This window comes from Cricetulus griseus, chromosome 2 (genome assembly GCF_003668045.3).
Source record: "Cricetulus griseus strain 17A/GY chromosome 2, alternate assembly CriGri-PICRH-1.0, whole genome shotgun sequence".
NCBI classification, from domain to species: domain Eukaryota; kingdom Metazoa; phylum Chordata; class Mammalia; order Rodentia; family Cricetidae; genus Cricetulus; species Cricetulus griseus.
Genome location: NC_048595.1, coordinates 396,214,155 through 396,358,333, shown reverse-complemented (window position 1 = coordinate 396,358,333; position 144,179 = coordinate 396,214,155). Strand labels below are relative to the sequence as shown.

The following is a 144,179-nucleotide window of genomic DNA, read 5'->3' as shown; positions in this document are numbered from 1 at the left end:
CAATCCCAGGAGCTCAGAACTCCCATTGTCTTTTAGATGTCAGCTGATTACCTCCAGGTGTCTGGCCTCTGTGGAGAATTTCTCCTAGTTTGTATAACAAAAGACCTAGGCCCTGGGTAAGCCAATGCCCACCCTGAAGGCTAGTGAGGACATGCAGTTTTAGGAATGTCTCTAGGATTAAAGGACATATTTATACCAGCTCTATACATGACAATAGATGTCTTCTGCCAGTACCCCTGCTTTTGGAAAATTATTTAAGATGATGCCGGAATAACCTGTGGTCCCCAGTGTGGACTGAGAGCCCTCCTGAGATAACAAGATGAATCTGACTCATCCTTAACGCCACTGGGAAGCTTTGACTTCTCTCATCCTCCCTCCCCTACGCTGGGTCAGACCCAGGGCTGTTTGGCTGGTTCAGATCACAGCCCCAAAGACATCAGTCTGGAATAGATGGCCTCTGTACCGTGAGACTGACACAGGCTGGACCCCGGTAATAAATATCCCTGAAGTATTTGTAATGAATCCGAAACAATCATAAAGAACCAAGGAAGGGTAGGATGGCACTGTGCACCTGTAGTCCCGGCCTTGGGAGACAGGGAAAGGAGAGTCCCAAGCTCAAGACCAGCCTCTGCTCAAAGCAAATTCCTTGTCTCAAAACAAAACCATAAAGAACATCAGAAAAAACCCTGGAGAGAGGGCTGGAGTTATAGCTCAGTGGTAGACATTTGCTTAGCATAAGACCACACACAAGAAAGAATACATTGCCTATACTTACAAGGATAGAACTCGTTAAAATGAAAGAAGTAAGACAGGCATTGGTGGCGCACACCTTTAATCCCAGAACTTGGGAGGCAGAGGCAGGCAGATCTCTGTGAGTTCAAAGCCAGCCTGGTCTACAGAGCGAGTGTCAGGATAGGCTCCAAAGCTACACAGAGAAACCCTGTCTCAAAAAACACACACAAAAAAACAAAAACAACAACAAAAAAATGAAGTAAAATGCAAACCAAAAGAGAGAAGCATAAACCAGAACTGGCTCTGAGGCAAAAGATATTGTTGGGGGAAAGCAAGGTAGCAGATCAAAAATATATTGATACTTGTAACAATACACTATGAAAAGCAATGACTGGATTATGTATGTGTGACTGACTTATAACAATGCAATCACCCGCTATGAAAAGCAGTGACTGAATTATGTGTGAGGTATGTGCATGTGAGGGCAGGTGCTCACAGAGAAGGGAGGAGTTGGATCCCCCAGGAGCTGGCATTGTAGGTGGGTATGAGGGGACATGAGTGCTGGTCCAACTGCAATCCTAGAAGAGCTGTACATGCCACCAACCACTGAACCACCTCTCCAGGCTCCAATTTTCTTCCTTGTACTCTTCCAGTGAATCTGTCTTCCCTCTAGGCATTCCTCATATCCCGCAAAAACAAAATAACCTTTCCACAATATTCCAGTTGCTTCATTCTCCCTTTGTACCCCAGCTTGAATTCCAGGGACAATGGTTATAACCCACCCCTTCCTCACACTCTCAAGTCCTGCTCACTTTTCTCTGGCTTTGAACTACCTTGACTGACCACTGTAGGGGTCTGGCTATAGGTGTGCCTGACCACGCCTTCAAGGGCATGGTCAAGATGATGTAGGAAAGGTTTAAGAGTGAGGGGGGAACACGTGGAAGCCCCTTCTTCCGTTTCATCTTTGGCTTGCTGTACTTACTGCTGCCCCGCTGGCTGGCTAGATTGCTCTGTAAGTAAGGCTTTTCCCTAACAAATTCCCTTGTATAACCATATTGGTAATTCCCACAATATCTGTTTGTCAGGAGCAGGATCTTGTAAACCTAAGCCCCATTTGGGAATGCCCAAGGGTCCCACCGGGACAGCAGACTAGCTGCCTGGGAAAGTGTCCTCTCTCCACAGGTGCTCCCAGCTCACAGCCGACCCTCTGCATGACACAAGCGTGTTCCTACTACTGCTGAGCGGCTCAGAACAGTCCGCCCAGCTGGGAGAGTTCTACAGATCTCCCCACGGTTTTACCACTGCAGTTTCTAGCTGCACACTCACAGGACAGGCCTGGATTGCGGCCTGCAGGCGCCCAGAAGCCTCCTGCCCTTGAGCTGGGTAGGCCTCAGTTTTAAGCAGGATCTATGGCATCCCCTGGCCTCGGTGGCTGTAAAGCTGCACCTCCCTTAGCAGTTGTAGCCGAAAGGCCTTAAAAGCTCCCAGCTAAGTGCAGCCAGCTGCCTGTGTGATCTCAGCGCCCCCCCACCCCCTCCCCCACCGTTGCTGCCATCTTGTCTGACCAGCAGCTGCCAAGAGCTGCCTGGACTAGCTGAATGCCTGTGCCACCTGCTGATCAAAGATAGTTACTGCATCTGGAGTAGGAGCCACCGGTAAAATCATGGCAGAATATTTATCATTTGCTTCAATTGGTAATATTTTTGCTTCTTACGTGAATTCAATGATCGAAGAGGTTGCTGATTTGCCAATCACCTGCCTATATGCAGCAGCAGGAATTAGCGTCCTGGTACAAATAACATTACTAGCTAAAGACCTCAGGAACAGGGACAAAGATAACCTTACCATCTGCTTGCAGGAAATAACAGCTTTAAGCAATGAGGTTTTGGAGAACAGATTAGGTCAGGACACATCGGCGCAGCAAGTGGAACAGAAGTTGGATATTAAGCTTGACTCTATGTCCAATACACTAAAGACAAAGATGTCTGTTACCCAAGATGAGATGCAGTATATTTATGATAAGATAAACACAGAGAGATCCTCCATGTCTGAGGCGTTAGAGCCTAGGCTGTCAGAGGATCATGATGAACTAAAGAATATCTGTAGCCAAATAGAAACTCAGATAGGCTCTATGTCCCAGAAATTAGATGCAAAGGGCAAGGATATACCCAGGATATGGTTGAAGAATTGGACAATGCCATTAAATCAATGGTGGAAATATCTAAGGCAGCAGATCACAAATTTGAGTCTAGATTCAAATGTTTAGAAGATAATTTACAGAACAGGGCTGACAGATTAGATAGGTCCATTTGGTCGATTGCTGAGGCCTCCAAATCAACAAATCATGACCTAGAATCTCGACTCCAATATTTTAGAAGGCAATTTCCATGCTATCCAGATGCTGTCTAAGGACTAGCATATTAAAGACCTAGAAAAACGTGTAGAGGAGCAGTTAGAGAAATTTATGGATTCACTAACATGCTTGGAATCCTTTATGATGTAGGAAATTGAAACTTTTCATAAGGATATCATTACTAGGCTTAAAGATCATTGGGATGCCTTGGAGACAGAATCACTACAGTCTGAGGCACCTAATCCATCCAGGCATCATGACTACTCTTCTAAGGTTGTTACGTGTACACCATTAGTGTTCCCAGCTACCATGGTAGAAAAGCCACCTTCTAAGAAACACCCTCAGGGACAGATGGCTTATGTATGGCAATCTATACAGCTGAAGGATCTTAAGACTATTAAAGATTCAGTTGTCTCATATGGTCTCCATAGCTCATATGTAAACAGCTATTACATTCATGGGCAACCTTTGACAGTGTGACACCCGTGGACTGGGAATGATTGGTGGCAGCTGTACTTGAGAATTCATGCCAAGTCCAGTTGAAGGCATTGGTCAGGGAAGAGGCGAAGCTCCTTGAGCAACAAGGCATAAAAGACAGTTATGAAGCCCCCCTAGATAAGATTCTTGGTGAGGGTATTTATGCTAACCCACAGTCTCAGAAGCTGAATATGACGACCTATGCAGGAAAGTAGCATTAAATGCCTGGGATAAGGTTCATGAGCCAGGAGAATGCCTAGAAGCCTATACCAGAATATAACAGGGACCTAGAGAACAAGTTCCAGGACTTCTTACAAAGGTCAACTAAGGTGGTAGAACTATAGATAACAGATCCAGAAATAAGGCAATTAATTATATATATAATAGCTTATGAAAATGCAAACCCAATATGCAAAAGAATACTTTTGCCTTTAAAGATCAGATCAGCTCCGCCAGAAGAATGGGTTTTGTATGCAGCCAACATTGATTATAATGTGCAAGATACTGGAGCTTGGGTAGGAGAAGCCATATCCAAAGGTTTAAAAAGGCAACAGGAGATTAAAACTTCTAGAGGTGAGGAGCAAGGGCTTGGGAAGGAGAAGCACCTTACAGAGGTCAACATAGGTACCAAGAGGCCAGAGGTTATTACTACTATGAACCAGAACATTGCATAGGAAGCGCCTTCCCCAGGAGACCACGAAGGCACCAGGAACCTAGATGTTTCAGCTGTGGTGGAATGAGACATATTAAGAGAAATTGTAGACAAGGGAATTCTAACAATGCCTCATACGGAAGGCCACTGCCTTCTGGATTGTGTAGAAGATGTAGTAAGGGCAGACACTGGATCAATGAATGTAGATCGACCAGGGACATGCAAGGAAACCCGTTAAGGCCGGGAATCCCCAAGGGGGGACTCAAGAAGTCCCCCACATAGAGAAAGGTCTGGTGGTTCCCAGTAGCAGTGGAAGACAATCCCTCACAGGATGAATAGATAGTTCTTTGCCTATTGTGAAAAATAATACTGCTTCTAGATGGTAGTTTGGCCAGTGATGAAGAATCAAATGTGACTGGACAAGATGAGAAATGCATATTTTGGCAAACTTCTATTAAAGATAAAAGACCCCAGTTGAAAGTGAGAATTAATAACTTTATTTATTTATTTATTTATTTATTTATTTATTTATGTTTTTTGAGACAGGGTTTCTCTGTGTAGCTTTGGAGCCTATCCTGGCACTCGCTCTGGAGACCAGGCTGGCCTTGAACTCACGGAGATCCGCCTGCCTCTGCCTCTCGAGTGCTGCGATTAAAGGCGTGCGCCACCAACGCCCGGCTGAGAAGACACTGGGGTGGATGTGACTATTATTACCCAAAAGTCTTGGCTTCAGAGATGGCCTCTAAGAGAGGCGAATGTACAATTTTTAGGATTTGGAACTCTATCTATTGTTCGACAGAGTGTTCACTTGGTGGTCTGCATTGGACTGGAAGGACAGAAAGGGAGACTGAAACCATGTGTGACAGTTATAGCTATAAATCCTTGGGGTCGTGATCTCTTACAGCAATGGAATACTCAGTTTAATATTCCTCTAGTGTCAGATACAAATTATGCACAATCTTTAGATAGTAGAAACGATCTGGTAAGACACTATGGAAAATGGTTACTAACCATCCAGGCTGTACAGAAATCAGGTACAAATGATAGACCTTCAGAGGAGCCAAAGGCCCTGCCATTGAAGTGGCTTACAGATGAACCTGTTTGGATAGGACAATTTCCTATGACCTCTGAGAAGCTAGAGGCTTTAGAAAAGTTGGTACAGGAACAGCTTGAGGCTGAGAATATAGAGGAATCTACCAGTCCTTGGAATTCTCCTGTTTTTGTTATCAAAAAGAAGTCAGGTAAGTAGAGAATGCTGACAGACCTGAGAGCCATAAATAACGTAATTCAACCAATGGGGTCTCTGCATCCTGGAATACCGTTGCCTTCCTTGATTCCTAAGGGAATCATAGTCATCAATCTGAAAGACTGTTTTTTCACAATACCGTTACAGGAAAATGGTAGAGAAAAATTTGTGTTTACCGTACCAACTCTTAATAATTCACAGCCAGTTAGGAGATATCAGTGGAGGGTTTTGCCACAAGGAATGCTAAATAGTCCTACTTTGTGTCAGCACTTTGTGCAGCAACCTTTGGAAATAATTTGTAAGAAATTTTCACAATCTCTTGTTTATCGTTACATGGGTGATATTCTTTTACCAGATTCTAATAAGGAGACTTTGGAATGTATGTTTGAAATAGTGAAAGATGTTCTTTCTTGTTGGGGGTTACAGATTGCCCCAGAAAAGATACAAAGAGGAGATTCTATTAACTATTTAGGTTACAAGATAGACTTACAAAGAATCAGGCCACAGAAGGTACCAATTAGAAGGGATCATTATCAAACTCTTAATAGTCTTCAGAAGCTGCTAGGGGAAATTTCTCAATCACAGACGATTATTGGGGTAGAAGCACATGGCTTAAAGCATTTAAAAATGGTCCTTAAAGGAGATACATCTGTACAGAAGGCAGAATTATATGCAATTCTCATGGTACTCATGGACTTTACAGAACCTCTTAATATAGTTACTGATTCTCAATATGCAGAGAGAGTCGTGTTACACATTGAGCCTGCAGAATTCATTCCTGATGATACAGAATTAACTTTACTGTTTATACAATTACAGGAAACAATCAGAAACAGAAATAATCTTATATACATTACACATATCAGATCCCATACCGGTCTGCCAGGCTCACTAGCACAAGGCAATGATGAGATTGATCGTTTATTAATTGGAAGTGTGCTAGAAGCCTCAGAATTTCATAGGAAACATCATGTAAATAGCAAAGGATTGAAAAAGGACTTCTCCATCACTTGGCAACAAGTCAAGGAGATAGTGAGAAACTGCCCTACTTGTTCTTTTTATAATCAGACTCCATTGCCAGCAGATTGTAATCCTAAGGGCATTCAAAGAAACGAGGTTTGGCAGATGGATGTCTTTCACTTCGCAGAATTTGGAAATTTGAAATATGTGCATCATACTATAGACAAATTCTCAGGGTTCCATTGGGCTACTGCTCTTAACTCTGAAAAAGCTGATTCTGTTATTGTACACCTTCTAGAGGTGATGGCAGTTATGGGTATACCTGCACAAATAAAAACTGACAATGCTCCAGGATATGTCTCCACAAAGTTGGAACAGAGTTTCAAATATTATAAAGCATGTCACTGGTATACCACACAAGCAGTGGTTGAGAGATCTAATAGAACACTTAAGGAGATGCTCCATAGACAGACTGAGAAAACTAAACCCTACCAAACAGGTTGCATAATGCTTTATTAACATTAACTTTCTTAATGCCAATGAGAAAGGACAACAGCTACAGAAAGACACTGGACTACTGGAAAAAAACTGCTGAACTGAATCAGCCGGTATACTTCAAAGATGTACTGACCTCTGTATGGAAACCAGGACATGTGTTACAATGGGGTAGGTGTTTTGCATTGGTTTCCACAGGAGAAGAAAAACTTTGGATACCATCAAATTGATCAAGATTTGAGTTGAAAAGGAAAAACCTCTAGATGAGGAGAAATGACAGGTATTATACTAAGGTATATCTCATAAACTAAATAGAAACCTTCTAAAGGAAAGGGAAGTGTTTTCCTTTTTCTTCATAGGAAAACTCATCTCCAGAAGTCAAAGGACACTGCATGGGTAGATACTTAAGAAGAGAAGGTAGCTATAACCATGAAACAAAAGTAATGTGCCATATGGTAAACTTTACAGCTGTCTCTCAGAGAACTGTAATTCTCTTTATTTCCTAGTCCCTATTCAATTAAACCCTATTCAATTCAACTAAATCAATGCTGGATTTAGAGGTGGATTTGGCTTTCCTCCTCTAAAATCCAAGCATTTTGTTTAACCTTCAGAGTTTCTGTGTTGTATCAAGAAGCCAAATGATATAATACAGAATAAGAGAAGAATTTGGGGACTGTCTTTGTCTTTTCTTGGCTCTTTCCTTCAAGGTGTACACCCTGTCATAATTGTTATTCTCCTATGGTTGCCTTTCCCAGTATACATTCTTACCCAAGCAAACATTTCTCTGCTAACATTTATGTTTGAGTCCCACACAGCCAATGAAGACCTGCCTGACAGCAATCCCTGGACACCCCGGAAAGAAAATGGGCCACACCTCCTCTACTGCACTGGATCCAACTTGCTCCATTTTAACTGACACTCTGGCCAGAGCTTCGGGTACTGACTTCAATCAAGTTGAGGATTTCAAGCGAGATCTTCAATCAAGCGAATCCCATCTAACATGGACTGGATACAATACATTTAAGACTTTCACTATATTAACATTTTCTTCCTACAGGACCCCACAATGCTATCCCATTTCAGCAGGAAGTAACTTGGAGGATGCTACGCCCCCTCCCCCCATTGTTGTCATTTAGGATAGTGAATATACCTAGTTAGGGATAGCTTCCTATTGTTTATGGTTGGGATTGGAAGGAGGTGTTCTGTCTTGGACACCTCTTTCAGATAACTTTAGGGTTTAGTTAAAATAGACATAGTTAGGATGTGACATAAGCAGACTGTTGTATCTTCTTATATTTCACCTTTATGATTGTTAATTTTGGATACTTTACACTGTTAAGTTTTAATCCTCTTTTAGACTAAAAGGGGAATTGTAGGGGAAACCGTAACCACGCCTGCTAGGGGCTGGTTACAGGTGTGCCACCTGTGAGGGCGTGGTCAGGGTGACATAGGGAAGGTCTAAGAGTGAGGGCCACGCATGTGGAAGCCCCTTCTTCCATTTCAACTTCGGCTTGCTGTGCTTACTGCTGCCCCACCGGCTGGCTAGGTTGCTCTGTAAGTAAGGCTTTTCCCTAACAAATTCCTTTGTATTGTTACGTGGCTCTGTATTGGTAATTCCCACAATAGACTACAGCCCAGCTTAAATACAGTTTTCTCTCTCTCCTTGAGGCCTGAACCCTGAGAGCTTTATATAGCTTCGGGAAAAGGTTGGAACTTGTCTGGTCTCTGCTTAAATAATCATTAACCCCTGGTGACCCCAGAAAACTACCTGATGAACATATCCTATTTCTCTAATATACTCACTCAGGATTTCCTGAACAGTTTTGTGCTTTCTCCTGTTTCCCAGAATCACTGAGAGGGTCTCCACCTTCACCTGGTTAACTGGCTTCCTTATTGCACTGGGAGCAAACTTTATTTTGACTTATTTAATGTATGTGTTACACATGGGTGTTAATGCGGTTATGTGCAGGTGTGCATGTGTGTGCTCACATGCGTGCATGTCCATGTAGAGGGCAGAGGTTAATGTCAGGTGTGTTCCTCAACCGCTGTCCATCTTTTGAGACAGTGTCTCTCACCAAACCTGGAGATCACTGAATCAGCTAGACTGGCTGGCCAATGAGCTCCGGGGAGCTGTGTGTCTCTGCCTCCCGAGTGCTGTGTGATGTAGCCGCACCTAGCTTTTACATGGGTGCTGGGGATCCAAACTGAGGTCCTCAAACTTATGCAGTAAGTACTTTGCCAACAAGGCCATCTCCCCAGTCCCTTAATTTATTTATTTTAAATATTTTTATTTTTGATATGTGTAGGTGTTGGTGTTTGCATGTGGGTATGTGCTTGTGACTGCAAACATCTGTGAAAGTCAGGCTTTGGATCCCCTGGAGCTGGAGTCACAAACGTTTGTGAACTGCCTGATGTGGGTGCTGGGAACTGAACTCGGGTCCTCTGGAAGAACAGCAAGAGTTCTTAACTGCTGAACTATCTCTCCAGCTCCTATGCTCCTTATTTGTTTCTTTTGAGATCCAGTCTCATGTAGCCCAGGCTGGTCTCAAGCTTTCTATGTAGCTTAGGTTGGCCTTAAACTCCTGATTTGACAGTTCTGCCTTCTAAGTGTTGGGATCATAGTCATAGACAACCATGCTCTCCCACCATCACTTCTCTGTATGTGTCTGTCATGTGTGTGCATGTCATGTATGTGTGTCTGTCATGTATGTGTGCTGTCATGTGTGTCTACCATGTGTGTGTGTCTATTCTGTGTGTCTGTCATGTATGTGTGTATGTCTGTTGTGTGTGTCTGTCATGTATGTGTGTGTCTATCCTGTGTGTCTGTCATGTATATGTGTATTTTTGGTGTGTGTGTGTGTGTGTGTGTGTGTGTGTGTGTGTGTGTGAGAGAGAGAGAGAGAGAGAGAGAGAGAGAGAGAGAGAGAGAGAGAGTGTGTGTGTACATATTGAGAGGCTGATGTTGTGAGTCTTCTTCAGTTGCTCTCTACCCTCTTTCCTGAGACAAGGTCTCTCGGTTGAACCCAGAGCTCGTCAATATGGCTAGTTGGCTTGCCAGGTCCCTCTGAGATCCTCTCTTTGTCATCTAGTGCTGAAATTACAGGTGGGCCTTCATACCCACCTGACACATGGATTCTGAGATATCTGTATCCTGGTGCTCACTGCACTATCTCTCCAGCCCCGAATATCTGACAACATCTCAGCCTCTCTGTATTCATATACCCTGCTTCTCTCATTGCCTATAGTAAGTCGTCTAACTTACATTCGATGCCAGGTTCTCATCTAGTACATCAGCTCCCACAGTCTCTTTCCTTATGTAGTCCTGTCTCTCTACCCACCAATACCCCACTATTCCCAGACTCCTCAACTTTGTGTTGTTTATTTTTAAAGAGTCTCATGTAGACCAGGGTGGCCCCCAACTCATTATGTAGCCAAACCTACCTTCACTTTCAAGTGCTAGGATTAGAAGCATATCATACTACATTCAGATTCCCTCTCAACTTTATAAAGAATGCTCAGCGGGGGCTGGAGGGATGGCTCAGTGGTTAGCAGTGATGGCTACAAAAGCACAAGCAAGATCTAAGTTTGGTTCCCAGCATTCAACTTGGGATGCCCTCATCCACTTGTAACTCCAGCTCTGACAACATTGCCTGACTTCTGCAGGAACCCATACACACATGCACACACGTGCACGTGAATGAGTGCATGCATACACATCTCTCTCTCTCTCTCTCTCTCTCTCTCTCACACACACACACACACACACACACACACACACACACACACACACACCTTGGGAGCCAGTAGCCATGCAGCTTCATTATGTCCTTAATTCAGAAAAGGGAACTTCTTTTCTTCTGGGCATGCTTTGTCAGATATTCGGGGCACTCTGCTCTTTGTCTAAGTTATTTGCTGTTCCTTTCTCAAAGCTGATGCTTACAAATGACATGGCTTTCTCCCTTCCTCTTTTGCATCTTCCTCTCTATGGGAGAGTTTTGCTTTTAAACTGTAATAAAATTATCATCCAGTTTTAAGAAGGAAAGAAAGGAAGGGAGGGAGGGAGGGAAGGAGAGAAAAAGAAGGAATAAATGAATGAAAGAATAGATAGATAGATAGATAGATCTTGTACTGGGAAGCTTGCTCAGAGGCTAAGAGTGCTAGCTGCTCTTGCAGAAGACCCAGGTTTGGTTCTGAGCACCCATGTGTCAGCTCTCCACCCTCTTCTGGCTTCCGCAGGTACCAGAAACTTCTTAAATGGTACACATACATCTACGCAAGCAAACACTCATGCACACAGAATAAAAATACATAAACCTGTTACGATAAATCTTTCCACCAAAGTCCACCTGAGCCCTACCGCCATGTGTGAGCTTTACGCCAGCCGCCCGCCTGAGTTAGGGCACAAATGAATACACAGAAACTTGTATTAGGTTCTAAGCTGCTTGGCCAATGACTAGGATTCCTCATCTATTAGCTCAGTCTTAATTATCATAAGTCTATATATTTTATAAGACTTATCTTATCGGACGCCTTATTGGCGTCCCTCCTTGCTGGTGGATCACATCGTGCCGCTGGAGCAGGAGCCAAGGGGAAAAGAGAGACGCTTCCTGTTTCTCCTTTAAATATGAGTCTCCTTGCTATGTCACTTCCTGCCTGGATCACCACTTCTCTACTACATTTCCCAGAATCCTCTTTGACTCCTAGTCCCATCTAGCTTGCTGTCTAATTGGCCAAACAGTATTTTATTTAACAATCAATAAGATAAACATACACAGAAGTACTTCCCTCATCATAAACCTTTTAAAAGAATAATAGCCTGGCATGGTAGCACACACTGTTAATAACAGCACTCAGGAGGCAGAGGCAGGCAGACCTCTATGGAATCAAGGCCAACCTGGGCTACATAGCAAGTGCCAAGCCAGATAGAGCTACACTGTGAGACTCTGTCTCAAAACTAAAAGAATAAATAGAAATGTTCTTTTGGGAGCCAGGCAGTGTTGACACATGCTTTTAATCCCAGCACTTGAAGGCAAAGGCAGGTGGATCTCTGTGAGTTCAAGACCAGCCTGGTCTACAACAACCAGCTCCAGGACAGCCTCAAAAGCCACAGAGAAACCCTGCTTCGAAACCCCCCCAAAGGGGGCTGGAGAGATGGCTCAGCGCTTTAAAAGTATTGGTTGCTCTTCCAGAGGTCCTGAGTTCAATTTCCAGCAACCACACGGTGGTTCACAACCATCTGTAGTGAGATCTGGCACCCTCTTCTGGCATGCAGTCATATATGCAGACAGAACAGTGTATACATAATAAATTAAATTTTTTTAAAAAGAACACCCCCCAAAAATGAAAAAAAAAATGTTCTTTTGGATCCCCTTTCTTTATTAGGTGCTGTCCTGTTGCTCTCCCTCCTTTTATAGCAAAATGTAAATCTCCTTTAAAATGTATAGTACTGGGTGTGGATGGCACATGTCTGTCTGTCACCTTAGCTCTCAGGAGGCTGTGATGGAGGAGGGATTGGAAGCTTAGGGCCAGCCTGGGCTACATAGAAAGACACCCCCATCCTAAAGCAAAGCTTCCAGAACTCTGTTATCTTGATTTGCTTTCTACCTTTCTGGCTATTTGCCTTGTCTGTCTGTCTGCCCTTGATAAATTCATAGGCACACATGTGGAGGTCAGAGGAGACCATCAGCTGTCCTGCTCTGTCACGCTCTCTCTTCCCTTGAGACACAGTCACTCACTGAAGCTGGACCTACACTGGCAAGCCTGTGAGTCCTTCTCTCCTCCCACAGTGTTGGGGTTACAGTTGTGCAAGGCAATGCCCAGCTTTTGTCATGGGTGCTGGCAAGTCAAACTCAGGTCCTCATTCCTTACTGCAAGTGCTGTTGCCCACTGAGCCATGTCCTCAGCCCTCTCTGTGACTCTTTCACAACCTCAAAATCCCAGAGAGGGTCACAGTTTACTCCTTGAATGTCTTCTCCTGTATTACTGTCATATTACCTGGATGGTCTCAGCCAACCACTTATCTGCTGAACAATCTAATTTACAACTCAGTTTTGGCTTTGACTCTGACCATTGCCCCTGAAACTATCTACTTCATATCTCTACTTAACTGACAGCACCAAGCCCCACCCCCTGCCTTCTTCCATTCTCATCTGTCTGTCTACTGTCTGACTTCCGTGTATATGATATCAGGCAGTAACCTTGGGCAGTGCTCTAGAAAAGTGCCCTGTCACAGAGCTTCATCCCAGTCCTTTCTTTTGTTAAAAAGTATTCTATTTACTTATTTTTAATTACTTTTGTTTTCTGTGTGTGGCTGTTTTGCTTACATGTATATATATCTGTGTACTGTGTGTACACTGCCTGAGGAGACCAGAAGAGGATGGTGGTTCCCTGGGACCCAAGTTACAGAGCTGCCATGTGGATTCTGCAAACAGAATCCAGGTCCTCTAGAAGAGCAGCCCGTGCTCTTAACTGCTGAGCCATCTCTCCGGCTTATTTATTGCATGGGTGTGTACATGCCATAGTGTGTGTGTGTAGAGGTCAGAGGACAACTTCTTTCCTTCCAACTCATGTGTCCAGAGGGCCAAACTCAGGTCATCAGGCTCAGCAGCATGAATCTTTTGCCTGATCTGACCTATCACTGCCCCAATCCTTTTCTTATGCATGCGTTTATTACTTCAGTAGTGGTGACCAAGTCCTCAGGCTTGCATGCTAGGTGAGTACTTTCAGTTATATCCTCTTTGTAACATTGTTTAATTTTATTGAATACGGGTGCCTGTGTACCACAGTACACACGTGGAAGCCAGAGGACATCTTAATGGAGTTGCTTCTCTTTCTACCTTAGCCAATGAGCCATCTCACCAGCCTTTACTGTTTTTATGAAATAGAGTCATGATACATAGTTCTGACTAACCTTGAACTCATGGTAAATCCTCCTCCATCAGTCTACAGAGGACTGAGGTTATAGACATGCAAGCATTAGACCCTGGTTTTTGAAGAGTTTTATTTTAAAATATATATATTAAAATTACACACACACACACATATCTTTTATATACATATGGATGGGGGGTACCTTGTGAGGGTATATGCACATGAGTGTCAGGGAGCATGGAGGCCAGAGATGTCAGATCCCCCTGGGCTGGAATTACAAGCAGTTGTGAACCACCCAACATGGGAATTGAACTCCAGTCCTCTGAAAGAGCAGTACTCACTCCTAACCACTAAAGCCTTCTTTCTAGCCAAGACCTCAAGTTTTGACATCCAGCCTTAGAGCCAACTTGAGCTTTTGCCTTCTCATTGGAACATTTAACTGTGACCTCTCTAATGAGCTGATTAAGAAAAGACAGGAATAAGCAAGTTACATAATGAGATCAAGAGGGAAGGGAAGTGCCCTGAAGGGACAGGGGACAATGCTTGTTTGCTTGTTTGAAAGGAGGCTTCTCTGTGCTACTGGGGCTGGTCTTGAACTCGAATCCTCCTGCCTCAACCTTTTTTTTTTTAAGATTTTATTTATTATGTATACAACATTCTGCTTCCAAGTATATCTGCATACCAGAAGAGGGCACCAGATCTCATTAACGGAGGGTTGTGAGCCACCATGTGGTTGCTGGGAATTGAACTCAGGACCTCTGGAAGAACAGCCGGTGCTCTTAACCTCTAAGCCATCTCTCCAGCCCTTGCCTCAACCTCTTGAGCAGAAGAATAAACCACCATGTTAGATGGCCTTGTTTAGGTTGATTTATATAATTGCATAATTATGAGCTAATAATAATACTGGATGAAAAGAATGGTTCTTTGGAAATTTTAAAATGCCAAAATTGGCAGAGAAACTGCTTATCAACAGACAAAATATCTATAGATAACTTGATAATTAAAGGTCTTTCAAATGAAAGGAACATCCGGTTTATAAGCTTTTTCAGTGAGTTTTACCAAGCCTTCAAAGAACAGGGAGTTCCTTTGTGAAATCATTCCAGACAGTGGGCACATGGAGACAGTGCAAGAATAAAAACAGCCACATGGTGGTGTGCACATGTAATCCAGCATTCAGACAGAGATGCAAGGAGTGTCACTGAAGGATAGAGGCCAGCTTGCTCTGATAAAGTGAGTTCTGGGTCTACAGGGCTACACAGGGACTCTGCAGCAAAAACAGGGTTGGGGAGATGGCTGAGTGGATGAAGATAAACTGTGCAGGCAGGGGGACTGGGGTTTGGATCCCCAGAACCCATGAAAAGCCAGGCAGGTGTAGCAGCCACCTGTAACCCCAGGCAGGTAGGTGTTGCAGCCACCTGTAACCCCAGGCAGGCAATTGTAGCAGCCACCTGTAACCCCAGGCAGGTAGGTGTAACAGCCACCTGTAATCCCAGTGCTCAGGGGCAGGATGGCTAGGGACACTAGATGGAATCGGCTAGCTCTAAGTTCAGTGAGAGGCCCTGACTCGATAAAAAAAAGTGGAGAGGTATTGAAGAAGACACCCAATGTCAACTTCAGGCTTCCACACGCTTGAGCACATATGTACACATGCATCCATACACACCCTCACACATGACCCCACATGTGTCAATATGTATATCCCTCAAACACAAACAAACCAAGAAATTTGGGGGGGAAAGAAAGTACAAGAGATGATGAATCTGGGTTTCTGGTGAAAATAAGCTTAAGAATAAATAGTGTTGAGGCTGGAGAGATGGCTCAGAGGTTAAGAGCAGTGGCTGCTCTTCCAGAGGTCCTCAGTTCAATTCCCAGCAACCACATGGTGGCTTACAACCATCTGTTATGAGATCTGGTGCCCTCTTCTGGGGTGCAAATATACATGGAAACAGAATGTTGTATACATAATAAATAAATAAAATCTTAAAAAATAAAAGAATAAATAGTGTTGTCAGGTCTGGTGGCTCAAGTCTATAATTCCAGGGAGGTAGAGGCAGAGAGATCAGGTATTCAAGGTATTTTTAGCTACAGTAAGAGTTCAAGACCAGCCTTGGCTACATGAGACCTTATAGACTCTCACATACTACTCTATGGCAAAACAAACTGGGAATGATGGCACATGCCTACACAAGTTCAAGGCAAGCCTAGACTACACAGTGAGGAGTGAGTTCCTGAACAGCCAGGGCTATACAAGAAAGACCGTGACTCAAAAGAAAGAGAAAAAGGCTTGAGCCCCTCCTTTTCCCTTGGCTCATTAGTCCATGACATTGTCAGGATGCTTTCCTTTCCATCTATAGATTGTTTAGTTATGTGTGTCAGTGCCCACAGAGAACAGAGGGCAGCAGATCCCCCAGGGCCGGACTTCCAAGCAGCTCAAGCCATCCAACATGAGTGCTTGGAAGCAAACGCAGGTCCTCTGCAAGAGCAGTCTTTACCTCTAGGCCGTCTCTCTAGTCCCACTTTCCCTTTCTTAATAAATAAATCATCTCTGTTTCCATTTCAGGAAAAACAAAAATATACAAATATCCATTAGATGAACTCACGCGTCACATACATATTCACCATGTAAACTCGACAGTTCAGGTTTTCTTTCAACAATTACAATGTTCTAATGTGAGAAAGCCATATTTATAGATTAAAGGAGAAAACTCACACATCCAGACATATCAATTCTTCCAAATTTAACCAATAATTTCAAATAAACTTAAACTATAGAAAGCGTTTTAAGGCATTAAATTTAAGATGTTGACTTAGCTAAACCAAGCATAGTGATGTCCACTGGTAACTCTAGCACCTGGGAGACAGAAACAAAGATTTCAAATTCTATGCAAGCCTGCACTCACAGTGAGATGCTGTTTCTACTACAACTAATGCCTACTGAGTCAGAGGTGTAGTTGTGCAAATGCTAGCATTTGAAAGACCCTGACTTCAATACACACACACACACACATTAATGTGTACAAGTTTGTACATTTGCACATTTGGGTGTACAAATAGCAGTTGGAATTTGGTTTTTTGTTCTTTTTTTTTTTTTAGAAACTCTTTATTTAAGAATATAGAATGCTGGGGGCTGGAGAAATGGCTCAGCAGTTAAGAGCACTGGCTGCTCTTCCAGAGGACCTGGATTCAATTCCAAGTAACCACAACTGTCTGTGACTCCAGTTCCAGGGGACCTGACACCCTTACACAGACATACATGCAGGCAAAACACCAATGTACACAAAATAAAAATAAATAAAAAAATTTTAGAAAAGAATATAGATTGCTGGAAAGAGGGTTCTGAGGTTAAAAGTGCAGACTGCTCTTACATAGGACCCAGGTTTGGTCACAGTATCCATACCTGGCAGCTCGCAACTGCCTCTAACTCCACCTCCAAGGCTTGTGATGTTCTCCGGCCTGTTCAGGTACCTGAGTGTACAGGGTACACATAAACTCACACTGTGATGGCTATTCCTGGTTGTCAACTTGACAACCCAAAACCCAAACTACTGAACACCTGTGAGGGATTTTTCTCAACTGGATCATTTGAAGTGAGAAGATCCATCCTAAATCTGGGTCTTTGAGGTGGGGAAAATCCACCTTAAACTCGGGCCACACCTTCTGTTGGCAGCCCATATAAAGGACATGGAAGAAGGAAGGATTTGCTCTTTGCCTGCTTTATCTTTCTCACTGGCAAGTTTACTCCTCCACTGGCATTAGAGCCTACTTCAGGATTCCAATGCACACTGAAGACCAACTGAGATATCCAGGCTCATGCACCAGACAACTGTCATATTCTTGGGCTTTCCATCAGCAGACAGCATTGTTGGGATAGTCGAATGATTATCTGTAAGCTGCTCTAATTAATAAATCTCATACATATATGTTCACACATGCACATATATATTCATTCTATCAATTCTGTTTCTCTAGAGAACCCTAATACACATACATATAAATAAATAAAATATTTCTGGGGCAGTAATCTGCAAAAAGGGTGTCCATTCTGAACAAAAATAAAACCAAAAAGCTAAAGGGGAGACAGTGCACCAAGCCCTAAAACAAAACCCACAGATATTTATTTATTCACTTTTGAGACATGATCTCATGCATCCTGGGATGGCCTCAAACTCATAATCCTCCTGTGTCTGCCTCCCCAGTGCTAAGATGACAGTCACATACCAGCACCCACTCTATGACATCCTGGGGATCCAACCCAGGACTTCCTGCACATTAGGCAAGCGCTCAACCAACTACACACCAAGCCCTAACTTCAGAAATTGTTTAAGAAAAAAGAAGGAAGGAAAGAGGGAGGGAGAGGGGAAGGAGGGAGGGAGGGAGAGGAAGGAGGGAGGGAGGGAGGGAGGGAGGGAGGGAGGGACAGGGTAAGTTAGGAAGGGAAGATATGGAGGTACAATGCCTTCAGTCCCAGGGCTTGGCAGGCAGAGGCAGGTGATCCCTGTGAGCTTGAGGCCAGCCTGGTCTGCATAACAATTTGCAGGTTGGCCGGGGCTGCAGTGAGACCGCTGTTGCAAAATCAAAAAGAGGAATGAACGAAGTAGGGCCAGGAGGGTGCAGTGTGACAGAGAGAAATATTTGCCAAGCATGTACAAAGGCTATGTTTGGAGGCTCAAGACAAAACCAAATATCCGACAGACACGAGGACAAACAAACCAGCAGAACAGAGAGAACGATTGGGAACAGATCCACATGGAACGGAAGGAAAGCTTCCCAGTCCAGCTTGCTGCTTCACAGTTCCTGAGCACTCCGCTGTTTCCAACTTTTTTGTTTGTTTGGTTTTGGTTTTCCAAGACAGGGTTTCTCTGTGTAGCCCCGGCTGTCCTGGAACTTGCTCTGTAGACCAGGCTGGCCTCAAACTCAGAGATCTGCCTGCATCTTCTGGGATTAAAGGCAGGTGCCACCACACCCCACTCCCAGCACTTGTGTTTTTATGAGACACAACACAGAGCCTATTTAGAAACTTTTTTTTTCCAAGACAGGGTTTCTCTGTATAGCTTTGTAGACCAGGATGGCTTTGAATTTATAGAAATCTGCCTGCCTCTGCCTGCCTCTGCCTCCCAAGTGTTGGGATTAAAGGTATGCACCACCATCACCCAGCTTAGAAACTTTGTAGAGAAAACTTGTTTCTAACTGGATGTGGAGGCACACACCTATAATCTCAGCTAAGGAGGTTGAGGCAGGAGGATTGCCAAGGTTTTGAAGTGACCATCAGCTACATACTGAGTACCAAGCCAGTCTGGAAAGATTAAGCTAGATCCCTTCCATACTTAGCAAGGCAAACTTTTGGTGGATTTAAGATGTAAATGGAGGAGACAGATGATCCCTCAAAGGTTAAGAGCACTGGCTGCTCCTTCAAGGAGCAAAGTTCAACTCCCAGCACCCACATCAGGGTGCTTACAGCCACCAGGTTATCTGGTGCCCTCTTCTGGCCTCCATAGGCATCTGCACTCACATTCACATACACAAAATTAAAAAGAAAGTATTTTTCCTTTAAAGATATCAGTGGAAAAATAAGGTGCAGCAAGATGGCCCAGAGAGTAAAGGTGCTTTGCTTGCCACTAAGACTGATGACTTGGTTCCAACCTTGGGACCCATGTGATAGAAGTGAACCAACCAACCGTCACAAGCTGTCCTCATGCCGTATAAGCACACCATTATATACATGTAGTAAAAATTACAAAAAGGGGGTTGGGCATTGGTGGCTCATGCCTTTAGTCCCAGCACTCAGGAGGCAGAAGCAGGTGGATCTCTGTGAGTTCAAGGCCAGCCTGGTCTACAGAGCGAGTGCCAGGATAGTCTCCAAAGCTACACAGAGAAACCCTGTCTCGGGAAAAAAAATTACAAAAAGGAAGGCAGAGAGATGGCTCAGTGGTTAAGAGTGTGCATACTGTTTTTGCAGGATCTGAGTCTGATTTCCAATGCCCACAACCATACAGCTCACAATCACTTGTTATTCTAGTTCCTCTTTGGGTGCACACACACACACACACACACACACACACACACACACACACACACACACACACACACACGCATACTTGAACACAATTACATAACTCTCAAAAGAAAATCTTTTTGTCTTAGGATGGAAAAGGTTTCTGTTTGCTCAGTTCTCAGCACTGGGGATGGAACCCAGGGCCTTGCGAATGTTAGCAAGAACTCTACCACTGCACTATGCTGTCACATTTTGTTTGGTTTTGAGAGAGGATCCACCAACTTCCCCAGGCTGGCCTAGAATTCACTTTGTAGTCAAGAGGCCTTGAGCCTGTGGTCTTCCTGTCCAGCTGGAGAAAGGCTCTTCTAACCAGAATAACACATTTAACAACGAAAATTGACAGGTTATTTGCCAGAATGACAAAGTTTGAGGAGGTAATGCCACATCTTGGCATGAATGTATGAGAAGAATAAAAAGGAAAGGAAATAGAGGTGCCTACATGCAACTAAACACAGGAGGGAAAGTGCTGCTGCCTCCAGCTTGCCAGAAACCTGGGGAAACAACTCTGGAGACCAGCTGGAATCCAGGAGCATGTGGGGGCCACCAGAATGGGGGAAGCTAAGGTCATTAGTGAAGAACAGTTCACTCCCAGAAGCAAGGTCCCAACGACAGTGGGAACGCTGAGAACTGGTCTGAAATCCAGCATGTTGCCACAGACAACAGAAATCACTGTCGGAAAATTCATCAGAACCACGGTGGCAGTCTTGAGAAAGTACCTCTTTTGGGAAATTGTGAAAAGTAAAATAATTGTTCCTGACAATAAGTATAAGAATCAGGAGACGTTTGTCTGTAAGAACATATCAGGCCAGGCGTGGAGGCCACACCAGTAATGGCAGCACTCCAGAAGCCAAGGCAGAAAGATAACCAGGATTTCAAGGCCATCGGGACTACACAGTGAGTCCCAGGTTAGCCTGGACTATGTATGTATCTCAAAACATATATACATACATACATGCATACATATATACATACATACATACATACATACATACATACACACCTACCTGAGAGAAAAAGGAAGGAAAGGGGGAGGAGAGGAAGGCTTGTGTGATGGAACACATCAGTAATCCCAGATCGTGGAGGCAGGTAGATCAGGAACTCAGTAAAGTCATTCTTCACTACATATAGAATTCAAGACCAGCCTAAAACAACAAGGAAAACAGCATGTCAGATTCCAGAAAATGACAACTTGTCACAGTAACAGAAGATGGCGCCCTTGAGCTGGAAAAAATTAGGAAAACCATCCAACTCTTATTCATTGTCATCCAAAGGCAAAAATGTTAAAAACTGATTTGGGAAGAGCACACCAATTATTATCTAATGCTAAATGGTAGACCCTGAAAACACACATACAAGTAACATTATTGTCGTGATCATGAAGGTAGATATATTAGTTAGTATAACAAAAGTTATTATTTTATCATTCTGAGGGTCATCCTCCAAGGTTCAAACTCTACACTCCTAACTATAGTCCTAATCCTCTGTCCTCAAGGCTGCTCACCTGTGCAATGCAGTTTAGCTGAAGGTCAGGTTCAATCTCTAACAGAAGTCTCTGATTTGAGGGTCAAAAGACATTTTCTACTATGCTCATTTACAGTTATGTAGGCAGAGCAGGTTGTATTTATGTTAATTAAGAATGTGTGTGTTTATGTGTGTGCATGTCTGAATGCATGTACACACATGCACATGAACACCTATAAAACAACTAAAGGAAAAAGAGGCCATGAATTTGAAGGGGGGAGTGCACACAGGAGGGTTTGAAGGGAGAAAAGGGAAGAAAGAAATAATGTAATTATAATCTCAAAAGAATTATTAAAAAGAAAAAAGCTGACTCAGAAAAAATCTGATGTATTAAAATATGGCAATGATAAAAAATTTAGTATCTAAAATTACAATAAGTGTATGCTCACGCACACACACAGAACCACAATAATTTTTGGTTTTTTGTTTTAGTTTGGGTTTTTCCAAGACAGAGTCTTATTATGTAACCCCGGCTGTCCTGGAACACTATAATAGACCAGGCTGGCCTTGAACTCACAAAGATCCACCTGCCTCTGCATCCCAAGTGCTGGGATTAAAGATGTGCGACACTATGCCCAGAGATAACCATAGTTTTTAAGGAAGTATGACAAATATTGTTCCAGAACAGAAAATGAAATAAAATTACAAGGTACAAAACCATGGGCCTGTTCTGTGTCCCCAGCTGCCCTTCGGGGTTAAAGTGCACTTCATGCTACTGGTAATGTTAGTCTTCCCCTGGGAATTTCCTTTAGGGCAAAGGGAACCCCCTCACTCAAGGTCACCCCTTTTCCTTGGGCTGTGACTGGCAACAGCGACTTCCCCATGAAGGGTATGAAGTCCCTGAAGGGCCAGTCTGTTTCATGTGTGGGTCCAGCTGCTCACTCCTGTGCTCTGAGCCTTGGGAACAGAGGATCAGGGTCACCACCAGTTACATAGCCAGTTTGGAGCCAGCTTGGGGTACATGTGACCCTGTCTAGACAAGTACAGCAACCAAAAGAGACTTTGTTTAAACCCTTCCTTAGGGATCAGCTGAGACCAGTGATGTGGGGCCACTGTTTCCCACTAGCCTGAGAACCAACTGTCACGGCCCAGATGGGCTTACACTCCACCACACCCAGACATAAAATCAAATTTAAATAAATAATATTCAAAGCCAGAGTCACACTCAGCAGTTACCTTTCCTTATTACTGTACTATGCCTAGTGTTATCTATGTTCCAGAGCAGCCAGCCAAAGATTCAAGTATTCACATACTGAAAGTAGTCAGAGGCTACAGATCAAAGTTTTTTGTCCTCCAGAGAGCTGGTTGTTAAACATTAACCAGCTCCTGCCTCCCTCCTGTCCTCCTCCTCCTCCTCTCACAAGGGCACTCTCCAGCAAGCACCTGGCTTACATCCTTGTCTCAGAGTCAGTGTCCCTGGGAATGTGACCCAAATCAACAAAAAAGGGTGTCTAAGGAAAAACCGTGTAGTAGATGGAAGTAAGAAACAGGGAGACAAATAGAGAGTAAGCCCCTCCCCTCCCCTCAGAGAGATTCAACCCAGGGCTCAGTATGGTTGACAAGCACCCTGCTGCAGAACCATAATCTCCTCCCTAAATCAGAAATTCAAAAGGTCAGAAACAATTCAGGGGACCTGGAGAGCCAGCTTGGCAGTTAGGAGCTCCTGCTGCTCTTCCAGAGGACCTGGTTTGGTTCCCTGCTCTTCCAGAGGACCTGGTTTGGTTCCCAGCACCCACGTAGCAGCCCAGAGCTGCCTGTAATTCTAATTCCTTGGGGTGCTGACACTTCTAGCCTCTGCCAGCTTCTGCACTCATGTGCAGACACACACCTACACATAATTAAGCATAATAAAAATCTTATACATACAAATTTGGTGTCTAACAGAAGAAATCCAAAATAATGCAATAACACTAATATGGAGGTAAGAAGACTTGAATTTGTCCTGGAAGGGACGCAGCAGGCTGGGGAGACAGTGAGTGAGTAAGGGCATTTGCTGCCATGCCTGAGGACCTGAGTTCCATCCCTGAGACCCACATGGTAGAAGGAGAGAACCAATTCTCACAAGTTATCCTCTGGCCACTAAAGTCTTGCAGTGGCACATGGGAGTTCACACTCACGCATACAGACACAGACTGACAGACAGACAGAAACACACACACACACACACTCACACACACACACACACACACACACTCACACTCACACTCACACACACAATATATATATATATTTTGTGTGATTTTCAAGACAGAGTTTCTCTGTGTAACTTTGGAGGTTGTCCTGGAACTCACTCTGTAGACCAGGCTGGCCTCGAACTCACAGAGATCCGCCTGCCTCTGCCTCCCGAGTGCTGGGATTAAAGGCGTGCGCCACCACCACCAGGCCGCCAGTATATTTTTTTAAAAAAACATGCCAAGCTGAGGCTATGGCTTGGTGGTAGAGCACTTGTGTAGGATGCACAAGGCCCTAGCTTCGCTTCCTAGTGCCCCTTCAAAAGGGAGGACATACCAAGATAAACAAGCCCAGATTAGCCAGCTAATTACTCAATTCGATGAGTCCTTACAAAAAACATGGTGTCTATACTTCTGGGCAGAGAGTCATTTTTTAAAAATAGCAAACCAATTTGGCATCAGAGTCTCAAAAAGCATTCAAAGCATGAAAACAGATCATCTTCCAGGTACAAGGACTGTGGAAACAGTTTCCAGTAAGACTGAGGAGTATTGGAGAGATGGCTCTGTGCCTAAGAGCACTTGCTACTTCTCCAGAGGACCTGAGCTCAGTTCCCAGCACCCATCAGATGGCTCACAGCCACCTGTAACTCCAGCTCCAGGACACTGGATGCCTGGGTCTCCATAGGCACCTGCACTCACACGCACATATGCACTTGCAGACACCGTACACCTACACATAATTAAAATTAATAGAAATAGCCTAGCGTTGGGGGTGCATTCACCACCCAGTATTCAGGAAGCAGAGGAAGACAAATCTCCAAGTTCAAGGCCAGCCTGGTCTACAGAGCTAGTTCCAGGACATCCAGGGCTATACAGAGAGAAATCCTGTCTCAAAAAAAACCCAAAACAAAACAAAAAAACAAAGACAAAAGCCAGGGAGTGTTGGCACATGCCTTTAATCTCAGTACCTAGGAGGCAGTGGAAGACTGATCTCTGTGAATTTGAGGCCAGCCTGGTCTACAGAGCAAGTTCCAGAACAGCCAAGATTACACAAAGAGAAACCCTGTCTCAAAAAAACAAAAAAACAAAAAAACAAAAAAAACAAGACAAAACAAAAAACAGACAGAAAAACAAAACAAAAAATAGAAATAAATTTTATTTTAAAAAATGTTTCAGTATGCTAGTGGTACAAGCATAAGATAAGACCAAGCACTCATAATTAATAACAATAAGTCTCAGTGTCATGATTTGGGAACTGATTGGTGGCTCAAAAGAAAGTCTGGTACATTTGGCACCCAACATGGGGACTGTATTTCCACATGGGGCCTGAGAAAGCAGGGGAAAAAAGAGAAAGAAAAAAACCAACCAACCAACAGAAACAGCTCTTTTAAGAGGCTCTGCCATACAGTGAGCAATTGAGTAGCCAGCAGGTTAAGCAGAAACAAAAAGCTAAGTAAAAAACATCTGCCATAGTGTGGACACCAACTTTACCTAGAGCGGGGGGGGGTGGGGGTGGGGGGGGGGTGGGGGTGGTTGAATGCAGTTCCCGGTTGAACATAGCTCTCAGACAGGCTCAGGGCATAAAGCTTGGCTGTCATGGATCTGATCTGGGTAGAGTCAGCCATCATTGAGAAGACACTTAGTTTAATTGGCTCAGAAGGTCAAGAAAGGCTAGACAGATCCAGATTGGGGGGTGTGGGGGGAAGAACCTCTTAGCAGGTTATAGTGTGTTTAAAAATGTGCTAAGGCTTAAGAAAGAAAAGAAAATGGGTATAGACAGTCATAGGAAAAAGTAAACAATTTAAAAATAATAAAGTCTTAGCCAGGCCTTGGTGGTGCACGCATTTAGTCCCAGCACTCCGGAGGCAGAGACAGAGGCAGGTATTATCTCTGAGAATTCGAGACCAGCCTGGTCTACAGAGCTAGTTCCAGGACAGGCTCCAAAGCTACAGAGAAACCCTGTCTCAAAAAAACCAAAAAAAAACAAAAAAAAACTTGACTCTCCTACGTCTGCCTTTCAGATGCTAGGCCTATGGGAATGCATGCCATGCCTAGCTTCAAATAATGTTTATTGGGGTTTTGTTTAGAGAGAGGGTCTCATGGACCCCAGCTAGCCTGGAGCTCAATTGGTATCTGAGGATAACCTTGAACTCTTGATCCTCCTGCCTCCACCTTCTTAAAGCTGGAATTACAAGGGTGGAGGTTTGAAAGAAAATGGCCCCCAAAGGGAGTGGCACTATTAGGAGGTATGGCCTTGTTGGAGGAAGTGTGTCACTGTGGAGGCAGGCTCTGAAACTGTAACTGAGCCACCCTTTTTTTGTTTGTTTGTTTTTGTTTTTGTTTTTTGAGACAGGGTTTCTCTGTGTAGCTTTGGAGCCTATCCTGGCACTCGCTCTGGAGACTAGGCTGGCCTCGAACTCACGGAGATCCGCCTGCCTCTGCCTCTGCCTCCCGAGTGCTGGGATTAAAGGTGTGCGCCACCAACGGCCGGCTTGAGCCACCCTTAATTAAATGTTTTCTTTATAAGAGTTGCTGTGGTCATAGCGTCTCTTCACAGCAATGGAAACCCACACTAAGACAACAGTCACGTGCATCTATGTCTAGTGAGAGAGCTGGCTGTGGTGGTTCAGGCTACAACCCCAGGATTTGGGAAGTGGAGACTCAAAGATTAGGAGTTCAAGGCCATACACAGCCAGGAGCACAGCAAATGTGAGTGAAGCCTGGGTGACAAAAGATCCTGTTTCTTTCTTAAAATGGCATTATATTTACTTACTATTTGTTTTAAAAACATTTTTTTAATAAATTTAGTTTTTACATTCCAATCCCAGTTTCCCCTGCCTCCTCTCCTTCTGCTCCCCCCCCACACACACACACCTCCCATCTGCTCCTCGGAGACTCCCTTAGGAACTCTACTAAGTCTGTCCCATCATCTCACTGAGGCAGGACCAAGGCACCTCTCCACCATCACCCCACACTCCACCCCCCACCCCTCCAACCGTGTCTAGGCTGAGTAAGGTATCTCTCCATTTATAATGGGAAGGATGAGCTTTTAAGTACAAAAACCATGTCCTGGGTTGACAAACTTCATTAAAAAGAAAGTTACCCAAATCAGAGCTAGAGAAGCCAAAAATCAAGGTTAGTACATTTAGAAACTTTCCCTGAACTACAGACTTTGATGGATTAGGCCTTTGTTTTAGTTTGGCTATGTGCTGAGTTTTATGGCCTGAATGGTACTTCCAACATGGAGTCAGTTGTGCTAAGGTATCAGGGCCTGTTAAGTCTGGGGCCCTGTTACAAATGAATATTCTGCCACTAAGCTGCATCCTCAGAACCATTTATTTTTTTGAGACAGGGTCTTTTGTAGCGCAGACTGCCCTTGAACCCCTGTTCTTCATGCTTCAGCTTCTTGAGTGCTGGGGATATAGCATGTGACCCACCATGCCTAGTAACTATGCCGAGACAAAATATCCAACAAAACAACTTTAGAATTTATTTTGGTCCATGGTTCCAAAGGTTTCAGTCCTTCATAAGGAGGCACGTTGGGGGAAGGGAGAGACCAAAAAAACAGAAAAAAACACCAGATTCTTTCCTTTCCCTAATTTATTCCACCTAGGCTCCCAGCCTCTGGGATAACTGCGTGCATTCTGAGTTCCCTCTCCACTTAGTCTTTTTTGGTAACTCCGTCATCGGCTTGCCCAGAGGCTTCTGGCTTTACTAATTCAAGTGTTTCTCAATCTAGACAACCAAGATTAAGCACCACAGAGTATAGTTTTAGTTACCTTGAATGTCTTGGTGTCAGTGTCCCAGGTTAAGAAATGGCAGTAGTAATAGCAATGTCAGTTACAAGGAGCAGTTAATGATTTAACGCTGGCTTCGCTCATTGTAACAACATCCACAGATTACATGTTCTAGTTAAAGTGCTGATAATCTCCAACCTGTGAACCACATCTCTCCTGTGGCCTGTGCTGTGCAGTTCAGGAGCTAGAATGTCTCTTGTGTTTCTAAATTATTGTGGAGAGGAGAGTGGAGGAGAGGTCTAACACAAAGAGGGAAACGCTAGGACTGACAGTATATTCCTGTAACTCAGGTCCTCATGAGGAACAACAGCTCAAAGTTATCCTTGCCTATGTAGAGAGCTGGAGGCTGGCCTGGAATTCATAGATATCCACCTGCCTCTGCCTCCCAAGTGCTGGGATTAAAGGCATGAGCTACCCGCTGCCACTGGAATATATTTTTACACTAGATAAAGATGGTACTATTTTTCCAAATAAGTAACCAGTTTTCTAAACATATTACTGAACAGCTCATAAAACTATGATCTGAACTATTATCTTTACTTTTTAATATTCACTTATAACTTAATTATTTTTAGAAAGGGTATCATGTATTCCAGGTGGTTGAACTCCTGATCCCCCTGCCTCCACCTCTGAAGTGCTAGAATTAGAGAAATATACTATGTGGACCTGCTTGGCTTTGGGTTTTGTTTGTTTGTTTGTTATTGGTTGTTGCTGATTCTTAGAAAAGGTCTTGTGAATTAATAGTGCCAGATGTCTTTGAATTCTTGAATCTTCTGCCTCCACCTTCTCAATGCTAGAATTATAGACATTTGACATCACACTTAGAATGAAATGTCATCTTTAACCCTACACCAAGTTAATCCTTACATGTGGGTATCTGTTTCTGGGCCCCAGAAACAACACCACCACCAACACCAACAAAACCCTCTCTATATAAACAGCATATTACCTTAAGCACTTCCAGGAATGTCACCTAAGTCATGTTATCCTCTATAAACTTGTGCCACGTTCATAGCTATCCTGGGATGTGTGTGGCCCATGGGCTATAGACTAGACATGCCTGATAGAGATATTCAATGATTTCAATAAAATTCTAAAAACTCAGAGTTTTTCCTTATAAGTATGTATTTTGTGTGTGGGTTTTCTGTTTGCTGGGGTTACAGGCCTTCACCACCATGCCTGATATAGATATGCATTGTTGTGCCCAAATTCCGAACCCCCAAAATCACCAAGAGGCCCATTTCAATGCAAAAGCAGAGTCTTTTATTGCAGTTGTGTAACGAGCTAACCCCATTAGCTCCGGCCTTTCATCCATCCACCTCTGCGGATGGCTGGAGAAAGACCCCAAGAAACCATGAGACAGGGATCTTATAGGGCAGTAAGAGGAGTGTCTAGGGGTACTCACAGTGTCGGGATTGGTGTGCCTCCAGGCTTGGACGACCTGCCCTGTGTTGATTGGTCTACACAGAAAGTTCTAGGCCAGGGCTGCAGAGTGAGAGCCTATCTCACAATCTCAATAGACAGATAACTAGGTAGGTAGATAGATTAGATAGATAGATAGATAGATAGATAGATAGATAGATAGATAGATAGATAGATAGATAGATAGATAGGCAGGCAGGCAGGCAGGCAGGCAGGCAGACAGACAGCTTTTGAGCCAGGTATGATACATGCCTGCAATCCCAGAATTCCTATAATCTTATTATTTGAGAAACTCAGGCAGGTGGATGTCAAGTTCCAGTCTAGACTACACAGTGACAGCTTGGAGTTGGGAGTAAAGAATGAGCTCACACTCTGGGCATGGTGGGCACATCTGCAATCCCAGCACTTGAAAGGTGGAATCCACAGGATCACTGCATATTCAAGGCCAGTCTGTCTGCAAAACAAAAGAGAATAAAACAAACAACCCCCAAATTAGAAAATGAGTTCTTATGTAGCTCGCCTTCCTTGAAAACTAGATATAAGTCCTAGTTTGTAGCTGTCACTGTGAGAGGGTTAGCAGTGCAGTGTGCAACAGTACACGGAGAACCAAATCTTCATCTTGTTCATCAGTAGAAGGGGATGGTGATGCGGACTTTAACCTGTCGTGTGACGATGACTTTATTTTGAAGGTAGAAATTGACAGTTTTTCCACATGATCCACAGATCCACAAGCATATTCGTAAAACTGAACACGAATGTTATCTGTGTGCTAATGGGATGTGAAGATCTCCAAATAAGCTACTGTGAAAAGGCAGCTGTGTTGGAGACACCGAGGAGGAACCAGAAGCAACTTAAACTAGGTATCATTGCTGTCCCTTCCAAGGGGAAAAGGATGGGAGAGGGTGAGAGGGGCCAGAATCTGGTAATTTAAGGTGACAGACACCAATAATAAGTGTCTTTGAATTTAGAAGCTGCAGTAAGAAAGGACATAATTAAATTACACAAGGACAAAGAGGGATAGAGAAAGACTAAAAGGTGTTCTCAGGTCAGCCTTCCACCACAGCCCGGTACTGTTCTCTGAGCCCTCCCTAGAGAGGCGTCCCCCACTGAGTGACATTTGAGGTATTAAACGTGTGAGATGAGATTGGACACCTTGAGCACATGATCCTTAAGGGGTTGACGGTGCACCCTTCCTGCTGAACTAGTTTCTTATCCCAGACGCTGGTCTTCGAGCTCAGGTGTTCTCCTGTTCCCCAATACTCTGCAGACGCCTATCATTCTCTGACTGAAAAGAACGAGGAAGAACGAACAGATCAGATTCTGGTGCGGGGCATGCCGTTTGCCTTCTGAAGATTCAGCGTGGGAGAAGAGGAAGAAATCTGGATTTACTGACGATTGGGCCCAGGTGTCCTTTGAGTAAATCTGCATCTTGAGTCTCTAGTATTGCTACTGCAAAAATGCTGGGCTTAGCGAAGCCGAGAAACTTTCTTCATTACTCACGATTAATACGTCAAAAGGGGGGGGTGGGCATGATATTGCCCACGTCTGACCAGCACTGGGGAGGCAGAGACTGGAGGAGTACTATAAATTCTTGGTCAGCCTGAGCTACATAGTGAGTTCCAGGCCAGGTAGAGCTACATAGTAAGGCTCTATCTACCTCACTGCTGTTGGGAAGGAGTCCAGATACAGAAGGAGGGAGTTAAGAGGTGGGAATAGAGGTGTCTGGATGTGACAGAAATACATTATGTACATGCATGGAATGTCAAACAATAAAATTTAAAACATTTAAAAAGAAACAAAGATGGAATGCAAACGACTCTGTCTTCAAAGCCTGTGCTCACCCTGCCAGTGTGCGCACATCCTCCTGGATATCTGCCCCCTTCTCAGTAATGCACCATCTGCCTGATTTAATACCGTTCCCACCACAGGACAACGACTTTAGCCTCAAACAATTTACTGTTCAGCATATTCAGAATCCAACAAAAGCCCCAAGATCTGTCATCTGCTGAAGTACGTGTGTGTGTGTGTGTGTGTGTGTGTGTGTGTGTGTGTGTGTGTGTGTGTGTTTAAAATCCTAAACAGAGAGCTCGGTGTGGAGGCAAGAGGGTCATTTTAGTTCGTTAATTTAAATAAATAAAATCCTAACAGAGTGAGAGGAAGTGTGTTAATCTTGCCAGCAGTGAGTTTTTTCAAAAGGACAATCACTTCCACCTTCATTTATTGGAACTGCTTGGAAGCAGGAGCCAGGAAATCCCCTTCCTTGACTTGTGGTATTTCTGCGGTTGTTATTTGCAAAGAACAGAATCTATTCTCAAGCTCTGACATTTCCAAGTGGTTTTGCTTTTTAATAGAACATAGTTTTAGCTATTTGTAAAGGTTTCCACACAAGAGGTAATTTTATTTCTATATTCTGGGAAAATAAAACTACATGAGCAAAGAATGCCTAATTCTCCTTGTTACTGTTTTGGCACTGCTCTTATGTAGCCCAGGCTGGCCTCAAACTCATTGTGCAGAGGAGGATGACCTAGTCTACACAGTGAACTCCAGGACAGCCAGGGATACATACAGAGGCCATGCCTCCAAACAACCTGAAAACAACAGCAAAAGCTGGAAACTTCCTTCTCACTCATTGTCGGGTTAACTTCCAATTCTAGAAATTACCTTGAATATACTCACATCATTCTGGTTACGGTGACTACTTGGGAAGAATGCAAACTGTTCACATGTGAGGAATTCAGTTCTTTTTCATAATGACCAAGAATCAGATGGACAATGGTGGTACACACCTTTGATCCCAGCACTCTGGAGACAGGCAGATCTCTGAGTTCAAGGCCAGTCTGGTCTACAGAGTGAGTTCCAGGACAGCCAGGGCTACACAGAGAAACGCTGTCTCAAAAATAAAAGAAAACAAGCAAACAAACAAACAAAAAAACACTGGGAAAACTTAAACAAACAAACAAACAAACAAGAAAAAGAGACTCCAAGTTTCATGGAGATTAAGAATAGCTCTCTTCTTTCGTTTTGAGACAGGGTTTCTCTAACACTGGGATCAAGGTGCTGCAGAAGGGCTCTTTTCAAGTCCTGTTTGGTTGATGAATTAATTCCTCCAGCAACAGGAGGTAAGGAGGAGAGGGCATGGTTAAATGGATCTTTATCTGGGGCTTACACTCTTCCAAGGTAAACAATATAAACTCCAGAATATCTATGTAACAAAGCAGTGTTTGATAGACTCTAAACTGAAATGCAAAGACTAGTCAGTATGTAGACTACAATCAGATGAGTACTGCAATATATGCAATTGCTACTAGCCTTTGTGCATTGCTGTGATTTAAAGAGAGGCTTTATTTGAGCTCATTTTCAGAGGGTTCAGTCCATCATGGTGAGAAGAGAGTAGCAGAGCAGATACTGGGAAGCTAGTTCTTTCCTGGCCTTCTCTTCTCCCCTTGTATTCTGTCCACGGTGCTGGTTTATGGGATGTTGCCCCCTCACCCCATTCAAGGTATGTGTTCCCCCTCTACAGTTATTCCTGTTTGAAAATGTCCTCAGTGGTCCACAGGTGTCCTCATTCATTTCTCTCTTTTTTTAATTAAAAAGTTTTTTAAAATCATTTTTGGGTATTTATATGGGAGTATGTGCACATGAGTGCAGTTGCACATAGAGGCCAGAAGAGGGCATTGGATTCCCCGGAACTAAAGTTACAGGAAGTGGAGAGTTCTTGATGTGGGAGTTGAGAACACACCCTGAGTTCTCTTCCTCATGCCTTAGGTGATTCTAAATCAAGTTTACAATGAAGACTAACCATTATATACTGTTTTCAAAAAAATTATAGGCCATTTGTTTGACTCAACTCTTAATACTAGCTTGCGACTGACCTGAACAAATCTACATGGAGCCACTCATGCTAAATATCACATATTCAAACTGACCACTTTTTTCCTAAAGATGCTAGAGTTAAGCTGTAGTCAGATTGGAGAAATTTGGTTTAATGTGGTAGTTCATGCCTTAATCTCAGTACTTGGGAGCCAGAAGCTATGGGGACTCTGAGCTCCAGGCCAGCCTGAGTTACTACATAGTGAGACCCTGTCTCAAAACTAACCAACCAAAGACATTCCCTTTAAGTAAGAGGTAACCCAGCGATGTGTGTGTGTGATTGTATGTGTGTGGTTGTGTATGTGTGATGTGTGTATATGATTGGATGTGTATGGCTGTGTATGTGTGTAGGGTTGTGTGTGTGTGTGTGTGTGTGTGTGTGCATGTATGTGGTGTGTGTATGAGGGTGTGTTTATGGTTGTATGTGTATGTATGTGGTTGTGTATGTGTTTTGGGTTTGTGTGTATGTAGCTGTGTATGTGGTTGTGTGAATGTAGGTGTATTTATGGTTGTATGTATGTGGTTGTGCATGTGTGTAAGGTTTGTGTGTGTGTGTGTGTAGCATTGTGTATGTGTGTGGTGTATATATGTAGGTGTGTATACGTGTGTATATGGTGGTGTGTGTAGTTGTGTGTTTTGTCTACATACATGTCTGTGCACCACATGTGTACCTGCTACCCACAGAGGCCATAAGAGGGCATCAGGTCCCCTAAAACGGGAGTTAAAGATGGCTTGTGAGCAACCATGTGGGTGCTGAGAATGAACCCTGATCTTCTGTAACAGCAGCCAGTGCCCTTAACTACTGAGCCATCTCTCCAGTCTAGAAACTAGAATTCCCTCCCCCTATTGTTTGGGTTCCTTGTTCTTGTATTACAAATTCACTGTTTTGCTATTGTGTGTAGAGTTGATACTTATTCTGTTGGATATAATGAAGTTTGTTGTGATTAATGAATTACAAATAAAAGCCAATAAAATTTGTTATAATTTTGACATCACTGCTGATACTTTTTTCTTCTTGCAGTGCTGGTTACCAAATCCAAAGCCAGCAAGGTGTGGTGGTGCACACCTTTAATCTCAGCATTTAGGTCTGTGAGTTTGAGGCCATCCTGGTCTACAGAGTGAGCTCCAGGACAGCCAGGGCTACAGAGAGAGGCCCTGCCTCAAACACAAAACAAACAAGCAAAAAACCACCAAAGCCTCCCACATGCTAGGCAAGCACTCTACCACTGAGATTGTAGACAACTATTTTGGGGGCACTAACAGAGTCCCTAGTGGAAATCTACAGCATGAAATTATCAGGAGACATGTAATGAATATAGCTAAAAATGTGCACTCAAGGAACAAGATGACAGGAAATGAGAAGGACAAGACAAGTGCCAGTATGACAAGGAGCTCACTGGCTACATCTGAAATGGCTTCTTCTTTTCCATCAACTTCACTGTTGTCTATAAACCAGACTTGCTAGGTGTGGAGTTCCACTCTGATCTCTCTAATGTCTTCCCTTCCTCATCCATGTGTAGTAGAATGGATAGCCAGTTCCTATGGTAGCAGAGACAGGATTGGCAGGAGAGAATGAATTCACCCTTGAGGCCAGAATTGCAAAACTAAGTTTATTGAGTATATTGCAAGAGGGCAGTGGGCAGGGAAGTAGCCAGAGTACTGCCTGTGGTTTGAAATGCTTTCTTCTTAAATCATAATACTCACTGAACACATTTTGAAGTTTCAGGCAAATGTAATAAAAGAATGATACAAAATTACACTGCCTTTGGTATATCTAATGTCTACAAAAAATGTGATCAGTGACAATCTTAGGTTCAATAGAAGTTGGTTCAAAAAAATAAGTAGAATAGCCAAGTTATTTTAGAGGCATGACTCAGTGGGTAAAAACTGACTGCTTGGCTTAAATCCTCAGGACCACATGGTAGGAGAGAATCAACTCTCCTTTCCAGCCCAGCCCTCCAACTTTTGATCCTTTGTCTCTACCTTCCAACTAACAGGCAAGCATCACCATGTCCAACTGTGTGGGTACTGGGGGTTGATCCAGGTTTGTTCACATGAGACTCAATTCTACAGTCTGAGCCACATCCCAGCCAGTATTGTGAATTCTCTAAGGTTCACTCTGAAGTAAATGGCTCCAAGGGGCTTTACCCAAATCCAAATTCACTATGTATTTATGCAGAAGGCTTTCACTTGAAGTTACTTTTGGCAAGAATGAGTTCCCACAGTAGAACTTCATACTTGAAAGTTGTCACCTCAAAGAGAAACAGCAAAAACAGCCAGGTGTAGTGGTGCACATCTTCAATCCCAGTACTTGGGTGGCAGAGGCTGGCAGATCTTTGTGAGTATGAGGCCAGCCTGGTCTATATAGTTCGTTACAGGCTATATAGTGAGACCTTGTCTTAATGCAAGCCACCCCCAAAAGAATAACCACTACCACAGAAATCACCTCAGAAGTTAAAAACAGCCAAGCGTGGTGGCACACACCTTTAATCCCAGCACTGGAGAGGAAGAAGCAGGCAAATATCTGAGTTCAAGGCCAGCTTGGTCTACAGAGAGAGTCCCAGGACATGAAGGGCTTACCAGAGAAGTCCTGTCGAGGGGGGGGGAGAGGAGGAGGAAGAAATAATAACGGTGTAGTCTAATATAGTGTAAACATAGTTTACTGAAGGACCAACGACTACTTTCCTCCTCAAAAAGGGAAAGAAATAGTCTCACTATAGACAAGAAATCTCAGTACACAGAATTTGGATGCTTTTTCTAAGGATAATCTGAGCAGCACTGAATGCCAGTGCTGAAACAGCAGATAAACAAAACTTGGAGCTTTCCCACTCTAGACTGGAGTGGCACACGAATGGACAGGACACAGATTACCCAGTGTGTGTTCTTCAGATGGCCTCAGCCAAGATCATCTCAGTCTTGGGCAGTATTTCATTCTGTCCTCCTGTAGAATTGCGTTAGTGACAAAGGCAGCATTATTTATTCCAGAAATAGCCAGCTCAGGGAGATTCTATGGATAATGATGGCAGTAACTGTTGGCACAGTTGAGAGTAGTTTACCTACAGCGTGATGACAGTACACATATAAACTGTATCAGCCATTGGGAGAACCCTCACCATGCCCATTAGAACCACAGGGTTACTTCACTTGCTTTCTCTTCACCAATCAAGGCAAATTCCATGTTCAAGCTGTCTACATTTGGGGTGCCCTGTTGTTTTCCCAGGAGATCAGTCATTTGCTGGGACAGGTCCAGGGAAGGGTGGTACAGTTTCTCCACTCAGTGATGTTCCCTGGAATCTACTGTAGAACTGCAGGCTCTTGGAGAAGTCATCTACAGGATGTAACAAAGCATCCCTGGAACTAGGCCTGTGGGCCAATGGTGACAGTGTGATTGATCCATGACCAGTGCTGTGTTGAATACCAAATTTGCAGAAACCATACTACAACTCTCCTTTTTAACTTGCAGGGCAAACAGGGACCTGGGTCACAGGAGTGGCCCTGCATGAGACAATGTTGCACATGTTAATGAGCTGTGCTTGGTTTCCTCAAGCCCATCTTGTAATATGCACATCCCCCCACCCTTGCTGTCTTCCATGACAATGGTTTCCTGGTAAAATTCTCAGTGACCACCTTGCCCAGTTCCAGGCCAGGAGATGAGTCATTTGCTGGGACAGGTCCTGGTATAAGCTATCACTCAAGGAGGCAATGTAGATAATTGTTGCAATGGTTTTCTTTGCTAGCAAATGCTTATTGGATTACACTTTTATTGTTATTTTGTTGTTGTTGTATGACTCAGGGTCTCATGCATCCTAAGTTGGCCTCAAACTCCTTATGTAGTAGAGCAGTGGTTCTGTTCTCACCCTTCCTAATGCTTTGACCCTTTAATACAGTTCCTCATGTTGTGGTGATCCCCAATCATAAAATTATTTTTGTTGCTACTTCATAACTCTAATTTTACTACGGTTATGAATTGTAACCTAAATATCTGTGTTTTCCAATGGTATTAGGTGACCCCTTTGAAAGGGTCAATCCAACCAACAGGTTAAGAATTGCTGTGGTAGAATATGGCTTTGGACTTCTGACCTTCCATTCCCCCAGTGCTCAGATCATAGCTTCCACTACCCTGACCTGCCTTTTTGTTTGTTTGTTTGTTTGTTTGAAACAGGGTCATCCTATTTAGTAGGATGGCCTGGAATTCATATGTAGACCAGGTTGGCTTCAAAGTCAAAGAGATCCACCTGTCTCTGCTTTCTAACTGCTAGACAAGTTCTCACTTGTTATCCCAGTGAATTTGTAATCTTTCCTTCCTGACTCAGCTTCCCAACATCTGGGATTTTCCTTCCTTCCTTCCTTCCTTTTTTTTTTTCTTTTTTTTTTTGTTTGTTTTTAGAGACAGGGTTTCTCTGTGTAGCTTTGGAGTCTGCCTTGGAACCCACTATGTAGACCAGGCTGGCTTCAAACTCACAGAGATCTGCCTGCCTCTGCCTCCTGAGTACTGGGATTAAAGGCATGCACCACCAACGCCTGCTGTTTTCTTTTTTTAAAGACTTTATTTATTATGTATATAACATTCTGCCTCCATTTATGCCTGAACACCAGAAGAGAGTACCAGATGTCATTACAGATGGTCATGAGCTACCATGTGGTTGCTGGGAACTGAACTCAGGCTCTCTAGAAGAGCATTCTGAGCCATCTTTCCAGTCCTTTTTTTCAAGACAGGGCTTCTCTATGTAGCCTGGCTGTCCTGGAACTTGCTCTGTAGACCAGGATGGCCCTCAAAGTCAGAGATCCACCTGACTCTACCTTCTGAGAGCTGGCACTAAAGGCGTGTGACACCATGGCCCAGATCAAAAGCTGGGATTTGAGGCATGTGTCTTCATGTCTGTCTTAGGAAAAGTTTCTTTTAAAACTATAGATGTAGAGACAGCCATACAGATACTCTTAAAGCTAATCAGAAAGTCTTTATTGCCAAATGGCAGCTGCATGGGGAACTTTCCAAAATCAAGCAGCCCTAATCCTTACAGTTGTCTTTTATGCTCAAAAAAACTACATCCTGGTTAACATGTTTTGGTTAGCATAAACAGACAGTGAGAAGCAGAACTACAGAAGTCAAAAATCGAGGTTAGTACATTCAGGGGTTTTCCTGGCATGGGCCAGGTATTTGATGGATTAGGTCTCTGTTTCTGTTTTGGCAAGTGTTAGGGTCTATGTTCTCAGTTTTAAGGTCAGAATGGTGCCTCTAACATGGTGTCAGTTGTGCTGAGGTCTGGAGGCCTTTTACATAGCCACTCCAGTATTACTGGTTATTATACACTCACCATTAGAGCAAATATAATTAAGATTACCTTTCAAATACTTATAAATTTCAAATATTTGGTTTGGTTTGGTTGTTTTATCGAGACAGGGTCTCATGTAGCCAAGGCATGCCTTAAACTCATCAGGTAGCCAAAACAGCCTATGATCCCCCCACCTCTGTCTCCTGAGTGTTGGGATTACTGGCTTGTGCCACCATGCCTGGCTCAAAAATTTATCATTAAAGCCAAATTTTCTTTCCAACTTTCACAGATTATTTTCCATCCTCCTTCTTTCCATTTTGCTTAAATGTCTGCAGAACAGTTTATGACCACAGTATTCCAACCCAGCATGGGAGCTGCAGACCAGTCCTTGGTGGCTGGCCAGGCTCTCCAGTCTTCACTCAGGAACTTGGAGACGAGCACAGAGGTCACCTACATTCCTTCAGACTAGTCTGCCACCTCTAGTTGAGCAGCAGCAAACTCAGGAGCTAGGATGGTCTATTTGCCCTGAAATTCCTCCTTGTCCACAGCCTTTTCTGTAGTGGATTGTTTTTCCTTCTCAGGCACTTCAGGATCTCTGAAGAGATTGGGCATAACTTCCCATGGGTGCACACAGGAGATGGTGACATGTATCTGACATGTGCAGGACTTCCAGGGCTAGCATCTACCACACCAGACCCACGGAGCTGCTGTTGTTGCATGGGATGGCAATGTCTACATAGTCTGGAGGAGAATCTGTTACACAGAGAGATGCTAGGCAGGTTAACACTTCTGTGAGGAGCTAGTGGTCAGCCCTGGAATCAGTTACCACCAGAAGTTGTAGATCCAGGAAGGCTGTTTGGATTAGGTTAGAAAAAGTCCCAGGAGTCAGCCGCCATTGGAGTGGATCCCGTGGCAGCTGGTGTTCCTGTAGGAGATGGTACTGGCATTAACTGGGTTTTCAGTGGCTTCAGTGGAAACAATGGCACTAGCAGCCAGTGACAGCTTCTCTCAGGTTCTCTTCAGGTTTATGATGTAGACACTAACCCTTTTGCTTTTGTATCTGTATCATTCTGCCTCAAAGTCATGGTTGGTGCCACCTAAGTGGGCTCATGCTACGAGGGATCCAGGTGGCCTCCTTCATCTGCAGAACATCAGGGCTCCAGGCACTGAGTGAAAGTTTCCCTTGAATTAGGATGGGACTCAAGAATGACTCTGTGTCACCTCGCTGGGCAGCCAGAAAGAGCTAAAACCACACTGTAAAAGCAGATGGTGTGTTCTTCTGTCCTTGTGGCACTTGTGATGTACCCTTTCTTTTAATTCTGTTCTTCCCTTTGCTAGCAGATAACGGCCTATGGTAATATCAGTATTTTTCTTTAGCTTATGCATGTTAACTGAAAGTTGTGAGTTGGCTTTTAGTAGTAACTATTGAATCCTAATAATCTTTCCAAACATCATATTCCAGGGCTGTAGTTCAGTGGTAGAGTGCTTGACTAGCATTCAGGAGATCCTGAACTCTTGAGTACCATAAAATCAACAACAAAAAAATGCATTCATGTTCACTGATGCTCTTTCTACTTGACACAGACATACTCATCTGTGCATGAGTATCTATGCCACAGCGATTGGATAAAAAATCAAAGGACAAGTTTCAGGAATTGAGCTTTTCCTTCCACCATGTGGTTCCATGAAAAGAACCCAAGGCATCAGGTTTGGTAGCAAGCACCTGTCCACTGAGTTATATCTTGCCAGCTAAAAACTAAGATTTTTTTTTTTTAAACACAGCCTCACTGTGCAGCCTCAGTTGGCTTAGAGCTCACTATGTAGGCCAGCCTGGCCTCAAATTCATAGAGATCCACCTGTATCTGTCTCCAGAATGCAGGGACAGAAGGCATAGGCCACCACACTTGTCAAAAACAAAAATAAAGGAGGCAGAGGCAAGCGGATCTTTGTGAGTTCGAGACCAGCCTGGTCTACAGAGAGAGTTCCAGGACAACCTCCAAAGCAATACAGAGAAATCCTGTCTTGAAAAACCAAAACCAAAACCAAAACCAAAACCAAAAACAAAAAACCCAAAAACAGTTTTGATGCTAGGCGTGGGCACATGCTTTAATCCCAGCAGTTGAGACATAGAGGCAGAAGGATCTCTGACTTGGAGAAGGTCAGCCTAAGTCAGAGTAAGTCCAGGACAGCCAAGGCTGCACAGAGAAACCCTGTCTCAAAAAAAACCAAACCAAAACAACCACAACAAAATGTTTGATAATACTTTTTCCAATGATGTTTCTTCAGATCAAGGTGTGAATAAATGTTTGATTACTATTTGACTTGGCTGAGAAGATCTGTGCTTTACTATCAAGAGAATACAGTTCAGATGTGGGTGGTGGCTGGCATTTTCATTTAAGTTTAATCAGTAAGACAAGAGTGAACAATGAGAAAGTATGTTAGAACTCATTCATTTGTCAATCACACAAGCACTTCTTTGCAGAATTATTAAGTAGCTCACCAAGACCTGCCACCTGATCTTATGTTTTTATTGAGGGCATTCCATATGCAACAGAATTCATTTACTGAAGTACAACCCCATAGTCTTTTAAATAATTTACTTATTTTTATTTTATGTGCATTGGTGTTTTGGCTGCATGAGTGTCTCTGTTGACAGTGTCAGATCTCATGGAACTGTAGTTACAGGTAGCCATGACCATCATGTAGGTGCTGGGAATTGAACCCAAGTCCTCTGGAAGAGCAGCCAGTGCTCTTAACTGCTGAGTCATCTCTCCAGTCTCTGCTATTACATACTCTTTAACATTCTCCTTCATGTTGGGTCCACTCAGTTTTGCTAATCTTTCTTTTTCTGTTTTGGTTTTTGACAGGGTCTTAGCCTCCCAAGTGCTGGTGCTTACAGGTTAGGGATTAAGCCTGTGACCTTGTGTATGCTAGTCTATTGCTGAGCTATATTCTCAGATCTTATTCATGCTTGATGGCATTAAAGCAAAATAAGCAGGCCAATAGCCTAAGGTTATTTTTGTACCAGAAAGCCCTTCTAACTGATTAATTCTGAATTGAGATAGCCATTCACAGATAGCCAACCAGTCAATTGGTTATATAACTAGGGAGCTGCCATGTGACCATATCAAATAAGGCAAAGCCTAGCTGTAGCCAGTATCATTACTTCCTTGTTAAGCTTATAAAGCTGAACAGGCTGTTAGAGCAGTTTGCTGCTTTCCTATTCAAAAAACCTTCATATAACTTTTTTAATGACTTATATGTGCATTGGTGTTTTGCCTGCATATGTGTCTGTCTGTGTGAGCGTGTTGGAGTCCCTGGAACTGGAATCACAGACAATTGTGAGCCACCATGTGGGTGCTGGGAATTGAACAGCCAGTGCTCTTAACCACTAATTCATCTCTTTAAAAAACTTTTTGTTTTTTGTTTTTTGAGACAAGGTTTCTCTGTATCACTTTGGAGCCTGTCCCGGAACTGGCTCTGTAGACCAGGCTGGCCTCAAACTCACAGAGATCCGACTGCCTCTGCCTCCTGAGTGCTGGGATTAAAGGCATGCAACACCAACGCCCAGCTAAAAAACTTTTTTTTTTTTTTTTTTTTTTTGGTTTTTCGAGACAGGGTTTCTCTGTGTCTTTTGGAGGCTGTCCTGGAACTAGCTCTTGTAGGTCAGGCTGGTCTCGAACTCTCAGAGTTCTGCCTGCCTCTGCTACCTGAGTGTTGGGATTAAAGGCGTGCTCTACCAATACTGATCCAGCTAAAAAGCTTTTAATGCCTGAATAAAGTGTTGAGTTTTTCCTAGAGTTTTTCTTAAGTACATTTATCCAGAAGTTGGTCTAGGTTAGATAATTGAATGAAGAGGCTGTTCTGTCATTGGAAATTGTTCATCTCCTTACAACATACCAACTGCTTTTTGTAGTTCTATTGTTGTTAGTCATTGTCACTCTGCAAAACAGGCTGTCCAGGCAACCATTCCACCTCAGACTTACGGCTGCTAGGATGAAGGTCATACATCATCGTGTCCTGTCTTGAGGACTATCATACCATTAGCCCTTATAACACTTATCAATGCTTACATGAAAAGCTTCAGAATTCCTTCCTTTCATTTGACACTTTACTTTGGGAAAGGGTACTATCAAAGGGTTCATCACACAGAGGAATGAGGCGGGAGAAAGTATCTGAGAGCTAGATGGCCAAATGCTTTGCCTCCTCATGGTCTTTACAGCTCCTAATATCCTAAGTGCAGCAACAGAAATAGCTCGTGTAGACACTTTTGAGAAGCTCGAGTCCACTCTAGGGCATGAGCGACTGCCCTTCTCTTACAAGCCTCTTTTAAAAAAGATTTGCATTTCTCTTTATTTGTGTGTGTGTGTGTGTGTGTGTGTGTGTGTGTGTGTGTGAGAGAGAGAGAGAGAGAGAGAAAGAGAGAGAGAGAGAGAGAGAGAGAGAGAGAGAGAGAGAGAGCGCACACGCACGCAGGTGCTCATGTAGGCCAGAAGATGGTGTCAGATCCCCCAGGATCAGAAGGTAACGGGCAGTTGTGAGTCAACAGCTCCAAGTGATGATCTTCAAGCTACACAGTGAGTTCCATGCCAACTTCAACTACATCAGATGACTCCCACCTCCAGTCTCAAAAAAAAAAAAAAAAAAAGGAAAAGAAAAGAAAAAAAAAATCAAAGCTCTTGAGGATTTTGGACACCACCTACTCTCTTCCAGCTCTTTCTTTCCATGAGGAAACTCAGGTCTACTAAGGTGAAGTGACTTAATGCTAGTCTGAGCCAGGCCTCATTCACAGCTCTTTGCAGCACAGGTCATGGCCTCTTGTAAAATACCTCTGCACAGAACTTACCCTGACAGCACCAGGAACTTCCCTGCCGCTGAACTTAGACCAGACTTCTGAGTGAATCTCAAATCAAATTGCGGCAATCCCTAATCAGAGACAGCTAAGGGTGAGCCAGAGAGGAAACAACAGGCAGTCACGGGAGCCACGCCTCCCGCAACGCCACAGGGCTACCGCGACGTTAGCGATCACGAGTCGAATACGCCACCGGGAGCGAGCACGCTCGCCCCAGGCCCCTCGAGAGGCGGGAGGCGTGCGCGCCTCCGCACTGGGGGTGTGGACGGGGCGTGGCCCTGAGCCGGAACGGGGCGGGGCCGCCGAGCTGTAGGTGCTGCTGCCCAGTCGCGACAGGTGCGCTAGGCAGAGCGTAGGGACTGTGGCCGTGCAACGCCGAGCACCGACGACTTTCTAGTCTGGTAAGACCCTCCTCTCCCCTCATCCACGGAGCCTGTGTGTACTCGGAGGTCCCGGCTACACTCCGCGCCTTTTGAGACGGGGTGCAACAGGAGCGGGAACTTCTCCCCTGGGGGTCGCCAATGGAGGAACCTCCCACCCTGCACTCGCCCTTCTGGGAAGTGCGCCGGGATGAGTCTTTGCTGCCCCGGCCCTTGGTCTCCCACGTGATGGAGGGAAAGTGGCAGTTCAGCAAAAGTCAAAACTCCCTCTCAGGGAGATAATTCAGCAACTCTTTCCTTCTTCCATGCGGCCGTTCCCTCTCGTTTTTCTCCCTTCCATTCCTCCAGATGAACTCTGATAAAGACTTAACATAGCAGATTCTACTTGCTGTCCTACTCAAATCCCTCTCATGTACTTGAGCTGGGACCCGCTGGTCACTCACATCCGTAGGTGTTAATATTAGGTAACTGTACACCCCATGCCACACACACTAACGCTTGAATTTGTGGGTGCTAGGAGTGAACCATCTGGCGCCCGTCCTAGCCTCCTTATTGGTGCTCAGAACAATGAGTTTAGCTGATCCTGGTGAGAGATACCGACCTTCTATTGTCTTGCAACTAATTCCAGCTTTCAAAAATCTGCCTAATCCAAATGGTTCCGTTGACTTTACAAGTTAGCCAAAGGCTCTGGGGTTATCACTTTTTAAGACAGTGCCCCTTGGAAGAGAGATCATCTTTTGCACCTAAGTGGGTAAGTGGAATACTTTTTATCTACATAGTTACTGGTGCAATATACATTCTAGCTAGCGTCTACAGAAGGCCTTTCCGAATTCTATGGATAAAGTGTGCTCTTGTTTAGACAACCTTCAAAAAGCTATAAAGTTGGTAGAAAAGTTTTCTGTTTTCAAGAAACAACTAATTCGCCTTCCCTCCTCGCCCTTCTACTTCTTTAAAAAGTTCCTGGCTGGCCTTGAGCTGGCTATATGGATCAGGCTGACAGAGATGTGGCTGCTTCTGCCTCTCAAAAGCTAGGTTTAAAGGTGCTTCACCATCCCTGGATATACATACAAACATACATACATACATACATACATACATACATACATACATACATATCCGTGTGTGTGTGTGTGTGTGTGTGTGTGTGTGTGTGTGTGTGTGTGTGTGAGAATACCAGCACAGTGTGCCATGGCAGGTTTCTGTAGGTCAGAGGACAGTTGGTTCTCTCCACCTTGGGATTTGAGGATCAAACTCAGGTCATCAGTCTTTTGTAGTAAATGTTTTCACATGCTGAGCCATCTTGCCAGCCTGGAAAGGTTTTTTTTTTTTTTTTTTTCTTTTTTTTTTTTCAGTTACTGTTTTACATTTATTGGGTGTGTATGTGTATGTGCCATGGCATGTGTGTTGTGTGTAGGTCAGAGAACAACTGTGGGAGTCTGTTCTTTTCTTCCACCATGTGAGTTCCAGGGATTAAATTCAAGGTGTCAGGCTTCGTGGCAAGCACCTTTTACCTGATGAGCCATCTTGCCAGCCTAGAAAAGGTTACCTGTTTTTAAAGGTCTGCACACACACACACACATATATTTGCATTGACAGAATAATATAACATGGTACTAAATTATGTTAGGAATGAGGGGGGACAAAACACTTTTTTTCTCAGTGAATTTTATGTCAGTTCTTTTGTAGATTCAAAGTTCCAAAGTCCCTACCCTAAAAGAGCCTACAATTAAGTGGGTTAGGCAACACCACAGATACAACTTACAGTATTGGTGAAATCATTTGCCATTATTACCCTCGGAAAACCCACAAGTGTGTTGGGTATCAAACCCTGGGGCGTGCACATGCTAGAAAAGCACTCCCAACTGCTGTGTGTTTTACCACTCATATTTCTTGCCTTGTCTTTGGTCAGTAGCTCTATGGCCCTTTGAAAATGGGGTTGGAACATGTTTAATTCTCCAGCAATTAAGTAGATAGGTAGCTATTTATTGTTAATGTGTTAGATGCAGAAATAGTGTTATCAGGTGGTCCCTGAACCATGGAGTATGTGGGCTGAGACAGTGTGTGGCATGGTTAGCAAAGCAGTGCCGTTTTGTAAAAATTACCTCATTGTGTGACTTTGTTTGACTTGGTACATTCAGGCTTTGTTCCCGACTCTAGTTAAAGGTGGAGCCAAGTTTCAACCTAATAATTCTAGGAAGAGAAAGCTTCAGAAATGAAAACAATTCTATTAACAGCAGAGACACTTCTCACTGCTTAGATACTCTTTAAATGTCTTGTTTTGACTCTGGGTGTAGCTCTGTGGTAGAGTGGGTTTAGCATGTGAGAGCCTGTGTCCCATCCCCAGAACATGCACACACAGATTATGAAATAGATTTTGTCTTAGGTCTGTTAGAGGAAGAGGTTGGAGCCTATGAGGGTTCTGTGGAGAATTTTGATGATCTGATATCTGAACTTTATGGTAGCCTTTGAAGACTCTTCATTTGGAGCTAGAGAGATGGCTCAGTGGTTAAGAGCATAGGCTGCTCTTCTAGAGGACCCAGGTTCAATTATCAGAACCCACATGACAGTCACAACTGTCTGTAACTCCAGTTCCAGGGAATCTGGTGCACTGACGTGATTGAAGGCAAAATAACAATGCGCATAAAAATAAATAGAATATTAAAAAAATAATAATAAGAAGAAAATGTTGCCAGGCATTGGTGGTGCATGCCTTCAATCCCAGCACTCGGGAGGCAGAGGCAGGTGGATCTCTGTGAGTTTGAGGCCAGCCTGGTCTACAGAGTGAGTTCTACCACAGGCTTCAAAGCTACACAGAGAAACCCTGTCTCGAAAAACCAAAAATGCTTCATTTGACTGCAGCCTTTTTGGTGTTTTGCAGTTTTTGAAGACTACATCTCATGGAATTCAGGGTAGCTTCAGACTGCTGTGTAGCAGAGGCTGGACTTGAACTCCTGAGTCTCTTGCCTCCGTCCTCCACGTGCTGGCATTATAGGTGTGTATCACCATTCTCAGATATGACTGACTGCAGGCTTTTAATAATTTCCCAACCATCTAACAGTACCCTAACATACAAAGGATGGCCACAATGTGGTCTCTTCCTATAGGACCTGTTTTCCTTTTTAAAACAAAGGCTTGAGTTAACTGTGTGTGCTAGTTGTTTCATTTGGAGATTGAGCCGTGGGCATATTTCTTTGACCTTGCTTGTCTCAACTCCTTTGCTCCCTGAAAAAATGTTTTCTGAAAGAAAGCTTTATAAAAAAGCATCCCGTTTATTCAAATGTATTATGCATTTTGAATATTTACAAGTATTTGTTAGAGTGTTTTCAAATATAATCTTAATTTTTCTGAGGGTTTCAGCCCTCAACTGTAATCAGGTGTAGTTCACTTTAAAATTCTATGCCAGAGACAAATGTTGAGTTTGGGAGATCACTAGGCATCTTCACTGGAAATGACTACTTTACCACAAATTGGAGGGAAAAAAATGTCATTATTTAGGTTGAAAGTGAAACTACTTTCCAAGATTTCCCTCTTGTTTTAATTTTAAGTTACATTTATTTATGTTAGTGTGTGCATGTGTGTTTGGGGGAGGGGGCACCTTTATGCCATGGCATGCCTGTGGATATCAAAGGACAACTTTGTCCACAGTGTAGGTCCTGAGGATTGAACTCAGGTTGTCAGGCCTTCTTATGGCAGGTGCCTTTCCCTGCTGAGCCAGTTTCCTGGGCCCCAGTTTCCAGGGGAGACGACATCCATTTAAATGAAATTTGCTCATTGTAACAGATAGCAAATGCTTACCTTTGTCTCTAAGATAGTTTATGCAAGAAGAGACTAGTTTTTAGAAGATCGCTGTGCTTTTTTTTTTACAGGAAGATAAAGCATTCCATTTTAGACTGTGCACAGTGACATCATGATGTGGTTCAGTCACTTCACACAGACTCTCCAGGTGTTTAGTAACAAATTAGTGGCTTTAGCCTGGCGTTGGTGGCCCACGCCTTTAATCCCAGCACTCGGGAGGCAGAGGCAGGTGGATCTCTGTGAGTTGGAGACCAGCCTGGTCTACAAGAGCTAGTTCCAGGACAGTCTCCAAAGCCACAGAGAAACCCTGTCTCGAAAAACTAACCAAACAAATAAAACCCAAATTAGTGGCTTTAAGTATTTTCTGCTTTATTTTCTGGAAGTTAAGGTTCTTGGTAAACGGTACTTTCAGCAGATCCTTCTGATGTGTTTATTCTGTGCCTGGACATAAAGGTGTGAGACTCCAAAGTTTTTAAAAGATTAATTATTATCTTTACCTATATGTATGTGTGTGGGTGGGAGGAATATGTGTTTGTGAATATAGGTGCCCAAAGAGGCCAGAAGCACCAGATCTCCCTGAATCTAGAATTACAGGTTTCAAGCTGCCTAATGTGGACACTGGGAACTGATCTTGGGTCCTCTGGAAGAGTGTACATGTTCTTAACCACTGAGTCATCTCTCCAGCCCCTGAGACTCGAATTATTGCCTGGGTGAAGACTTCTCACTAAAAGGAGGAGGTCTAACCCAACAAGCAATTGTTAGCCAGCATGTCAGATGATCTCTTGTCCCTTTCAAATGTTTTTAAGGGCTGTTCTGTTACCAGCATCCATACTGGGTTTCTCACAAGCCCCTGTAACTCCAGTTCCAGAGGATCTGCCGCCCTCTTCTAGAGGTTATCAGCACACAAATGGCATAAACTCCAATGGGCACATTCACATAAATAAGAGTTAATGAAAACAATTTTTTAAAAAGATTTATTTATTTATTCATTACATATACAGTGTTCTCTTTTCATGCATGCCTGCAGGCCAGAAGAGGGCACCAGATCTCATTATAGATGGTTGTGAGCCACCATGTGATTGCTGGGAATAGAACTTGGGATCTCTGGAAGAGTAGCCAGTGCTCTTAATCGCTGAGTCATCTCTCCAGCCCTAAAACATTTTTATTAGTAATTGTACATGTTCACTTATAGGGCATTAGTCAGAAGCATGAGATTTACATCCTTTTGATTTTCTTTTAAGAATTTATGCTTGTTTTCCTGAGACAGGCTCTCACTATGTAGTCCTTACTAGCCTGTATCTCCCCATGAAGACCAGGCTGAACTTGAACCCAGTGGTCCTCCTGCCTCTGCCTTCCTGTGCTTGGATTAAAGCAGCAGTTCTCAGTCTGTGGGTCATGACTTCTTTGGGGATTGAATGAGCCTTTCACAGGAATCACATATCAGATATCCTGCATATTGGGTATTTATATTATAATTCATAACAGTAATAAAATTACAGTTATGAAGTAGCAATGAAAATAATTGTATGGTTGGGGTCACTGCACCATGAAACTGTATTAAAGGGTCACAGTGTTAGGGAGGTTGAGAACCCCTAAGTCAGAAGCTTTCATCAAAGTGCAGCCCGGCTTGGAACTCAGGAATCTTCCTGCCCTTTGCCTGGGATGCAGGACTATAATCATAGTTGGAGAGCTAAGGCAGGGAGGTTACAGGGTTCAAGGTAAGCCTGAGCTATACAGTGAATTCAGGGCTAGCCTGTGCTACATGAGGAATCCCATCTGAGAAGAACCAAGGCTGAAGAGATGGCTCTGTGGTTAAGAGTTCTCACACAAGGAGCTGGTTCCCTTCCTAGTACCCACAAGGCAATTCGCAGCTGTCAGTAACTCTAGTTCTGAGACCTCCATCATCCCATTCTGCCTCTGTGGGCACCAGACACACATGTGGTGCACTCACATGCAAGCAGAGCACTTATACACATGGAATAAAAATAATATTTTTAAAAAGAAAGAACCAAGCATTAAAGCCAGGCATGGTGGTATGTGGCTACAATCCTAGCACCACAGGTGAAGGGTGGTCAGAGAGAACCAATGTCCGGTGGAGGGTGGTCAGAAGTTCAAGGCCATCCTCAGCTACTTGTTATGTGTCAAGTTTGAGGCCAGCCTGGGATACATGATATACCCTCACAAAAAAGAAAAGAAAAGAGCCAGCAAATACATAATGTTTTGTACTTCTGATAACTGTGGAGTTTTTACATATTCTATAACACAGCTCATGATATGGGACATTTTACAATCCCTCAAACATGTTCTGTTTTGTACACAAAAGTGTTTACCAATTTTATTTCATTTCATTGTTGATACTGAGATGCTTTTATTTTGTATTTCCATAAACTTTCTCTGTGTGAGGACATGCTGGGGATCAAGACTAGGGTCCTGAGCATGCTAGGCAAGCTCTTGGCCACTTAGCTGTCCCTATATTCTTCAAAGTCTGAAATTTGAGACTGTCTATCCAGATGTAATGTCCTAGGATTTTTCTCTAATGCCCTGTCACTGTCCTCCTTGCTACCACTTAGCAGCAATAATAATACTATTAACAATAAAAAAATTAAAAAATAATTATTTTTGAGGCAGGGCCTCATGTAGCCCAGGCTGGTGTTGAACTCCTGATTTTCCTGCCCCAACTTCTCAAGTGTTGAAGAATGCAGGAGTACACTTAGCACTCCATTCAGCACAGTGCATGGCTAATGCCCTGTGCCAAGCTGGGCTTTGGTGGTGTAGATTTGTACTCCCAACTCCTAGACACTGAGGCTAGGTGATTGCAAATTCAAGGTAATCCTGAGCTACAAAGCACATCCAAGGCTAGCCTAGACAATTTACTGAGACTACTAAGTCTCAGAATAATAAGTAAAAAGGGCTGGTGAGATAGCTCAGTGTGTCTAAGTGCTTTTTCTGTTCAAGCCTCGTTTCAGTCAGGGTCACTGTAGTTGTGGTGAAACACCATGACCAAAATGCAAATTGGGGAGGGAAGGTTTACTGGGCTTACATTTCCACATCTTAGTCTATCAGTGAGGGAAGTCAGGACAGGAACTCGACAGAGCAAGAACATGGAAGCAGAAGCTGATGCAGAGACCATGGAGGGAGCTGCTTACTGGCTTGGTCCTCATATCTTGCTCGGCCTGCTTTTTTTTTTCCCAGACAGGTTTCTCTGTGTAGCTTTGGCTATCTTGGAACTCACTCTGTAGACTAGGTTGGCCTCAAACTCACAGAGCCCCCACTCCCTCTGCCTCCCAAGTGCTGGGAGTAAAGGCGTGGACCACCACTACCCAGTTTTTATTTGATCTTAATGGTTAAGTTTTTTTGTTTGTTTGTTTGTTTGTTTGTGGTTCTTAAATTTACTTGGAGTGTTGAGGTCATGGGGGAAAGATGGGCTTTCAAGCTAGATTGAATGAGTAGATTGAAAAAGTGGAAGGTGCCTGGGGCAGTGAAGGTGCACCCCTTTAATCCTAGCACTTGGGAGACAGAGGCAGGCAGATTTGTGTGTTTGAAGCCAGACTGGTCTACAGAGTGAGTTTCAGGCTACACAGAGAAACTGTTCTCGAAAAATGAAGGAAAGAAAGAAAGAAAGAAAGAAAGAAAGAAAGAAAGAAAGAAAGAAAGAAAGAAAAAGTGGAAGTGTTAGAATCTGAGATTGTGGCACAATAGTGTCCTGTGGGGACAGAGCTGATGACCCATGGAGCAGCAGTACACAGAGGAAAGACAGATTTTTAGGAAAAGCCCAGCTTAGTATTGTCACCAACCATGTAGGTGAGCTTGGACAAGTCACTCATTGACTTGGAATCTCAGTGAGATGAAAGGGTTGGGCTATTGATCCCAAAGTCCACCCTGTAGAGCTGCAGTTAGCAAGACATTCTGGAGTTACTTCTGGGCCTGTCCCTACCCCACTCCCTCTTGTAGACTCCCCAGGAAAGATCCGAGGCAGTAAAGGTCATTCCCACTGGGCTGACAAGGCTTAATGGAACCCTGAGATAATCGTTTTAGCCCTGTTTAAATAAAAATGGGTACAGTGGTTTTAGGCACTCCCATAGACTGACCCTGGGAACCTCATAAAATAAGTTAGAAAACCCCGCTGGCTTAGTGCACAAACCCTGTCATGATTAGTGACAATGAATCAGGGTTAACCTGACTAGAGGACGTATGTTGCCATGCCAGGTTATTGAGCACTATCTGCTGTTCCATATAGAAGCTGTTCTTAGTGTTTTCTTTGGGATTTGTAGACGTTCACTTTTAAAATGCTTATTCTGAGCTCAGCCTGCTTGCTTATGCCTAAAAATAAACTCTTATATTTGATTGAGATGAGGAGGATCCTGAGTTCAAGGACAGTCAGGGCCCTAAGAAGAACTTATCCTAAAGTATAAAAAAAGAAACTTGAACTCGGGAGGCAGAGGCAGGCAGTGAGTTTGAGGTCAGCCTGGTCTACAGAGTGAGTTCCAGGACAGGCTCCAAAGCAATACAGAGAAACCAAAAAGAAAAAGAAAAGAAAAAGAAACTTGAAAAAGATAGATAAATGTTCATTTTTATTTCCCTCTTAGTTTGAATTTTTTAGAATTTATTTTGCTTTATTGTTTGTATATGTACAAGTGTGCTACAGTGTGCAATGGAGGTAAGAGGACAACTTTCACAAGTCTGTTCTCTCTTCCACCTTGGGATTCGAGGATCCAGCTTGGGCCATCAGGCTTGTGTGGCAAGCGCCTTCATTCAGTCTAGGTTTTTAGTTTTGTTTTTTTTTGTTGTTGTTGTTTTTGTTTTTTTTATGTGAGTGTGTGTGTGTGTGTGTGTGTGTGTGTGTGTGTGTGTGTGCCCAAGGAAATCTGAAAACTGTTGGCTCCTTGAAGCTGGAGTTCCAGGCAGTTGAGAGCTGCCTACTGTTGGTGCTGAATTCTGTTCCTCTGCAAAAGCAAACATGTGTTCTGAACCACTGAGCCATTTCTCCAGCCCCCTAGTTTGTTTTTCTCCGACAAGATCATATTGTGTATCCCACGCTGGCCTCCAGCTCTCCTGTGTGTAGTCCAGCAGTGATCATGGCATTCATCAGTATTCTAACAGATTGATTGATTGATGATTGACTGATTGATAGATTGATTTTTTTTTTTTTTGCCAGTGCCATTGGATAATTCTTAGATTCGGCTTCAGACTTTCTCTTTCAGTCCAGCAGGGCTGTCACAAGAAACAGAAAAGTCAAGAGCATGGATTTTCAAAGTATGGGTTCCCAGATTACCCGAATGCAAACTGCCTGGGGTTGGGGAAGGGGAGATTGTCGGGTGCCACCTACACCTCTCTGGGGGATAGGTCTGGGAATGTGAAGTTTTAACAGTACTTCAGGAATCATGTACACTGTCAGGGAGCCGGGACCCAAGGAAATGGTCTAAATTTCAGTACATGTCCTTCAAGATGCCCCCAGCATATTTTTCCAGGCTTATCTCCCGACACTACCCACCCTCTTGGCACTGTAGCTGTACGGTGATTCACTGTTTCCTGGGCCCGCCCAGTTCCCTTCCTGCCTCTGTGCCTTTGCTCAGGCAGTTCCCACAGCTTCCAACTACCCCTACCCCACTCCTGATGAACCCCTGTTTCTTAAGAAACCAAGTAAGATGTGAGTTTTTAAAATACTAAAAAGGCATGTTCTAGTATGAGTTTTGAGTCAGTGGCTCCCTCTCCAGCCTTCACTTACCGTTTTATGTTTACTTCCTTTCTTGCCCTTAGCCTCGTTGAGGCTATTATTGCTTCCTTGTAAGATTACAAGCACAATAAGCAGGAGGATTTCTTTTCACTGCAACTATGATGCATATAGCAATCAAACACTCATAGTATATGAAATATATCTGATCTTGGATCCACAGTGTTATATAGCAGTTAAAGTCCTTTGAGATTGCATATAAGGCCATGTTTAATCTGGCTGCCACTCATCTCTATTTCATTTCATACTTCCGTCTTCAGTAACTCCCCAGCAATTTTATTCTTGCCCCAGGGCCTTTGCATTTGTTCTTTCTTCTGCCTGGAACATTGTCATCATCTCTTCCCCTGGCTGGCTGCCTCTATCCTCCCCCTCTTTCTGCATTCCGGTCAAATATCATTCACTGGGAGACTTTCCCTAGATACTTTGAAACCACTCAATGTCCCCATCCCATCTCTACCCCAGTTACTCTTTGTGTGCTTTTCTGCACCAATCACACCCTGTATTTGTCTCAATTCCACAGCAGAACGGAAGTTTCATGAGAAGAGAGACCCTACCTATCGTGGTTAACTTTTGCCTCAGACCCTGCCCAATGTATTGTAAGAGCTTAGTAAATATTTGCTGAGTGAATGAATAAGCATTGAAGATAGACTTCTCGTTTTAACAAGTCTTGTTTGGGTTTGCAGTGCAAAAAGGTGTGGTGTTATCTTTTAAATGGACAACAGCCCAAAGTAGTTCCATGTGGGTTCACATCAGGTGGCAATCTCTAAGGATTTCTGTAGGACAAAGGCCTGGGTACAGTCGCAGCTGGGATTTGGTTTTGTCAGCATGCAGATTTCCATGGTGACCCCAGGATCAGGCCACTCGCTGCTTTGCTACCACTTGGGCGTCTGCTTGCAGAGTTGCCACTGTTCTTTCAGCTCTTACTACCCTTCAATTTTTTCCTTTGTTTGTTTGTTTTGTTTTGTTTTCTGAGACAGGGTTTCTCTGTGTAGCCCTGACTATCCTGGAACTCTCTCTGTAGACCAGACTGGCCTCAAACTCAAAGATCCTTCTGGTAGCCTTTATCCCGGGCGTGGGATTAAAGGCTACCGCTGCTGCCTGCCATCACCACCACCACCTCTCCCATACCATTTAAAGACTGGAATCTAACTGGTAGATGCCTCAGGGACCAGCAGGCTTTCTGCTTTCTCCTGTGGAGGTAGTGGGAGGAGAAACTGTCTAGAACCCTCCAGGAATGTTGAAATTATGTTCCTTCTGCTTATTCTATGTCTTGAAATGAGACTGATTAGAAATACTTTTCAACAATAGGATTGAATTGGGTTTGCTTGCTAACAACTAATTGAACCAGACACTAATTCCATTCTTTTCTAAATATTGGCTTCAAAGTTTATTTCATAAATGTCTTTCATTGCAACTTAAGTTTTCAAAGTGCTTTTGCTTTTCTCCTCTCACATAATCCTCAGAGTATTCTTTGTCATTAAATATCTGGTTTTTAAATGAAGAGATTGAGACAGCCCTTGCCATAGGAGCATGAAAACCTGAGTTTGGATTCCCAGAACCCATATAATGGTAGACTCAGTGTTTCTTTTGTAACCCAATGTCCCTGTGACAACATGAGAGGTAGAGACAATAGTCCCTGGAAGCTGATGGGCCAGGTAGCCTGGCATAAGCAATAGAAAAAGCAAGAGACCCTGCCTGGAAGGTGGAAGGTGAAGACAGACATCTGAGGTTGTCCTCTGACCTCTATGTACATGTTATGGCACATACATGCTTGCAGTCACACATAAACAAGTTTGTATACACACACACACACACACACACACACACACACACACACACACACGTGCATTCTCACATAATACACAGGCAAACATTTAAAAAACAAAACAAAGACTCAATGAAGTTGACTGCAAAACATGCCTAGCTGCTTAAGAGACAGACATTAAAAATTCAATTAGAACATTGATATTGAGGCTAAATGTAGCTCAGTCCTGTGTTCCCAGTCCTTGGGAGATAAACAAAAGAGGATCAGGAGTTTAAGGTCACCCTTGTCTATATAGCAAGTTTGAGGCTATCATGGTTTATATAAAAAACAAAACAAGAAGCTGGAGAGATGGCTCAGCAGTGAAGAGGAGCTGTGTTCATTCCCAGCTCCCACATGGTGGCTCAGAACCGGCTGTAACTCTGGTTCCAGGAGCTTTGATGCCCTCTCCATAGGCATTGTATGCACATGGTGAACAGACAAAACATCCATACCCCCCCCCCAAAAAAAAAGGCCTGGGATTCAGGAAGGGGAGAGAAAAACAAAGCACTGATATTAGTATATTTGTATCAATCTGTAAGATATAAGGTACATAGCATCATTCCCAGGGAGTTGCCCAATGTCATTTTTGATGATTCTTTATGGGACTACCCTGGCTATTTTTTTATGGTATATTTTTATTTTATATGTGTTGGTGTTTGCCTGCCTTCGTGTTTATGTGAAGGTGTCAGATCCTCTGGAACTGGAATCACAGACAGTTGTGAGCCACCATGTGGGTGCTGGGAATTGAACCTGGGTCCTCTGGAAGAACAATTGGTGCTCTTAACCACTGAGCCATCTCTCCAGTCCCACCCTGGCTCTTCTTACTCTTGACTAAAGCACTGTCCTGTGCTAGTGTCTCAGACTGTCACAGAAAGGCATGATTCAAGAAGAGTTACTTTTCAGTAAGCCTGTTTAATTTTCCTGCTTGGAGGAATTGGCTCAGTTGATCTGAACTGGCTCTTCAGATTGAGCAAGCCTGAAAAAAAAAAAAATCTTCTAAAATTTCAGATAAGAATAATTGAAGCCAGGCCTTTCCTGGAAATGGCCAACTGTGAAACTAAGAAGGCCAGTGTTTGGAGGGATCTTGATTAATTATTAAAGACATGGACTGGGGTAAGGAAGGTCTGCCTTTAGAAGAAGCAGCCTTCCCAAAATAAGGTCGATGTCTCTGCTTCAACACTGTGAAGGAGACTCCCTTTTTTAGCTTTATTTTCCTTCAAGACAGGGTCTCCCTGACTATCCTGGAACTCACTGTAGATCAGGCTGGCCTGGAACTCAGAGATCTGCCTGTCTTGGACTAAATTTAGGTGTATGCCACCTCCTCAGGCTGACTAGCTACTCTGTCTTAATTAAATGTGTAACTGGGAAGACCTAAGACAGATAGTCACATGTGGGATTTTGTGGAGCTCTGTGTTCCCTGTGTTGTGCTATTCACTGTGTGACACACCCGATGGTAACATATACGACAGTATAATAGTGCAAAGGTTAAAGAAGAAATAAACTGCCGAGAGAAAATCTGTGTGAACAGCTTTGCCAACTCTTAATTTCCACTAAACTACATTTTCTTCCACTTCCATCTTAAATTTGAAATTATTGACACTATCTGTTTTTCTGGCAATTTCTCTTACTATGTATTTAAAAAAAAAGGGGGGGGAAATAACCTGCTGGAAAAACTCTGCACTGAGCTTTGTTTGTCCTTACATTGAGTTAATTATCAATGGAAGTAGAGGATAATAAATTAGGCTATTTGGGAGAGAGGTGGAGACAAGCTGTGATTAGAGCTGGCAATTGTATAATTTAATGTGGGGAAGGATTAGAAAGGCTTTTGGCTGATCTTTTATGACCTACAAAATTTAGGTCAAAGTGGGTTTTTTAAAAGATATAAATGGTAGTTTATATTAAGATATCTAACAAGCTAATTTGGGTTTCCTTTTTAAAAAGTTTTTTTTTTGCATTAAATTATCTTCCATGTATATGTGTGTGGACGCATGTGGAGGTCAGAGAACCACTTCTGGAATGAATTCTTGCCTTCTGCCAGTGTGTTCCGGGGCTTGAACTCGGGTCATCAGGCTTGGAGGCCAGCACCTTTACCTGATGAACGATCTTGCCCCGCCCTGACCGAAGAGAGCTCTAACCCTAAGCTACATGCCAACCCTGACCCTCTCTCTCATTGATGATTTAACAGAACTAAGTTGACCCTGCAGCACCCATGTACCAAGGCCACTTTTCTTTTGTATCTGTGCCGGCAGTCATCTTGTTTCCTCTCTGAGCCTCAGGTTCTTCCTATACTCAGCAGCTTAAATTCCACTTCGAAAATATTATTTCTGCATGTTATTGTAAGAATTAAATAAATTTAGGGGCTGGAGAGATGGCTCAGTGGTTAAGAGCACTGACTCTTCCAGAGGTCCTGAGTTTAGTTCCCAGCAACCACATGGTGGCTCACAACCACCCTGAATGAGACCTGGTGCCCTCTGCTGGCATGCAAGCAGAAGACATAAAAAAGAATTAAATAAATTTAGATGTGGAATTAATGAATTAATGTCACATACCTGTAATCCCAGGAATAGGATGAAGATCACAAGTTAAGGGCCCTTCTGGGCTGTGCAGTGAGCACAGGTTCAGCCAGGGCTACAAAGTGAAGCCGTGTCAAAAAAACAAATAAGACAACAAAGCAGCAGAAAACTCTGGCCAAGCATGTTGGTATGAAACTGTGATCGACACAGTCAGGAGGCAGAGGTAAGAGAATTACAACTTTGAGTTTCAGGCTGGCTCAGGGTGGTAAAGAACTCCTGGACAGTCAGGGCTATAAAGCAGTAACCTGACCTAAAAAGAAATGTTCAGGGCTGGAGAGATGGCTCAGAGGTTAAGAGCACTGACTGCTCTTCCAAAGGTCCTGAGTTCAATTCCCAGCAACCACATGGTAGCTCACAACCATCTGTTATGAGATCTGGTGCCTTCTTCTGGTGTGCAGATATACATGGAAGCAGAATGTTGTATACATAATAAATAAATAAAATCTTTAAAAAAAAAGATTTAAAAAAATGTTCAGTAGATATTAGGTATCTGGAAGTTTTTGTTTGTTTTGAGGCAGGCTTTCAAGTAGCCCAATCTGACCTCAAACTTGAAGAACAGCTAAATGACTGAATTTTATTTGTTTATTTTGTGTCTGTGGGGGTGGGAGCACACATTCTCAAATGCCACACACAGCATGTGTATGGAGGTCAGAGAACAGCTTTGTGAAGTCACTTCTCTCTCCTCACCCTTAGGGGGATTCCAGGAATTTCTGGGCTTGTATTATCAGGCCACAAGCACCCTGTGTTACCCCACTCAGCCATCCCAAAGGCCGCTAACATTTCTGAACCTCCAGTCACTGTCTCCCAGGTGCTGGGATTACAGGTGTGAGCCTCCATGCCTGGTTTTATACAGTGTAGTGATGGAAAAACCATGACTTTGTGCATGACAGTGCAAGCACTCTATCTTCTAAACTGTACCTCAGCCCCAAATATTAGGTGTTTGTACTGTCATGCAGCTGCCATTTTTATTAAACACTTAGTTTAGCAATGAGCTAAAAGCTCCAGGAGAATTTTCTTAATGGCGCACAGAGGTAGATACATAACAACCTGAACCGACAGGACCTCCTAGCAGAGATATAGACCAGGTCGGGGCTCTGGCCATAATCATTTCTTGAGATACTTGAAGAAGGCTGCCTTAGAATACCCTAGACACCAAGAGGTATGATTCTTTTTTTTTTTTTAATAACCAATTCTTTTTTTTTAAGATTTTATTAATGTATACAACATTCTGCTTCCATGTATATCTGCACACCGGAAGAGGGCAGCAGATCTCATAATGGACGGTTGTGAGCCACCATGTGGTTGCTGGGAATTGAACTCAGGACCTCTGGAAGAACAGCCAGTATTCTTAACCTCTGAGCCATCTCTCCAGCCCAAGAGGTGTGATTCTTAACATGTGGTTAGCCCTTAGGAATTAGAGTTGTGAGACTTTTAAACCCAGGTTCTGTCACTTTTTCTGTTGTTTTGAGACAAGGTCTCACTCCAGAGCCCAGGCTAGCTAGAACTTGCAATGATCCTCCTGCCTTAGCCTCTTGAATACTGAAATGACAGGTGAGGATTGTGAGTTCTGCCTAGTTCTACTACTATAATTTTATTTATTTATTTATTTATTTATTTATTTATTTATTTGGGGTGGGGAGAGCAACTTGCTGGGGGCAGTTCCTCCATTTCACCATGTGCATCCCAGGGAATTGAACAGTTCATCAAGGCTGTGCAGCAATCAGCTTTACCACTAAAACATCTCCAGGACCCTGATCCTAAAACACTCTATCTGTGTGACACTGAGAAAATTGCTTCACTTCTCTAAACCTGTTTATTCCTCTATTGGATGAAAATACTTGCTTCGTGAAAACACTGAGTGAGTGAGAACAAGTGTAATAATGAGCCAATATGTGTAAAGCATGTGACATATGGCTAGCATTCAGTAATTGATCCTCAGGCTTAGGAAGCTACAGTGGCTTGGCAGAGACATACTCTCCCTAGGTAGGTGACTAGGATCTCCTGTGTTTCTCCCTGCTCTGGAAGCAAGCCAAAACTAACTCCCAAATCTCTTTTGCCCTGGAATCCTAGAAGACCCATTTCAGAATCATGTTTGGACTCCCCGTGAGAGATTCCGATTTAGGGCAATGTCCTTTCGTATTTTTTAATCCCAGCATGGGGAAGGCTAATGGAGCAGGGTCAAGAGTTTGAGGTCTGGAGGCCGAGGTGGTACTAGTGACACACACCTTTAATCCCCCCACTCAGGAGGGAGAGGCAGCACTCTGAGTTCAAGGACAGCCAAAGCAGAGAAACCCTGTCTCAAAAGGAAAAGTTTGAGGCCAGCCTAGATCACATAGTGAGAGCCTTTCTCAAAAAGAGATGCATTGTCTGAGGCTGATCCTAATATTCAGATGATATTTGGATGGCCTTGCCCCAGTGGGAAGTGCTAAACTGCCGGGAAGAGGGAGTACCTAAAGCATAGCCCTGAACAGTAACCTTCTCTTAAGGCTGGGAGGTCATATAGTATCAGTCAGGCTTCTCATTGGACTGGGCACGAGAGGGAATATTAATGATCAGTAAGATGTGGGTACTCTACAGAGACGAGGTTCTCATCTGTGCAGTCGAGCGCTGTTTATGCTTGCAAAGAATATTAATGAGGTCTGGATAAGAATCAGACACCAGAAAAGGACAGCTGCTGGGAGAGACAGTTCAATTGTACAAGGAGTTGCATGTGATATTCAGACAGTCCTCATTCAATTTAAAGGCGTAATTAAGTTGTAGAGATAATAAACAATTTATAAATGACATTTAAAAAAATAAATGCCACCGAGATGGCTCAGCTGGTAAAAGCCAGTGTTCTACAAGCCTTGATGATCTGAATTTGATTATCAGAATTCTTGGTGGAAGGAAGGAGAAAAACTGGTTCCCAAAAGTTGTCCTCTGACCTCCAGATGTGTGCCATAGCATAGGCATGCCCATCAAACACACCCACACCCACACCCACACATACACACACACACACACACACACACACACACACACACACACACACACGAGAGAGAGAGAGAGAGAGAGAGAGAGAGAGAGAGAGAGAGAGAGAGAGAGAGAGAGAGAGAGAGAGAAGGGGAGAGAATTTTAAAATAAAATAAATGGATAAATGGTCAGGCACCTTTTAATCCCAGCACTCAGGAGGCAGAGGCAGAGGCAGGCAGATCTCTGTGAATTCAAGGCCAGCCTGGTCTACAGAGTGAGTTCCAGGACAGCCAGGGCTACACAGAGAAACCCTGTCTCAAGAAGCAAAAACAAACAGAAAAGAGGATGGAGAGGCAGAGGTGTGGAGATGGAAATGGTGCTGATGGACTCTGCCTTCGATGTTGAACTATTAAAACTTAAAGACTTTTAAGTTGAGAGCCAGGCTTGGTGGCAAATGCCTATAATCACAGCACTCAGAAGGCAGGCAACTTTGAACCCAGCCTGACCTGCAGTGTGTGTTCCAGGCCAGACAAGTGAGACCCTCTCTCACAAAAACAAAAAATCAATAAAACAAAACAAAACAGACCTTTTATGTTGATTTGGATGTGGTGGTGGAACATGTCCATAATCTAGCACTCAGGAGGCAAAGGCCAGCATGGACCACATAGTAAGACCTTTGCACCCCTCCCCCATACACAATAAAAATTTGGGCTTGGGAGATGGTTCAGTTAGCTAAGTGCCTGCTGCATAAGTGATGACCTGAGTTTAGTTGTCAGTTTCTACAAAAAAGCTGGGTGTGGTAACATCCAGTGTTGGGGGCAGGTGGAGTTCTTAAACACTGAGCCATCTCTCTAACCCACTGTTTTTTAAGAAAGTCTTGCTATATAACTTAGACTGGTCTTGTTATATAACTCCTGCCTTGCCTTCTAAGTGTTAGATTTACAAACACGTGCTGCTATGCCCAGATTATGAGTAGTAATAATAATAGATACCTGTTATTATTACTATTTTATTTTATTGTTTTGTGTTTTTTAACAGGGTCTCACTAATTAGCCTTAGCTGGCCTAGAACTTGCTTTGTAGATCAGGCTGGACTTGAACTCACAGAGATCCACCTACCTTTGCTTCCTGGGATTAAAGGAGTGCACCACCACTCCTGACTCTCATATTGTTTTGTGTTTGTTTTGTTTTGTTTTTCTGGGTTGAGATTTATTCTCTAACCCAGGATGGCCTGGAACTTACAGCAATCCTCCTGCCTCATCTTCCTAAGTGTTGAGATTGCAAGCATGAGCTACTGTTCATACACATTTTTTTTTTTTTTTCCCGAGACAGGGTTTCTTTGTGTAGCTTTGTAAACCAGACTGACCTGAACTCACAGAGATCCATCTGCTTCTGCCTTCCGAATGCTGGGATTAGCGGTGTGCACCTCCACCACCCAGCTTCATACAAATTTTTAAATAAAGATTTATTTTATTTTAAATTGTGTGTGTGTGTGTGTGTGTGTGTGTGTGTGTGTGTATGCGTGTGGTTGAGCATGTGCAGGTGCCCACAGAGGGCAGAAGAGCATGTTCGGTCCCCTGGAACTAGACTTACATATGGTTGTAACTCAACCTGTGGTGCTGGGAGTTGAACCTGGGTCCTCTAGAATATCATTCAGTTCTCTAACCTCTGAGCCACCTCTCTGGTCCCCGTTACGAATTGCTTTTAACTGGAGTCTTATGACAGACACAGATCTTATGTAGAAATTAAGCTAAGAACTAAACCTTACTGTTTACTGTATGTGAGTTAGACACTGTGGTATAAAGAGATGTCAGGAGACCTCAAGCTCTGTGCTATACCCTTTTCCTCATTTATCTCTTTGTATGTTTGATCACTCGCTGGGCAGGCTATCATCTTGACTTTGCATAGAGGAAGGGTTGCCATGAGCCAGGTAAACAATGGAATCAGAGTGGGAGGCAGCTGGTGTTACCATTATATGGTCCTGCCTCTAGGTAACCATGGTGATACGTACCCTGAGGGAAGGGCCCCCCAGTCATCATTGATTGCCTGGTGACTTTCAAGCAATAATTTATATTTTATTTTATTTTTGTTGCTGGGATTTAACACAGGGCTTGGTGATGCTCACACACATACATATGTTTTACTACCGACCCCTACCGACCCACCTCCCAGTCCTACAACTATAGTTTTTAAAATTAGAGTTTATTAAAATATACTTTACACATGTAACTCATCCACTTACGTATTCCATTTGGTGGGTTTTAATGTACTCACACAGCTGTGTAACTATCACCATAACCAGTTTTACATTTTGTCACCTCCCAGGAAAACCCCATACTCTAGGCCGTCAGTCCTGTTTTGTTCTTTCCCCAATGAGACAAGCCCTAGTCCATTTCCCAGCTCTAGAGATTTAGCTGTTTGGACCTTTCCTATACATGGGATCACACAAGTGGTCTTGTGTAAAGTATTTCCGAGAGTCCATCTGTGCTAGAGCATGTATCAGGGCGCCATCCCCTTTCATGGCAGTATACTATTTCACTGCAAGGATATACCACATTCTGTTTCTGCATTGATCACTACATGGACATTTGGATTATGTCGTGTTTTTTTTTTTATTATTGTGAATAACATTGTTGTGAGCTGCCCTGTATGTGTACGTGGGTTGTTTATTTAGTCAGTCAGTTGATTGTTTGATTGACTGATTTAGACAGGGCCTCACTATGTAGCCCAGGCTGGCCTCCAACTCACAATGCTGTGTAGGCAGAAGTTTCTGTCCCTCAAGCCACTCCAAAGTAACTACACAGAGGATTAATATTAATTATAAATGCTCAGCCAATAGCTCAGGCTTGTTATTAGCTAACTCTTACATTTTTCAATTAACCCATATTTCATAGCCAGATGTTGGTGGTGCACGCCTTTAATCCCAGCACTCGGGAGGCAGAGACAGGCGGATCTCTGTGAGTTCGAGGCCAGCCTGGTCTCCAGAGCGAATGCCAGGATAGGCTCCAAAGCTACACAGAGAAACCCTGCCTCGGAAAAAAAAAAAATATATCAGTTAACCCATATTTCTTAGTTCTGCGTTGTCACGTGACTTGATACCTTTTCTCAGTATATGACTTGATACCTTTTCTCAGTACAGCATGTCCATTTTGCTTCTCTGCATCTGGTTGAAACTCCTCTCTTTCCTCTCTTCTTTCTCACAGCACTCTCAGTTTGGCTCTCCCGCCTAACCTTATCCTGTTCAGCTATTGTCAGGTCAGCTTCTTTATTAAACTAATTACTGCAATATATATTCACACACTGTAAAGGAATATTCCACAATGCTTCTGTCTTAGCCTCCTGAGTGCTAGAATTGCCAGTGTGCCCCATCATAACCAGCTTTATTTTTGTTTTTAATTGACATATAACTGTGCATATTTGTTAGGTATGGGTGACATGGTAACTTGACATATGTATACATTATCTTGAATATTTATATACATGTGTATACATGAATTCTCTTATGCATTTGTATGTACACACACAACATAGGGGAAGCATCACTGCATCAGTTCTGAATTTAATCTTCTGAGGAACTGGTGTTCTTTTCCAAAGTGACTGTCCCATTGTCTGTCCCTACCCACAGTGCACAAACATTCCAACTGCTTGCCTCACGATGGCACTTCTCAGACTGCAGTTCCCATCAGCACATCTCACAGGAAGAAAAAGTTCATCTTCTTACACACACACAGACACACACACACACACACACAAATAGCTCAACAAGCACTTTGTAAGGATGTTTACCTATAGGATGATGAAACACTGTGGTGTTTTCTACTTCATTCTCTTCCTTATTAAAACAAACAGATGGGCTGTGGCTGTAACTCAGAGAGGGAGCTTGCCTTTCTCACTGAGCTACTGAACGAAGAGCATACTGGGAGCTCTGGGTTCAACATCCAGCTCTGCAAAAACAAAAACAAGGGCAAATCATGCTGGTTGTGACTCCAGCATGAAACTGATTTTGAAACTCGCTAATTGTGCCCTGGAGTAAGAAAAACACTAGACTATTGTGAGCCTCCTCGTCTTACACAAGAGGGAGGGCAAGGCTCAGACAGGTGTCTTCCTAGGGTCACTTGGCTAATTAGTGGCAGAGGCAAGATTAGAGCCCACGCCTGTTGTCTTCTTGATTTAATTTTTAAATTGTAATTTAAAGTCTGTTCCAGCTGTAATGAAGATTATTCTGGCTTTCAGGACACATCATAGGACATGCCCCTGAGTCCTTCCTGAGTCTCTGTTTTGTTGTCTTTGCAGTCGCTGCCACCATGGGGTCCTATGGGTTTGGTTCACATAGCATTGGATAAAGGCATTCGAGAGCTTGAGAAATGGGCCAGGAGAACACTGATTTTACAATAACAGCATAAATGCAGCTCATAACTGTTGGTATTTAGATGATCAGTTCTTGTGAGCTCAGTGTTTGAAGGGCTCATCCATAGGAAAGTATGAGTAGCCAAAAAGCACACAGCACCTTGATAGAGGTTCTCATTAGCTGCCTTAATTGTGGCTTGCCAATGAAACACATCATCCCTGATTGAACTTGACAGTGTGCCAGGAGGTCACAGACCAAATCACTATGTCGCTTTTTAATTTAATTTTATTTTGTTTTATTTTGCAGTGCTGGGGATTGCACACAGGGCCTTACACATACCAGGCAAGCACTCTACCACTGAGCTATTGCCCCAGCCCCTAAAGTGTTGTTAATCCTTTCAGAACTGTAGCCTGCTGCATGCCTGGCTCCTCACTGTCTCAGTGTAAGCTCAAAGCTGGCCCAGGCTGCCCAGGAAGGATTGTGTTGGCCTTTCACTTTCACTTTTGTGTATTTTCTCTTTCCCTTACCATCCCTCCCTCCCCCAAGTGCTGGGGACTGAACCCAAGGCCTGACAAGTGCTCTATTGCTAAACTACTCACCTTTTAAAAATGAGTATTTTACTGGGCAGTGGCAGCCCACAACTTTAATCCCAGCACTCAAGAGGCAGAGGCAGGTGGATCTCTGTGAGTTTGAGGCCAGCCTGGACTACAAAGTAAGTTCCGGGACAGCTACACAGAGAAACCCAGTCTCAAAAAACAAAACAAACAAAGAATATTTTTGTGTGGGGGGGTGTTGTGTTGTCTTGTTTTCTGAGGTGGTATCTTAACTATGCATCTCTGGATGACCTGGAACTAGCTATGAAAGACCAGTCTGGCCTCAAATTCAGAGATCCACTTGCCTCTCTGCTTCCTGGGTGCTGGGAATAAAGGTGTGCATGACCATGCCTGTAAAAAAAAAATATTTTTTTTATTTTATTACCTGTTTGTGTGATATCTGTGTGAGTGTATATGGATCCAGTGTCTCATGTACATGGAGGTCAGAGGGCACCTCTCGGCATTCAATTCTGTCCTTCCACCATGGGTTCTGGGGATCCAACTCAGATTGTCAGACTCACATGACAAATTCCTTTGCCCACTGAGCCATCTTGCTGACCCTAGTTTGCCTTCTCTTTCTATTAAAAAACTTAAAAAAAAAAAAAAAAAAGATTTGGCCAGGTAGTGGTGGCACATGCCTTTAATTCCAGCACTTGGGAGGCAGAGGCAGGTGGATCTCTGTGAGGTCAAGACCAGCCTGGTCTACAAGAGTGAGTTCCAGGACAGGCTCCAAAACAATACAGAGAAACCCTGTCTCAAAAATTCAAAAAATAAAAAAATAATAAGATTTGTTTTATATATACTTTAAAAGTATTCTGTGAGCATGGGTGCTTCACCTGCGTTTGTGTCTGTGCATCACATTTGTGCAGTGCCCCCAGAAGCTAGAGGAGGGTGTAGGATCCCTGGAATTAGAGTTACAGGTGATTGTGAGCCACCATGTGGGTGCTGGGGATGGAATCAGGGTTCTGTGAAAGATCAGCCCGTGCTTTTAATCACTGAGCCATCATTCCAGCCCCATAGTTTTATTATTTTTTAAATTATGTATTTGCATGTGTTTATGTGTACGTTCACTGAGTACAGGTACCTGGAGGGAGCAGAGGCTTCAGGGCCCTGGAGCTGGAGTTGCAGCAATATTGCAAGCTGTCTGACATGGGTGCTTGTAGCAAAGCCCAGGTTCTCTGCAAGGGTGGTACATCCTCTAACCACTGGTCCATCTCTCCAGCCCTTTTGGTTTCTTTTAAGACAGGCTGTCCTGAAGCCCATGCCAACTTTAAACTTGCTTTGCAGCCACGGCTTGAGCTCCCAGTCCTCCTGCTTATGGGCCCAGAATGCCCTAGTTACCGGTGTGTGTCAGCACACCTGGATACTTTTGTGTATCTTTCTGAAGAATCATTTTAAGTTAAATGACAAACCAATGAGATGAAAATAAACCTGATTTTATTATCAAGATCCATTCATCTGCACAATGATTTCGTGACTCTAGACCGGGAAGTTCTAGGGGACATTGGGCAGATTCAGTGTGTCTTAACTTAAGGCTACTTCTTGTTGTTCTAATAGATAGCTTCCTGTCCCAGGCTGGCTTCAAACACCTGATCCTGAGAACAGGAAACCTGGGTGTTTCACTGAGATAGCTCTCCGGTTGCTTTATTTTGTTTGCTATCTTGTTTGCTTGTACATGGAGACGGGCTGGAGCCACTGGCAGTCAGTCCTCCTTCCTCAGCCTCCAAATTCAAGGATTATAGCCATGTGCCACCACACTGGCTCAGGTGACTTTTAAAGGACAGATTTCTGGGTGACAATAGAATATTCAAAGTGAGGCCGGGCATTGGTGGTGCATGCCTTTAATCCCAGCACTCGGGAGGCAGAAGCAGGCGGATCTCTGTGAGTTCGAGGCCAGCCTGGTCTACAAGAGCTAGTTCCAGGATAGGCTCCAAAGCCACAGAGAAACCCTGTCTCGAAAAACCAAAAAAAAAAAAAAAAAAAAAGACTATTCAAAGTGGACAACAACATGGTAGTATTCTAGGATGCCCCTTTCCCATTTTCTAGGAGTCCTTATCCTTCTCCAGCCCTTAATTCTGTTGTCCAGTCTTTAATGGGGGAACCTTGGATGCTAGAATCATTGCTAGGTTCTGTTTAAAGGTCTTCCTGGGCTCTTCTCCAACTTGATGAATCATGGGAAAGGACCTGAGAAGTCAGAATTTTAAACATGTTTCCTAGGTGATTCTTGTGTATACTTAAGTTTATGACCTACTGAATTAAAACTTCCTTTCTCTTTTATTTCTCATCTTAATTCCTTTTGGTTTCTCAGATTCCACTTAGGCTTTGTTATCTGTTGAGCTGTAGTTATTCATTAGCATTTGTAAGGAGACACCTGAGTTATGTCAACAGTGCTGACTGGAACAATCTGAGTTCAGGCTAAAGACATTTTTGCTGTTGTGTTCAGTGGTTTCTCATAGTTTGCAGTGATTTATTTTGCAATACACAAACACCATGTTCCATTTTCTTTTCCCTGAAGTCATTAAATAACATGCTTCAACAAATGACTTCAGAGATTGAGGTCCTTTTCTTCATGGTCATGGGGACTGAGATAGGACCTCTAATTCTAGCACCTGGGAGGAGGACGTGGGAGGATTGGGAATTCAGTTAGCCTTGGCTACATAACAAGTTCAATGCCAGTTTAAACTATTTGAGACTCTGTCTCAAAACAAAAACAAAACAAAACAAAACAAAACAAAACAAAACACACCCAAATCAGAGGCTGGAGAGATGGCTCAGAGGTTAATGGCACTGTGTGTTCCAGAAGACCTGGGTTTGGTTCCCTGCTCCTACACAGCAGCTTACAACGGTCTGTAACTCCAGTCCTATGGGATCTGATGACCTCTTCTGGCCTCCTCAGGCATTGCATACACAGGGTACACATACATGCCGACAAGACACTCATACATATAACATAAAAATAAATCTTTTTAAACAATTTTTGATCAGCTGGGTGGTGGTGGCACATGCCTTTAATCCCAGCACTTGGGAGGCAGAGGCAAGTGAGTTTAAGGCCAGCCTGGTCTACTGAGTGAGTTCCAGGACAGGCTCCAAAGCTACAGAGAAACTCTGTCTTGAAAAAACAAAAACAAAAAAAATATCATATGGTGTGATTAATGTTAGGCACTGGTCTTATTGTTCTTTGAGAGCTGGAGGACCTCCAAGGACTGGGGAGGGAGACCTATGGAAGAGTGCTTGGCAATGACCCCAAAGCCCTGGATTGTATCCTTAGCACTGCAAGGAACCTTCTAGTTGTGGCTTGAGGTGTTGGGAAGGGATCTGGGGAAAAGTGTCCTCTAAGCTAGAACAGGAACTGAAGCATTTCCCCCAGGAAGAGTGGCATTATATGTATGGGAGACACTTTCTCAGAAAGGTCTGGGATCCATATGTGAGTTGAAGGGGGCTGAAGAGATGGTTCAGGGGTTAAGAGCACTGGCTGCTGTTCCAGAGGTCCTGAGTTCAATTCCCAACAACCACATGGCGACTCACAACTGTCTGTAACTCCATTTCCAGGGGACCTTACACCCTCACACAGACATACATTCAAGCAAAACACCAACACACATAAAAATAAATAAATCTCTAAACAGAAAAAAAAAATGTGAATTGGGTCTGCCCGATGTTGTGAGGGAGCCAAGAGGGCTTTTTGTTTTGTTTTTGTTTTTTTGAGACAGGGTTTCTCTGTGGCTTTGGAGGCTGTCTTGGAACTCACAGAGATCCACCTGCCTCTGCCTCCCATGTGCTGGGATTAAAGGTGTGCACCACCAACACCTGACTGCCAAGAGGGCTTTATGCCAGGCCTTTTTTTTTAGTCACCAACCAGCTCCCAAATCATGGCATAGAGACTTAATATTAGTTTTGAATGCTCGGCCCAGCTTAGGTTCATTTCTTTTAACTTAAATTAATCTGTTTCTTTTTATCTACCTTTTGTCTTGGGGCTTTTTACTTTTCTTTCCTTCTATATATTTTACTTTCATCGCTTCTCTTGTCTGTGTGGCTGACTGGCTTCTGGCCCCAGGAATGTCCCTCTGTTTCTCCCTTGTTCTCTCCTTCTCCTTTTCTCATTCCTCTCAAGCCTAGATTTTTCCTATTTATTCTGTCTTCCTGCCAGCCCTACCTTGCCTAGCTATTGGCCATTCAGGTTTTTGTTAGGCCCATTAAGTGCCTTGGGCAGGCAAGGTGAAACAGATGCAAAACATCTTTACATAACTAAACACACATCCTCACATCATTAAACAAATGCAGCATAAACAAATGTAACACACCTTTACACAGTTAAAGTAATATTCCACAGCATAAACAAATGTAACACATCTTTACACAGTTAAAGTAATATTCCACACATAAACAAATGTAACACATCTTTGCCTAGCTAAAGTAATATTCCACAGCAGGGCTTGATGCTGCTTTTAATCTCAGCACACAGGAGGCCAAGGCAGAAAGGCTGCAAGTGAAGCTAACTTGGGCTGCATAGCAAGGCTAAGCTCTCCTCAAAAATTTAAAAACTAGTTATAATGTAAGGGAAAGTTTGTACAAACTTTCTATATGTATATAAAAGAAAATAAGGGAAATAGATATAACATTTCTTCGTTAATAAGATTTATTGAACACTTATTAGGTGGTAAGTAATGTTACACCTACTTGCTGTTTAATAACTTGTTACATTATTTTTTCCAAGACAGGGTTTCTGTATGTAGCCCTAGCTGTCCCGGAACTCGCTTTGTAGACCAGGCTGGCCTCGAACTCACAGAGATTTGCCTGCCTTTGCCTCCAGAATGCTGGGATAAAAAGTGTGCACCACCACCACTCAGCTGTGGTCCTTGTTTTGACTATAAGATCTGTTCAGTGATTGTCAGGAAATGACTGGAAACAGAGCAAGGCCAAAGCAATGGATGGAAGATGACAAAGTAAAGCAGGTGAGGGCTGTAGTTTAACTGTGCTATAGGAGCAAAGTGACGGTGAGAGGGAAAAAAGCTTAAGATTTGAAAAAAAAATTTAAAAAACCTATGTACTAGTTCAGATACATATTTATAGATATAGAAACATACTCCTCAGAAATAGTTCACCTCTTAGGTAGAAAACCAGGGACAGAGGCATATGGAGGTTGTGGGAAAGATAAATTCTCTTATTGAGACCTGGGCACTGTGGCTCAAAGGTAGAGTGAGCCTTGGCCTAGCATGTTCAAGGCCTTGGGTTCAATCTCTAGCACAAGGTCGAGAGGTAGAGAAAAGGTCTAGCTGGAATGTAGAGACACTTATTCTCCCTAATGGAGGCGGAAAGGGGGAAAGACGGTCTGAGAGTGCTTGTTTGCTTCCATATTTTATCCCTAGCATGGTAATGTGTGACTCAGTCAATAAGTGTAAACAGTGCAAAACTACACAGAGAGTGTAATCTTATTCCTTGATCCCTTCGGTTAGCAGCAGCTCCTCAAGTGTGATTGCTTCTCAGTTACACAACCACTTTTCTATACAAAATATCCATAAAAGGAGATGAAAGAGGGACCACATGTTCCTGAAGTGACTCCGTCCTGATGCAAACATCTACATTCTCGTTGACTCTGGGAATTGGCGTTACAATTATCCCATTGTCTAGGTACATATTTCTACAGACAGCTGGCAGAAGCTCTCCCAACAACTGTGGCAGTGACTAGCCTGACGTGCCTATAGACTTGTCTGTCATGTTTTTGATAAGAAAAGACTGAGCCTTTTGTGTATGCTAAGTGAAGTTTTTTGTTTGTTGTTTATTAGGATTATTTTGTGGGGGGAGCAAGGACTCACCTCTAGGCTGTCCTCAAACTCATGATCCTCCTGTCTGTTCCTGTCTCTACCTTTCTGCGAGCGCCTGTAATACCACACCTGGCTTCAAGTTACTAAGTCTTTTTTTTTTTTTTTTCATGAGATTTGCATTTATGTCAAGAGTTTGAATAAGTACTGGAGAGATGGCTCAGTAATTTTATATATATATATTCGTTTCTTTCAACCCTTGTACATAACCACCCACTAATCTAGCAATTGTTCTCACAGGTAGAATAATATCCAGAAGCCTGAAAATGAGACTCTTCTCAGAAAGATTGGGTAGCTGAAGAGCAACACCACACCTTTAATGCAGGCCCACAAAAGCTGTATCCCTGATACAGTGGACAGTGTAACCCTGCTAGCCAGGGTTAACTAGGTTTCTCTCAGGAAGAGGGATGATTACCTCTGATTCTCATCGCTCTGAGAAAAAACAGCTGTCCCTTGAACTCTGGGACTGTAGATGCTCATGTCCCTTTACATGGTTAGTGTAGTATTTACATCTAACCTATGTGTGCTTCCTCCTGTCACTAGACTACTTATGACATCTGATAGGTCAGTGCAGAAGTTGTGCTGTATTTGTTGATCTGTGTATTTGATGTAACACTTCTCTTGTTTCTATTTCTTTGGTGGTTTCTTGTTTTATTTGAGATGGGTCTGGCTGGCCTTAAACTCATGACAATGCCCTGGCCTCAGCCTCTTGAGTTCTGGGGATACAGGCATGCACTAACACACCCTGCAATAAATGCAACTTTTTGAAAATATTTTTGGTTCTTAGTTGGTTTATTCTACCTATGCAGGATCCAAGTGTGTGGGGGAGCAACCTGTAGTTGTCACTGTTGCTTTTAACACATTTTAATTACATTTATGGGTGTTTGTGCATGCATGCGTGTTTGGAAGTCAGAGGTCAGCTTGTGGGAGCTGGTTCTCACCTTCTGATGTGTAGAACCTGGAGCTTAAACTCAGGTTATCATGCCTGCTAGCAAACACCATTGCTCGCTGAACTGTTGTGCTGGCCCACTGTTCTTACTGAAAAATAAATTGTATGAGTTTGCAGCTAGGTGGTGCAGGAATGAATTGAGGTAATGGTTCTTAGCGATCAACTTTTTGTCTTGGCTAAAAGTAGTTATTTTAGCCATCATTTTGACTGTTGATGTAAAGAAAATGGAATTTGGAACCAAATGACATATGAATTTGAAGCTAGTTCTGCTACTTTAAAACTAGATTAACTTTGTAAGATTAATTTAATAAATCTGACTCTCCCTGGGTGGTTGGTGGTGCATGCCTTTAATTCCAGCACTAGGGAGGCAGAGGCAGGCAGATCTCTGTGAGTTTGAGGCCAGCCTGATCTACAGAGTGAGTTCCAGGACAGCCAGGGCTACACAGAGAAACCCTGTCTTGAATAAATAAATACATAAATAAATAAACAAACCTGGCTCTCAAATTCATAATCATAAATTAATAAGGCTGGAGAGATGGCTCAGTGGTTAAGAGCACTTGTTGCCCTCTCCGAGGACCCAAGTTCAGTTCCCAGCATCCACATGGCAGCTCACAACTGTCCATAACTCCAGTTCCAGGGAATCTGGCTCCCTCTTCTGACCTCTGCAGGCCAGGCATGAACATGGTACACATACATATATGCAGGCAAAACACTCACATAAAATACAAATAATAAATCTAATAAACATATATTAATAAAACGAATTTGATTTGAATGGCCATGGAGCTTAAATGAGATTTTTGCTTTGTCTAAAGTAGCTGTTTCAAATGTTCTGTTTCTCTCAAGAGTTTCGTTGACTTTTTATGTCCTTGTGTATTCCAGGCTGTCTGGAACTCACTGTGTAAGTCTAGACTGACTTAAAACTTGGTAGTTTTCCTGTCATAGCTTCCCAAGTGCTGGGACGCATGAGTGAGCTACCAAGCCCAGCTCTGAGATCTGATTTCTTTCTTTGTAATTTTTTAGTCGATGTGTTGCAGAGGGTAGTTGTGTAAGTCAGAGGAGAATCGTGATGTAAGATTCCACCTTTCACCTTGGGACACAGTCTCTTGTTTGCCACTTCTCAGGCCAAGCTTCTTGCTCCTGGTGCTTCTAGAAATTGGTCTTTCTCTGCTTCCCATCTCACCGTGGGACACTGGGATTGCAGATGCACACCCCCACTCCCGTCTTCCACTCCCACACGTGACCAGAAGCTTGGATTACCTCTCACTTAGACAGGTCTAGTATCTTCTAGGAATTTAGATTTGTCTTTGATGCTCTTAGCAAGCTATACATTGGTGCAGATGCCTTTTTTCCTTCTTTCTCCTAAGACAGGGTCTTACGTATCCCAGGCTAGCATCAAGCTTATAGATGCCTTGAATTTCTGATCCTCCTACCCCTCCTCAAGCGCTAGGATTACAAGTAAGTGCCACTGTGCCTGGTTGTGTGTAATGCTAGAGGTAGGACCCAAGGCTTCATGCATAGGCAAGCAGTAGTTACATCCCAGCACAGACTGGATTGTTTTGTGATAGGGCCTCACTCTGTAACCCAGACTGGCCTGGAACTTGCAGTGATCCCTCCTGCCTCAGCATCTACACCACCATACCCAACAAAAATAATTGTTCAGAAACTGTGCTCCACCACAGGCTGCGGTGCATGGGAGAGCTCTTAAGTTATAGAGATGAATGTTAAAGCCTCTGAGGGGAATCTTTATTTGCTTTAAAGGTCAGACATATGAAGATTAGACTCCACTTCTGTTCACTCATTGGCCAGTTCTTGCCACTGCGGGAATACGGCCCAAATTCCTCAGTGTGGTTTTCACAACTCTTCCCAGCCTGGCCTCACGCCTTCGGCTGTCCGTCCCTCCGTCCGTTCTGCCTAGAACCTAACTCACTTCCTTGGATATGAATGCCACCCTTTCCACCTCAAATGTACTTTCCTCCTTCTGCCCTCGAGGACTTTTCAAATTCTTTCCATTCTGCAAATCCCAAGTCAGTGTCTTTTCCTCCCACTGAGCCTGAGGTATGCAATGCCTCTAACCACATCCTTGTCTTGTGCTGTAACTGTGTGGATGTCAGCAGAGTCAGTAGGTTAGGAGCAGCCCATGGCGGGGGAGGGGGGGGCTCTCTGTTCATCCTCCAGGCACAGTCTGCTCGATGCTTGATTATAAGGTGTGTTTCTCCTAACCTTAGACCAACGTGAGGACTACAAATTTCCTTGGCATTTTGGGCAGAAGTAATCAAAACCATGAACTTGGGAATTGCTTTTTCAAAAGACTTTATTATTTCTAACTTCCCAAATGATATATCCAGGCATGGTGGCACATGCTTGTAATCTCAGCACTTGGAAAGCTGAAGCAGGAAGATTGTGAGTTTGAGGCCAGCCAGAGAGCTACCTAGCCAGATCCTGATATATATGAATGCCTAGGAGTGCAGCTGCTGCTGTCGCCAGGGGTGGAGGCGATGGTGGTGGTGGTGGTGGTGGTGGTGGTGGTGGTGGTGGTGGTGGTGGTGGTCGCAGAGGTATGGTGGTGGAGGTGGTGGGGGTGGTAATGGTGTGTGTATTTTACACAGTATCTTATTACGTTGCCCAAGCAAGTAATCCCTCAAACATCCCTGCCTCAGCCTTCAATAGACTTGTACTGCATCTGGTTCTGTTCCTTTTTTGTGAACAGCTTTGAGAACATACTTGATTTTTTCCTCTTTTATCCATAATTGTTCACTGTAAAAAAAACTGACAACAGTTATAGTCACACCCACATTGGGAGCATAATTTTTCCAAATGTTGTCTTAAAGTGTTGGTCAACCTTTCCTGGATTTGGCTTGAAGGGGAGCTGCTGTGGTTTTCCCTTCTTGATGTTTGGTTGCATGTCACTACTGTGCCTTGCTCTCGTTAGAGAAAATGCAGATGACGTTGGATGAGTCTGTCACATGAGCAGCGTTACTATTCTGTCCAGAAAGAGGCAACACTTTTAAAGCTCTCACATTTACCATTGACTTAGTCTGCATGAATGTCATTTCCTCTTCATCTTATTCATCCCATTGCTACAAATAAGAAAATCTAAGATTGAGGAAAAAAGAAAACCACACACACACAAGCTTTAAGTGGTCAGAGCAATTGTTCTTGATTGTATATACCTATCTCCCCTGCCAAAGCTCCTTAGCATTACTGTATATGATGCTACCTTTTGAGATGAGAATTAAATCACTGAAAACAAAACTATTCTTTTCAGAGAAGGCGTTCATTGGAAGGACAGTGCACTGCACGTGGGGAAGTAGTGGTCTCAGAAGGTTGTCTGTCTGCCATCTGCTTTGCATTCTGAGGCTTCCAGGGTGCTTGGTCCAGCACACCACATTGTGCTGTTGCCAAGGCTGTTGGGGGCAGTTCTGATGGATACCAGTTCTGCTCTGTGGTTGTCAAGAGAACAGTTCTTTAATCTGTATTTTTTTCAAATATGGAGGTGTTGACTTGTTTCTGATCTCAACTCTTCTGGACAAAGGTTGTAACTCCTTTGGTAATTACTTGGGCAAGAAAACTCAACCACCAGCTTAGCGGGTGGAGACTGGGTGATGTCAAGGGTACTCTTTGTATGTTCTACAGCTCGAAGGGATTACAGAAGAGAATGTTAAGTGTAGGGGATTTATCCTCTGAATTTAAATGCATCATACTTTCCCCAGTTGTTAGGAGGCTTTATAATTATAAGAGCCAGTGCTAGTACATTATACTTAAAATATTCTGTACAGTGTTAAGTATGCCTAGTATTTAAAATATATTATCTCCTTAAATCTACAGTAAAATCCTAGAAAGACAGGCATTATCCTTGGTTTTCATCTGAAGATACTAAAACTAAAGAGATGACGTGATTTAAAACATTTTTTGCAGTTCCATGCCTGTGTACAGTAAATTGTGATCCTGTTAGCCCTCGTTGCCTTCACTTATCCCTGGGCTCCCACTGGTCCTCTGCTTCTCCCCAACCAGGTCCTCTCCTGCTTTATATCTTATTGGTCAATCTATCAGTTTTTGTTTGGTTGATTGTGTCAGGAAGTGGCGTGTGCGTGCCATAGCATGCTTGTGGTGAGGATAGGACAACTCTGGGGAGTTTTTTCTTTCCTTCTAACATGTAGGTCCTGAGGATGGCACTTGTTTTGTCAGGCTTGGTGGCAAGTGCCTTTTCCACTGAATCATCTCAACAGTGCCATGTCCTTTCTTTTTCATGCAGGTCTTGTACAGGCACCCACAGCTACCGTGTGTTCACGATTGCAGTAGCCATGTCCTACCCAGAGGACAGCCTTTGATGGCACTGCAGTCTGTCCTCTGGCTCTTACAGCCTTCCTTCTCTCCCACAGCATCCCCTGGATTTTGGAGGGTGCAATGATCTGTCCAGTTTAGGGCTGAGGACTGTACTGGTCGTCACTTATGCTCAACACTTTGACAGAGCCTTTGCACTGCCCACTGTAAAAAGACACTTCTCTGACCCAGACTGAGACCAGCACTGGTCTGTGGCAGTTGTCTCATTGTCCATCTAGCAAAACATCAGTAATGTATTCCCTCTAAAGCCACAGGCTTTTGCCAAGTTTGTAATACCAGACATGAACAAAACCAATCAGAAAGTGATTGGTTAAACCCCACCCCCACCCACTTCCAAACAGTCTTGCCCTGTTGCACAGTGGACATATCTTGCCTGGTGGGTTGGTATTGTACTGTAGCTTGGTAAGACAGTTGATGACATTTCTCCCCCAGTGGCCTGCATAGCCCCTTCCAGAACTGTGGCTGCAGCTAGCAGGGAGGAAGCTTCCAGCTTAGTTCTAGCTTGATTTCTGTTTCCTGCATCCAAAGTGTATGGTTATCTTCAACAATAATTCTAGCAGGGAACCGAGAACAGTGGTAATAGCCTGTATTGTTTTGGGTGCTTCTCAGAACTCCCTAACCATTACTTCTAGGGAGGCACCCTGTACCTGGCACTGGGATTTTCATTAAAAAACCCATGGTTTCTTGGGGCTGGAGAGTTAAGTGCAATTGCTGCTCTTGTGGAAGTACTGGGTTTGATTCTCCGCACCCACACAGCAGTTCACAAACATCTGTAACTCTAGTTTCAGGAGATCTGATGCCTTGTTCTGGCCTCCACAGTACCAGACAAGCACATGTGCACAGATATACATACAGGCAAAACACCCACTCATGCACATAAAATAAAGACAAAGTAAAACAAAAACCCTATAGCTTCTTGGGGCAGCATTACTCGCCCACATAGGGTACCTCCACTCAAACTATTAATGTATTTTTTAGTTTGTAAAATAGTAGGTTCCTTTTTGGTTGGTGGTCCTCCTCACCCCCACATTCCCACTCTCCCTTAAACTCAACACCATTTAAACCTTTCTATCTTTAGTAATCCTCTTTTGCTTCCGAGTTACATGTGTTTTACTGTCCACACACCAAAGACTTCCCCCCCCCACTACATCACTCTTATGGTCCCTTTCTTGCCTCCTGGCTGCTATAGGTACTCACTTCAGCTTAAACACAGAAATCTAAAAATTCCAAGGGAGGACCTACGCATAAGAGGAAACAGAGTTTCTTTTTTCAGGGACTGCATTACCACACTCCATTTAATGATTTGTCCCTAAGATGCCACCAATTTAAAACATTTTGTATCTCTTTGTCTACTTTGCAGTGCTGGGTTGGAGCCCAGAGCCTTGCCCATGCTAGGCACGCTCTCTACTGCTGAACTGTATCCCAGCTCCAGATATAACTTGTTCAAAGTAACAAACTTGCAATGCCATCCTCTTTCTCTTATCCTATGCAGTGTCCTTAGCTCTCTCCAGAGTAACAGTGGCCAGTGCTCCTGAGTATAAGGAGAGAAGGTAGGGGGAAATAGAGAGAAAGGAGGGAGGGAGGGACAGAGAGGGAGGGAAGGAAGGAGAACAAAAAGCCATGTGGACGGAGGCAGAGCCTAGTTTGGGCTTGACTAGTGAGATGCTGATTGCATCTCTCCTAGGATGTTATTCCAAAAAGGGGAAGATTTCATTCTGAATGTGACTTTGGAATAGCCTAAGTTCAGAAAAAGGCCAACTGATATTTGCACAGTAGGCTCAGTGATAAAATGATGGAACTGAAAAGGGACCGAAGAGATCATCTGTTCTGACCTCCTTTTACAGGAAACTGCACCCCAAAGATACTGACTCATTTGACTAAGGTCACACAAGCTTTGGAAAGCTGCAGAGACGTGTGGCCTGCAGCTTTGGGCTCTCTCGCTTTGTTCATCCTGCTGCCCATCCTGGGAATCCTGTGCTACGCTGAATAGTCTCCCTTTCTCTATCCCATAGGTGTTCCAGAGTCTGTAGACAAGATGGAATCATCTCCATTTAATAGACAACAGTGGACTTCCCTGTCATTGAGAGTAACGGCCAAAGAACTTTCTCTTGTCAACAAGAATAAGTCATCGGCAATTATGGAAATATTCTCCAAGTAAGTGCTGATCTTGGTCCAAGAGGACCATCTGTCTTGATAATTGATGAAGCAATGTAAAATGGCTGCATTGGAAGTTAGGCACTGTAGAGAAAAAGAATGTTATCAATCAAAGGACCCTTCCTCTGTCTTTGGGTTTTTATTTAATCAAGGACAAGAAAATGTTACGAAAAGATACTTATAAAATACTGAAATATAAAGAAACTGTTACCAAATCCAAAGGAGTGGAAGGAGGATAGATGAGGGACAAGAGGAGAGTCTGTAATGGGCAGGGACCTTCAAGGAAGGCGCTTTGTTTTGTTTTGTTTTGTTCATCCATTGGTTTGCTTGTTTGTATTGAGATGGGGTCTCCTGCAGCCCAGGCTGGCCTTGCACCTACTCTTTAGCTGAGAAGGACTCTGCACTCCTAAACCTCCAGCCTCTGCCTCTCAAATGCTGCCATTATAGTTGTGTGCCACCAGACCCAGTTGTTTTTAGTTTTTTTTCTCCCCACTCTGTAGCCTGGTTTGTAGCCTGAAACTCACTAATGTATCCCATACTGGGTTGGCACTCATGAACAAAACCCTTGCCTCCACCTCCTGAATGCTGGGTGTCTTGGTGTGAGTGAGCCATCATGCCCTCCCTGTAGGGAGGAAAAATAATATCTTTTAGTTTTTCAATGCTAAGGGTCAAACCCAGAGTCCTACACATGCTAGGTATGTGCTCCATCCCTGAGCTACATTCCCCACCTACAAGCGTCTAAATAACATTTGAAATTCAGCTCGTCAGTTATGCTTGTAGCATTTCAAGTTTCTGATAGCCAGTAAGGTATAATAAGGGGGGGGGAGGGTTATTGAAATGAAGACATCCATTTGCAGGTTGTCTTTGCTTTCACACTGAGCCAGCAGAGACACTGGGTATAACTGAGACTGTTACTCAAAAGTCTAAAACATCTGGCTGATGGGAGAAGTCCTTGTGTGTATATGTTTGTCTTATTGGTTGATAAAGTACTTTTGGCCAATAGGGAAGCAAGATAGGTGGGACTAGGAGTCGAGGAGGATTCTGGGAAATATAGTAAAAAGAAGTCTTGTGATCCAGGCAGGAAGTGACATAGCAGGCAGACTCAGAATATAAGCAGAGGCAAGCAGGAAATCGCTCTCTTCCTCTTCTTCCTCTCTTCTCTGGGAGCCGTCATGTTGTCCCAGAAAGAGGACACATTCCGCCAGCGTCCTTGATAAGTCTTTATGAAATATATAGATTAAGAAATCCTAGTCATTGGCCAGCAGCATTGTGCCTAACATTAATCTCTGTTATTTTGGGCGCCCACATGGAGGCGGGGCTCGGGCAGCTTGGCAGAAAGACTTACCGTTACATTTGGCCCTTTAAGAAAATGAGAAAATGTTTGCCAGCCAGGCTGTCTATAGTAGGTGCTGTTGCACACAGTAAGTGCTGCTGTACATGGTCGGTGCACCTGTACACGGTAGGTACTGCTGTACACAGTAGGTGTTGCCACATGCTGAAGAGATGGTCCATACCATTAACACATCAGAGACAGCAAACAGAGGTTCATTGATGATGGAGGAGAGCCAAGGAGAGGTGGTAGGTTTGCCACACTAGTACTTTATTACCAGGAAGCTACTGCACTTATGAGAAGAAAAAGAGTAAAGACATGAAGACAGTGATTCTAGCAGCTGTGTCTAGGATATAGTTAAACACCAACAGGAGGTTTCTGTGGCCCACAGTGTCACCTTTCCTTTGATAGCAAATCCCAGCGAGGCAGTGATGGCGCACGCCTTTGATCCCAGCACTTGGGAGGCAGAGGCAGGCGGATCTCTGTGAGTTCAGTGAGTTCAAGGCCAGCCTGGTCTACAAAGCGAGTTCCAGGACAGGCTCCAAAGCTACAGAGAAACTCTGTCTCAAACAAAAAAAAGAAAAAAAAAAAGAAAAGAAAGAAAGAAAGGTGATGCAGGCTGTCACCTGGGATCTCAGCTGAAGTCATGGTTTGGAACACCTACACATGGCCAATCCATGAGACTGTTTGGCTTGGTGGCTGGTTTCCAAAGGCAAACATCCAGAGAGGGGGGGAGGAGTAAGAGGAGGGGAGCTACAAGGTACTGCTTTGCCTGCTCACGACCTTAGTTTTAGAAGCAGTGCACGATCGAGTTCGCCATATTCTCAGATGGGAGTCACAAAGTCTGGCTCATAGTCCACAGGAATCAGGTGTGCACTTTGGCTCCATCCTCTGGTGGGAGGAACGTCAAAGATATTTTGAACCTTTGTTTTTCAAGACAGGGTCTCTCTGTAGCTTTGGAGTCTGTCCTAGAACTCCCTCTGTAGACCAGGCTGGCCTCGAACTCACAGAGATCCACTTGCCTCTGTCTCTGGAGTGTTGGGATTAAAGGTGTGTGTGCCACAGCCACCACCACCACCACCATCCCGCTTGAACCTGTTTTAAACTATCTTCTGTAGGTTTCCCTGGTCTTTCTAAAAATTCTACTTTTGTATGTCTGCAATGGGGCCCAAATACCTCAGGGGGATCTCTTTTGTTGAGACAGTCTCTTCCAGCTCTGTATGGCCTTGAACTTGCTACATAGCTGAGAGTAAACCTTGAGCTCCTGCCTCCATTTCCTGACGCAAGTGATCCCCCGATTCCCCTGTTTTGAGGAAGAGGCTGAGAATTCACTGATGGTAGAGGAGGTGAACTTGGGAAATGAGACTTGAATATAGAGCAGAGTGAGTGAAGGGAGGCATTTGGAGCCTGGACGTGATACAGGGAATAGGGAGGCAAGAAATCCTTCATGGCAAAAACCAGGACAGGAAGGGGCCAGTGTAATTCGGTTAGGCCAGGCGGTATGCTCGAGTTCTGTGCTGCAGTTAGGGCTTAGTTAGATTAACAGCAAAATGCAATGGAAAGTTTCTATGCAGGGAGACTGACACGATGAGACTTGTACATCCCAAAGATGCTTCTGGCAAAAGTGCGGAAGGTTTATTAGAAAGGTGGAGAGGTGCGTAACACGGAGGCAACTCATGGGGCTTTCGTGGGGACCCAAGTGAAAGCTGTAGGTGGGGGGGAGCAGGAATTTGGAAGAAAGAAAGGGATATGAGACAGCTTGGAGCTGTGATTAATGGGCCTTGGAAACCACCCCCTATCCTGCAGGGACACCATCCCTCATTCTTACCCTTCCACCCACCTCGGCCCCACCTCAACAACACTCGGCTTTCTCATGACTTGCAGTTCTGTGCTGCCTGCTCTTTCTGCAAGTGTATCCCTGAAATACTCTGGGACTGGGAGTCACAGTTGCTGCTCTCCCATCCTTTGCTATGTCTGATTCTGAAGTCCTAAGCCTGTGCTGTGAGGCCTGAATTTTCCTGAGTCACAAGCAGCCTCCCCTCCCTCTCCTGCAGTAGCATACCAGACTCCGAGCCAAGCTCCTGGACTGCAGTGAAGTCCCTAGCTCCCATTGTCCTTTTCTTTTTGCTGTTCCTCACTGAGAGAATGAAAGGCCAGTGATTCCTGTAGCCATGATTCTTTGGTCCACTCATTGACCTGATACTTTACTTCATAATTTCTTCGTCTTCTCTATGTCTCAAGCTCATCTCTATGTCCCTGCCTCCATCTCCTAGGTATCATTATCCAAAACCCTTCTCAGAAAGGATGTGTTTGGAAAATGTGCCCTCCAGTTAGAGCCTCTCCTGCCACTTTCTGAGGGTAAGTCCCTCTGCCCTTTCTGACTGTGGTCTGTATCAGTGTGCCCTCTTCCTGCACACTGTGCTTGGGGCCTGCCACATGGCTCCCACTGTACCACAGCAATGGGGTCTCGCTGGTACTCAGCTTACTTCTAGTTAGGAATCTCTCCAAGCTCTTGTCTCCTCAGTACCCTCCTTACCCCATCCCTTTGTTGTCTTGCCAGTTCTCATGAGGATTTGACACACATTAGAAAATCAGAAAAGGCCATTCATCTTGGTAGCTTTTTTTTTTAAAAAAAAAAAGTGTTTTACCAGGATTTATGTGCCACATGCATGCCTTGTGTTCTTGGAGGCTTCTAATCCTCTGGGACTGGAGTTACGGATGGTTGTGAGCCACCATGGAAGTGCTGAGAATCAAGCCAGAGGTCCTCTGCAGGAATAGGAAGTTCTTAACCGCTGCTGCAGCCGCCCCCCCCTTTTGGGGTGGGGGAGGGAAAGGAACCATTTTTCTGTGTGGCAGCTGCCCTGGAAATCAGTTATGTAAGCCAGGCTCACAGAGATTCGTCTGCCTCTACCTCCCTAGTGTCAGGATTGATGGTCTTCTCAATTCTGCAGAAAGGCCCTTAGAGGTCACATGACCTTCTCCATAGACTAATAGGTTATATGTTTTCTATATGAAGATTATAAGAACAGGCCGGGCATTGGTGGCACACGCCTTTAATCCCAGCACTCGGGAGGCAGAGGCAGGCAGATATATGTGAGTTCGAGGCCAGCCTGGTCTCCAGAGTGAGTGCCAGGACAGGCTCCAAAGCTACACAGAGAAACCCTGTCTCGAAAAACCAAAAGAAAAAAAAAATATTATAAGAAGAAATTGCACAGATAAAAAGTTGCAAATTCCCAACCCATTTAATCATAACCAACTTACCAGGCTTTTATTATGTGTGTGTAGTGGGGCAGGGATATTCTGGGGATTGGATCTAATGTCAGATGCTTGCTAAGCACGCACTCTTCCTCGGAGTTGTGTTTCCAGCTGCTAGGCTCTTGGTAGAAATATACAGTATTTCTAATCCTCACAAAAGCTGCATGGGAGGGGCATTATCCCTATTCTGTAGTTGAGAAAACCTGCTTGAGTTAATATTTGAGTTTGTCTGCTTAGTGTTTTTCCCTGGGGCGTTTATCTTAACATGTTGAACTGGTTTTGAAAGACGAGTGGAGCTTTATTTGGTGGGCTAGGTATTAGGATTCAGGCATTATGCTGGCCTGCCCCAGTCACCTGGCAGGATGCACTCAGGCAGTACCCTGGCCAGCCCAGGGGTCCATAGATGCTCCGTCACCTACGGTAAGGTAGGTACAAAGGACCCTTTAAAGAAAAAAACCCACCCATTTCTGCTCTCTCTCCCTCTGTTCCCCTGGGGCAAACAGGACTTTTCCTGACCTCCTCTTCTCTTCCATCCTCTGTGTCTATTTACCTCTTTTCTCTTTCTCTCCCCCCTTCCTTCCCTTTCTAATAAAACTTCTCACTCAAGCTCTGTCTGCTTGGCATGTTTGTCCCTCACCCACCATAGAATCTGCTAAGGTCTCCCATTTGATTTTTTCCTAATACTAGGAACATGGTAGGGACATTCAAGGGGAGGAGAAAATAAAGGCACAGAAATGGGGGCTGGAGCGATGACTCAGGGGTTAGGGGTGCAGGTTGTTCTTCCAAAGGATTGGAGTTCAGTTCCTAACACCCATATCGGGTGATACACAACCACCTTTAACTTTTAGCTCCAGAGTATACAGTGTCCTCTTCTAGCCTCTCCAGGTGCGTGCGCGCACACACACACACACACACACACACATTATTAATATTAATAATAAAATACAGAAGTGGGGCAGGCAGCAATGTCCATCTAAGGCAGTAAAAATGAAGGGCTCAGCCTGGATTTCTTTTCTAGGTTTCATATTAAATGGAAACATGCTGCTAATATTGCTTAAGTGCTTTAGAGTTTACTCACTTTATATCCCCACAGATGGCTGCAGTGATACGTTTATTTATTTACAGATTTTCTTTAAAATAAATAAATACAATTAGAGCACAGTATGGTGGCGCACACCTTTAATCCCAGCACTAGGGAGGCAGAGGCAGACTGGTCTGTGAGTTCAAGGCCAGCCTTGTCTACAGAGTGAGTTCCAGGACAGCCAGGACTACACAGAGAAACCCTGTCTGGTGTGGGAGAGGGATTCATCTTACAGTTATATGTATAAAAGAGTATTTCATTTTCTGGCCACAGAGCCTATGTCTTATATTCTTTATAGCTCTGTCCTTACCTCTTTAAACCCTTGCTTTATAAACCCTTGGCCTTGACGTAAGAAAGGTCTATTAACAGGCCGTTTGAAAAGTTATCTTTGGTTTCTCTTCTCCATGGCTTCTGCATCATATGAGCCTTTTCTTGACAAAGGTTAACTGGTAGAGTTTGGTTTCTTTGCCCAAGTTTCCTCTTTGGTTCAATAGTTTTGAAGTTTTCAAGCCATTTTGCATGAGGTCTTCGGAAGAACCCTCCAGAGTTCTAAAAAGGGCTAAGCCCAGGACCCTGCACTGGCCACTGTTATGTTTTAGGTTTTTATCAGGATAGCCTTGAAATGAAGGTACTGCAGCTGGAAGTTTAAAACCACACCTGCCTAACCTCTGTTCCACTCTGGCAGATAAGGAACTTGAAGGCTCAGCAATGGTGATTAAAGGTCACTCAACAAGACATGGAATTGGTCAATCTAGCACACTGATCCTCAGCCCCCTCTAACTGTGTTTCCTCCCTTTCGTGGTGCCTGCTGAACCTCGTATACTTGTATACTTTTATTTTTAAACTCCCTTACTAAAGAGAGTACAGGGTTAGTTGGTGGGTGTGTGTGTGTGTATGTGTGTGTGTGTGTGTGTGTGTGTGTGTGTGTGTGTGTGTGTGGTTGAGTGTGTTCTTCTTTAATAATAACAATGAAAAAGGCCTTCAAATCTCCCTGGATTACTTCCTCTGTTGCTTCTCTTTAACATTTTAGTGGTAAAATTGTTCCAGGAGAAAATAGTTGCCTAAACCTTGGGAGTTTCCATTTTTTCTTCTTTTTGGCTCAGAATTCCCTTTGCTGTATTTGAAAGCATACAAGCAAGAGTCATAACTCAGGAACTCTGTTTTCTGGCCCTACAAATATTTGAGACACTGTAATTATTCCCCAGATAATTTTAGTGTCCTCTGTCAGCTGCCTGCCTTGCAGCTGTGCATTAGTGAACAGTTGCAAGATTAAAGTCCATGTGTGAGGGATAGGAGACTAGACCACAGGAAGTCTGGGATGAGATTTTATTATAGAATTCCTTTTTTGATACAAGGTTTTAATATGTAGCCCAGGCTGGCCTTGAGCTGAGATCCTCCTGAGTGCTTGGATTACGACAAGTTTTGTAACCCTTGGTCTTGTTTAGAGAAATGCCGTTGCAAATCCTTTTGTTTCTCAATTTGAGTCTTCAAAGTGCCTTCTCCTCCCCCACATCCCCAAATGGAATCTGAGGCCTGAATTCTGGTACTACACTTCAAAGATGGGAAGAAAGCCCCATGGTAGAGCATGTGCCCAGCACAAATAAGTGTGTAAGTTGAATTCTCAAACCTGCAGGAAAGTTGGATGCTGAGCTTCACCAGCCTGCATGGCAGCACGTGAAGGGTCACAGAAGGAAGAGGCTTGAGTAACACAGAGAAACCTATCTCAAGAAAAAGTAGGTGGGTAGATAGATGGCTTAGTGGTTAAGAGCACTGGCTGCTCTTCTATTCCCAGCATCCACTTGGCAGCTCACAACCATCAAATGACAGTTAAAGGGATCTGGTGCCCTCTTCTGGCCTCCTTGGACACCAGGCACCATAATAATGGATAGCATTTAAAAGATAAAAAGTAGGCATAGTGTGCACAGCTAGCACTTGGGAGGTGGAGATAGGAGGGGGCCAGCCTGGGCTACAAGCAAGTTCAAGGCTATAAAACCTTATCTTGAGAAACAAAACAGAAGCAAATAACTAAAGTATTTTGGTGTTTTAAGATTTGTACTTCTCTTAGGACAGTAAAGGAAAGGAACCTCTGGATATTTATTCAACCAACCTCAATGGAAGAACAATTTCCTAACTTGAAGCCTGTGTACTGATTGCTTCTGGCTCGCTGTACTGTAATATTGCTGCAGTAAACAGTACATGGTTGTTCACAGGGTGTAGAAACAAGTTGAAGGTCTACTCTAAGTCAGTTTTTGTCTTGAGCCACTTTTTTTTTTTTATTACAGCATTAGACCTTGTCTTAACAGAGTGAAAATGGGAACAACTATAGAGGAAGAGGAGGCCATTCATGGTCATGGTGCCAAGATTTAGTTCTGTTTACCGGCCGGGCATTGGTGGCGCATGCCTTTAATACCAGCACTCAGGAGGCAGAGGCAGGCGGATCTCTATGAGTTCGAGGCCAGCCTGGTCTCCAGAGCGAGTGCCAGGATAGGCTCCAAAGCTAAACAGAGAAATCCTGTTGAAAAAACAAAAAAAAAAAAGAGAGAGAGAGTTCTGTTTACCATGAAAGACAACTGCCAAGATTGGCAAAGACGCTGTATTGCTAAGTTGAGAAAATGTTTCTTCGCTCTATTTTCCTGTGACCTCTTGCCGTTTCTTCCTTCCCAGATTTTTCTTCCCTTGGTCTCTCTGGCAGTCTCTTGGTTTTTCCTACCTCTCTGTCTGTTCCTTGTCAGTTTAACAACTTTTTCCTCTTCACTGTTAGGTCCCCAGCACTGGGCATCTTCTTGTACTACCCAGTCTGTAAATATCAGACCCCTCAGACAAGGGGTCTTGTGTGGACAGACAAGATTTGTGACTCTGTTTGTGGCTAGCTCACCTTCAGAGCCTCCCTTCTGAGCTCAGATGTTTGTGTCTAACTGCTGCTTCCTGAACCAGCAAGATGGCTCTGCAGATAAAGGCATCAGCTGCTCAGCCTGATCATCTGAGCTTGACCTCCAGGATCCACATAGTGAATTGAAAAAAACCAACTCCTGGGGCTGGAGAGATGGCTCAGTGGTTAAGAGCACTGGTTGTTCTTCCAGAGGTCCTGAGTTCGATTCCCAGCAACCATATGGTGGCTCACAACCATCTGTAATGAGATCTGGTGTCCTCTTCTGGCCTGGGTACATGCAGACAGAACACTGTATACATAATAAATAAATAAATCTTAAAAAAAAAAACCAACTCCTGCAAGTCGTCTTGTGACCTCCACACATGTGTGTGCATGCACAAACACACATTAAATGTGATTAATTACTGCTGCCACCCACTGGGCAGTTAACATGGCTGACACTGAACTCTTAGTTTTTCCTGATCGCTGTCCTAGTCAGGGTTTCTATTGCTGTTGTAAAACACCATGGCCAAAAGCAATCTGGGGAGGAAAGGGTTTATTTGGCTTACACTTCAGCATTGCTTTTCATCATGGAAGGAAGCCAGGACAGGAACTCAAACAGGGCAAGAACCTGGAGACAGGAGCTGATGCAGAGACCATGGGGGGGAGCTGCTTACTGACTTGCTCCTCATGTCTTACTCAGCCTGCTTTCTTGTAGAACCCAGGACCACCAGCCCAGGGATGGCCCCACCCACAATGAACTGGGCCCTCCCCCATCAATCACTAATTAAGCAAATGCTCTACAGCAGTGATTCTCAACCTGTAATTTGTGACTCCTTTGGGGGTCAAATAGCCCTTTTACAGGGGTTGCCACAGCATGAGGAACTGTATTAAAGGGTCACAGCTTGCCTACAGCCCAATTTTATAGAGGCATTTTCTCAATTGGGGTTCCTCCTCTCAGATAACCCTAGCTGTGTCAAGTTGACATAAAATATCCAGCACAGTTCCCAAAGTTGATCCCTTCACAATTCCCCTTCCCAGGCAACATTATTGCCATTGATTTATTGTAGAAATGAGTTGTTTTTTTTTTTTTTCTGAGACAGGGTTTCTTTATATAACCCTAGCCATCCTTGAATTCACAATGTAGACCAGGCTGGCCTAGAACTCAGAGATCTGCCTGCCTCTGCAAGTATTAGTAAACCTACAGATCTTTTTTTTTTAAGATTTTTATTTATTTATTATGTATACAACATTCTGCTTCCATGTATATCTGCACACCAGAAGAGAGCACCAGATCTCATAATGGATGGTTGTGAGCCACCATGTGGTTGCTGGGAATTGAACTCAGGACCTCTGGAAGAGCAGCTGGTGCTCTTAACCTCTGAGCCATCTCTCTAACCCCCCCCCAGATCTTTTTTTTTTTAATTATGTATAAAGTGTTCTGCCTGTATGTATGCCTGCTGGCCAGAAGAAAGCACCAGATCACATTACAAATGGTTGTGAGCCATCTCTCCAGCCTCATTTCTTTAGCAAAGCATTTAATTTTTAAAAATTTAATTGAAAAGTTAATGAAGCTGCTGCTGGGCGTTGGTGGCGCACGCCTTTAATCCCAGCATTCGGGAGGCAGAGGCAGGTAGATCTCTGTAAGTTCAAGGCCAGCCTGGTCTACATAGCGAGCTCCAGGACAGCCAGGGCTGTTACACAGAGAGACCCTGTCTCAATACCACTCTTCCATCCCCCCAAAAAAAGAAAAGAAAAAATTATAATTGTGCATACTTGTGACATATCATTGTGAATGATCAAGTCAGACCAACCAACCTCAGTTTTCCCTTTGTCAGTTTTGATTTATTTTAAGTAGGTCTCATATAGCCCAGGTTGGCCTCAAAGTCATTCTGTAGCCAAGGACAACCTTGAACTTCTGATCCTCCCACCTCCACTTCCCCAGTGCTGGGATGACAGGTGTGGGTCCCATGCTTGGCTTATGTGGAACCAGGAGTCAAACCTGGGTTTTGTACAAGTTAGGCAAGGATTCTGCCTGCTAAGCTGTACTCCAGCTGCTTGTGTGCCTTCAATGCTTTCATCATTGGTTTGGTTCGTTTATTAAGTTTTCTTTCTTCTTAAAAAAAAAACAAAAAAAAAACCAAAAAAACAGGTTTGTTGAATGCACTGTAGGGGGGTAGGGCAGTGTGCCGGGGAGTGAGTGAGGGAATGCTGTCTACAAAGTTGTTCATTAACCGTGTTCTTTTTCTTTCAAGGACTCATCACAGTAGGATACTTTTTTTTTTCCACAGTAAGATACTTTTTTAGAGATAAAATGCTAGGCAATTTGTAAATTGAACCACACCACAGCCCTATATAATGGGTTTGCTTGAATTATTTTACAGAACTTACCTTTTTTTTTTTTTTTTTTTTTTTTTTTTTTTTTTTTTTTTTTGGTTTTATTAGACAGGGTTTCTCTATGTAGCACTGGCTGTCCTGGAACTCTCTCTGTAAACCAACCTGGCCTCGAACTCACAGAGCTCCACCTGCCTCTGCCTCAGAAGTGCTGGGATTAAAGGTGTGTGCCACCAACGCCCAACCTCACACTTCCTTTATTCCATTAGCCCTACATTACCATGCTAGCCTTGAACTCGAGACAGTCATCTTACAGTTTGGAGATTTTAGCTCAGTAGTAGATCGTCTGCCTGATAATCAAAAGGCCCTGTGTTTGGTCCCCTGCCTCAGCCTCCCAAGTGCTCAGGATGCTTGTGCTACCACAAGCAGCTGGATATTTGTTTTCTTCTCCTTTTTGGGGGGGGTTTGCCTTGGTGTTTGGGACATAGTAGACCCCAAGAACTATTTCTTTTTTTTTTTTCCTTCTGTCCTCCCTCCCTCTCTTCCTTCTTTTTCTGTTAACCAGGAATTGAACCCAGACCTGTACATGCTAGGCAGGCTATATATACACTCAGCACCCCCACCAACACACAAACACACACACACACACACACACACACACACACACACACACACACACACTTTTCATTTTCTCTTTTAATTGTGTGTGTGTGTGTGTGTGTTGCCTGCATGTATGTCTGTGGACCATGTGCATGCAGTGTTCCCAGGGGTCCAGAAGAAGGTGTCAGATCCTCTGGGGCAGGAGTTGAAGTCAGTGCTCTGAGCCATCTTTCCAGCCCCTCAACCTTTTTTAAAAAACTGCCTTTAAGCCGGGCATTGGTGGCTCATGCCTTTAATCCCAGTACTCGGGGGACAGAGGCAGGCGGATCTCTGTGAGTTTGAGACCAGCCTGGTCTACAAGAGCTAGTTCCAGGACAGCCTCCAAAGCCACAGAGAAACCCTGTCTCGAAAAACCCAAAAACAAAACAAAAAAAAAAAAAACAAAAAAAAAAAAAAACAAAAAAAAAAACTGCCTTTAAGCTTCCAGATCTTCTGCCTCAGTCTCCCCAGGGCCTGGCAATACTTATTCCTTGAATGAAACTTCAACTGTTTTGAATTCCTCAGTGAAATGAATACAGAGTATAAAATTTATTTTGTGTTGTTTCTTTTTATTATGTAATCTGGATATCAATCCCTTGTTAGGATACAGAGTTCCAAACATTCTCTTCCATTCCACAGGAGCTTTGCACTCTGCTGATGCTGTCCTGTGGTGCACATACATCTTGGATGTTGTTGAAATACAGTTCATCTATTTTTATTTTGTTGCCTATTCTTTTGGTATCATATCCAATAAGTCACTGCCAAACCCAATGTCATGGCTGGATTTGGTGGCCCAGGCCTATACTTGGAAGGCTGAGGCAGGAATGTTTTGAGTTCAAAGATCAAAGCCCACATAAGGTCTATAGCAAATTCCAGGTCAGGGTGGACTACATAGCAAGATTCTGTTTTTTTTTTTTGGGGGGGGGGGTTGGAGAGGTGAGTCAGTGATTAAGGGCACTTACTGCTCTTGTGGAGGACTGGAGTTTGGTGGACAGCACCCACAAGTCCAGTTCCTGGGGCTCTTGCGCCCTCTTCTTGCCTCCTCAGGTACTGCATGCACAGACATACCCTCAGGCACACACACCTAAAATAAAATAAATAGTTTTGAAAAGAAAGGGGAAAAAAAATCCAATCATGAATCTTTTCTCTGCCTCTTTTTCTAAGTTTTGTGGCTTCAGCTTTTGACCCATTTGGTACAGGGAATTCTGTGAGGACCCAGCTTTATTTTCTTGCATATGGATATCTGGTTCCCGAAACCATGCTCTGAAAAGAACTGTACTTCCCCTTTGGATGATTGTGGCATGCTTGTCAGAAATCATTTGACCATATATGTAAGAGTTTGCTCCATTTTCATGCCCATACCGCTCTGTTTACTTGTGATGAAATGTATAACATAAAATTTACCACTTTTAAGTATACAGTTGAGTGGCATAAAGGACATTCATATCATCACCACTTTTCTTTTGTCCATTGTATTCCATTCTGAATACTCCATCATATAATACACTGTTATTCATTTCCTGCCCTCTGCTAAGAGACAGCCAGTTTATTTTCACTCTTCAGCTGTTATAGTTGATGCTACAGTAAATGTAGTAACTCTAGAAGTCATTTTTTGCCAGGAAGTGGTGGCAAACGCCTTTAATCCCAGCAATTGAGAGGCAGAAGCAGGTGGATCTCTGAGTTCAAGGCCAGCCTGGTCTACAGAGCTAGTTTCAAAGCAGCCAGGGCTACACAGAGAACCCTGTCTTGAAAACAACAACAAAAAACAAAGAAATCATTTTTCTTATGTAAGAGTATATCTATAGAATAAATTCTGAGAATAATCTAACATTTGCATTTTTGTAGTTTAGGGAAAGCAGCAAAGAATGCCTTCCAAAGAGGCTTTACCTCTCCACTAGTAATGTTAGGCCTCATTCCCCATCTCTTCCCAGTGTGGCATATTAACTTCTGAAAAAATTTCCTTCTACTTGATAAGTAAAATATGTTCTGGTGGAAATGTAGCTCACTTGGTAGAGTCTAGCATCCCCAGCACCACCTAAAACCAGGTACAGTGGTGCATATCTGTGATCCCAGTGCTTGTGGGGGGAAGGCAGGGTCACAAATTCAAGGCCAGATTAGACTACAGGTAAGACCATGTCTTAGAGAGAGAGAGAGAGAGAGAGAGAGAGAGAGAGAGAGAGAGGAAAAGAAACACAGGGAGAGGGGTTTAACAGGTAAGAGCCCTCACTGCATGAGGACCTTGTAGGATCCCTAGCACCCACATAAAAAGCTGAACATGTCAGGTGAACATAGTGTCACACACCTTTCATCCAAGCACTTAGGAAGCAGAGGCAAATGGATCTCTGTGAATTTGAGGCCAGCCAGCCTGGTCTACATAGAGAGACCCTTCTCAAAACAAAACAAAATAAGACAAAACAAAGCAAACACACACGTAACACACACAAAAAAAAACAAGCATGACCCATATACCCCAGAATGTGGGTAAACCCCAGAGTAGAGAAGATGGGTTGGGCTTAGTAAGGGAGCTTTTCCAAGGGAGTGAGGCTGAAAACATTAGAGGAAGACACCCATGTCCTTTTCTGTCCTCTGTGCAAGCTCTCATGGGTGTGTGCACCTCTGCACACATGCATACACATACCACCTCTGTCTCTATCTCAGATGAAACAAACAAACAAACAAAAATAACTCCATGCCATCAAGTTTGTATAAATGAGCCGCAGTGACTGTATCCCTTATATCAATACCTTAGCTTGGTTTAAATTCAGGCATTGCACATAGTGAGACCACCTCACAGCTGTCTGCTGACAGAAGCTACAGTTTCAGGGATGCTAACGTATGTGTTTGGGAAATGGAGGCTTGAGCATCTTAAAATTCATGGAGTGTTGTTTTTAGTTGGCTAATTCCAAAGGTTTTTGTTTTGTTTTGTTTTGTTTTTTGAGACAAGGTCTTACGTAGCCCAGGCTGACCTCAGACTCAGACTCACAAGTAGCTGAGGATGACCTCCAACACCGGATCCTCCTGCCAGGAAGGGCATTGAGTTTATATCCAGTTTACATAGTGCTATGGATGGAGTCCAGAGCTTTGTGAATGTCCAGCAAGTGCTCCACCAGCTGAGCTCCTTCCACAGCCCTTGCCCTGCACAGTTGTGTCTCACGTTCAATCTCATCCTCAGGAACCATTATTTATATCAGAGCATGTGACTTTATGGGCCGATGAAGTGAGGGCTGCTGTGATTCTCTGCCTCCTCTGGGAGACTTGATTAAAGATAAATGCTGGCAGAAATAGGTGCACAAATAGTTTACTAAAATGGAGAGAGTAAAAATAAAGGTCAATTTGAAGACATCTTTTTTCCTCCCTTCTCTGAAGGTACCAGAAAGCAGCTGAGGAGGCAAACATGGAAAAGAAGAGAAATGTGAGTACTCGGAGGCCCCGGGCAGCTGGAAGGAACTTAAGCAGTCTGTGTGGCCAAGCCACCTGCCCCTCTGTGGGCTCCATGTCAGCCTAGCTGGACATTTGTGCCAGCTGGTCTGATGTGTGAGCCATTAGGTGCAGGGAATCCTATTTTCAGATTTTTCCTTTTGAACCCCCCTTTTTCTTCTTCCCCATACTGAGCAAATGATAGAAGGCCAGATGCTTTGCTAAGGTTGGTAAAATGACAACCCCGTCAGCTCAAATGAGAGGAGGTTTCCTGGGTCACCATCCCTTTCTCCAAATGGAACAGTCTGCATTTAAAAGAAAGCTCTGCAGCTGGGCTCCTCTGCTGGGCTCTTTCTGGAAGCTGGCTCCTAGACCCGGTCTAGTTAGTAAATTTCACAGCTGCGGGGTCCCGCCAGCACCCTGTCTGTCCATTCTCTACTCTCCCCACTCTAACTTCCTTCCTTCCCTCTTTTTAGGGTGGAAATTGCTCTCACTGTGTATCCAGGCTGACTTTGAGCACACAAACTAGAGAAATTCCTTAGCTTTAGCTTCTAAAGGATTCAATGCCATAAGGAACATAGCTTAGATGGGTGTATAACATTTACTTGGTGGTTTGTCTCTCTAGGGGAGTAGTATTAACTGGATCGTGAGCTTAATTTTCCTCTGATTTAAAAATCGAGCTCCCTGGTACATTAATAGTAAAAAGCATTTGGTCCTGGTGATTCATGCTGGAAATCCTAGCCTCAGAAACGTAAGCAGGAGGATTGCTACAAGTTTAAGGCCTACCTGAGCTACACAATGAGGAGTTCTTGACCAGCCTTGCCTACAAAGAAGAAAAAGCCACCATTATCCACTCAGTCGCTGGTTCCCTCACCTTCTCTCTCCTTCCGTGCTTCCCACTTTTCCCATTTCTCCTTTTGCTCGGCTAGTTAACAAGTTTTTGTAGGGCACCTGCTACATACTGTTTTAGACGCTGACAATATGGACCACACCTCTGGAATTTTCATTCTAGTGGAGGAAATAATGACCAAAAAAAGCCAGGTAGCTGCTGTTGGCTGTTGGTTTAAAACATCTCAAAGAAGATACAAAAGGTATTGTCGGTGTGGTCCTCTTGTCTGGTACTTACTTTTTAAGTAACCCTATCCAAGGTCATAAGCCAAAGAGAGGAAAGATTCAGACAGAAAGAGCAATATGCAAATGTTCCGAGGAAACCAGGTGTTGCTATATTGGGGACTACAAAGAGAAAGTTCTGCAGAGTCCAGGAGAGGACTTGGGCTATAGCTGTGAAGAGAAAGGACTTTGGAGAAATGTGCAAAGGATGGATGTGACCCAGCTTAAACAGTTGAGGAAAAAAGGCAAAAGTTCGGGAAGCAATTAAGGAACATTTCTGGTCCTGTGGATAAGCTAGATGGTAGAGTACTTGCCTAGCCTTATGAGGCCCTGGGTTCAATCTCGGGCGCAGATAAACCAGGTGTAGACATGCCCAAGCCCAGCCCGAGTAGGTGGAAGCAAGAGGATCAGAAATTCAAGGTTATTCTCAGCTAGATAGTGAGTTCAAGGCTAACATGGGCTACATGAGACCCTGTCTCAAAAGAAAGGAAGAAGAAAGGAAGGCAGGGAGGAAAGAAAGGAACCAGTTATTCAGTTGTAAGTTGTGTGTGGTAGGACTGACATCTCAGCATGACTAGGGAGGCTGGGGACGGCTTGAGCTATCGTGAGTTGAGGTCAGGGAATGCGAATGGTCTTTACATAAGGAGATGTACTAGCCATGTGAGCCAATGGTTAGCCTCCCTGATGGTCAGAGAAGCACAAATAAACCAGTGAGATGTCCACTATGGTATAATCAGCAAATAAATTTGAAAAATATCAGTATTCACCAGTGGGGAATAGGGAAGCATGGTACAGTCATACAATGTAATATTTGTTCTATCTGGTTAAGATTTATGTGTGTGACATATGCATGTCACATGCCTGTAATCTCAGCACTCAGGCAGAACAGGAAGAGGTCTGGGCTGTGTATAAAGACCTATCTTAGCCAGGTGGTGGTGGCGCATGCCTTTAATCCCAGCACTTGGGAGGCAGAGGCAGGCAGATCTTTGAGTTGGAAGCCAGCCTGGGTCTACAGAGTGAGCTCCAGAACAGCCAAGGCTACACAGAGAAACCTTGTCTCAAACAAAACAAAACTACCTTAAAAAGAAAGATGACTGAAATGTGAGGAAATGAAATTATAACAGCACCCTGTGCTTTGAGGACCCTTCACTATGCAATGCAAGAGACAGCACTTAAAATAACAAGAAATAAAAGAGCCTCTTTTGAAACTTTTTGTTTTGAAATTGTTTTTTTTTAATTAAAGTAATTAAGATGATACTTTCCTATACCTTCATCTGAGTGAGTGTGGTGGTGTGCACCTGTAGTCCCAGTACTTGGGAGGCTGAGGTAGGAGGAGCACGGATTAGAGAACAGTCTACATAGTAGATGGTTGTCTCAAAACAAAAATCCAGCTGGGAAACTGGATGAGCAGTTAAGAGCATGCATTGCTTTTGCAGAGGACCGGGTTGGATTCCCAGTACCCACACCAGGCAGTTTACAATGACCTCTAACTTCAGATCCAAGTCTTCTGGCCTCTGAGAGCACTAGCACACACATGCACACACCTGTACACAGACCACACACATATAAATAAAAACAATAACTAGTACACACATGCACACACCCCTTTATCAAGCTTCTGATTTAACTGCACAGAGCTCTGAGAACATTTCTCAAAGCCAGAGGCTAGTCAGATAGCTCTGCCGTTAAAACTAGTTACGGCTGCTCTTCTAGAGGACCCAGGTTCAATTCCCTGCACCCACATAGCAGCTCAAAACTGTAACCCTAGCTCCAGGGGTTTAGATACATTCATACAGACATACATGCAAGCAAAATACCAATGCATATGAAATTTTAAATTTTTTCCTTATCCAGGGGGAGCAGAAAGGATATGTGACAGGTAGGGTTTTAGTTGGTGGCGGGGAGGTGGTAGGGGAGGATGGGAGGGAGAAGGGAACTGGGATTGTCATGTAAAACAATCTTGTTTCTAATTCCAATTAAAAAAATTTTTTTCCTCAAAGTCACAGGGTGCTATGAAGTAAACTACAAACTTTATTTATTTATTTTTTACCAGTTTTTCACAAATGACAGAGATCTGCTTTTCCTCTCCCAGGACAGAGGGTCGTATTCACACACATCCTTGCTTAGCAAGTACTTTACCATGAAGAGAAGCCAGTACATTTCTCCTGATAACCATAGTGGGATTGGCTGCATGATAGCCTCCGATCCCAGAAAGTTGCTTACCATTTCTCTACCAAGACATGGGAGCGCAGACAGTAACCCCACTGTTGCTCACAGTCTCAGGTCCTTCCCAGGCTCAGACTGCACCTTCTTGAGATATGTGCCTTGTGCACCAAGCCATGTGGACGCCCAGCCGTGCACCCAGATTCTAGTTCCTGCTTTTCTGGAAATGTCAGCATAGCGATTTCTCCCCTCTAAGAGGTCCATGTGTCGGATTCAAAGCTCTACCCAAACATCTTCCCACCATTTTTTTTTTTCCTTTTGACATGTATTAGGTCTCAAACCCAGGACAAATGGCTAACTGAGGTGCCTCTATACATATCAAAGAAGATGCTGCCTGTCAGTCTCCACATTACCAGTGCCCGCCATCCCCCACTTCTGACCCTGAGCTCTTCAGCCCAGGGTCTGCACTGGGTCTTCCTTCCCTTAGCTTCTCTTATTCTTGTATAACCCAGCCATTTTGGCTCTACCTGTCTCTTGGCCTCTTGGCCTCTGCTCTTGGTTCCTGCTCTCCTGGCCTCTTCGCTTCTCCCTTCCCCCACATGGCCTGGTTCAGGTTGCCAGACATGTTCAGTCTGGACTCTTCCACATGCCTCTGCCTCTGCCTATGCTCTCTCTCCCTTATATCAACCCCTGAGGAGCAGTCACACCCTTCTTTATTTCCTTTCTCCATTGAACATGGAGATTTACTATCTAGTCCTGGCTGGCTTTGTTTTATATTGTTTTCAGCAGAGTCTTGCTTGCTACATAGCCCAAACTCTCAGCAAAACTTTTGTTTCAGCCTTCCAATTGCTGGAATCACAGGCAAGTAGCCACTATGCCTGGTTCCTCCTCTTGCATCATTCATTGATCTTATTTATTTACTTTTTTTTTTAAGTGATTTTGTTAAACCCCCGGAAAACTCAGGTATCTGGGGTCCCAGGCCATGTTCACGGTCACCCCAATCACCAGGCGGATTTGAGAGCTTGATGCAAACTGCATGAGGCTTTATTGTAATTTAACGAGCTAACCCCATGTTAGCTCGGGTCTCTCACCCACCCGCCATGACGGATGGCTAGCAAAAGACAGCTCCTAGGGGCTCCCAAGAGATCTTATAGGACAGCGTAAGGGGAGTGTCTAGGGGTACGCACAGGCTCACGATTGGTGTGCCTCCAGGCTTGGAGGGCTTGCCCTGTGTTGATTGGCCAACTGGTTGTTATGGCCCATAGGCCCTCCCAGGGTGGTTGCTATGCTTTGTGCGTCATTGCTGTGCGCTTGTCCGTAAAGCACACCCAGGGTCGTAAAGCGTAGCGCCACCAGCTAGCTTCTGATTGGTTCCTTGTCACGAGGCAGGCATCTGACTTTCTAGTGACTAACTAACTTCTGATTGGTTCCTTGTCAGGAGGCAGGCAACTGACTTTCTAGTGACTAACTAACTTCTAATTGGTTTCTTGTCACAAGGCAGGCATCTGACCTCTAAGTGGCCAAGGCAAGTTATGGCAATCACGTGTTCGGCTGTTATGGCTGCCTAAAGGGAAGCTGGTCCCTTCAATATGATCTCTCTATATAGGTTCCTGGCTGGTTTTGAATCACAGACCCATATCTCTTTTCCTCAGCCCCCAAAATTCTGGGATTACAAGCCTTAACCACCATGCCCAGCTTCATCCTGCTTTTTTGTTTGTTTTTGAAACGATGTGTCCTGTAGCCAAGGCTGGCGACATACTCCCTACGTAGCTGAAGATGACCTCAAACTCTTCAATCCTCCTGCCTCAGCCTCAGCCTCCACCAGTGCTGGTGCCACTACACTCAACCCTCTATCTTTTAAAATGACCTGCCTGACAAGATTTCCACGTGACAGCTCACTGACCTACCTCTTCATGTTACAGATAGAAGAGGAAGAGAGATTTAGCCACAGTCACATATTTGGAAGGGACTGAGTTCTGGCTCATCAAAGTCAAATGGTCATGCAGGAGGGGCCCTGTGTCACACCACTGTGTGATCGGACGCCAGCAGCAGCTATTATCCAGAGAAGTCATCTGACAAGTCTCAAGTTTGCAGGGTGGAGTGGATCTGGTGCAGGGTGTTGTTTGGAGAAAGGAGGCTATGGAAGTATAGCAACCGTTGTGGCTATTGAGACCTGGGGCCTTTGTGACCCGTCAGTGCCTTAGGAAAAGCTAAAAGCTTGCTAAGAATGGCAGCACCTGGAACCTCACCATAATCTGTTTGCTTACCCCACCCCTCAGAGGGAGTGGAAAGAATGATAATGTAGCCCAGGCCCAGGGTTCCAGGGATGGCTGGTCACTGTGGTCGACCACAAGTATGCAGAGCCACAGTACTTTTTTTGCTTATTACTGTGTGTTTACATGTGTGTCCTGGGGATTGACCCAGGGTCTCACACATGCTGGGAAAGCACTGCTCCACTTAGCTACATCCCCAGCCCTTTTATCCCTTTTTTATTTTAGACATGGTCTTGCTGAGTTACCTAGGCTAGTCTTTTTTTTTTTTTTTGGGGGGGAGGCAGTTTCAAGGCAGGGTTTCTCTGTGGCTTTGGAGGCTATCCTGGAACTAGCTCTTGTAGACCAGGGTGGCCTCGAACTCACAGAGATCCACCTGCCTCTGTCTCCCAAGTGCTGGGATTAAAGACGTGCACCACCGCCGGCTTAGACTAGTCTTGAAGTCATTCTGTAGCACAAGGAGGCCTTTAATGTATAAACCATCTTGTGTCAGCTTCCTGAGAGGCTGCAATTACAGGCCTATACCACCAGGCCTGGCAATAGTCATTTAATAATATTGTCACTTCTTACTAGAAGCCTACTGATGTCAAATTATATATTACATACATTAATAAGGGCTCATCTATTCTTTACAGTAGTCCTTTATAATAGTGCATAGAAACTGGAAAACCTGTCCAAAGTCACATGGCTGGATGGGGTAGATAATGCAAATAACACATGCTAATTGTAAAGAATACTAAGAAAAAGCCAGAGCCAGGTGTTGGTGGTGCATGCCTTTAATCTCAGCACTTGGAAGGCAGAGGCAGGTGATCTCTGTGAGTTCGAAGCCAGCCTGGTCTCCAGAGTGAGTGCCAGGATAGGCTCCAAAGCTACACAGAGAAACCCTGTCTGGAAAAACAAAAATAAATAAATAAATAAATAAATAAATAAATAAATAAATAAATGGGCTGGAGAGATGGCTCAGAGGTTAAGAGCACTGACTGCTCTTCCAGAGGTCCTGAGTTCAACTCCCATCAACCACATGGTGGCTCACAACCATCTGTAATGAGATCTGGTGCCCTCTTCTGGTGTGCAAGCATGCATGCAGATAACTGTATACATAATAAATAAATAAAATCTTTTAAAAAAAAGAAAAAAGAAAAAGCCAGGTGTGGTGGTACACACCTTTAATCCCAGCACTAGGGAGGCAGACGCAGGTGAATCTCTTTGAGTTCGAGGCCAGCCTGATCTACAGAGCTAGTTCCAGGACAGCTAGGGCTATTATACAGAGAAACCCTCTGGAAACCACCACCACCCCCTCCAAAAAAAAAAAAGAAAGAAAGAAAGAAAGAAAGAAAGAAAGAAAGAAAGAAAGAAAGAAAAGCATCTTTCTTCGTCAGTGAAAATATGATATGTCTGAAAAAGTAGTGTTCAGTCACTAAGGCAGATGTAGCTCTACCTCTCAGGGCTCGTGTGCGGGCCTGGTGTAGCAAGTGAAGGCACTGAAGGACCTCGATGGCACGTCTTGTCTGTGGCAGGAGGTAATAAATCTGAGAATGCCACTGGCAGTGAAACACTAGCTTTGAGGGACATTTCCCATTTATTTTATTTTTGACACAGGGTCTGTGCTGTGCAGGCAAGTCTTAAACTCCTGGGCTCAAGCAATTATTCCCCTGCCTCAGCCTTCTAAACAAGTAACTAGGAAACTGGGAATTGTGCATCATGCCTGACAGGAGCTGTGTCCTGTTCTCCCCCCCCCCCCCCGCCTCAATTTATGCCTTTTGTGTTTCCTCTGCCTCTGGTCCATGCTTGCAGCCTCTAGCCAGGGTTTAAATCCAAAGATCCAGCTGTTCCTCTGTGACTATCACCCAAGCTGTGCTGCTCCTCGGTGAAGTGGCTCTCGGTGTGTTCAGAAGAGGAAGAGGGCTAGACCTAATTCCCAATATAGCTGCTAATCCCACTAATTCCCTGAAGTCTTTCGGTCCTAGGTTGCTTGTCCTTTCTTTCCTAGTTGAAATCCTGAGGTGTCACAGGCAGCAGGAATGGAGAATAAGAAGGTCCTGGAGGTTGGTAGCATTTGGTTCATTTAGGACTCTGAAAGCACGGGATACTTAATTTTACCTCAACAAACATGTTTCCACTATTCCTTGCAGCATTCCTGACAATTCACAGATAGATTGTTTTTCAATCTGTGCTATCATTTTTGACCCAAGTGAAAGTGAACTCTCTTAGGTATGTGTGTAAATGAGTGTGTCCTTTGAGTATCAGAGTTTTTCTCAACCAAAGGATCTGTAAAATAGTGAATTTTCTAAGATAGCAACAAATTAGATATAGATAAATAGTAGAGAAGAGAAAGATTTGATTATTATGCAGATATAAAATCTGAGAGTTTGCTGAGCCATGGTGGTGCACACCTACAATCCCAGCACTCGGGAAGCAGAGGTAGGCAGATCTCTGTGAGTTTGAGGACAGAGCTAGTTCCTGGACAGGCTCCAAAGCTACAGAGAAACCCTGTCTCGAAAAACAAAACAAAAACAAACAAACATCAGAGAGCTGGGAATGCTCAGGGATAGGATATTTTCCAGCCATGCAAAAGAATCTTCTGTTTGACCCCTGAGACTGGAAAGAAAATGTTTATATGCATTTAAATTCTGTCAACTATATACTAATACCACCCATGCAAAAACTGTAAATCTCTAGATTTTATAGATAGGCCAAGTTTTCCATGTTGTTCTCCATAATTATAATTGGAATTGCATAGGTACCGCATCTTTGTCTTGTTTTCTTGTAAGAAAAAATTCCTAGCATGCGTCCTCCTGTACTTTTGTAGCATACCTGGGTGAATTTTTATTCAAGTATAGTTACAATCTTGAAGGTACCTAGCGGTTTGCCTTTTCTTCTTGCTTTCCGGACGAGTCTTGGGAGAAAAAAAAAAAGTCTGTCCAATGCAACTACCATGAGATGTAGGCTGTCCTCACTGCTCACTTTGTCCTTATAAGGCTATCCTGTTTTATCACTTCCTGCTTCAGCTCCTGACTTTTCCCTCTTCCCCCTCCGGGCCCTGGGTGGATGCTTGCTCCTGTGGCAGGGCAGTCAGTAACTGCTCACAGCTGTCTGAACCATTGGTGGGCCAGGCGCAGCGTGGAGTTTTAACTTTCATTTTACAAAGAAGCATGTTTGGCTGTTGCAGCAGGCAAGTTCTAACTGGTCTTCTTGTTCTTCTAGAACACTGAAAATCTCCCCCAGCACTTTAGAAGAGGGGCCCTGTCTGTGTTAAAGAAGAAGTGGGAGAACCCTGTGGCCGGAGCAGAGTCCCACACAGACACACTGCCAAACAGCAGCAGTGAGAGTGCACACAGAGTGGACCACCCTCCTGCCGAAGTGACCAAGGGCTCTGCCTCTGGATCCAGAGCAGACCAGGAAGGGCAAACCCAGCCCAAACCTAGATTTGGATCTCGCCCGGAAGCCGTTATTCAGTGTCGGCATTCCCCCTCAGAGAACAGCCTGGATCTTAAAGCACAGGCCACAGAAAGTAAGAAAATGGAAAATTGTCTAGGAGATTCCAGGCATGAAGTAGAGAAATCTGAAATGAGTGAACACACAGATGCTTCGGGCAAAATAGAGAAATACAATGTTCCGCTGAACAGACTAAAGATGATGTTTGAGAGAGGTGAACACACTCAAAGCAAGGTAAGAGCCGGGTGGGCTTAGAGCTCATTGTGGAAAACCTGGAGTTCTAACCCGTTCTACTAACCGAGGCTGTTTGTCTGTCTGGTCTGCTGCAGTAGAGTCGAATGTGTGCTCAGGATGTCTTTTTATTAGAGTCGCATTAATAAAAGTCTCAAGTGAGCTATTTACACGGGTGCTGAGATTTGAGGATCCCTAGTCCTGTTTCCTGTTAACTCTAGCTCATTCTGGGATTCAGGTTGGTACCTAAAAGTGAAGAGAGTTGGATGCCAGTGTGACTGTGTGCTCTCATACACTTACCCTTTTAATTTGTCTTCCTGTGTCTTTTGTCATTTGTAGCCTTGGGGGTGAAATTGCTGCCTGAATGGCTATATGCTTGGACACAGCTGCAGCCTGAGAGTTAAGGCCAGAGTGTAGCAGTAAGACTGAGGCTTAGTTGTCTCAGTGCTAGCTGAATCCCTTCTCTTCTCAACTTCCTCATCTGGGCCTCCAAACAAATGTTTTTTATCAGCTAAACTCCTCTCCTAGGAAAAATCGGTGCTGAAAGCCTGAGTAGTGTAGCTAGCCATCAGGAGTTTTGACTTGCAAATGCACAGGCTTGCATTTTCCTGCATCTGCTAATGAAATTTGATACTTCATGTGGATTGCACACAAGTCCCCAGAGGGAATTACTTAACTAGAAAATGAGTTGCACATGCTGGTGCCTTGCAGCACACTCCAGGGGCTGCAGAGCAGGTCAGTTTTTCCAGTTTTCTCATACTTTCCTACATAACTGGCGTTGTATACGGGATAGTTTTTTACAACAGCCCTCGTAATGAAATAAACATATCTGACGAGTAGCAAAACTATCATATACTCCAGATTTCAACTAGATGGGAAAGCTGTCTCTTCTTAAGGCAAATATTTGGCCCGAATCCTGGTATTGGTGAAGTAATAGTATAAGGCATTCCTCCTGAGATAAAGAAAACAGCTCATCCTCCAGGCCTGGGTTATGTCTGGGGTGGTACTGTCAGTTCCTTCCAGTAACTCCCAGCAGCTGCTGCCTCCCTGCCCAGGAGAGGTCATGACTGGAGACCATCTTTGAATGCTAGGAAGAATTTTTTAGGTTTTGGGTTTTTTTTGTTTTGTTTTGCTTATTTTTTTTTTTTTTTTTTTTTTAGCTAGACCCCTTTTCTGTGTCTACAGGTTAGCTCCACTTTAACCTGGAACCAATTGGCAAGAGATGTAACCACAAAGCAGTTTTACAGCGTTTCTTAAACTCCCCTCTCAACTTTTTTAGTTCCCTGGGCCTGCCAACTCCCTCTTTCTCCTTTATGGTCTTATAAAGAAATGTTTCTTATTAAATGGGAAGAATTTTAAATGGAAGGAAAAAAATCTCAGAGATCCTAAGGAGAGAGGAAGGGACTTTGTTGTGGCTCAAAGCCCCTTTGTAAGTCCCCTCACAGACCCGCTGGGGGTGGGGCGGCTGACGTCACGCAGCACACACAGTGTGGATTCAGTGGAAAGGGGCTGTGCGTGTCAGAACTGGCCCCAGGTAGGAGATGACTGGGACAGCAGCAAACAAAAATGCTAATTATGTGTAAGGCTCTGGTGAGAGACTTCTTTCTTGGAAATGTCTAGTGAGAGATGGGTCAAGACAAGTCTATTTAAAGAAATAGGCAAAGTAGAAGGGGGGGGACCCATATATTAAGACCCATGGTGACCCATGACTCATCTTTTCTTTTTTTTTTTTTTTTTAAGTTTTTCGAGACAGGGTTTCTCTGTGTAGCTTGGAGCCTGTCCTGGAACTCACTCTTCAGCCTAAGCCAGGCTTGCCTTGAGCTCTCAGAGATCTGCCTGCCTCTGTTTCAGGAGTGATGGGATTAAAGGCGTGCACTACCACTGCCTGACCCCATTCTCATTTAGCACTCTGGGAGGCTGAGGCTAGCAAGCTACAGTGTGGTAGATAGCCTGTGTGGATTCCCTGACTCTGCATAAGTAAGGAAAGGAGGGTGGGAAAGAGAGAGACCCTGTAGCATCGGTTGTGACCTCATGGCTAAACTCATTGGCAGATAACTCTGAGAGTTACATTGCCTGCATATATGTCTGTGTGCACGCCCATGGGGGTCAGAAGAAAGCACCAGGTCCAGATCCCCCTGCAACTGGAGTTATAGATGGTGCGAACCACACTACATGGGTGCTAGCTATCAAACCCAGGGGTTTTGTGTTGTTTTGAGGCAGTGTCTGTAGCCCAGGCTGGCCTTGGGCTCTTTATCCTCTGCTTCCTTCCAAGTGTTGGGATTATTGGTGTATAATCACCACACCTGCTTTCATACACCTAATTAATCTAGCTTTTTATTGAGTTACTGCATCACCCATAGTTTATATATGGTTCGAAAGTGTAGGGCTGTTTCTTGTAAAAGACGTATCTATATAAATTACATTTGATGATTAATGTCTCTGTGTAATCCTTCAGCCTTTAGTGTTGAGATTATAATGGGTGCCTCTTGAGCAATTCTGATACTCTTCACTGCTTCTTGTCGGAATGGCTGTTGTTGGTGCATCATCGTCTAATCTGTATCATGCCAACTGATTGTTTCCTGCTCCAGCCAGTCTGATTTCAGTCAAATGTGTTGAAACTCAGTGTCAAGGCTGCAACATTACATAAGCTTTTGTGGGGCAAAGACAACACCATCTTCGAGCCAGGTACCGACCCGTGTCTGTGCTGCCTGCTGTAGGAGTCACTCCTGACTAGACAGCGGATGCACATAGATGCCCTCTCCTCTGGCCTCCAGATGCTGCTTATGTAGACCCTTGAACAACTCAGGAACCTCTAAGGTTATTTTGTCCGGTTTCCTGCTCTCAGTTAGGATATCATAACTCCAGCTCAGCTTTACACATGGAGACAGCTGAAGTGCTGAATTTAGAGAAGTTATTGGTGGGGTGGGGGTGGAGGTGTGGCGGGAGGGGCGGGGCTAATCTCAGAACAAGGGCTGAACTTGTGTAGTAGCCTTCTACCATATAGCACAAGCTCCATGGATATTAGGACTGGTTACTGTTCAGACACAAATGACTGTAGCCCTGCCTGTCTTTGACATCTGTGGAAACATGAACTTCAAGATCATATAATAGTGGTATCCTCATAAATAAGCTCTCTAATCCCCAGTCCCCCGAGACAGTGTTTCTCTGTGTAGTCCTGGCTGTCCTGGAATTCACTTTGTAGACCAGATTGGCCTCGAACTCACAGAGATCCACCTGCCTCTGTCTCCCAATGGCTGGGATTAAAGGTGTGCGCCACAACCACCCAGCGTACATACAGCTGTGTTTTATGTAGCTTTAGTCACTACATAACTCCCTGTTTTGTTGCCTTTATCTTATTTTACTTTATTTTTGTTTGTCACATAGACCTAACTGTGTATATTCCTAATTCATACACTTCCCCTTTTGTTTTTTTGTTTGTTTGTTTTCAGGACAGGGTTTCTCTGTAGCTTTGGAGCCTGCCTTGGGAGCTCTGTAGGCCAGGCTGGCCTCACAGAGAGATCCACCTACCTCACAAGTCCTGGGATTAGAGGCATGAGCCACCACCGCCCAGCTGCACTTCCCCTTTTCTGAGCTGTATTTCATAATCTTCGTAATCACTCCCCAATAATTAGATTCTTTTCTATCTCTGAGCAACTTGGCAGCAGTGTTTTGTTTTGAATAATTTCTTTGGTCTATATTCTGTGACACATACCATATTTAGAAGATACATTTTTCCAGATGTTTTTCTTTATATATTTTCAGCTTGTCTTCAAAGATTGTACTATGTCAAAACTAGCCATTGTCTGAGCACATGACCCCAAAAGCCTCATCCGCTGTTAGTTTTGTAGGATTCTTAACTATTTTTTATTTTATGTGTGTACATATTTTGCATGCATGCCTGGGAACCACATGGGTACCTGGAGTCCATGGATGTTAGAATCCCTGGAGTTATGGAGGGTTGTGAGCCAACATATGCCTGCTGGCAACAGAACCCGGGTCCTCTGGAAGAGCAACACATGTTCTTAACTGCTGAGCCATCTCTCCAGCCCCCATATTTTTAACTACTGAAGTAGCTTACTAGATATGAGATATTACTTTTTTGTTTTTGTTTTGTTTTTTTTAACTTATGGAACACTTTACGAACTTTCATGTCATCCTTGCACAGGGGCCGTGCTAATCTCTGTATTGTTCCAATTTTAGTATATGTGCTGCCAAAGCGAGCATTTTTCATTCTCTCTTTCTCTTTTGTTTATTGTAAGGCTAACACAATTTTTATGGGACACTTAGAAATACAGAAAATGTAGAGACATTCTGTATCTGCTTCTCTGTATTTATTAGGTTTTCTATTGATGTGATAAAACATCAGGACCAAAAGCAACTTAGGGAGAAAAGGGTTTATTTCACTTACACTTGCAGGTCACACTTCCTCACTGAGAAAGTCAAGGCAGGGTTACAAGCAGGGCAGGAACCTGGAGACAGGAGCTGAAGCAGAGACCATGGAGGGTGCTGCTTACTGGCTTGCTCCCCATGGCTTGCTTGCTCAGCCTGCTTTCTTATAGAACCCAGGACCAATAGTAGCCCAGAGATGGCCCCACCCACAACGGGCTGGGCCCTCCCACATTAATCATCATTCAAGAAAACATACCACAGGCTTTCCCACAGGTTAGTTGGGTGGGGGCATTTTCTCATTTGAGAGTCCCTTTCTTTAAATGACACTAGTTTGTCAAGTTGACATAATAAAACTGGCCAGCGCCGGGTGTTGGTGGTGCACATGCCTTTAATCCCAGCACTTGGGAGGCAGAGGTAGGTGGATCTCTGTGAGTTCGAGGCCGGCCTGGTCTCCAGAGCAAGTGCCAGGATAGGCTCCAAAGCTATACAGAGGAACCCTGTCTCAAAAACACACACCACACACACACACACACACACACACACCACACACACACACACAACAAAAAAAAAAAAAAAAAAAAAAAAAAAAAAAAAAAAAAAAAAAAAAAAAAAAAAAAAAAAAAAAAAAACTGGCCAGCATATCCTCCTGTGTGCGTGTTTTATATGGACAACCCATTTTGTTCAGTGTCCCTGAAGAAGGAAAATTTTTATCACTTAATTCTTTGAGAAGTTAAGAGATTTCATTTATACCTCACAATATCTATACAGAGTTCTGCAAAGTTCCATTTTCCCCTAAGACTTATCCTTCCTCATTCTTGAGTTTTTAGGAAATCAAGAGTGAAGGGAAAGAGTCCGGATGAGAACACAGAAGGCAGTGAAGGGTGACATAAGGGACTCTGCAGAAAGCTCTGACTGTCATCTTTTGGGGGAGGAGACAAGATCTCACGTAGCCGGGGCTACTCTCAAAATCTGCCCTTGAACTCCTAGTCCTCCTACCGCCACCCCACAGAAGCTGGGATTACAGGCTTGCACCACAACACCTGGCTTGAGAATCCATTTTGCCAGGTGTAGTGAGTGGCCCATTGCGCACAATGTTCATCCCAGCACTCAGGAGGTAGAGGCAGGCGAGTCTCTGTGAGTTCAAGGCCAGCCTGTTCTACATAGTGAGTTCCAGGACAGCCAGGGCTGAATAGTGAGACTCTCTATTGAAAAAGAAAGGAAGGAAGGAAGGAAGGAAGGAAGGAAGGAAGGAAGAAGAAAGCAGGATGTGGTGGCACACACCTTTACTCCCAGCACTTGGGAAGCAGAGGCAGATGGATCTTCATGAGTTTGAGGCCAGCCTGATCTACACAGTGAGTTCTAGGACAGCCAGGCTGTTACATGGAGAAACACTATCTCAGCAACCTTTTTTGTTGCTTTTGTTTTGTTTTGAGACCAGGTCTCTCACTGATCTCACTGCATCTGGAGCTCAAATAATTGGCAGGCTCCAGGGACCCACCTATCTGTCCATGCTAGCACTGGGGTTACACACTTGCATCGTCACACTGGTTTTAACACAGGTACTGGGGATCCCAACTCAGTCTTTATGCTTGTACAGCAAGCACTTTCATCTGACTGAACGTGGTGTCTCATGCCTATAACCCTGGCACTCCAGCGGCTAAGGCAGGAGGATTGCCATGAGTTCAGGCACACCTGAGCTATAGAGAGAGAAGAATTTTCCTAAAAATAAAGGCAGATGAGATAGACTATCTGCCTTGTTAATCATTGGAATGCAATTTCCTTTTCTTTCTTTCTTTTAATTATAGGAAAAAAAATCTACAGACTCCTGGCTAAAAGCCCCAAGTGCTTACTCTCTTATTGGTATATGTTAATATATTTGATTGTTGAATGCACAGAAAGTACCCTAGAGGCATTCACACATGGCATGTCACACCCAGCTGACAGGGAAGGAGAACATGTAGGGTGGGGTAAGCCAAGTCTTGGGAAATTCCACAAAGCCTTAAGATATCTTGTCTTGTCTCTGTTTGGCAGAGTATAACACTCCTGGAGTGTCCATATGTCCAAGTCAAAAAGGCCAGAATGATATATAAATCTGTTGCAGGTGTGTGTGTGTGTGTGTGTGTGTGTGTGTGTGTGTGTGTGTGTGTGTGTGTGTGTTCTGTTTTGTTCTGTTTGGGCTCTCCTCCCCTCCCCCCATCCTTGAGAGATGCTGCTGCTTCCTGCTATGAAGTGCACTCTGTATATTGCATTCAGGCCCTCTGGTCTGAAGGTGACTGACTGTTGAAAGTGATAACCTGAGCCCTGCTGGACCCTTGCAGCTGCCTAGGTCACAGTCACGTTCTTCCTCAGAACCATTCCAATCAACTGATTGCCAAAGTTTCCTCCACCACCAGATGTCTTCTCATTCTCTCCATTCTCTCTGCCCCAGGCTAGCCTTGAACTCTGCCCCAGGTTATCTGTGGCTTCCCAAGGATCTGGATTCTAATCCTACTCCAACAGACCAGTTTTGGGTTTTTTGGATTTGTTTTTTCAAGACAGGGTTTCTCTGTGTAACCGCTGTGGTTGTCCTGGAACTCGCTCTGTAAATTGGGTTGGCCTCCAACTCACAGAGATTTGCCTGCCTCTGCCTCCTGAGTGTTGGGATTAAAGTGCTGGAGTAGGATTAGAATCCAGATCCTTGGGAAGCCACAGATAACCTGGGGCAGAGTTCAAGGGCTAGCCTGGGGCAGAGAGAATGAGCAGTGCACCACCACTGCCTGGCCAGACCAGTATTTTTCTTCTCTCTCTCTCTCTCTCTCTCTCTCTCTCTCTCTCTCTCTCTCTCTCTCTCTCTCTAAGATTTATTTATTATATACACAGTGTATGTATGCCTGTAGGCCAGAAGAGGGCACCAGATCTCATTATAGATGATTGTGAGCCACCATGTGTTTGCTGGGAATTGAATTTAGGACCTCTGGAATAGCAGTTAACCACTGACCTATCTCTCTAGCCCCACAGACCAGTATTTCTAAGGCTCCCAAGTAACCCAGAATTTTGTCCTGTGTTTTAGGCTTTACTGTTTGGGATGGGGGGCTATTTTTGGTTTTGTTGTGAGATAAGGTCACCCCCCAGTCTTGCCTCTAGCTGGATCCTTCAGAAGACAGCCCACTCGTTCTTCAGGAGCTGTCTACCTTTAGTTTGTTTTGTTTATGGTTTTCATGTAATACTCTGAGGGAGAGGGACATGTACCATTATCACCTGTGTGGAAGTCAGGGAAAGCTCAAAATAGCCAATTCTTCCCTTATTCCAAGTTGATCCAACTCATCATTAGGCCTGGTGGCAAGCACCTTGCCATACCTCCATGGTATGGAGCCATCTCACCACACTTGGACTGCCTGGTGAGCTTCCAGAACCACCTGCCTCCACTTCCCCAGAACTGGGATTGCAAGTGTATATCCCCACGTATGGCTTTTTAAAAATGGATTCTGGCCAGGCAGTGATTGTGCACGCCTTTGATCCCAGTACTTGGGAGGCAGAGGCAGGCAGATCTCTGTGAGTTCAAGGCTAGCCTGGTCTACAGAGCTAGTTCCAGGACAGCTCCAAAGCTACACAGAGAAACCCTGTCTCGAAAAAACAAACAAACAAAAACAACAACAAAAAACTGGATTCTGGGGATCAAACTCAGGCCTTCATGTTTGTAAGGCAAGTACACTGCCAACTGAGTTATCACCCTAAACTATTCTGTTTTGTCTAAGATAGGGTCTCACTGACCCAGGCTTGCTATGTAGCTGAGGAATGACATTGAACACCCAGTCCTCCTGCCTTCACTTCCCACGTGCTGAAAACAGAGACCTGTGTTACCACACCCATCCTTTTGGGTCTCACTGTGTTGCCCTGACTGATATGGAATTGACTGTAAGAGGATGACCTCAATCTCAGGATGTTCCTCCATTCTTTACCTCTAGAGTGCTGTGCTTACAGGTGTCATAGAATACCGAGATCACAGGTACAACACATCCCACTTTTAATCCCGGTGCTTAAGTTAGAAGCTAGCAAAGATGGGAAGCCTTATTCTTGTGAAATGAAAGGGAAAGTCTCTGCGGTGGCAGGTTTGTTCCCACTTGTTTAGGGTTGAACCTAACACCAGGCAGAGGCATGGGCCTAGGACCAAAGGTGAGCTTGGCAGCTGCAGCTCACAACACAATCTTGGGTTTGCACTTGAATTTTATCTTTGGTAGAATGTAAATTCCTCTGTGAAGAGTGAAGATCCTAGCCAGTCAGGGCAGTACACACCTTTAATTCCAACATTCAAGAAGCAGGCGGCAGGAGGAGCTCTATGAGTTCAAAGCCATCCTGGTCTTCGTAGTGAGTTCCAAGCTGGAGTTTATTTTGTCTCTCCTACTTAGACACCCCCTGAAAGGATTCACCACCTCCTCCAGCACCAAGCTGGGTCCAAGCTGTCAACAGTTGGCCTCTACAGGACCAGTACTGTGGGTGGCACGTGTCCTGCCTGACCTTGACTTCCACCTCTGCTCTCAGTTTTCCTCTTTCCCAGAGCCAGAAATATTGAGCCAAAAAAGTCATATAGATGTGAGTGGATCTGACCCAAGTATGATGTGGCAACAGTAGGGTTTTATTTATTTTGGTTTTATGAAAGAAGCTCTTTCTTTATAGCCCATTCTGACCCGGAACTCAGGGCAGCCCTTCTCCCAGAGTCTCCCAGGTGCTGGGATTACAGGTATGAGTCACCACTCCCAGCTTTATTTTGGTTTTTATTTGAAATATATTAGTACATGATAATTAGGGCTAGCAAGGAATAAATTGCTTTAAATACATAGTTAATGTTTTGAAGTCAGTTAGCTCATTGCAATTAAGAGTGTAATAACTTTCATTAGTAATTTTTTTTAAAGATCTATTTATTTAATATGTATACAGAGTTCTGCCTGCATGTATGCCTGCAGGCCAGAAGAGGACACCAGATCTCATTACAGATGGTTGTGAGCCACCATGTGGTTGCTGGGAATTGAACTCAGGACCCTGGGAAGAGTAGCTAGTGCTCTTAACCTCTGAGCCATCTCTCCAGCCCTTCATTAGTGATTATTAATGAGACAAACAAATGATAAAGCTGCCGCTCATACAAAGGAACACACAGAAGAATGGGAAGCAGTTCAGCAAGGCAATGCTTTTGTAAAGAAGGACTTTGGTGCCAGCAGCACACTAGGCCAAGCCAGCTCTTGTCTTATCCCTGTGGTAGGTGGCTACTGCGTCTCATACTGTTGGTGGGAGCTCAACTTCACAGGCAGCCAGTATTGGCTAACCACCCTTGCCTGGCTAACTACTTTTGATTTTAAGAAGTTTCTCATGTATTGAACTCAAAATGCTCAACTGCAGAGCACTTATCTAGGAAGTTTGAGGCCCTGCATTTGATCCTCAACCTGGAAGGAAGTGGAGAGGAGGGAGGGAGGGGTGTAGGGAAGTGCCTCTTACCTCCTGGCACACTGGCTTTCACATAACCCCTACTTCCAATTGTCTGGAAACAGATATTTGACTGGGAGGATCTGGCTGGAGGCTGACATTACAGAATGAGATGTATTTTGGGTTTTATGAGGCAAGTTCTCCTGTAGCCTCATATATTTGTAGAATCTGGCCATGAATTCCTGATCCCTCTGCCTCTGCCTCCACTCTAGCATTAATTACAGGTGGGTGTCACTACACTCAACCTAATTTGTAACTGTGATTAAAGGTCTATCCAAAACATGAGACACAAAGTGTTAGGATTTCAAAAACCACAAAATACTTTATTCAAAACAAATCTGTGCCTAGTGTCTGCAGCATAGGTCAGTGTACAGCACTTGCCTGGTGTGTCCAAGTTTCTAGGTTCAATCCCCAGCACTGAAGAAACAAATCATGCTACCACCAACGAACTGTGGTGGTGCTCGACTTTAATCCCAGCACTCAGGGAGTAGATATCAAGGCAGATATCTGAATTCAAGGTCAGCCTGGTCTACAGAGAGTTCCAGGATAGTCAGAGCTGCACAAAGAAACCCTGTCTCAAAAACAAACAAACAAATAAATAAATAAAAAGCAAACAAACAAATAATGCTATAATCTACAAATCCTGGAAGTGTGAGTCACCCTCAGTGGGCTAGCCAGCCAGTGAGAGGACTGTTATAGCACTGTACCAAGCAATGTAACAAAATATGACTGGGCACCTTCAGACTACAGGAAGGAGCAGCTGTATGTATATAGAAGTAAGTGACACTGAGTTTTGAAGGAGTAACATAAGGACAAGTATATGATATGGGTGGAGGGTGCATCATTTATTATGCCACGGTTCTCAGAGCTGTTTGAGTTCTCTGAAGGATAAAGAATGTGTCACAGAATATGAGGAGAAGAGGTTGGGTGGGCACTGATCTGCCCAGGAGGGTCTTCTGAAATGTACTGAACACTTGCAGTGATACTCAAGGGTGACTGGGAATTCTGAAAGAATTTTGAATAAGGGAGTTCAGGGAGATACAGATTTTAGAATAATTACTTTTTATTAGTTTGGATATTGGCAGCCTCACAAAGCCTGGATTAGAATGTGGAAAAGAACCAATTAAGAAGATAATGGGATTGTTAAGGAGAGCAATGATGAAGACTGCCAAGGCAGCAACAGCGGGGTGCAATGAGATAGTGGGGTGCTGCCTGTGCCTTGGCAGTTTTAAGGGCATGTCATTGTCATCTGAGATATGAGGACTCTCCCCCAGCTTACCAACTGTGTAATAGCAATGGGTTAATAGCAATGGGCTTTGTTTATAGAGTCACTTATTTTTCCGTGAGCACCTGTAAATATGTGCTGTTCTGATCATCTGGGTTTCATTAATGAAGGCGTTTCTACTGTTACATCAGTATTTCCCATCCCCTGAACAGATTCTTTGGACCCAAGGCCGAAATGCAGGCGGAAAACGGATCTCTGAAAACAGACGTTCCCTGGATGACTTGGAAATAGGTCTCGGTAAGTAAGCAGAGAGTGTAAAGACCTCTGAGAAACAACTCAGTCATAGCAAACCTTTTGCCCTCAAAACCTGTGCTTCTAAAGGAAGAATGGCATGAGCTAGAGGAAAGTCTGTGTGTTAGCTGCAAGCTGCTTCCAACCATTCTACTCTCTATTAGCTTTCCTGATTTTTATTTTTGTCTTTTGAGACAAAGTCTGTAGCCCAGGCTGGCCTAGTTGACCTTGAGCTTCTGACCCTCCAGTCTGATTCTCCAGTCCTGGGATTGCAGACATGAGCACAGCATGCCCAGGGTGCTTTCTTTGCATTTTTAATCCATCCTTGGGTACCTCTGAGTGGTTACAGGTGGAGTGCTGTAGACACTTGGACTTCACAGTTATCTGGAACTGGAGGACTTCAATATATGGACTGAGCTGGGCGGTGGTGGCGCATGCCTTTAATCCCAGCACTCGGGAGGCAGAGGCAGGCAGATCTCTGTGAGCTCAAGACCAGATTGGTCTACAAGAGCTAGTTCCAGGACAGCCTCCAAAGCCACAGAGAAACCCTGTCTCGGGGGGGGGGGGGGGAATGTATGTATGTATGTATGTATGTATGTATGTATGTATGTATGTATGTATGTATGTATTGAATCCCTGGCCAAGATTGGTTATCCCAGAGCTGGCTGTGTAGCTTTATGGTAGTCAGGTGCTTAATATAAATAACAACAAAAAAAATTTGTTTGGTTCACAGCACAAAAAATAAGTAAATAAAATATTCAAATTGTGTGTACGTGTGTGTGTCTGTGTGTGTGTATGGGTGTAAGTATGTGTGTATAAAATGTACATTTATGGTAAAGTTACTCTTAGGAGTGAATTACAATTACCTTATAAAAGACAATTATATTTCTGATTTTCTTTGTGTGTGTGTGTGTGTGTGTGTGTGTGTGTGTGTGTGTGTGTGTGTGTGTTTGGTTGTTGGTTTCGGGTTTTTTGTTTGTTTTTTGTTTTTTTTGGATTTTTTTTTTTTTTGAAACAGGGTCTAACTGTGTAGCCCAGGTTGGCCTTGAATGTGTAGCACTCCTGCCTCAGCCTCCTCAGTTCTGGGACTCCAGACAAGAACCACACCTGGCCTTTCTTGTACTTCTAATAAAAAAGTTATGCATTGGATTACAGTCACCCAGGCTTTAGAATTGCCTTTTACCATCTAACAGCATGTTATTTGCACGTTTTCAGGTCACTTGTCATCTTCCTCATTCAACTCAGAGAAAAATGAGAGCAAGCGGAGCCTGGAGCTCCCCCGCCTCTCAGAAACTTCCATCAAGGATCGCATGGCCAAGTACCAGGCTGCTGTGTCCAAGCAGAGCAGCTCAGCCAGCTACACAGTATGTGCCCCGCACTGCTTGGTTTTTTGTTTTGTTTGGGTGGTTTTGGTTTTTTGTTTTTGTTTTCCATACAAGGTTTCTCTGTATAGCCTTGGCTGTCCTGGAACTTGCTCTGTAGACCAGGCTGGCCTTGAACTCACAGACATCTGCCTGCCTCTGCCTCCAGAGTGCTGGGATTTAAATGTGCACCTGCACCATTCTTATTCACTCCTCCAGACAGCCATGGTGAGTGCTGCAACTAGAAAATGTCTCCTCGGCTCTGATCCCTGACCCTGGCCAGCCCCCTTTTGATAAGTCCTATACCCCCTCCTTCCTTTGTAAGCGTACAATTTCTGGTCTTGATTTTGCACCCCCCTCCCCCTCTCATGCAGACATATTCATACCTCACTCATTTTCTGTAATGTTACCAGCTGAGATATTGAGGCTTTTCCTGCTTGTCTACTGAACTTTTTCATTGCCACTGATAAAGAATTGGTATTTTATTAACTTAATAGGAACATCTGTTTTGAGTTTCTTTTCGGTTATGTGGTGGGTGCTTAGGGTTGGACTCAGGCCTTTGCACATGCTAGGCAAGCATGCTATATTGAGTTTACATCTTCAACCTTTATTTCCTTTTTCAAGAGAATCATGGGAAATATAAAAAACATTAAGCCCATTGAACATTAATGTGTTTTTCTTAACTTTTTCATTGAACTATTGCTCACATAATATAAAATCACCATTTTGTTGAAGCACATGCTGGCTGAGGATGTATCTTTATGGTAGAGTCTGCCTCGCTTGCTTGAGACCCACAGGGAAAAACAAACCAAGTACACATTTAGGTGATTTTTTTTTCTTTAGTTTATTACAAGGTTGTCCAACCATAACTGTCTTAATTCCCAACCCTTTCCATCACCCCTCAAATAATTCTATATCTGTATAGTCATCCACTGAAGCATTTATCTGCTTTCCATTATAAATCTGCACATCTTGGAAATTTCATTAAAAGGAATTCTGGGAGAGCTGGAGCTGTGGGTGTGGCTCCATGGCACAACACTTGCCCAGCATGCCTGAGGCTCCTGATTTAGTTCCCATTATAAAAAGATCTCTATATGATCTACTCAATCTCTAACCTGCATGATGTCATGATTTCCTTCAGAGGAAGAATAATGTGTTAGAAAAGAGGGGGTGTAGAATGAATGGCAGGAAGATGACATGCTTGATGAATGAAAATATTTGGTATTTTACACACACACACACACACACACACACACACACACACACACACACACAGTGCTAAGAATTAAACCAGAATGTCACATATGCCTGGCAAGCACTCAACCACACCCCTAGCCCAAAATCCTGTTTTGAAACAGGGTCTCAACATGTAGTCTTGGCTGTCTTAGAACTCACTCTGTAGACCAGGCTGGCTTGGAACTCACAGAGATCCGCCTGCCTCTGCCTCCTTAGTGCTGGGACCAAAGGCGTGCGCCACCATGCCCAGCTTGAGATAAGATTTTACACTGTCATGCAGGCCAGGTTACTGTGTAACCTAGTGGTAAAGTCACAGGGCTCCTCTTGCCTCAGCCTCCCTCCCAAGTACTCAGGAGACAGGAGCACAGGATATCATCACATCTTCTTTTTGTCTGTCTGCTGTAGTGCTGGAAACTGAACCCAGGACCTCAGGCATGCTGGAGAAGTGCAGTACCACTAAGGGGCATTCCTAGCCCAGCTTCTCATTTTTAGAGGATGCATAAGTTGGTTCCTTCTGTGACTATTCATGGCCAAAGTTCTTAACAATATTGGGAGAATAAAGTTTCATTTGTTCCTGGGCATACTGAAAACTGTGCAGATTCAAGATCATAATGTGTGTTCCAGAAGTCCCTGCACATAGCACATAACTATGTATTCCCTAGTAGTAGTACTGATGGACTGATGGAGCTATTCTCTGAGACAGTTTCTCTCTCTCTCTCTCTCTCTCTCTCTCTCTCTCTCTCTCTCTCTCTCTCTCTCTCTCTTTCTCTTTCTCTCCCTCCCTCCCTCTTTTCAGTCCTGAGGATTGAAATCACAGCTTTACACATGTCAGACATGTGCTCAACCACTTAGCTACACTCTCATCCCTTACTCCAAATTTTCACAGTAGTTTTAATAAGAGACAATATGCAAAAATCAATGGAGTGAAATGCCCAGAGTTTACCGAGTGTGAAAAATGAGCAGGATGAGACCCGCCTCAGAGTGCGGAGATGGGTGAGGGGCAAAGCTTACTGCTTGCCTGTTACTGAGGTGTCTGTCTGTCTGTGCAAACATTCCTCCCAGATGACTCCTCAGGCTGGGAAAACCTGTTCAGTGACCTCATTTTTTTCTTCTTGTTTTGTTTTTAGCACACTGGAAAGAGCAGCAGGCTGGCCCTGACAAGGCATCCTCGTGCTGGCTGTTTTTTGCTCTTCATTTGGAAATAGTTTGGTGTATCCCAGACTGACCTCAAACTGCCTGTGTAGCCAAGGCTGGTCTTGAATTTCTGACCCTCCTGCCTCCAACTCCTAAGAGCTGGAGTTACAGTGCCACCACACATGGTTTTACTTGGGACTGGGGGTAGAACCCAGGGCTTTATGCATGTTGGGCAAGGGCTGTGCCAATTGGGCTACATCCCTGGCTCAAACGAAACAAAACCAAACCTCAAGAGGTATAGCAACACAGGATGGCTGAAGTTTGAAACCAGTTCCAGGACTTCCAGGCTACAGAGATCCTATCTCTAAATGAATTCTAGTAGAGTTTCTTCCTTAAAGTTCTGCTCTGGGGGCTTCAAGAGTTGAGAAGTCCTTAGAAATTCTTGTGAGAAGTATGTTTTATCTCACCCTCAAAGAATGTCTGAAATCCCTTACACAACAGGGCACATCCTGGATAGCAGCATAGGGGAGCTTGCAGGTAGACAGACAGTAGATGAATGGGTGTCATGGTGTGTTCTGCAGTGTAGTGGCCATCTCCTCCTAGTAGGAGCAGGTGCAAAGCAGAGACGACTGCCCACTCTGAAGTTGCTGGCCTGAGCAGATCCATCACACTCACTTCCATCAGCCCTGTGGCCTTAGATGACTTGTTTCTCCCCAAGCCTGAAGAATCACAGAGAGGGACTGGGAACATGACTGAGCTAGCAGAGAGCTTTCTGATGCACAGTCTTGAGTTTAACCACCAGTGCCACATTACATGGAGTGTGGTAGCAAACAACTGCTGCTCCAGCCTTTGAGAGGTGGAGGATCAAAAGTTCAAGGTTATTCTTGGCTATACAGTGAGTTTGAAGCCAGCCTGGACTACATGAGAACCTGTCAGAAAGGGGGTAGGACTGGTCATAGGAAAGAAAGCACAGTAAAGATAGGTAACATCCATCTTCCTCTCTCCCTTTGTTGGTTTCAGATCTAGTAGATGAGTCATTTTAACTTTCTACTCCCAGTGGCCTTTGTAAGGAAAAGAGACAGGATTATTCTCCTTATGGCAATGCTAATACATGCTTTTTAATGCTGGGGCTCGGTTATGAAATATAGATCAAGCTATATCTTTGTGAATTTTGTGTGAAATACTTATTTTTGCAAGTTCCATAGAAAAAGATTGTTTATGGTATCATTCAGTGTAATTTTGGTTTTTATATGTGTCCATCATCCCTGTCTTTCTTTCCAGGCCGGGCATTTATATGTATGGTCAGTATATTTCCTTAATTGTTGGCACTTGGCATTTCCTTTCCCTGCTCCAAAATGGTCTTTTCTGTAAATTCACAAGCTTTGCACTTCCACAAGCTGTGCTGCTAGAAGAGTGAGTCACAGAATGCAGTGTGCTGGGGGTGGCCGGTGTGTCCGTATTCTAATGGGGCATCTCCTTTGAGACAGACGCACAAATATTTAACTCAGAGGTGTGTGTCCACACAGCTGCTTTTGACATCTCACTAGTCGATGGGTCTTGCTTGTGACAGGGGGTTGACTTGAGTTCTGAGAGAAGAGACTTTTTTTTTTTTTTTTAAACATTCCAAGTTTACTTGAAAGATGTGCTGTGAAGAGAGTAGAATGGTAAGTATTTCAAGTTCATAGGTTATTTTTGTTTTGTAGAATGAGTTGAAAGCCAATGGTGCTGAGATCAAAACTCATAAACTGGAACAAAAGGAGAATGTGCCCCCGGGTCCCGAGGTCTGCATCTCCCATCAGGAAGGAAAAAAGGTAGGTTGAAAAGTTAATGTCCAGTTGCCAAGGAAGCATGTGTTCCAATTTAGGTGCTTAAAATTAGAAAGGACTCTGCCTCTCGGCTGCAGGGTCTGGGAATTTGGTGGCAGCTGCCAGGGCAGATTGCCATCTTTGCAGGTCACATAATTTCAGTTCGGAAGCATTGTAATTTACAGCTGACCAAGTATGAGTCTCCATTGGAAAATTCTTTTGTTCAGCAAATGCTCGGAAGGCGTAAAGCTAAAGTCATTTGTAAAAATCTGCTTGATCAGAGATAAAATTTTTATCTTTAAAAACTTTTTTTAGGCCGGGTGTTGGTGGCGCACGCCTTTAATCCCAGCACTCGGGAGGCAGAGGCAGGCGGATCTTTGGAGTTCCAGGCCAGCCTGGTCTACAAGAGCTAGTTCCAGGACAGCCTCCAAAGCCACAGAGAAACCCTGTCTCAAAAAACAAAAACAAAAAAACAAAAAAGAAACAAAAAACTTTTTTTAAAGGTTTTGCTGTGTGTGTATAAATGTTCTGCCCGAATGCATATATGTCACTGTATATGTGACCTGTGGATGCCCTCAGAGTCAGAAGAGGGTGTGGGATCCCCTGGATCCTGAGTTACAGATGGTTGTGAACCACCTTTTGGGTGCTGAGAATCAAACTCAGATTCTCTGTAAGAGCTACAAAAGCTCTAAACCATTGAGCCATTCCTCCAGCCCCAAGATATTGTCTTTAAATCATTCATAATATTCTTCCTAAATATATGCCTATTTTAAGATTTTCTTTTGTTTGCTTGTTTTGTCTTAATTTAGTTTTAAGATGAAGGTCTCACTTTGTGTTCCAGGCCCACCTTGAACTTGTATGTTCAAGCAATCCTTCTGCCTCAGCCTCTTAAATAACTGAGGCTGCCAGCTTATGACACCACTCTGGCTCAAGGCAGTTTTGTTTTCCCTTTTTTTGGTTTTAAAAAAAAGTTATTATTTTCCCTGAGGTTATTGGTATTTGGTTTTGCTGGGCACACACTAGGCAAGTGTTCTACCACTGAGTTACATCTACAACCCTCAAAGCATTTTAGCATCCTAGGTGTTAAGCATAGCAAGTGCTAAGCTCAGAAACTGTAGCTGGGCCAACAAGATGGCTCTACAGGAAAAGGCACTGCGGGCAAAGCCGAGACCCTGAGCTCAGTCTCCAGGTCCCACATGATGGAAGGAAAGAACCAGCTCCTGCAAGCTGTACTCCGAATTCTACATGTGTGCTGTGGTATGTCCTCACCCCCACACATATAATAATTACCTAAAAGCAGAGCCAGGCATAGTAGCAAATACCAACGATTGCAGAACTGTGCAGGAGGCAAAAGCAGGGGGTTCGTGAGGTTAAGGCCAGTGTGGTGATGTAGGAAGTCTGAGGCCAGCAAGACCCTGTTTGAAAACAAAGAAAAACACCACACACGTTCATTCTCATTCATAGCCATCCTCACGCCCCCATCTCTCTCTCTGTGTCTCTCCCATGTGGCCTTCATGTGCAAGAAAGCCCACAAACTATTGCCTCCTAGCATGTTAGCTATCAAAAACCATGATGGTAGGGACCATGAGAGAGTGGGGTCATGAGGTTCGGAACTAGTGTGCCTGACTTCTTCAGGAAGATGGTGTCTGAGCCCAGCCATGAGGAATGTGCAGGGATGGGCCAAGTGAGTGAAGAATAGATGGGCAGGCACAGCAGAGTGCAGAGACCCGAGATCCGCTTCTTAGGAGCTACTCTTTGATTGATTTGGCAAGGTCGTAGTAGTAAATGGGCAGTACTGAGAGACAGGCAGAGGATCTGGAAAAGCCTTCTAGGGCTTCCATATGATCAAACATTGGTGGAAAGCCTTGGAAAGAGTTCAGAAAAATCACATTTGGGATTCACGCCTTAATGATGAGACGGACAGCTTAGTTGCAGTAAGTAACAACTGTGTGTAGACAGCAAACTTGCCCGTCATAGACTCATCAAATAAATTTTATACTGGGTTTGGCAGTTATGAGCCCTGGCTGCTCTTCAGAAGATCCAGGTTCAATTCCCAGCACCCACATAGCAGCTTAGGAATGTCTGTAACTAAAAATTCCAGGGGTTCTTACACCCTTTTCTGAGCCTCCATCCATATCAGGTATACACATGGTGCACATACATACATGCAGGCAGGCAAAGAACTCATACATAGACAAATTTCTTTTAAAAATCTTAAATAGTAATGATAAATTTTATATATTCTTAACAGCAGTAGACTTTTTTTTTTTTTTTTTTGAACAGGGTCTTACCCTGTAGACCAGGCTGACCTGAAACTCACAGAGATCTGCCTAGATCTGCCTGTCTCTGCCTCTTGAGTGCTGGAATTAAAGGTGTGGGTAAAAGTTGTTTTTCAAATATAACAAGTAAGTATGTTTAGAATTTTCCTTATGGTATATAAATTTTTAAAAAACCCAGCATTGAAAGCCACCCCCCCCCATTTTTACCTAAAATCATAACTGAAGGAATACTCATCTGGAAAACAACGCTCATAGTGTCCTTAATTCTGTTTTTGTGCTTTATTCTTGATTGTCTTCATGCTGATTTATTTGAAATTAGAGCTCTGGGCTGCACGGCGAGATCAGAACATTTTAATTACAGTGCAAAAGAGCAAGAGTTGCAAGTGAATCATAAATCAGGGAGTGGGTGGGGAAGGAGGAGATAAAGGTGGTAAATACTTTTCAAGAACATCCTGCCAGTTTGTAGGCTTTTCAGCCCTGGGTGCCTGACTGCCTTTCATTAACCAGTACCTAAGCTCTGTTTGAACTTCGGTCTGCTACAAAAAGATGTTAATGCTACAGGAAACATTCTTTTAAAAAAACAAAACACACACACACACACACACACACACACAGAGGCTTTTATTTACCCTTTGAGAATGTAAAAGGGCACTGCTCCCAGATCATAAGTTATAGCAATTGTGAGCCACCATGTGGGTGCTGGGAATTGAGCCTGATTCTCTGCAGGAGCAGCCAGTGCTCCTAACTGCAGTGCAGTCTCTCCAGCCCCAAGGAAACTTTCTTGAAATGCCATGCATCGTCAACCTGTTGCTTTTCCTACAATGAGATGCCTAAGCATGGTCTCTGGTGCTCCTGCCTGAAGTTCCTTCAGTATTGACATCTGTCCACCCATGAGCAGTTACATTGAGAGGGAGGGAAGAACATTCCAGGATGGGAGCACCTACAGATACACAAGAATTGGGAGTCTTTTTTGTTCGGTTTTGGTTTTTAATGACAGTGTCTCATGTAGCACAGGCTAGCCTCTAATCTACTGTGAAAGCAAGAATGACCCTTCTCAAGTGCTGAGACTGTAGGCTTGTGCCAACCAGCCAGCAGCAAAGGTCTTTTCATAACCAAGCACAACTTTCATTAGATAAAATATGACATAATGAGGAGATCAGCCCAATACTTGGCACCCAGATACAGTAAACACTCAGTAAATGTCAACTGTGATCATTCCAGTTTATCCTTTGCGAAGGTAGAATTCCTGTAGTGAAAAGAGAGTGGGGGAAAATGCTGGCATTCAGGTGTGGTCAGCCAACAACTTAGTCTCCATTGTAAATGTATTCATTTCTTGAGACATCTTGATATAGACATTTGGTACCACCCAGTCATGATCTTAGATATTGGCCATGTACACCAGAAAGGGCTAGGGGCTGTATAGAGGAGGGAAAGAGGAAATTCTTTTATTTAAATTGATGGTTTCTGAGGAAAAGATATATACCTATGCTTAGAATCTGCTTCTTAGCTAGGCAGTGATAGTAGTGGTGGTGGTGGTGGTGGTGGTGGTGGTGGTGGTGGTGGTGGTGGTGCACTCAGATTTCTGTGAGTTCAAGGCCAGCCTGACCTACAAAGTGAGCTCCAGGACAGCCTCCAAAGATACACAGAGAAACCCTGTCTTGGAAAACCAAAAAAGGGAGTGGGGAGGGGTTGATTCACTGGGACTAGAGTTACATATGATTGTGAGTCACCATGTAGGTGCTGGGAATTGAACATGGGTCCTTCAGCAGAGCAACAAGTGGTCCTAACAGATGGGCCAGCTCTTCACCTATTTTTCCTTTTTTTCTTCTTTTCTGTTTTCTTTCTTTTTTTTTATTTTAACTTTTATCTTTATTTTTTTTTTTTTTTGAGACAGGGTATACTGTAGCCCAGGCTAACATCAAACTCACAGTATAGCAAGGGATTATCTTCAACTCCTGATCTTCCTCCATTCGCCTCCCAAGTTGATACCTTAAACACACAAATGGAAAACAAGAGTACAAATAACTCCTGTGCTTAAGTATGTTCCTTTCCCTTGCTGTGGAGTGTACTCAGTGACAGTCGACAGTCGATATGTGAGGGGTTTGGTCCCCTTGACACAGGGGTGGGGGGGGGATTGTTTGGATTTTGCTTCCTGAGATACGGCTTGGAAGTTCTTTATGAGGGAGACGCTGCACACTTGGCAGCGGAATGCAGTCTGTTTTAGTGCTCCCCCATAATTGAGAGGCACGTTAATACCCTCATAAAAGACGTTTGCTGCCTCTTGTTTAAATGCTCAGCTGTTCTTGGGGCCGTTATTTCCCCTCAGGCAGCCAGTGACTAACTGGAGTCAGCAGGTTTTTATGGCATTGGCAGCAGTTTGCTCTTTTATTTTTAATGCACTTCTTAATCCCCTTTAATCTTTTTTTTTTTTTTTCCTCGTAGGTTTCTACAACTGAGAATAGCCTGGTGGCCTATTCTAGCTGTGCTGAAGATGATGCCTGTAAGCATTTGCTCTTAGCTCTGTGTGGTGGGGTCCCTGCTACTGTCTGTTGAGGAAAGGACACAGCACACCCAGCAATGGAGCTCATCCGAGCTTCCACTGGGTTTTCCCCTGGGTTTCCAGGACTGCTGCTTGAACACCCTTTACACTTTTAATAGCTCAGGGAGAAGTTATTATGTATGTTTAACATGGAACACAGGGTTTTTGTTTTTTTTTAATATTTATTTTTATCTTATGTATAACGGTGTTTGCCTTAATGTTGTCTTAATGTTGCCTCTAGTGCCTTGATCACGACAATGGCATCAGATCCCCTGGAACTGGAGTTACCATGTGGGTGCTGGGAATTGAACCTGGGTCCTCTGAAAGAGCAGCCAGTGCTCTTAACTTCTGAGCCGTCTCTCCAGCCCTTACTAAAAGAATAACTAAAAGTTATTGAACTTATTGAACTTTTATACCTTTTGCACTAAACTCTTCTAGGACCAAAGCTGTATAAACTGATCTTGAAGTCTTACTTCAATAGAAGGTGTTCAAGAAGAACTGTATTGGGAACATTTTAAAGACCTCAAAGTGTTATATTTTGACATAATTTTATCCTGTTTTGGAGTAATTGTAAGCCTGATTTCTCAAAGAATTGGGTTTTGCTTTTACAATCTCTATTTTTATTTATTTATTTTTCTGACACAGTCTCACTACATACTGACTGGCCTAGAATTTACTGTATAGAAGAGACTGAACTCTCCTACCTCCGCCTCGTAGGTCCACAATTAGAGATGTGAGGTGTGCTGCGATGCTTGTGATAGCATGACCACCGCTGATTTTCAGTGTACTGTTGTTTTTTTGTTTGTTTGTTTTGAGACAGGGTTTCTCTGTGTAGCCCTGGTGTCCTGGAGCTTCCTATGTAGGCCAGACTGGCTCCAACTCACAGAGATCTACCTTCCTTTGCCTCCAAGTAGGGATTAAGTACCACTTTGCCGAGTTCAGTGAATTGTTCTTAAATATGTATAGATTTCTAGCTTCCCCCACAACAAATCTGGACACAGAAACCCTCAAAACTGAGGCAGGATCGTAAGTCAAGCAGATTTCTAATAAACCTCCCTTTAGATTGCCTGAAAAGCTCAGTGCTGAAATCAAGAGTACCTTTTGCTTTGCATTTGTTTGCTTGAATTAAAGTGTTTTGGGGTTTGTTTGTTTGTTTCTTAATTAGGTTTGCAATACATTTCTTCCTTCTTTTTCTTTTCTCCAGAAACAGACCATAACCCTTTAGTGCTCTGTTACTTTGTTGGCTCTAGGCTTTTAAAAACACTTTAATCCATTTGTTTTCATGTGGACTCAGGCCAGCTTGCAGGAGTCTGTGTTCTCCTTCAGTATATGGGTTCTGGGTATTGAACTCAGGTCCTCAGGCTCAGTGGCAAGTGCCTTTACCTGTAGAGCCATCTTGCCAGCCCAACTCTAAGCTCAGGAATTCTGTTTAAATGGTCCCTTAGCAGCTGTATGAATGGCTTTTCTGTATCTTCTGGGGTTTCATCATTAGGTATATATGCTGGCAAGAAATTAATCCATATGCCCTTACTTAAATAATTAGGAAGAAAATCCTTATGTGGTATTTGCATAATTGATATCTGCTTTTAAAATAATCCAGAAAAGGCAAGCTAATCATAGCAATGCACACCTTCAATCCCCACACTTGGGAGGATGAAGCAAAATAGATCTCTGTGAGTTTGAAGCCATCCTGGTCTACATAACAAATTCCAGGCCAACCAGAACAAAACCCTGTGTCTAAAGTTGCTTTTTTTTTTCAAAGAATGACCCACAAAGACTGAACACATCTTCCTCCATTTTCCCCAACTTCAGCTGGAGCACACCAGAAGTTATTGAGAATGCCAAATACCAAAACATCAAAATCTATATTACAACCTTAAGAAATGGCAAACACTTCAGAGCAGAGTGTTATATGTGTGGTTTGGGTCCCAGCTGTGTGCTGCAGAGTGAGAAAGTCCCTAACTGCCAGCCTGACTCCTGGGGGAGCCAGGACACTTTAAGTTTAGACCCTCTTCAACAGAAAAGCATTATCTACCTGATGCTAAAAGGACCAGTCCCGATGGGAAGTATCCATGTTTTGCTTTCTGAAAGAATCTTGCCCTGAGCTACTCTAAAATGTCTGCCTTCTGTGACTCAATCAGGTAACTCCCAAGTGAAGAGTGAGGCCCAGCAGCCTGTGCACACTAAGCCACTGAGTCCTGACGCCAGAACCTCCAGTCTTTCGGAAAGTTCTCCTTCCAAAACAGTGAAGGTATGTGGCCCTTGCACCCTGAGTCCCAGACTCTTGTTCCCAGTTCCACATGATACACTTCCTATCATTATGTCCAGCATTTTCTGTTTGTGCTGTGCTAGACATAATGCCAAGGAAAAAAGTGCTTAAGAGTCACTTTCAGCTTGGGCGGTGATGGCAGGAGGCAGAGACAGGCGAATCTCTGTGAGTTAGAGGCCAGCCTGATCTACAGAGTGAGCTCCGGGACAACCAGGGCTGTTAGACAGAGACACCCTGTCTCAAAAAACCATAGGTGGATGGATGGATAGATAGATAGATAGATAGATAGATAGATAGATAGATAGATAGATAGATAGTCACTTTCAGGGGCTGGAGAGATGGCTCGCTAGTTAAGAACATCTACTGCTCTTCCAGAGGACCCAGGTTCAACTCTAGGTACTCACATGGTAGTTTATGACCATCTGTAACTCCCTCTTCTAGCCTCCTGGAACACCAAGAAGGCATGTGGTACACATAGATACATGCAAGCAAACCACTCATACAAAGAAAAAAATACATATATATAATATTATATTATATATATAATATAATATATCTATTATATATTAATATATAATAATTATATAATAATATAGTAATTATATATATAATTCTGTATCTAAAATATATCTCTCTGTGTAATTATATATATTTATAAATGTATATATATGAGAAAGAGAATTGCTTTTGTCCAGATACAGTAGCACACACCTTTATTCTCTCAAAAATGAGGTAAGCATGTCTCTCTGAGTTCCAGGCCACCCAAGGCTCTTTGTCATGGTTGCTCACAGCTGTGATCCCAGCACTCGGGATGCTGAAGTAGGAAGATTGCTTCAAAAGTGGAGACAAGATTTGCCATAAGTTTAAAGCAAACAAAACAACAAAAAGGGGTAGGGGACCTGCAGAGTTCACTCATTAGACAAGGTGCTTGTTGCATAAGCGCAAGGACCTGGTTTTTGCTCTCCTGGCACCCATGTAAAAAGCTGGACATGGCAGTCAGGACTGTAACCCCAGTGCTGACTGAGGAGGCAGAGACTGGAGAATGTCTGAGAGTTGCTGGCCAGCCAGTCTAGCCAAATAGGTGAGTGTCATGTTCAGTGAGAGACCTTGTCCCAAAAACTAAGATGAGAAGTGGCTAAGGATGCTCACTTTGGCAGGTCATACACTAAAACTGAAATGATACAGAGATCAGCATGGCCACTCCATAAGGATGACATGAGAATTTGTGAAGCATTCCACGTATCTTGCATTTTGTGAAATTCCCAAATAATCAATACAAATATGTATATGCAGCACCTTGATCCCTCTAAAGTCAGGAGGCAGATTTAAGTAGTTATTAAAAATCAATTTTTCCGCCGGGCGTTGGTGGCGCACGCCTTTAATCCTCGCACTTGGGAGGCAGAGGCAGGTGGATCTCTGCGAGTTCAAGGCCAGCCTGGTCTCCAGAGCGAGTGCCAGGATAGGCTCCAAAGCTACGCAGAGAAACCCTGTCTCGAAAAACCAAGAAAAAAAAATATTTTTTCTAGTATAAACGATGGAAACTGTGAACTTCCCCCCCCATGCTTAGTAATTTGCATGTAGCATTAATTTATGTAAAAGTGCAAGATGTTTTAAAAAAAAGTGACTGAGGAAGACACCTAGCATTGACCTGTGACCTCCACCTGGCATTGGCCTCTGACCTCCACATGCACTCACACACATATACAAAGAGAATTAAGTTTTTTCCCTGCATTTCATGAGTTGCTAACAGACTTGTGAGTTTGTGTTGGCTAGTGTGGTGCTGCTTCCTGTTAGTAGGGGCAACTAGTGACACTTCTCACTGGCCTTCTCCTGGGGTGTCTTTTGCACAGTTAGGTTTTGTTTTTAAAATCTCAGCTTGAGAGAACTCAAATGGTAGAATGGCTTCAGGGTGGCCTGTGCTGCTCCTGCACCATGTGTGTATCCGCCTGAGTGTTTCTCTTCTGTGTCCATGATCCATCTGCAGATGAGCATTTTAGCAAGAAAAGGATGAAAAGAGGATGAAGGTTAGTGAAACAAAAAGAGGAAACAGAGGAATCCATCATTTAAAGGATAGAATAAGAGGGCAGGGAGCAAAGGGAGCAAACAAGAAGTATTTAAAGGAAGCAGAGTGTGGTTTATGGAAAAAGAACAAAAGCTGAAGAAAGGAACAAGAGAAAACAAGTGCAAAAAAAAAAAAAATGAACTGAGAGGCTGGAGGTGTTCCTGAATGTTCGAGCACAGGGCTAGCACCAAAGCAAATGAAGAAAGGAAGGAAGAACAGAGTCCCAGGCATTGAATGGATGCCTGTGCTCTGCTTGACTCTGTCCCAGAGACCTGCTGCCAGTGTTTATCTTTCCAGGATCTGAAGCCCAACAAGGTAGCCAGGGCTGCTCATCACCTTCCTCTCCTCAGCCCTGCCTACATATGAATGTTTGGGTTGTGGTTCTGGATCAAAAATAGATTTTTTAAAAAAGTGTTGGGGGTGGGTGGCTAAAGAAATAGGTAAGAACACAAAAACACTCGTGCAAAGGACCTGAGTTTGAGTCCCATCGTACATGGTAGGCAGGTTGCAGTTACCCTTAACTCCATTTCCAATAGATCCAGCACCCCTGGCTTCCTTGGACATCTGCACCTCCACACACACAGATGCACATACATATAATTTTAAAAATAATGATAATTTTATAATTAAGGGGGGGTAGAGAGGCTAGGCCCCTAGCTCTATGGTTGAGTACTTTCCTAATATGTGAGATCCTGGATCTTAATTCTTGAGGTCTACAAGAAAAAACAATGCAGAGAACATGATAAAGAAGACCCATGTCCTAGTGAGGGTCACTGTTGCTGTGATAAAACACCATGACCAAAGGCATGTTGGGAGGAGAGGGTTTATTTGACTTATGCCTCTACATCATAGTTCATCATTGAAGGAATCAGGATCCTGGAGGCAGGAGCTGATGCAGAGGCCATGGAGGGGCGCTCCTTATTGGCTTGCTCAGTCTGCTTTCCTATAGAACCCAGGACCACCAGCCTAGGGATAGCCCCATCCACAGTGCCCTGGGTCCTCCCCCATCAATCACTAATTAAGAAAATGCCCTATAGGCTTGCCTACAGCCCAATTTTATGAAGATGTTTTCTCCACTGAGGCACCCTCCTCTCAAATGACTCTAGCCTGTGTCAAATTGACACACAATTTGCCAGCACCATCAGTGAAATGGCTCAGCAGATAAACCACTTGACAAGCTGTTTGAACCCACATGAACAGAAAAACCTCCTACAAACTGTCCTCTGGATTCCCATACTGTATTGCAACACACACACACATACACACACACACACAAAAAAAAAAAAAAAAAAAACCTTGGCCGGGTATTGGTGGCACAAGCCTTTAATCCCAAAGGCAGTTGGATCTCTGTGAGTTTTGTGCTAGCCTGGTCTACAGAGCGAGTTCCAGGGCAGGCTCCAAAACAATACAGAGAAACCCTGTCTTGAAAAAACAAACAAGCCAGGCTGTGGTGGCACATACCTTTAATCCCAGCACTTGGGAGTCAGAGGCAGGCAGATCTCTGTGAGTTTGAGACTAGCCTGGTCTACAAGAGCTAGTTCCAGAACAGCCTCCAAAGCCACAGAGGAACTCTGTGTCGAAAAACCAAAAAAAAAGAAAGAAAGAAAGAAAGAAAGAAAACAAACAAAAAACCTTAAAAATTAATGAAGAAGAAAAGGGTAGCAAAGGCAGACATAGTAGTGGGTGCTGGAGCTGAAGCTGAGGCAGGAGGCAGGAGGATAGCAAATTCTTTTTTTTTTTTTTTTTGTTTTTTTTTTTTTTGGTTTTTCGAGACAGGGTTTCTCTGTGTAGCTTTGGAGCCTATCCTGGCACTCGCTCTGGAGACCAGGCTGGCCTCGAACTCACAGAGATCCACCTACCTCTGCCTCTTGAGTGCTGGGATTAAAGGCGTGTGCCACCAGCGCCCATCGAGGATAGCAAATTCTAAGATAGCCTGGACTATTCATTGAGACTGACCCTCTCTAAAAAAAACCAATGACTTAGTATATCTGACGTGGTTATAGATTCTGTGTAACTGAAGAATCTGAACCCTGGTTAGTCCAAGAACAAACACTGGGCACCAAGAACAGTTGTTTTGTCAACATGGCTCTGCTACCTTCCTTTGCCTATTTGGCCAAATGATTACGGCTTGGCTGTATTGAACTAATGCTGGATTGACATCCTCCAGACCTTCAACCAATGAGTGTTCTGTAGAAGGACACATCACATGGGTCTTCCTGAGCTGGCCAGAGAGAAAATACATGGGTAGATCTCTTCGTACCTACCTCAGATCTGTGTGGGCTCCCTTGTCCCTGGCCACACAGCAGTGACATTCACAGCCCGCCTTTACATGTGCACACCTCAGGACCTGAAACTTGGGTGAAGACTGGAGTATGTCGCCTGGTTCCCTGTGCTTGTCAGTGGTCCGTCCAAAGCTCAAAAGATCCTGGTGTGCAGAGCCTGGCATAGGACCTAATTTCATCTCCACTTTCTTTAAGAGCTCTTTGTTTTCTTTTGCTCAAAGTCCCCTTTATAGTCTACAAGCAAGGTAAATACTTCAGTAACTATGTACAGAAAGACCTGCAGCATAATTGTCTTGTGGCCCTAGACTTTGCAGCAGAAGTTATTTCTCTACTTTGGGAAATTACATGCAGCTAAGAATTTACATTTGTTCACTCAAAATAGATTGTCGAGTCCCACAAATCCTGAGTGGGGAAAGAGATCTGTTCTTAGTGCTTGATACTGAAAAATAGGGCATCCTAGGCAGGGAACTCAAATAATTTCAAAGTTTAGTTTCTTACAGTAAAAACTGCAGGTGGCTGGAGAGATGGCTCAGTGGCTTAGAGCACTGGCTGCTCTTGCAAAGCACCCGAGTTCAGTTCTCAGCACCCACATGGTGGTTCACAACTGTCTCTAACTCCAGCTCCAGTGACTCCAGTGGCCTCTCTGTCCTCCTGGAGCACCAGGCACACATGCAGTGCATATAACGTACATTTAATGTACTCATGCACATAGAAATAAATATTGTCAGGCACGGTGTATCACTCCTTTAATCCCAGCATGCCGGAGGCAGAAGAGGGGTCTCTGTGGATCTACAGATTGAGTTCCAAGGCAGCCACATCCACATAGAGAGTTCCTGTCTCAAAATAAACAATTGAACGAATATTTTTAAAATATATGTGTGAAGAAAGCAAGACTATTGTATATTTTGAGCACTGGCCGCCGAGCACATTTGGCGAGGTGTGGTACTGATTAAGTTCAAGTTGCAAGTTCAGAACCGGATGGGTTGGGACAAAGGTCAGGCCTGTTCTACTTCAGGAAACTCTGGGGACTTTTTAAAAATTTATATCCTTATTTATTTTTATTGTATGAATGTTTTGCCTGCATGTGTTTTTGCCATGTGTGTTCCTGGTCCCTGTGAAGATCAGAAGAACTCCCTGGAACAGGAGTTCTGGAACAGTGAGCCACTGTTTGGTGCTGGGAATGGAATCCGAGTCCTCTGCTGGAATAGCCTGTGCTCTTACCCACTGAGCCAACTCTCTAGCCCCAACCCTGGGATTTTTTGTTTGTTTTGAAACAGTCTGTCTACATAGTTCTGGCTGTCCTGGAACTCACTCTGTAGACCAGGCCGCCTCCAACTCATGGAGACCTTCCTGCCTCTGCCTTCTGAGTGGTGGGACTGAAGGTGTGTGCCAACCCTGGGGATTTTTTACAATCTTTCAAAAATTGTTTGAGGCAGTTTCACTAGTCAGCCCAGGTTGGTCTGTAGAGTTCAGGTTAGCCCCAGTCTTGTGATCCTCCTGTGTCTGCCTCCCAATTACAAAGATACAAGCATTTACCACCATGCCTGGCTTCTGGGGTCTCCAGTTATCAATAATGGGGTGGGGGAGAGAGACCAAGACCCAGAAGGGAGGAAAAGGCAAGAGGATGTGACCAGCCCTAAGGGTCACCAACTTGTCCTAATTGTGCCAAGACAGCTCAGCCCCAGATTTCCTCCAGTGCTCCTGCTGATAGAGGTGGGAAGAAAGTGCCACATGCTGCTTGGAAGGACATGCTGTGCAGTACCCCCTCCAAGACCTGTCTAGCTGTCCCCTGTGGGCATGAGAAGAGGCTTTGTGGTTTCATTGTATGGTATTGGGGATGTACAGCCTCGAGCATGATAAGCAAGCTCTTTCCACTGAGCTACCCTCCCCCAGCCTGGTTTTATGCTCTTTTACAGAGCTATTAGAATTAAGATCGGGGGTCACTAGGCTCTTGTCACTGCTTTCCCAGTGCCCCCCACTCCTCTCCCTTAGACAGTCTATTAGAGGCATTCTGTCTGGGATCTGAATGGTCTTGAGAATGAGTTCACAGAGAGTTTTGCTCCGAGAAGCTGCAGGCTACACAGAGCTGTCTCAACCATTTACTGCGTGGTGAAGAATGTCAGTTTTATTACCTAGCTATTTTGCACAAACTAGAAGGAAGGAATCCACGGCATTTGTGGTATTCATCTGATGAATGGAGGTCTGGCATCGGTGCCGAATTTTTTTCCGATTTCATTATGTCTAAAGGCTTAGTTTCACTGCTCATGGCCAGCTGCTTCCTTTCCTCCCTCATTCACAGATACGCCGCCACTGGGGCCTTCACATTAGATTGAAAAATACGTGTAAGGCAAAACGCTGAAAGAATGTAGATGAAGCCGTGTAGCTTCATTGGAAACTAGCTTCAAGTAGATAGACACCCATGAACAGAAAGCCTGTAATACTCATATGGGAAAGGCTGTGTTGATTAATATACATTTATAGGTTACCCTATTCATTCCAGAATGAATATAAGAATGAAGATTATATCTTCACATTTTAATCTGAAATCAAATTAAGACTACAGCTTGTTTTCGTGTGTGAGGGCTAGCATCTGGTCTCATCTCCAAAGAGTTGCCTTTAGTTACAAAAACTGAACAACAGCCCTGCACAGTGTAGAAATAACTCTGTTGGTCTGAGTTAGGAGTTCCAAGATGTAATTGTAATTCTGTAACCTTGGTCAGACATCTGACACCCTTCATACTTCATTGTCTACATGTGAGAAAGGGGGTGGAGGAAGAGAAATGAAAAAAAAAAAGTCTTCACTTACTCAGTGGGAAAATATATTGTAAAGATAAAACATGACTAACATTCCCATGTTGGCAAAGTTCTGAACATGGCTGTGCCGAGTCTGAACCTACCATGGAGGCATGGGCAGGATGCATGCCAGGCCTCCGATAATGGGAGAGTTTTCGGCATTGACTGTGCTTCCTGTTGCCTAAATAGACATGGGGGAAATTACAGAAACGTGGCTGAGAGCCCAGGACGGAGAGTTAAAGGGAAGGCACAGTACAGCCACTGTGACTTGGCATGTTACCATGCTAGGAGCCTCTTTTGTTGTTTTTATGACAGCATAAGGTCCCTTGGGCAGCTCTACATAAACCTTAAATAATAGCAAGAGAAGACTAGGAGACAGGAATAGAAGTAGCAGAAACCTGGTAGGTCTGGCCAACCAGAACTTGTGGTCACTTGGTTGTTTGAGGCGGCAGCCTGTCAAGTTGCTGTCAAGGAGGAGGGCGACTTTTCAGTTTGGCTTCATTGAAGAGAGAGAGTATGGGTGAGATATGGGAGGCACACTAGTGAGACACTCCTTGTATGGGTAAAGTTTCATAAAAGCCTCTTCTCTCCTGAGGCTGAATGTGCTCCAGGTAGATCTGAGAGGGGCTGGGTTCTGTCTCCTGTAACAGAGTTACTTAAAAGAGAATGTGGTCTTATTCTTGCATCCAAGTCTGAGTTCTGGCTCAGCTGTAGGCAAGTGCTCCAGGGCACACCAAATGCTGTGTGTTCACTGAAGGTTCCTATTCGTCTCTTCCAGCTTCTGCGTCCTGCTCCTGGCTCCTAATCTCTGCTCCTGCCTTCCACCTCCCTCCTAATGTGAGCAAAACCTTCACTGTCTCTCAGGTTCTCCCTTCTATTCATTGGGCTGCATCCTTCTGTGGTGTGTGTGTGTGTGTGTGTGTGTGTGTGTGTGTGTGTGTGTGTGTAGTGAGTGTGTGGTGCGTATGTATGGTGTGTGTGTGTGTGTATGTGGTGACTGTGTGTGTGTGTGTGTGGTGTGTCTGCATGGTGTGTGTGTGTATATGTGGTGACTGTGTGTGTGTGTGTGGTGTGTCTGCATGGTGTGTGTGTGTGTGTGTTTAAGTTCTGTATCCTTTCCTCCTTGGTTTTCCCAAATCTATTTCAACTGTTAAAAATACAGGATCTGCTCTTTGCAACTGAAAAAGATTCTCAATCTGATAAACACATTTATCCTGTCACTTACACACTTTGACTTATGATTTGGACAGGTTCTCTCTGATAGCTTCACTGGTGCCATTATTCTCAAATTTTATTCTGCAATTTAATTTAGGTCATGATAACTGAGCAAGAGAACACCTAATCGTTGTAGAGAAAAACCTTATTAAAATGAGGCAACAATATCTCCCTTTAAATCTAATCCTATTAGAATGTCTGTAAAAGAAAAACAAATCCTGTTTTTCAAGTAATGCCTTAGTGACTGCCAGCAGCACTCACTGCAGTAACTTGGGTCATCTTTAAGTACCTCCCTATGCCTGGTCTTGTTTAACATTTTTTCTTTTTAGAACTCTGTCCTTACAGTGAAAGGGGTTGCTGTTAACTGGCCACTTCCACTCCATTTTGCTCTTTTTTTTTTTTTTTTTTTTTTCCTAATGTATTTTTGTTTGGTTGGTTTTTGGTTTTTTGAGACAAGGTTTCTCTGTGGCTTTGGAGACTGTCCTGGAACTAGCCCCTGTAGAACAGGCTGGTCTCGAACTCACAGAGATCCGCCTGCCTCTGCCCCCCGAGTGCTGGGACTAAAGGCGTGCGCTGCCACCAACCACCCGGCTTCTAATGTATTTTTAAGACTTTTTTTTTAATGTGTATGAGTGCTCTTTTGACTTTATGCCAGAAGAGGGCACCAGATCTCATTACAGATGGTTGTGAGCCACCATGTGGATGCTAGTAATTGAACTCAGGACCTCTGCAAGAGCAGCCAGTGCTCTTAACCTCTGAACCATTTCTCCACCCCACCCCACCCCCGTTTTTGTTTTGTTGTTGTTGGTGGTTTTTCTGTGTAGCTTTGGAGTCACTCTGTAGACCAGACTGGCCTCAAACTCACAGAAATCCACCTTCCTCTGCCTTCTGAGGGCTGGGATTAAAGGCGTGCACCATCACTGCCAAGCTTGTTCTTTTCTTCTTAAATCCTTTGAATTTGCCACTCATATTTTATAGATTTTCACTTGCATTTTTCAGTTTGTTTTCTGCCTCCATTTCGTACCAACCCTACTTGGAAAATAATACCGCCCCCCCTTTTTTTAATTTTGTTCCTGTAGCAAATGAACAATTGATATAATGGGGTTTTGTTGTTGTTGTTTTGTTTGTTTGTTTTTTTAAAGACCTGTCTTCAGGGTTATTAGTCTGTTCTGCCTGCCTATATCCTGGTCCTTTTGGGCTTAACTAAATTCTGGTACTGGGCCTAGGGATTAATTTGCATTATTTACCATTTGCTGAGAACCCAAGCTCATCTAAGCCCCACAGGGGCACCTAGGTGCCTGTGAGAGTCACTTGGCAACCTAAATGGCCTCCTTCCTCTATTAGTTGAGATGTTTGTCAAATCAGGGACATCATACTCAGAGGAACAACTTCTGGCCCTACCACCTTCAGTAGCCACATAGGCTTTACATCATGTAAATGCTCATGATATGTTTTAGAATTCTGGTTTTTATCAGTGCTACAGTAGCAAACTGGGTGGTGGGGTTTAGGGTCTCATGAAGTGTAGGCTTGCTTCAAACTTAATGTGTAGCTAAGGGATGATCTTGATTTTATGACCCTCCTGCTTCTGTCTACATACAACCATGCCCAGTTTTATTCTGTGTTGAGCAATGAACCCAGAGTTTTGTACAAGCTAGGCAGGCTCTACCAATTGAGCAAAATCCCCAGTCCCCAGCTCTCATATTTTTAGAAATTGAATTATTGTGTTGAACAACATGACAGCTCTTAATCCACAGTTTGCAAGTATTTCATGAATTTGTAGTCATTAACTAGAACATTTCCCGGGATATTGCTTCTATTCTCTGGTAGTTTTCAAACATCTTATAGGCAATATTTCCTTCTGGAATCCTAATAATGCAGTTTGTTTCTCTTACAAATTATTGCATCTGTGTGCCAGTTTAGGCTTGTCTTAAAATATGCCTAACTTGGGGCTGGCAAGATGGCTTAGCAGGTAAAGGCTCTTAATGCCAACCCTAAGGATTTAAGTTTGATCCCCAGAACCCATATAGCAGAGGAGAGAGCAAACTCCCCAGAGTTGTTTCTGTACCTCCACATATGCACCTCTATGTGTGCACATAAACACTAATAAAATAAATAATAAATGTAGAAAAGTTCTTTAAATATGCCATATTTATATGTAGTTGTTGTATATACATATAATCTTGGCCCTTGGGAAGCAGAGGCAGGAAGATAAAGTCATGCCTGGAACTATGATGAGTTTGAGGGCCTCTTGGGCTGCATACAAATCTGTCTTAAAAACTAGAATAAAACCCGTCCAGAGAGTAACAAGAGATGTTCCACTGAAATTAGAATGCCTTTATCTGACTCCCAGAGTTTACTGTTTTTCCTTAGCTTGAGTGTTAGTGCCCCACCCTGCAGGCTGCTATAATGGTCTCCATTTACTCACCTTGTGACTTGAACTTCTTTCTAGTGTTATGATTTCATTTTCTCTTACTCTCTGTCCTTCTAACTACAAATGTCTACCCTTAATGTTTTCTGTAGGGGTTGGGGTGTGTGTGTGTGTGTGTGTGTGTGTGTGTGTGTGTTTTAGCTAGTCTACACCTTGCTCTGCAACACAACCCACACCCACCTGACCTAGAAAGCTTCTACACTCAGGGCAGCCACACAATTTGGTATAGAAATTCAAGAGAGCCTCCCAATTCTAACAAGTAAGCCTCTAGATCCTGAGCAGGGGTAGTGCCTACGAGAGTGACCCTTAGATAAGTTAAACCCTAGGTCCATCTCAGCAGAGTGCCCAGTCATCACTGTGGATTGCTCAAATTGTCCTGCTTCCTTCTCTAGAAGTTTCAGGCTCCTGCAAAAGAGATCTGTGTGGGGTGTCAGAAGACCGTGTACCCCATGGAACGTCTCCTGGCCAACCAGCAAGTGTTTCATATCAGCTGTTTCCGCTGCTCCTACTGCAACAACAAACTTAGGTAAGTCAGTCCCAAACAGGTCCCCTCCCTGCATAGTGAGAGCTCAGAGGGTTTTTAGCACACTGGCACTAAAAGTGCTGATGGTACTGATGGCTCCTAGTAGAGTAAAAACCAGTTTAGTGACAGCTCTTTCATACAGGATGGTGATGGTGTTGGGAACTTCTTCATGCATTGGCGTGTAAGAACTGAAGCCTAAAATCTTATGAGCCATTAGTGAAGCCCCTCACCCATTCCCCATTTAGTAGAATGTCTTCCTGTGATGTCTTAGAACCATAAACTTAAACCCTAAGGCATGGTATGGGCCTGAAATCCCAGCTACAGTTGGGACAGGAAAATCTCAAGCTCCATGCCTGCGTGGGTAACTTAGTGAAACCATGTCCCAAAAAGTGAAAAAGAGGGCTAAGGATGTAGCCCAGTGGTAGAATGTCTAGCATGTATAAATCCCTGGGTTCTATCCCCATACTGAAGAAAAATGGGAGATGAGGAAAAACCTCAAAGTAAAACTATCAATATGGAGAAATATTTCACATTAATTAATTTTAAATTGCATCATTTCAGAGAAGGAAATATCCAAGATGTCACTTTCTCCATCTTTCCTTCTCAAGCAAGTATCCTAGAATACTCTTGAAAGATGGGTTTGTACCTCAACACAGCTAGACCTGGTGGTAGCTCTATCTAGATAATGCTCCTTATATTGTACAAAAATCTGCCTCTGGGATCTCCACTCTTTAGTTCTTTTTCTATCCACTAAATTAATTTTTAATTAATTTATTTATTTATTGGTTTTTCAAGACAGGATTTCTCTGTGTAGCTCTGGCTGACCTGGAACTCACTCTGTAGACCAGGCTGGCCTAAACTCAGAGATCGACCTGCCTCTGCCTCCTGAGTGCTGGAATTAAAGACATACTCCTCCACAAACCAGCTTTGAAAAAAAATTTTTTTTTCGAGACAGGGTTTCTCTGTGGCTTTGGAGGCTGTCCTGGAACTAGCTCTTGTAGACCAGGCTGGTCTCGAACTCACAGAGATCCACCTGCCTCTGCCTCCCGAGTGCTGGGATTAAAGGCGTGTGCCACCAACGCCCAACTTGAAATAATTTTTTTCAAGAAAACATATATCTCTTTTGGGGGATGCTATGATCCTTTAATTTTTTTTATATGTATATGAGTGTTTTGCCTGCAGGTAGGTGTGTACCACATGAGTGCCTAGTGTCTACAAAGGCTAAAAGAAAGCATCAGATACCCTGGAACTGGAGTTACAGATGGTTGTAAACTTCCATGTGGCTGCTGGGTCCTCTGGAAGAGTAGCCAGTGCTTAACCTCTTAAGCCATCTTTCCAGCCCCTGTTATGATCTTTAAAAGCCACTATAGTGGGCTGAGCATGGTGACACACCTTTAATTCCAGCACTCAAGAAACAGAGGCTGGTAGATATTTGTGACTTCAAGTCTAGCCTAGTCTACATAGTGAGATTCTATCTAAAAAAAAAATAAAAACAAAAATAAAAAAATAAAAAAGTTAAATCTCCTGACTCCTTCTCCTATTAGCCATAACTTGCTTTTATCCAGTCAGGAGTAGACACTAAGTGCTAAATATTTACAGCATATTGAATCCATTCTTACAGAGATGCTTTTAAAGTTAGCACAAATGAGAAACTAGGAAGAATAAGAGAGGAGTTACAGGTTGCAAATACTGAGGAAACGTATACAGAGCCTACTAGGATTACCTAGGGAAGACTTACAGGAGAAGTAATTTTTTAAACATTTTGACAGAGGAGAATGAAATCATTTGGAAATGAGGAATTACATATCAGTAAGATAAAAACAACTAGTTGTGATACACATCTGAAATCTCAGCATTCTGGAAACTGAAGCAGAAGGAGGATTTCAAGTTCAAGGCCAGCTTGGGTTATGTAGTGAGTTCAGGCCCTCCCCAGCAAAAACAAAAAAAACTCTTAAAAGAGGGTAAGGTGTGCTGGGTGTGCTGGCTCGAACCTTTAATCCCAGCTCTTGGGAGGCAGAGGCAGGTGGATCTCTTGAATTCAGGCCAACCTGGCCTACATAGTGAGTTCCAAAGACATCCAGGGCTACCCAGAGAAACCCTGTCTCAGATGTATGTAGGGTAGGGGGAGAAAGGTATTATTATAGGTCATTTATGTGCTTTTAAAGATATTTTCCTGGAGGCCAGGCGTTGGTGGTGCACGCCTTTAATCCCAGCACTCAGGAGGCAGAGGCAGGTGGATCTCTGTGAGTTTGAGGCTAGCCTGGTCTCCAGAGCGAGTGCCAGGATAGGCTCCAAAGCTACAGAGAAACCCTGTCTGAAAAAAACAAAAAAAAACAAAAACAAAAAAATATTTTCCTGGTACTGGGTATATAGCTCAGTTAATACAGTGCTTACCTGGTGTGTACAAGACCCTGCATATTCACAGCACCTACCCCCAAAAAGGGGGTGAAGAATTTCTCACCATCTTTGTTAAATACTGGAACTGCTAGATAGAAGCCTGCTGATAGAAATGAGAGATAAAGGAAGATGTACTAACTTTATGTTTTCTCTCTTGATGATAGTCTAGGAACATATGCATCTTTACACGGACAAATCTATTGTAAGCCTCACTTCAATCAACTCTTTAAGTCTAAAGGCAATTATGACGAAGGCTTTGGCCACAGACCACATAAGGATCTTTGGGCAAACAAAAGTGAAAACGAAGAAACCTCAGAGAGATCACCCCAGTCTCCAGATGTTGGGGAGATCCCCCATAACTCCGGGGTAGAAGATGCCCCCATCTCTAAGGTGGGTGTCCTGGCTGCAAATATGGAAGCCAAGGCCTCTCCTCAGAGAGAGAAGGAAGATAAGCCTGCTGAGACCAAGAAGCTGAGGATTGCCTGGCCGCCCCCAGCTGAGCTGGGCAGCTCAGGAAGTACCATGGAGGAAGGGTTCAAGGGCTCTAAGCCCAAGTGGCCTCCTGAGGATGAAACCAGCAAGACCGAGGCTCTTGGGGATGTAGATCTGGACCTGAAGAAGCTGAGGCGATCTTCTTCGCTGAAGGAGAGGAGCCGCCCATTCACGGTAGCCGCTTCATTTCGAACCTCTTCGCTCAAGAGCCCCAAGACATTGTCACCTCTCAGGAAAGGTTGGAGCATGTCGGAGCAGAATGAGGAGTCTGGAGGCGGGATAGTCACAGCAGGGAAACAAACAGAAAATGCCAAAGCCCCTGGGAAGAAAGAGAATGTGAGGAAATCACGCTGGCAGCGGGAGGATTCCGCCAGGGAGGAAGTAGCGAGGAGGAGCAAGGACATTCATGGTGTTGAGCTGGAGAGTGAGAATTTCATAGAAAATGGAGCGAACATCTATGAAGGTGATAGCGGTGACCTCGTGCAGCAGTCTCCACTAGATCCCAAGTCTCCAAGTTGGTCCGGCTTTGTAGACACCACTCCTACTGAAGAGTTCACAACCCAGAATCAAAAATCTCATGATGTGGGGTTCCGGGAGGGAGAAGTGGTCAGAGAGCTGTCAGTGGAGGAACAGATAAAGAGAAACCGGTACTATGATGAGGATGAAGATGAAGAATAACAGGCCGTCATGGTGCTGGCCTTAAATTCCTGTCAGCACCAGTAGTCACTGCCCTTTATCAAGTGGTGCCTGAGACAGGCAGCCAGGCGCTAGCTGTCATTTATGTGGGAGCGACTTTGGAAAGGAATTCCAAAAGAGAATCAATTCTAAGTGCATTATTGGAACCCCATTTGAAGCCTGGTGTGGTGGTGCGCACCTTTAATCCCAGCCCTTGGGAGGCAGAGGCAGCAGATCTCTGAGTTTGAGGCCAGCCTGGTCTACAGAGTGAGTTCCAAGACAGCCGGGACTACACAGAGAAACCCTGTCTCAAAACCAAAAAAAGAAAGTCCATTTCAGCAGTGAAGATGTGCCATAAGAGCTAAGCAGGGGGAAGGCTCTCATTGGTGTAGCCCGTCGTCCACTGCATTCCCCAAAGTGAATATTCAAGTGTCTAGACAGTGGCACATTTTCACACTACAAATACCATTGTGGAATTGGAGACAAACAACAGATTTAGATGCCTACATATCATGACCAGAAGCACTTTAGTATAAAGGGCACAGTGTAGATATTTTTACCAATTTCATTTTTTAGTACTCAACTGTTGAAATCAAATATTTAGTCTTTCAAATTCTTTAATGCTTTTTCTCTCTCTGGTAGATATGGGAACTTATTGCTCTGCATTTTTTAATTATTGAGGTATAATACAGCAACCTCTGGCCCAGTGAGATGGCTCACTGAGTAATGGTGCTTGCTACACAAACCTGACCACCTGAGTTTGATCCCCAGCACCCACATATAAAGGTGAGAGAACCGACTCCACAAGGTTATCCTGTGACAAAAGTGCCCTGTAGCACACATGCCCATCAATAATAATAATAAACAATTAAAAAAATAAGTCACCCTTTCGAGATACCTTTGAGAACAAAGAACTGGCCTGTATGCTTTGGTGCTTGGAGAGACCCACTATAGCATTTGCCAGAGTGTCATTCTGAACTCTAGGTGATTGCTTCCCTAGAGTTCCCTGTTTGGTGGCTTCTCACACTTTACAGAAAGCTGCACTGTCTTTACAAGACCTTCTGGATCAGGGTTCACCGTGCTTTGGGTAAAACAAAATGGATACTCCAAAGGAGGGAAAACAAGAGGGACTGCCAGAGCTCAGATCTCCACGGCCACCCTGAAGCAAATCTTGTCAATACCTATCAGCTCTGAAATGTATTGACTTTTGTGGCAGATAGTATCTCCGGTTTGGATGGTGTCCTAGCTTGATTCACTGAGTGTGTAATAAAACCCTGGGCAGAAGTAAGGAAGAAGTTCATTTCCACTTACAGGTCACAGCCGGTTGTCAAGGGAAGTGAGGCAGGAACATGGCTCCCTGGCTCCATTTCCATGTCTTACTCAGCTTGCTTTTCTTATACAACCAGGGCCGCCTGCCAAGGGGTGGCTCTGCTCACAACAGTAACAACAAAAAGCACTTCAGACAATGCCCACAGACTAATCTGTTAGAGACAGTCCCTCAATTGAGATCCCCAGGCAATTATATTTGTCAAATTGGCAAAACCCAGCACAGGCGGTTTTCTCTAGCATTAAGACTTTAGAACATTTGAGCACATTTGTTGTAAGTGACTGATATCCCAAATCATGTATGGCTGAGGGTGTTTTTGCATTTGTAGAGATTTAGCTCTATTTTAGAGATGTAAAATAATGTTTCCTTATAGTCTTGTTTAGCCTAAAACATTTTTATTCAATAAAGCTTTTAATTTACATTTCAACTTTCCACTGTTCTTTTTCCATTGTTTCTTTCCATTGTTAGTCAGGGTCTCCCGGGATCTTTTTTACTAGGGCAGTTTGAGGGGGAATGTGCTGTGAATTCGTTTCACCACTAGATGGTAATGTTGAGTTGACTTGTGGACTTTCATCCACCCTGAAGGAAGACAAAATTTTTCTGGAAAATTGCAAGTAATGTGGCAAGAGAATTAGTCTGTGCGTGCAGAATGAGATGTTTGTTTTACAAACTCAAATTCCAGTGGTTTTTTTTTTAATTTTACTGTTTATTGTATTCAACATTTAGTAATTCACCTAACACGAAAAATAGACTTTCCCACCATCTCTGCTGAAAATGCATGTTTTTCACTCTGGGTGTAAGCATGCTTGGTTGTTGATTTCTTCTGTAGAATCAACTTCCAAGTGTTTGTTGCTGTTGTTGGTTTGTTGTTTTAATAATATCCTGGAAAGCCAGGTGTAGTGGCCCATGCCTGTAATCTCAGAACTAAGGTAGCTGAGGCAGGAGGATTACTGTGAGTTGGAGGCTGGCCTAAACCACAAAGTAAGACCCTATCTCAACAAAACAAAAGAAAACAAGAGCCTGGAGAGATGGCTCAGCATTTTAGAGCACTTGCTGTTCTTGCAAAGGACCCAGGTTTGGTTCCCAGCACCTACATACTGACTCACAACCATGCTAAGTCCAGTTCTAGAGAGTCCCACCCTCTACTGACGTCCACAGATATATATATATACAAACAAAATATACACTTCAATGAAGATTAAAAAACAAAAACAAGCTGGAGTGGGGACTCATGTCTGTAATTCCAGCATGCAGAAGGCTGAGGCAGATGGGTAGCCAGCTTGTACTACAAAGAAGAGCCTATACAAAAAAATTAATTTTAGAAATTTCATTTAGAGCCGGTCGGTAGTGGCACATGCCTTTAGTCCCAGCACTCAGGAGGCAGAGGCAGGTGAATTTCTGTGAGTTCGAAACCAGCCTGGTCTACAAGAGCTAGCTCCAGAACAGCCTCCAAAGCCACAGAGAAACCCTGTCTTGACCCCCCCACCCACATACACCTAAAAAAAAAAAGAAAGAAATTTCATTTAGTTTTCTGTGATTGGGTTTCTTTGGAGATAGGTATACTTTGGGGACGATTTGTTATATCTGTTGTAATTTAAAAAGTGTCATATAACAGAGCTCACATGGAGGGATTTTTTAAATAGGGGAAAGGGGATGGGGAAAGGCAAGTGGGGGAGACCGGCCTC

General features: G+C 43.8%; 1 protein-coding gene, 2 non-coding genes and 1 pseudogene across 4 annotated transcripts; 2 read left to right on the top strand and 2 right to left on the bottom strand.

The window, feature by feature from the left end:
- Positions 1–37,424: 37,424 nt before the first annotated feature.
- On the bottom strand, positions 37,425–44,313 carry LOC103160796 (annotated as a pseudogene).
- Lima1 (LIM domain and actin binding 1) lies at positions 43,007–142,921 on the top strand. Of its 2 annotated transcripts, XM_027396562.2 has the most exons (11): positions 43,007–43,144; positions 78,043–78,184; positions 93,059–93,104; positions 101,857–102,321; positions 113,599–113,683; positions 114,893–115,041; positions 119,112–119,219; positions 123,935–123,992; positions 126,173–126,282; positions 137,473–137,606; positions 140,165–142,921. In XM_027396562.2, the coding sequence occupies exons 2-11, from the start codon at positions 78,066–78,068 to the stop codon at positions 141,168–141,170; spliced, it is 2,280 nt and encodes a 759-aa protein (XP_027252363.1). In that variant the 5' UTR covers positions 43,007–43,144; positions 78,043–78,065; the 3' UTR covers positions 141,171–142,921. The 2 variants fall into 2 exon arrangements, with proteins under 2 accessions (XP_027252363.1, XP_027252364.1); XM_027396563.2 differs by lacking the exons at positions 43,007–43,144; positions 78,043–78,184; positions 93,059–93,104 and adding an exon at positions 101,648–101,756.
- Positions 106,439–106,542, bottom strand: LOC113833652. The gene has a single exon (XR_003481767.1). It is a non-coding gene; the product is annotated as a U6 spliceosomal RNA (small nuclear RNA).
- LOC113833655 lies at positions 127,444–127,545 on the top strand. Its single transcript, XR_003481773.1, has one exon. It is a non-coding gene; the product is annotated as a U6 spliceosomal RNA (small nuclear RNA).
- Positions 142,922–144,179: the final 1,258 nt, after the last annotated feature.

Excerpts from the sequence above, each read along its gene's own strand:
- Lima1 (XM_027396562.2), top strand. The coding sequence starts at position 78,066 with ATGGAATCATCTCCATTTAATAGACAACAGTGGACTTCCCTGTCATTG. Across the intron at positions 78,185-93,058 it reads ATTATGGAAATATTCTCCAA|GTACCAGAAAGCAGCTGAGG; the intron begins GTAAGTGCTGAT and ends CCTTCTCTGAAG. Across the intron at positions 93,105-101,856 it reads ACATGGAAAAGAAGAGAAAT|AACACTGAAAATCTCCCCCA; the intron begins GTGAGTACTCGG and ends TTGTTCTTCTAG.